Source organism: Prunus mume, linkage group LG5 (genome assembly GCF_029339155.1).
Source record: "Prunus mume cultivar Tortuosa linkage group LG5, ASM2933915v1, whole genome shotgun sequence".
NCBI classification, from domain to species: Eukaryota; Viridiplantae; Streptophyta; class Magnoliopsida; order Rosales; family Rosaceae; genus Prunus; species Prunus mume.
In genome coordinates, this window is record NC_142702.1 from 18,261,495 (window position 1) to 18,363,733 (window position 102,239).

Consider the following 102,239-nt stretch of genomic DNA (forward strand, 5'->3'; position numbering starts at 1 on the left):
CAATAATACAATTTCACCCCCACAGAACGGCCCAGATGATGCCACGTTGCTGCCACATTAGACATTCTTGATAAGCCCCAAATACTTCTATCCTCCTAATGGCAGACTTGTAGATGTCCAAACAAATCCCAAAGCCGAAAACTAAAATAAAAATAGACATGAAACTTATCCTTATGTTCACATTTTGGGATTGGACTTGGGCTTCGTTTGGTTTATGGGAAAGGAGGTTTGAGGATGGCAAATAATTGTTTTCCAATGTTTAGTAATTTCAAACATGAAATGGTTGTTTGACACATGAGAAAGTATGGGGGAAATGTAACTCTCCTCCCCTTTGAGTTTCATTTTCCATTCCCATGAAAAACGTTGGAAAAATGAATCAGCATTAATTGCGCATTTTATATGACCATTTTGTCCCGTCATTTTCTCTCTAGCTTTGCATTGCTTTGTCTTTGAATTTTGATGTTTTTGGGTCCTTGGTTTTTTCTTTTATCATAATGTTTTAGGACTTGGTTGTGTGCAAAATATTAGGGTTGTAGTGTAATTAGGGCTTTAGCCTTTCTCTAATATAAATATACATTTTTACACTAAGGAATGAGAAATGAAAGATTTTTTTCCCACGTTTAGTAATCTTTGAAAACCGGGAGATATCACTTTATTTCTTTTCCCATGTTTGTTTTGAGTAAGAATGGAAAACAAAGTTTGCATAAATTTTCAATTACACCCATATTAAATCAAATAAAAAAAGAATGCATTTAATTATATATTATAATTTTAAATTGTTAATGGGGACAAAATGGTTATGACATTTTTTTATTTAATATTGACTCATTTTCCCAAACTTTCTCATGATGAGGGAAAACAAAACCTAAGTTTGGAGGATGGCTTCACTTTTCCCCTACTTTCCCATGGGTGACAATGATTTCATACATGGACTTACCAAACACGGAAAAATAATTGATTTTCCATCTTCAAGTTTCCTTTCCTATAAACCAAAGATCAAGTAACACGTTGTTGTGAAAGTAACATTTTCTTAAATCATTTCACATTGTTAACCAAACTACTTAACTTAAACAAAAGAAAAACATATTGTGTTGGGATTTATAGTTTCACTAGAAGAGTATATCACATACTCATGGATAGAGCTTGACTTTCCTTATCCTTTCCCACCAAATTCCAAACGAAAAATAATAATAATCTGAAAGTATAAAATAAAAATATATGAAAGGATATAATTTGTACCATTGTGGAGTTAGTCTCTTAGTTCTGATGTTACATTCACTCAAATATCTTTAGAAGACTATTATTTCCATTCTTAAAAATGCTTCGTACATTTTTTTTGTTCCCTAACAACAATATTGAGTAAAGTGGAATCAAACATTTCAATGTGCAAAAGTGAATGTTCCTAAACACTTACGTTACATACCGTCTTACATTTCTTATGAGTGTACTGTGTATGTATGAATATGTGAAGGTAATTTAAAGTGACATAACTTCTCTTTTCCTATTGCCATCAAGATATTTTTTTTTTGTTTACTTCGTTTTGGGTCTAGTGGTCTTTTTCTTCTTAATTTTGGAAGAATATCAAGTTCAAATCCCTGTGATAAAAAAAAACTATACATTAGTTTCTGATTAAAAAACATATGCTAGTTTTTTTTGGTGTGTGTGTGTGTGGTTATAATCGCAAATTATATGCAAATAAATATTAGAGATGAGAAAATGAAAAGTTATACAACTTAATAGAAAATGTTGGATATATATTAGGTATGTGTACTAAATAATATTATATTGAGAGACCACAGGACACCACGAGCTTCATAGAACAAACGCCAACAATAAATTGAGCATTTCAGATTAGGTTCCCACACACTCTCTATCTCTGCTCTTGTGAGTTGCGGCTAGGGTTTTCTCTCTCTCTCCTCTTCTTCTCTCCTTCTCTCCTTCTCTAACCCCTAAAGATTCAATCTTTCAGATCTGTTTCTCTCTATAATCTCGAAAGCATCTATATCTCAATACATAAATGGAGATATTGGTAAGGTAGGGTCTCTCTGTCGTCTTTGACAGCAAGAATCTCAAGAAGTTAGGGTTTCTGTGGTGGGTATATTGAGAAAATGGCGACCATGAACCCATTTGATTTGTTGGGTGACGATGATGCCGAGGACCCGTCGCAGCTACTCGCAGCCCAGCAACAGAAACTGGCTGCGGCACCCAAGAAGGCTCTTCCGGCTCAGAACAAGTCGGGGGCTCAGGGTCAAGAGACCAAGCCGGCTAAGCTGCCTTCCAAGCCTGCACCTCCTGCTCAGGCTGGTGAGATTTTTGGTTTTGAGCTCTTGCTCTATGTGTAGTTCTAAGTGAATGAGTTGTGGGCTATTTTCTTTGTATTCTGCTTGGCTATTTGGTTTTTGTGAGGTTCTTTGGGTCTTTGCTTATAGACTGGAATTGATAGTACTGATAAAGTTGTGATTGGAGATGGGTTGTCTTCTGTTTGTTTTCATTTGGGTTTTATGGAATCCTGGCTTCTCTGTTATTTTCTTCATTTAGTTGTTTGTGGAACTGACATTTTTTTGTGTCCTGGCTGTTTATTTAGATTTGGGTTTTTGTTTTTGTTTTTCGTTTTTTCGTTTTTCGTTTTCCTTGAAGTTGAATGCTGTGTGTCCTTAAATGTTCTCAAGAGAGAGGGAAAATATAAATTGGATTGGTATTTGTTACATACATTGTAGGCATAAGAATGTATACACCCACGCCTGCACATAGATTTTGTACACAAATATATATGTCCGTGTACATGTTTGCACATGTATTCTAGTATACGCCTATTAATTGGCATATGTACAATACACGCATGCATATTTTATTAGATGAATAATGGTACTTTCATTTAGAAATGCATGCTTTGCATGCAAGTATACACAAAAGATATCATTCAGATTAACAGTTTTGTAAGTATGTGTATGAATTGATTAATAGTGTGTTTTACTTTTGTTCCTCTTGTTAGATATATTGTCTTGTGGTACCAAGTGGTACTGGTGTTTTTGTCACGATTACATCTAGGAAAATATTGTATTATGTTTGCTTTGGAAAATACATTTTGAACCTCCTTGAATCCCTTAAAAGGTAAAACCATGGAAATTTTTTGTTTTGTTTTGTTTTGTCCTCTTTTTTATGAAATGGAAGTGGGGAAAAATAACAATGTGGAAAATTGTATTTCACTATTTTGTTTGCTAAAGGATATTCTGTTTTCAAATGGTTCTTTTAGAGACAATGACTACATGTTGCTTTTTCACTGCTATATATGATTTATATAGTGTTCGCCCTTAAGCTGGTGTTGAAATGTACCAGGTGAAACCTTTCCTGTGCCTATTATGAAAATTAAATTTTTTTTTGTATCATGTACTTCGTTATCTCGAGGGCATGTTCTGTGATGTTTTTCTTGAAGTTCCCCTTTCTTACTGTTGTTTACTTAATTGTTTCTTTTTGAACAGTGAGGGAATCAAGGAATGAAGCTGGTGGAGGTCGTGCAGGTGGACGTGGACGTGGATATGGATATAGCCGTGGACGCGGTGGTGGTGGGTACAATCGTGAATCACCCAATAATGAAATCACATTCACCAACAGTGGAGCACCTGCTGGCCAAGGTGCTTTTGAAGATGGTGATGGAAATCAGTCTGAAAGGCGTGGCTATGGTGGACCTCGTGGTCCTTACCGTGGTGGTCGCCGCGGTGGTTTCGGAAATGGGGAAGTAGGTGACGGGGAACGCCCTCGCAGGGTATTTGAACGTCGTAGCGGAACTGGGCGCGGGTAAATATTAATTTTGTAGTCCATTTTAATCTGCTATATACTTTCACTTCTGGAAAGGAGAATCTTTGTTTAATATACTTTCAACTTCTTTTATTCTGTTTGCAGAAGTGAAATCAAACGTGAAGGTTCTGGGCGTGGCAACTGGGGATCAGAAACAGATGAACTTTCACAGTAACTACATCTCTTTTACAACCCAATTGCATTATCACTTTAAAATCTCTTTTCCTACCTAGGTTTCTCTTGTTAAGATGCTTTCTGTTTTTGTTAGTCTCTCCCTGATGTTTATCATTTTTCATATTTAGGGTGACCGAAGAAGTTGCCAATGTAACTGAAAGGAATTTGGGTGATGAGAAGCCTGTGGGAGAGGTAGATGCAGCAGATGGAAACAAGGAGACACCTGCTAACGAACCGGAAGAAAAGGAACCCGAGGATAAGGTGAGTGGCTTTCTTCTTCATTCTAAATTTTCCACTGGAATTTCTTTTGATAACTAACTCAAAGATGAATAGTATCTGTAAATTAGATATTTTGTTGTTCTTCAAGATCTCTTACCATGATTTATCACAGGTCAATGTCTCATTTTCCAGTATCTGTAAATTAGAGTGTTGTCTTGCCCGCTTATCTACAACTTAGCATATTATCCTAGCTTTTAAGCTTTGTGTTTACGCAGCTTATTATTTTGTCATGGTTTGTGAATAGGAAATGACTCTTGAAGAGTATGAGAAGGTGCTTGAGGAGAAGAGGAAAGCCCTGCAGGCACTTAAGACTTCTGAGGAAAGAAAGGTTGACACTAAGGAATTTGCATCTTTGCAACAGCTATCAAACAAGAAGGGCAATGATGATATCTTCATTAAATTGGTGAGATCTGATTATCCTTTTTATGTCTCTAAGTTCATGTTCATCTTGTGGAACTTAACATCTCAATAACTGTCCATGCCTTTTGACCTTTTCTTCTTTACAGGGCTCTGACAAGGATAAGAAGAAAGAGGCTGCTGAGAAGGAAGAAAAGTCCAAAAAGGTACGATAGCCTAACCCTTTTTTTTGGTCGAAACGATAGCCTAACCTCGCCTGGAATTTTCATCCTATCTATTTATTTATTCTCTATCTTGGCACCTTATAGGCCTATGGCCTTCTAGGAGGTCTATTCTTGCTTTCATTTACCTGTTCTGCCTTTTTTTGTTGCCACTTTGGCGGTGGAGGTTGTCTAATCCACCGGCCTTGTGGAAACTATTGCACTGGCCTTGTAATGTGTGTGCTGGCCTTAATGGACCAATGCCCATGCTTTAAAGACGTTATGGTGCAGACTTATCTACCATGCTTGCTAGAAATACCTTTCTGCTGTCTGTTTCTTAGATGGAAAAATGATGTAGATTTATGCACCTCTTTCTATTACACATATTGATTGAGATTTTGTCTTAGCACGCCAAGTACTTACAGGAATGACCCATTTGTTGGCCTCTGTTACATCTGCTCTTGATTCCCACCCTTTAGGAGTCTGCACTGCACATCTGTGTTTGCATATTTAAGTGCTAGCAATGCCGATATTTTTATGTTGGACTGTTACACCCCCTCTTGATTATCACCCTTGATGAGTTTGCACTGCATCTGTCTTTGCATATATGTTAGCTTCCTTTTTTCATTCCAAATAGAATCCAGTTTCCATCCTACTTTTGCAAGGGGTTTTCTCCAATGGAAGGTGAGTGCTGTAGGATTGTTGTTGGATGTGAGTACTAATCTATTAGTGGTTTCACCAATTGATTGTTACTCGAATCCTACAACAATACCATAGCACTCATCCTGCATTGGAGGAATAGTCTTTCTTGTAATACATAGTTGAATGGAACATGGGGTGACTTTATTCGTCTCCCATCCCTTACTGTCTGTTCACCAGAATCTTTAGTTAATGCTTTATTCCTATCATTAGAAGAGTTCTTATTCGCAATAGGAACATAAACAAAATAATGTTGGGAGATGAGCTGATATCCAATTCCTTAGTCCTTTAGCAATCTTTGCAACAGATGCTTGTAGTGTGCCTGTTTAGAATTTTGTTGAATATCTTGTGGTGCAGAAACAACCATGATGTCTAAAATTGATTGGATGTCTTAGGTAGTGTTGGCTTGAATCACTTACAAAGTTCAAAAATTCTTATTTTTGTTTGCCTTCTGCAATATAATTTCTGAATTTGATTAAAAGTATTACTAAAAATTCCTTTCCCAATTTTCTGTTATGTTTTGCTCTGCATGACACAAGACATTGTTTTTCACTTCCAACCTATGACTGCAGAAAAGCATTTCTGTTACTTGTGTGACATTGTGGTAAATGTTTTTGGTGATTTGCTTTGTTTTCTCATCTAATAAAATTTATTTCTTGTTTTCTTCATGGGTGATTCTGAACTCTTTTTTTTTTGTTTTTTTGGTTTGGTGGTCCTAGTCTGTCAGCATCAATGAGTTCTTAAAGCCTGCTGAAGGAGAAAGGTTCTACAACCCAGGTGGGCGTGGCCGAGGGCGTGGTCGTGGTCCCAGGGGAGGGTTTAGCAACAACTACTCTCACGGCAGTGCTGCAGCACCATCCATTGAAGATCCTGGGCAGTTCCCAACCTTGGGGGGCAAGTGAGATTCTTAAGAACCCGACTTACAGTCTCGATGACATTCAATTTTTGGGTTCTTTCCTTTCTTCTGAAGCAGGAAATTGACTAGAATAATTGGATTTCCTGTATTAATTTTTTTTATAAAAAATTTATGACTTAAAATTGTAAATTTCAGTTTCGTATGTACCCCTAGTAGTTTTTGTTCTCTTTTTTTCTTTTTCTATCCTTATGCAATGTTCTGGTTTTCTGACTTTGGGGCATGTGAAAGGATTTATTCGTTACCAGATATAATCCTTGACCAGTTTTGTTTTCAATGGATGTTCGGCTCTTTTTAGTTTGTCTGGATTCCGGAACCAAGCAGTACTTGGTTCCCTTGGAGTCGAGTTTTCACAATTGTCTTCTCTTGATGACATGGAAAATCATAAATGTTTTCATCTATATGTCCTGAAAGTGTTTTTGATGTCTCTTTTGAAGTATGCCCCCCTAGGCATGTTGTTCTCATTTAGATTCCTTTCACTGCTCCGTTCCCACTGTCAAGCTCCAAAAGTTATCTACTGAATTAATGTTCTAAGGTCTTAGGCAAGACACAACGTAACGAGGTGGATTGAACTCCCAGGGAGGATCAAATCTGGCTTTGTCTTATCCCTAATTCCTTGGAAATTAGGTACTTGGTTTTGAAGGGTGTGTAGGATAAAGTTCAACTTGCAAGTACTTTTCTGAGTAACTCTTTATTGTAAAATGTTTCACTAAATATACATTTGAGTACCATTAAGAGTAACGAGGCCAGAGGCCATACGTTTTCCTTGACCGGATTTTCCTCCATTTGGATTTTAAAGGCAAGGTTTTAATGAGGCTACACTTGTTATGTTATTGAAGTTCCAGTTTTTCCTTTTTGTACTATGACACTGTTGTTTCAATGAAGTTAACTCACTTTGATTATTTTTTTTTTAAATTTTAAAAAAGGAGTATCATTAGAGTAATGTTTTATTTCTTTTACGAGTTTTAGGTCGCAAGTTGACCAAATTTTACTTACTAGCGTGCTAAACTTTACCATTTTACCATTTTCGTAAATACATTTTGTAATTTTTTTTAGTCTTTTGGAGTGTTAGTTTAAATTTAGTTTTCACTTTCTAACTTTGATCTAGTACTAAATGAAAAATAGTAATTTGATTGATTCTAATATTGAAAATACTTTTAATCCAGACGACATTGGCCCCGATCTACCTTTTAATCCAAACGCGCTTGTTTTATCCTTTTTTATTGGACCAGTATGGATAGCATTGAGGATTGTTGTTTCCTTAAATCATGTCATTATGTGATCATTCCTTGTATTAACAAAAGCTCCTTACATTTTTTTTTTGTTGAATCAACATTTGTGAGATTTTCAAAAGATGATAGATATTCTTGGTGCTTCTGTTCCATAATTCACTGCATCTTTGCGCTCAAGACGAATTGAATTAACCAAAACTGAGGCTTAAAGTAACTTTCAGGCTGTAATTGGATAACCAGAGTTACAAGCACAATAATAATATTCAACATTGAGCGAACACTGCAACATCAATAGGCTATATAGCTCCCACCTGCACATTAATTCAATCTTCAAAACAAAGGCCCTACTTTGGTCCTGGTGGTGGTGGTGTATTGAAGCCAGAACTGAGGTCTCCGTGGCCGACCGGTGTCTCGGAGGAGGCAGAGGCAGGCTGCAGAATCAGAGTGATGGAGGAGGGAGACACCTCACTCTTACAAACAGGGCACTCCGGATGGTCGAGGCAGAAGATCTGCAACCAATTTTGGAAACAAATCCCACAGAACAAATGGCCACATGAATTCACCGCTGGCTCTCTTGCCATTTTCAAGCACAAATTGCAGTCGAAATAGGAAGCACATCTTGGTGGAGACAATGGCTCTGGAAAAGTCGCGTAAGAGGGTGAAGAGTATGATGGACCAAACTCGCTCTGTGGGCTGTTGATCTCATCAAGTTCCTCGCTTTCTTGTTCATCATCATCATGTTGATGATGGGTAGAGCTTGAATTATCACTTTCATGGGTAGAAGATGAACCACGAATTGATTGAAGAGCAGAGCTATGAGACTCAAAAGGGTCGTACTGAGGACCAGTGTTGCTGCCTTCCATGGGAGAAGAAGAAGCATCACAAGGACTGCAAAGCTTAACTTCAGAACAAGATTCAAAACCAGAAGCAGATTCATCTTCATCCATGAGATCATATTCTTCTGGTTCTGGGATTCTAAAGTGGAAAATCTCAGGGCGCTTCATAACTCGCATCCTTGGCTTGCCGCTTTGAAACCCACGCTTGATCATACTTTCCTTGTTGGAAGCCATAGACCCAGAATGCCAAGAAACGCAAAGAAATTGAACACCCAAAAAAGAAGCCTAATCAAGAACCAACCCAAAGCCAAATTCAAGAACAAATGACCACCCGCTAAACTAGGGGTTTCTTAAATAGTAGGGTTGTGATTTCCCAATTGACTTCCAAGTCTACAAGGAGCAGTTGTACGACTAGAAATCCTTGGTCTCCAAGTTTTCAATAGCTGTCACCTCTTTCACTTTTCCTTTGGCTAAATAACCCTTTTCATTTAAAAATAAAAAATTAAAAAAGACCCTTTTCATTTCTGGGGGAAAAAAAAAGGTTTATAAGGATGGGATGCGCCCACGGTGAGACAAAGTAAAGTAGCTTTTGGGCCTAGACGCAAATTACCCTATTTAACTCCCTTATCTATTTCTTTTTCGTAAAAGAAGCCGAATGTCAGTGGCTTCTAGCTCAGTTAGTTGAGCTCTTCTACCTCTACTCACCTACGTGGTCAAAGATTTGAAAACCTGAGATACCAATGAATATTTGTGTAAATCCCCCTCCCCATCGCTTGTACTAGAAAAAAAAAAACCGAGCACATCAAACTTCTATAATTTATTTTCATCTTTTGCTTAAGCTAATTAAAGTAACCTCTCTATGTGGATTTGAATAAGAGATTGTGAGGTAGCAAATCATCTCAAAGAACATTAACTGTTACAAGTGAGCTTCTCAGTTTATTAATTTCACTTGCTCATACTAAGTGGAAGGTTTAGTTGTACTATATTTACTGATCATATGTGGCACAAGTCGGTTCTATCTATACGAGAAATGTGATTAATTAGCAATATCATCATTAAGTATATGTGGCATTACTCGATTTTGTCAATGAAGGTTATTTTTATTGAAATAAAAAACAATTAGAAACTCGAGGGGTTTCTAAATGGACACTGAGTATAAGCTTGAGGGGGTTTCTAAATTTACTCAATATATATATATAGGTCAAAAGAGTGGAATAATTCATTAGAAATCACAAGATACATGACTGTCTGCCAAACTGGTACATCTTCTAGCCAATAAAACTTTTTATTGGAAAATAATCCTTTTCGATTTTTATAAAAAAAGAAAAGCCTTTTTAATTATTGAAAAAAAAAAATATTACTGTTGGGTTGGAAACAAAGCCCAAAGGTCGAATAAACGTGTATGGGTCCAATAAAATATTGCCTCCTCCTCCCTTTTCTAACCAAAAAAAAAAAAACAGAGAAAGGAAAAGGCTCCCTTTTCTCTATCAGAAGCCCGCGGAAAAAAACCGTGCACAAAGATTTATATAATTTCACATCTTCTGCTTCAGCTAAAGTAAGCTCTCTCTCTCCCCAAAATTTTCTGATTATTTTTGTTAAAATATTTTGCTGTTTGTTATTTGAATAACCTTTTGTGCCTGTTAGCTGTTTGTGAGAAGTTCTCTGATTTAATTTTCTTTTTGGGTTTTTGCTTGATAAGCGTCAAGATTTACAATTCTAATGATCTGGATTTGCCGCGTTATGGAGAAAGTTTTAAAATTAAGGAAAAAGGGTTTAGCTTTCAGGTTTTTCTTATATAATTTGAACTTGCCAAAGTAAGAGTCTTTTGGAAAGTTCTCCATTAATCAGCCTGTGTGTCTCTTTTATCAATCAGTTTTTGTCAGATATATAATGAGGAGGAGGAAGGTAAGACCTGGAAGATAAAGTGGAAATAAATATTACACTTGATGGTGAACATTTGTGCAAGGGTATTAGGTTTCTATTGGCTCACATATTCAGCACCTTCTATAGAGAAAGCCTAGAATGAATTTGGAAATTTTTTCTCTAATTCTTAAATCTATCCGCCATGCTCAGGCTTGGTGATGAATTAAACTTGAAAGATTAAAGCCAAAAGGAAGGCAATTTAGTGTGTAATGTGTATCTAATTTTAAACATAAATAAATATATAGTTCATTGCTTGCTCTACTGCAATTTCTATTGTGTTTATGTAGTACTCTCACTCCTTGGATACTGTCTACATATACCAGAAAGAAAGTCATTTCTTTCATCTTGTTAATTTCTATTAAACTGTGGCTCATCCCAGTCTCAGTTCTGTTAATTGTCAATTTTCCTTACAGTTAATTATGGACCGCTGGCGTGGAGTTCTAAAGGTCCCATTGAACCCTAATGCCAGTTCCTGCTACCAAGTTGCAGCATCTCTTTGCCTTTCACGTACTTCCAAAACACTAACCGTAAGTTCTGTATACTCAGCCCTTTGAATAACTCAAAGACATGCAAACCTTTGTTTCCTGTCTTCAACTGAATTCTTCTGAAACATTCACACCTTAGTCAGGATATCTTCTTTCTCCCGAAAATGTTAGAAATATATGACCACTAATTTCCTATGAGGCATAGTGTTTGAATTCTGAATGTATCTGCCTTTTCTTCAGGACAGATCTTAAACCCTTGCTATATTTTTTCTCCTATCTGACTTTGGAAGAATGAAGACTTGATTGTGTCTTAAAATTTCCTGGGAGACAGGTTCCTTCAGCAAATGCTATCTTTTTCAATGGAGATCGAGTATCAGGCACTGGGAATCCAGTGATTGAGAGGCTATCTGACTTACAAAATATAGCTGAAATACTGGTCTCGAAGATTGGTGATTCAACCAATGCTTGGGTTATTGATGCTTCTGTTTTCAATGGGCCTTTTGCTGTGTATCACGACTTTGTCCCATCCGTTAATCAATGGGGAGAGCCGAAGTCATACTGCCCTGTTGGATCCCCAGCTTTTGGGTCGATTATTTCGCTCTTATCAAGTTGCCTTCAACAGGTACATATTGACCTGACGTTGTAGTGTTTCTGGCATCATTATTTTTCTTGGTTATTAAATCACTCAAGTGTTATTTGCTCAAGTCTACTTTTTGTGTGGAAGAGAAGAGTGTTCAGGCGATGAAATATGCTCTGTGTAATGTCAATGATTGTCAAAATTTAAACTGGATAGACTAAGGCTATACTTAAAAGACTCATCCTTCTTTTGAACTCTGAATCACTTTAAGCAGTAGATGGTTCTCATCTCTAAACTTTTGACAGTTGCAGGTCAAGAATGACATTGCGAGAGGGAAAGAATTGCTTAAACCAGGAATATCTGCATCACATTTTGATCTACCTAAAACATTATTCTTTGGATTCAGCAAGGGTGGCACTGTACTTAACCAGCTAGTTACTGAGCTTGGCTTCTCAGATGTTAAACCCTCTGGAGATCCACCACTCTTGGAGGAAAAGAAAATTGGTGTCAAAGACGAGATTCATATCATACCTAGAACAAAACAAAGCCTGTTAAACAGCATCAGAGAAATTCATTACGTGGATGTTGGATTAAATTCCCCTGGTGCATATATCACTGACCATAGCATGATTGAGAAAATCCCCGAATGCCTAATACAAGGAGCTAGAGGAATCAGTTTTGTCCTTCATGGAACTCCCAGGCAATGGTGTGACAGCAGACGACCTTGGATACGAAAAGAAAAAGACAAATTGGTTCATCTGCTGGAGTCTGAATCTCAGAGAAGTGGAGGAAAATTACAGGTGTTTGAGAAATTTTATTTTGCTGATAGGGCCCCGGATTTGCAGATGCATTTTGAAGTAATTGATAAATTGGATTTGAGTTAACAGCTGTAAGTAGACCAAGATTATTGTAATTATATTGTAAAAAAAAGTAAATGGAAATATTCATTGGAAAACTTTTTATCATTCTTTTATACAAGTGATCTATTAAGATTGAAGGCCTCATATTCTGATGGTTCTTCTGCTTCAATCTGAAGCTCAGAGGTGTGAGACATTTTTATTTTGCTGATGGGCACCTGATTTGCCGATGCATTTTGAACTAAATAAAAAAATTGGATGTGAGTTTAAATTTGTAAACTGTCATTGTTTAATTGTATTATGAAAAAGAAAGCAAATTGACTTTAAAAAATTGTATTATCATTGGCTTTTTGATTACATTGTGAAAACACCATGACTGGTAAAAGTGACTTTTGCTTCTTTGTACTATAAACAAAATACACAATATATCTTGTACTATATTAAGCTTCCTGCAGCACCCAAAGCTCTCCGCATTGACTGAATCTTCAAAAGCAAAGCCCCCCCTTTGATCTTGGTGGAACATTTAACTCAAGGTCTCTGTTGCATACCGGTGTCGGCCTAATCGGAATAATCGATGAATCAAGCACCTTACTATGACAAACAGGGCACTCCATTTGAGAGGTGAAAAAGTGCAGCCATTTGTCCAAACAATCCCCACAGAACAAATGACCACATGGAGTCACCACTGGCTCTCTTGCCATCTTCAAGCACAGCTTGCAGTCAAAATAGAAAGCAAGTCTTGGTGGAGACGATGGCTCTGGACTTGCTGGGCAGAATGAAGCGCCAAGTTCATGGCTTTCTTGCTCATCATCATCGTCTTGATGATGGGTCGAGCTCAAATCGTCCGGAGGTGAGGTAGAACATGAACCACAAACTGAATGAACAGCAAAGCTATCAGACTCAAAAGGGTCGCCGCCATTGTTGCTACCTTCCATGGAAGAAGAGGCCTCACAAGGACTGCAAGGCTTAATTTCAGAACAAGACAGGGCAACGGGTTTATAACCATAGGCAGATAATTCTTCTTCATCCATGAGATCACATTCTTCTGGTTCTGCTTCTGGAATTCTGAAGCGGAAAACCTGAGGGGGCTTCATAACTCGCATCCTTGGCTTGCGGCTTTGAAACCCAACCTTGATCACTTGTGGCATACTTCCGTTCATGGAAGCCATAGATTCACGGCTGACCAAAACAGAGCAGACCCAGAACGCAAGTAGTGGACACTGAGATGAGAATAGAGTTGTAGGGTTTCTAATTTCCTACAGACATCAGGTATATATAGGTATTCGGGTTTGCTTTCGAGATCCTAATTCCACTAGGAAAAGCAAGATTTCGTGGTCCGCAAGTTTTCAACGGCATATGACCGTTGTAATTCTTGTATTTAGCCTTATTTTTATTTTTAAAAAGACCCTTTTGATTTTCAGTGAAAATAATATTATAAATCATAAGATTTAATACACCCGTTTAGAAATTCCTTTAACTTATTTTTCGACACAAAATCACACTCTCCCCAAAATACCCTAATTATCTTTGTCTTTTTATATGTACTTTGGTGAAAACAGGAAAGTTTTCAAGACGAGCCCTTTTGTAAATAAGAATCAGAATTGAAGCATTCTTAACAAATCTTTCATCTCGGATCAAATTCACTCTGAGCTCCTCTCATTTACGGCAAATTCAAAGCAAGTCCAGGCTTCGGACCCAGTAACAAAAAAAAGCCAAGTCTAGGCCCAAAGAGGCTTTCTTTGTTTGCTGCTCAGCTGCTGCGCGTACAGTGCACATCGGCCAAATATTTTTATCTAATTCCCTGTCCCAAAACGTTTGGGACCAGGACAAAAAATAGAAAGAAAGAAGAAGCCTTACCCACAATCTAGAAGAAACGCTGATAAGGTAGAAGGTGTTTTTTTCACTCCACAGTTTTGGTCCAAGCCTTGACAAAAACTAGGAGTAGTCATGGGGTTGGGCTAGGATCTTTCAGTATGTTTCTTTATGTTGTCTTTCTGGTGCTATCTGTTTTGCATGAGGTGTTGGTGGCTTTGGCTGTAGCTTCTAGCCTCCATCCACCTATAGCTGTATACAAATATCTGGTTCCACCCTTGGCCTCTTGTTTGCCCTTATTTTATTGTCTACTTAATATCGTGCCGCCATAGCCCAATTGCTCTGAAGAGTAAAAATATCATCTGGCACAGAAAAACTGGTGCCACATTAAGGTAGCAACAACCCATACCATGTGCCCTAATACGTATATTTGCTTTAATGCATACAATGTACTGTGCACAATAGAAAGTTTGGTTTTTAGTTTGTTTTGTCCCTGTTCATGTGTAAGAAAAACCAGCAACCAACCACCCCCATGTGATTCGCAAATACTATAAAAAGTCCAAAAACAAACAAGGAAAAAACTGCCCCATGCATGTGATTGATTTGCCATTACAAATCAAAAAACAAGTCAGAAACAAGAACCCTGACTAACTTGTTGCATATAATAAGTGCATTTACTTGTTTGTTTGCGAGTTTCTCTTCTCTTTGTATTTTCCGATGCTTGTCTCAATGAGAAGCTCAGAAGGCATCAGTTGAGGGCTTTGAATGAATTCATGACCAAAGCTGTCCTCATATATATGATGGCTAAGCTAGCTGTGATCAAACAGAGCCAATAATTTTCCATATCAAAATATTTTTTTATATAATCATGTTCTTTTTTTTAATTAATGTGTAATATTGATGAAGCAAAATGAAAAAGCTGTTTCCCATGAATTAGTGAAGAAGCAATTGGGGGGGACATCAGATAACTCTTCTCTATAATCCTTGCTCATTTCCTTACCTTGCTAGATGTTGATGGTTTTGAAAACAGTTCCGAAATTGATAAAGAAAAGATGTTGAACCATAAAAATGCAACCCCTGTAGTCTTTAAAGTATGTTGTTGGTTTATTTTATGTCCTTCACTACTTAAAATGGAGTTTTGATGTTAGTTTGTGTGTGTGTGTGTGACGCAAAGGAATTTATGTGTACAAGTACATGAAAAATAGGTTATCCATGCATAATGTGTTTGATACTCCTTCACAAAATATACTTATGGCATGTTTGCTAACTTGGAATGAGGTTGAACGTGCATTGAAGTGAGTATGAGTCACTCCCACTCCTAAGCATTTTCATTGAACTGTTTACTAATTGTCTGGAATCAGAATTAAATTGAGCTCGAGAAAGAATCCAGGTAAACAAACAAGGTTGGTTTTGCCTGCAGCCTGCAGAGTCTGGATTAAAAAAATTTCTTGAGATTTCTTTTAAACTTACTTAATCACTCGCTATTTCTGCTTCTCTTTCACCCCTTGTTTTAAATATTTTTTTCTTTCAATAGCTATGTAACTTTGACGGAGCTGAAAATGAAAATTGCTTATCCAATTAACGAGAGAGAGAGAGAGAGAGAGAGAGAGAGAGAGAGAGATTCTTTCAAATTTCAGTATTTTTTCTATTTTTGAAAATTAATGTTGATAAATTATCCGTAATTAATCATTAGTTGAAGTTTGAATTGTAATAAGAGATTTTTTTTTTAACTTCCCAATCAATTTCTCTTAAAAGCATATTACTACAAATAATGTAATTTCTTTCAATCTTTTTTTGCATGCACACTTTCACTAGAGAAATAATAATATTTTTATTTTAAGAATAAATATTTTTTTCCCTGTTAATTGTTATTGGTTTAAATACAAATTAAAAGAAGGTTTTTATTGCTTTTTTTTTCTCCCTCCAATCTAAAGAAAATGGTTTCTTAAATAATATTGAACCTTCTCACTGCATAAAGACTGAATAAAACATTCCAACGGGGTCTAACTCGATGAAAAAAGACATTAATTTGCAAATCAGAGATTTAAGATTCAAAACTCCATATCTTTAGTTGTTTGAAATATTAATGGGGCAAGAATATGATTAATAGTGACTCAATTTCCCAAGAGTAGCTCAAAGGAAATTCATAGGCCGAGCGGGCTCAAGAAAATCTTGATTGCATACGTGTTGGGGTTGGAAGGACCCATTCACGACAGTGAAATCGGAATGATTCAAAGTGGGGTCAGAAACGTGTTTGTAAACAAACTGTGATTTGATCCAAGGCGACAAAGACCTCCACCTAAATCCATCCACGATAGTGAAATTGGGGAATTCATTGGTGGAGCATAGAGGCCTATAAAACGTGAGCCCACAACTGAGGAATTTTTAGGTCCTCAATTATCCTCTTTTTACTTAAACCATATCCCCTCGGTTCTAATGGCCAGAGCCATCGACCCGACTGTTGAGAGCATCCTCCATTGTGTTAAACTTGAGTAAAGGCTCTTATTGTAATTTTCTGAAGAAAAATTAAACGATTGAGCCACTTTTGTGAGAAACTTTAATATTGATGTTTTTGTTTGTGTGGCTATTAGAGCACTTCCACCCCATTTTCTTTCAACATGGCAAAAGGGGGCCTAAGCTCCAAAAATAATTTCCATCCAAGGAAAAATTGGCATGGCAAGAAGTGAGCCATGAAACTGAGCAAGCTCGAAGGCAAGATTTACCTGGGTTGTTGCCTGAGTAAGTTGACATCATACTAATGTCAATGTGATGTCAGCGACCAATTTAAATACCAAAAAAGTTAAAAAAAAGAAAGATGAAAAAAACCAAAAAATTCAGAATTTTTTTCTATAAATACCCAGCATGTTTTTCACTTCCCACACCAAAATCCATACAATTTCCTCTCATCATATCTCATATGAATAGTAGTTGCCCTTGAGTTGCCATGGCAATGGATGGGAATACATCAAAAAAATTGCTAGAGCAGTCACCATTCACATGAATAGTGTGTGCCCTTACTTGTCTTTGCCCTTATCCTTTACCATGATACAATGAATAGAAGTGCTCTTAGGAGGCCACATAGGTGGTATGTGAATTAGCTATTTCTAGCCTTTCCTTTTGGTCGGTATACGCTAACCAAGTGGCAATTAAGCTTGTAATAGATATTTTGTAGAGAGAGTTGCTCTCATTGTGAATCAATTTCAAAAATAGAGAAATAAGTCTGGATTTCTCTTTGAAGCTAGACCTCTGAGTTCCAATTCCAAAATTCTCTTTCTCTTATTTGTGCATAATCTCTTGAGTGATTTGCTACTAGTATTACCAAAAAATTCCAACACATTGAAGATCGAAGTATAGCATAACAAATTTGAAAGATCTAGGGCCTCACAATTCATTGCCAATTGGTTTTGAGTTGGATGTTAACATTCTAACATAGTATCAAAGTCAGGTTATTCACGTGATAGGATCAACAACCTCACGTACTCTTATGCCAGCCAATAAAAATTGTCCACATGTTAGGAACATAAAACCTCACATGAGGGGACGTATTGAAAGAACCTGACATTATATATGGAAACCTAACATAATGAAGATTATGAACCTCTCTATTCAATATTACCAATTGATTTTGAGTTGAAAGCTCATGTTCTAATCAATCACCTCCCTCATTGGTGCTGGTGTTGGCCCGGGATGGTCTGCGTTGTCCTTAACTTTTTGATTTTGCTTCGTATTTTCTGTTATGTTTCTTTATCAGTATCATTGTTAGTTGCTTTTATATGCTGGGTTGTATCTGGGCTTCCATGTGACTTTCCTATACACCAAATAGGAAAAGACCCAAAAAATAAAAATAAAAATTCTATTGGAAAAGACCGCTTGGTCGGTTATTGTGGGTCGACGATGGTACCACTACACCACAATCACAATCAAAGGTTATAAATGTCTTTTCATCTTATTAGGTGCTTTTATTTTTCCAATTCTTAATTATACGCTTAAGCAAAACTAGAAAGATCCAATTGGAAATTGATGACTGTCTATCCAGACTTGGTAAATATTTTGAGAAAAGAATCACCATAGCACAAGACATTGACGTCGTGTCTTCCATAGATGCTTTAACAGTCAAGTTCACTACTAGGTACTAGCTTTGTTGAAATGCAATAGCAAGTTGAAGTTCTCACAGAGGAAATGTTGCTTATTAAAATGATGATTTCGTGACTGTATGAGAAATATTAGTCATGAGTCAACTTCATAAATTTTATACACTAGGTGACATTTTGGAATCTTATTACATATAAAAATAAACGAGGAATCTTAAGGCTAAATGCAATGGTGGAGTTGAAGGTGTCGCTTCTTTAAATGATGGAAATATGGTATGATTCATTTAGGCTTATGCGTTATTTTAGGGTTTCAGTTATTTTGAGTTTATGAACTTTATAGTAATTGTTAGCGAGTCTGCTTTAGTTTCGCATCAAAACATCAATAGACGAATCAAAACTTTTAGAATTTGTTTTAGCATCTCTGCACTGTTCTGATATGTTTACCCTTTTTCCTCTCATATTTTTCTACCTTTTGCCTTTACTGCATGTGGTTCTGCTTCTTCTCAACGAACTCAGCAAAGCAACCTGGTTCCCCATACACTTGCTTTCTTGCGTAAGAGCTCTCACGCCCAATCCTGAAACGTGGCCCCTCTGGCTCATGTTTGATTGACACGTTCACACGGACCGCCAAATAATCACATGGGAATGTCACTCAAACCCGATCAAGTGTTCTTGCTTACAATTTTTATTGCACCAATTAATTCCACAGCCGTACGATTTGTGCAGTATCCTTTATTGAATCTCAAATGAATATTGGGACGTGAATAGAGGAGGTTAAACTCTATTCAATATTTTCGATGTTACCATGAATATGAATAATGTAATTTAAGGGCTCGTTTGATAATTATTTCAATTTTAATTTTTTGTGTTGGAGTATAGAAGAAAAAGAATGAGAATAAAAGTGAGAATGAAAGTAGAGATGTTTGAGAGGGGAGGATCAGAGGGAAGAGTAACAAAAGTGAAAACAAGAACTAAAAAAATCTATTTAGTTCTTGTTTTCACTTTTGTTACTCCCTCCCATCCACACCTTTTATCTTCTCTCTCAATTTCATCTTCACTCTCATCTGCACTCTTATTTTCTTCTATACTCTAGCACAAAAAACAAAAAACAAAAAAGTTTATCAAATAGGCCCTAAGTTTTTAAGCAATTTAAGTCATTTTTTTTCTCATTGGTGGGTATTTATATCTAAAGACGGAGCAAAAAAAATTCATCAACGTGGAGTATATATATTTTTCTTTTGATTAAGGAGGTGTTGCAATGGGGTGTGCACTAATTTTATGGGATGAGGTATCCTAATTTCCAGAAAATATAGTGATTTATTTTTTAATTTTTATGCAAGTAATATTATAGAGGGGGAATCGAACTTATGACTTCGAGTACATAAGTAAATTTTTTAAGTAAGAGCTCACCCTAGTCTAAAAGTAGCTCCACCATTATTATAACTAAATTGATTAAAATGACCTCTCTCCTCAATTATTGTTATATAGAGAGGATAATGCTAGGCTTACTACATTTTTATACTACATTGTCTATCATCTTTCTAAGGGCCAGTTTGACATTATTGTGTTGTGAAAATAATCACTATCTAATTTGCTGTGAGATAAATCAGTTGTGAGAGAAATCAATTTGTAGTTTGGTAAACTTTTTGTTCAAAGTGTTGTTGCTACTAATTCCCGCATAATTAAAAAATAATTGTCGTATAATCATTAAACTCAGCGCCTCTTCGAAACTGATTCATACATAATTAGAAAAATAAAAGTACCTCATTAGCTGCTTTCACAGCAATTTTTAACAATAAGTGATTTTCTCATAGTTTACCAAACTGGATGAGCTTCCTAAATTTTTTTTAAAATCACTTATCATTCCAAATAAGCAATACCAAATGGGCACTAATAAAGGTGGGCTCCACTTCTATTAAAAAGATAATATACAATGTGGTATAAAAATGTGGTAAGCCTAATATTTTCTATATAAAAAAGTAACTTGTCCTTGTGGGATATAAATTGGATCTTTTGTTTGTTAATGATGCGTTGAGACTTAAACAGCCGTCTGAGTAGTCACACGCCAGGCCATCCCAATCTAAGCAATTGTGTTAATACATCAGATATTTTGGGTCTAGAGTTAATCTCAGCCGTTAAATTGATCTAGCCATAGACATAGTGGGATGTTGCATCACATACCAACATGGCTCTCTCTCTCTCTCTCTCTCTTTTCAAAGCTTTCTTCGTCTCTGTAGGACTGTAACTGAGAAGGAAAGGGATCTCCAGTGAACTGCAGGAAGGAACATAAGGATTTTAGTGGGGCAAGTTTGTAGATAATTTGAACAATCTGTAAGTGGCCTTTCTTTCTCAGCAAATTCTACAGAAGGAAATTACTTGTACTCGATTTAATTTCCACCAATTTTGAGCTTTTTTTATATAAATGTATTTAATTTCTTGGTCTTATTAATTTGTACAATATTGGATTTTCGTCCCGTTACAATATCAGATGACATTAATTAATTTACTATTACAATATTGGATATTTTCAAATCAAGAGCAATTAATTGCAGGAAATTGAGTTCTAGAACTAATAATAATGATAGGTAGATAGATGAACAAATAAGAAAGATTTATGCTTAAATTAATATGTTTATTTAAAATTAAAGCACAAACTTGACTTTGATTCCTAAACAAAACTACATTAATAAAAAAAAACATAAAACTCTAGCTACTTGATGGATTTTAATTCTGTTTGAGTGTATCAATAAACCTTCCCTGAACTATATCATTGTTTGTGATAAAATCCAGAAAGTCGCTGAAGCTGAACTCTTTGTAAGACTGTGGATGTTGTTTGTCCACAAGCATTGGTGCAGGCCCTACTTTCTTGTCCAAAGATAGACTGTGGAGACTGGCAATGGAAAGCCTACTTTTCTCAGCGTTAACTGTTGCTCTGTGAAGAACACTTTTGTAATGTCCATTGCTCAGAACCTCCATTTGGTCTCCCAGCTGAACCAAGAGAGCTCCTTCGATGGCCGGGACCGATTGCCAGTTGCTGTTCTGGTCCTTGACCTGAAGCCCTGGACAACTCTGAAGCAGGATGGTTATGGAGCCATAGTCTGAATGGGGAGGCATTCCTAAGGCAAGCTCTGGTTCTGGACATGCAGGGTAGCAATTCACAGCCACTAGTTGGGACCCACTTTCAACTTCTTCTTTTAAGTACTTAGGGTTTAGCCCCAAGCTCTCTAAGACAAGCTCCATTATTTGCTCTTGTAGCACTTGCACAGCCTTGGCATAGTTTCCCATCTTCTCTCTGTCATAGAAATTTGCAGACGTTTAGACTTTAACTTAATTTAGCTAGGTTGCCTCCAAATGTGGCAAGAATATTCAATAGAGTTTCGAAAAGAATGTTTGGTTAACTTACTTGTAACAAGAAGGATTTGATGGCCAAAGATGGATCCATTTTGAAATAGGATGGGCGTAGTGCTTAATGAAGTCTCTCCAAAAGTGAACCCTATCCACAACATGATTCATACTTGTCCCGTACCTTACAGGTGCATGAACGCTATCCGAACCCAGAAGCATCTTTTCCTCAAGAGGCAGGTTGAAGAACTCGTTTGCAGCACTTAGGGCATCTTCCATGACCGAAGACGGGATTCCATGGTTAACCACCTGAAAGAGGATATCCGTTAACACAAGAGTTTAATAGGTTCGGTAAGTAATCATGAGGGAGGCGCTACTCGCGCTCCCGTGTTAAACTTACACGCTTTAAGCGCGCGTGAGTGTAAAAGCACTCCTGGATTGGAGCGCAAAGAGGGAATTGGAGAACAACGCATACAAATAGCGATCTTCGAATTTTAATAATAATAGTAATTGTAATCTTGTATGCATGCAACGTAAAACAAAAACAAACAATCGCAACGTAATTAGAAACGAGATTACATTTAAAGCCAATAATTAGTGAAATTTTGTCAGCCACCTTCACATACATGAGATGCAACAATCAATAGATGTAATACTAACTAAAAATTCTAATTTTGAAATCAAAATAACAATTCCCTATACATGTAGCTAACAATATATGTACCTGAAAGAAGCCAATTTCCTTAGAAGCCATCCGAATATTGTTGATGATTTGAGGCCTAATAGAAGGGCTTTGCAAGGAGGAGAGGTCAACAATGGGAAGAGTGGTAGAGAGCCTAGAGGAAGAAGGGTTTGGGCGTTGTGAAGGAGGAAGAACATAGCGTTGAGGCACATGAGGCACCCCCAATTTGGTAAGAGTGAGTGCACTTGTAAATGAAGCTTTTGTTTCTGCTTTTGATGATGAGCTCTTTCCCACAAGGTGGCTTTCCATATTTTCTGTCTTCAATTTTTGAGAGAGAGAGGGAGAGGCTTCTGCTATGTGTATACTATATCTGTGATATGGGTGCTATATTTATAAGGTGAACTTAAATAGTAATGTTACTCTTCCCACATTCTCACATCATCTTATGTCGCACATGAAGTGGATAGTCACATCACTTAAAAAGTGTCAATAAATCATAAAAGAAAAGAAAATGTTAAATTAATTTTAATTGATGTGATTGTCCACTTCATCTGCCACATAAGGTAGTATGAGAATGTGATATATAAATATGATAAGAGTAGCATTATTCATACTAAAAATGTTTTTTGCTTTTTTGAACAGTTGCAATGTATTGGGGAAGTTTGTATGGAATAATAGTAACACGAAAGTGCTTTGTTTTTTGGGGTACATAAATAAACGCAGCTTGAGTGAGGGAAGCATTTGGAACCAAGTGGTGCAAAATTTTGGGTTGATTTGATACAAGGCAGCCCATCAAAGCGGTGCTAAATTTCTGCTTGAAAGGGACCCACAAGTTAAATCTTGTTTATCTTTGTCTTTGTTTTTATTTTTTATATTTTATTTTTTTATGTTTTGCAAATAATTTGCTGGAAAAATGGAGAGGAAAGTGAGCTGCTAAATTTTATGCAGGTGGGTGGGAGGAGGTGGAGGGAGTGTATTTCACGTGCCAGATGAGAGGGCTGTTTTGTAACGTCAGAGAGGTTTTAAGAAGAAAGAGAAAGGAAATGTCTGTTTCTGCCGTATTATATTGCGACGCAGTTAACCTATCATTTGACCAAATTACTGCAATAGCCTCCGGATTTCAAAAATCACAATGCAGTATTTTATTATTATTATTATTATTATTATTTTTTTCATTCTATGGGTAGGAATATGTCTAGCCATGATATAGTTTGCCTCATCAATGGGCATGTACTTGAACAAAATTGTTATGCTTTTAGTATGAATTAGATCACTTTTCAGTCACAATTCATTATGATTTCATGAGGTAATTAAATTCAAGCATTTGTTCAATAACTATTTCGTTTTTCGTTTTTTCTCTCTTTGTTAAAAAAATCGGGTGCTGAAAGAAGATCATATGAGAGATGAGAAATTCTTTACGAGTTTGGGAGTTGAAGATAGGAAACACCTATCAGTAGAAAAGCAAATTCCGCTCAACTTCCACTAGGACACATGGTCATAGTGTCTCCCAAATACCCTTAAACCCAAAGCACCAATTGATAGTAGATCCACAAAATCAACACCTCCATCCCTCAACACGAAGATCTAATGGAGATCCACATCATCAACCCCAAAACTGCAAATGACACCACAACAGATGCCAAAAAAGATAAATATACACAAATCTACAAAGATCCAACTAAAAAGGTCAGTATAAAGACCTAAGAACAAGTAGGAATGAGACAAACCTTGCAAAACACAAGGGAGAAAAAAGCCTAATGAATATAATAATGTTAACAGCTTTCTTAACCGAATTTGACTATCTCGCACGTAACATGTAGAGGCTTACAATAATAATGTTATATCGCATGTTGTAGTACATATGGTCATATATTTATACACACACACACACATATATATATATATAATATTTTCTTTTTCAATGTCATTAACGATGGGATAGTTTGGATTTTATTAAATTAGTTTCTTTTTTCGGTCTGAAAAATGAGTATTTTTTACATACACATGCTTAGATATGCAGTAGGTAACACTGTTGTCAAACAATATTATATGTTATCTAGTATCAGATTTAATAACCTGTATTAGAGATATGGTTAGCATCAATAAATGTGATAATTTTGTGGAACATCCTCAACTGTATATGTTAATTTGGCATATATTCCAATTAATCTGGACAAGCAATTTTGTTCAAGCAAGATGTAGAGACATGAGCATGGGGTTTTCCTTTTCCATTTTTACTTGCTTGCCCAGCCATAGCTCGTCACGTTGCTGCAAAGATCACCAAGGCAAATGCAATGCGGGTATGTTTTTAGGTCAACGGGGTTTTGTTTGCATGTCCAACATTCTTATCCGAAGGATGGCTCAACTGTTCTTATATATATATATATATATATATGGAGAAACTTCCATCATGGATTTTGCTTCCATTCCATGCATGGTGTGTGTGTATATATATATACACACATGCCATACAATATGATTTTTGGAAATAATTATATTTGATTAGGTTTGAAGGAACCTTGATGGGTAAAAGCAGCTGGCTACGGTGGTTTCATACTTTCATGCATGTGGGAAAACCAGCAAATGATATTGAATTGATTTCAAGTTAGCTATATTCATTTTTTTTGTATCCAATCTATATTCATTTTTAAGTACCAAATTATATAGGAGGGATTAGTGAATGCACAATTTCACCTAAGTGCTTTTGAAATTTTCTTTTAAAGGAAGTGGGAAAGTGTTTGATAAAATGCCTCAAAGAAACTTTTCATAAGCTAGAGGAGGTTGAGGCACACGTGTGTCCATGTCCATATTCCCAGCTACCTGTCCCTCACTCTGACATATCTAACGTAAGAATAAGATCAATGGATATGCAATCAGCTTCCTTCGAATAGAAAAAAGGAAAAAAGCAGAAAAAGTATTTGGCGTTTGTGCGTTGCCTGAAAGATCAGCAATAAACCCTATTAGGCGACTATATTATATATGTATATATATATTTTGTTGTTCAATTCTTTGGATATGTATGTAAGAATTTAAGAAAGGCCATTTATGTCGGCTTTAAAATCGGAGACTACTTACAAGTTAAGCTTCAGACCAGGCCAAGGTCCTAGGTTAGGAGATTTTGGAGAGCATGCATGCTGCAGCACAAAACCTGCAGATGACCACCTGCCATTTTTGTTCTTATATCTTCATTTTTCGCTGCATTTTGTTTGTATTAATGATGCAAGTGCCTTTGAATTTGGCAAGTTGCAGCAGGTTGGCAGAGCAACGGAGGCAGACATCATTTTCTAAAAAAAGAAATTTATTTATTCAATTTTAATTCACTTATGGCCAGAACCAAATAAATAAATAAAAATTGATGAGGCTCAGGCTTCAAGTACTTTCTCACGTCCCTGTTGTGTTTGTAGCCTGTACCCTTGATCTTGTGCATGCAGGATTTAAAACTATAGAGAAATTTCATCATCAACATGTGACTGATCATCCCAAATTGATTTAAGGTCGAAAGACAGATGAAATTATAGCAATAAACAGAGAAGTGTAAGATCGTACTGGAATCGACTTCGGTTTTCAGGATTTGAGCAGTCTAAGACCAATCCTTGAACATGTTCATGAAATTCACAATCTTATAGAGAAGAAGAAAAGCCATTTATGGCTAAAGAAGAAGAAATACAATAGAGAAAGCTCTGAATTAAAACTTCGTTACAAGTTCCAAAAAAACATGGCCTCTGCACCCTTTAAGAAAACACAAGCTTTGTCTAAAGACTTGCTCTGTTAACGACTTTCAACAGAATCATAACTACTTTAACTAATTAACTAAAAACGTTGTCTTAATCTTGATCTTATCCATAGTTCCAGAAAATGTTTCCAAAATATGATTCTCTACTTCATGCTTTGTGTAAAGATTGCTATGCCTATTATGAAGAGCAACCTCTGGTGTGCAAGTATATAGTGCCTGTGTGCAGCTGCTGTTACTCAGATGTTGTGCCCGCAAGGAGTCATTTGGTAAACAAATTTCCACCTAGCATCATTCCATCAACGTTGATGTTCCTCCATAAGTTTGTACTACTACTTCATCGTCGCCTACTGCCAGATTCCTTTCTGTTATGCAATCATCAAAAAGTAATCAAAAACATTAATTGATCATCAAAGCAAGTTCAGATGCACCAAAAATAGAAAGTAAATCACTACATTAAAGAAAGAAATAGAGGGGAGCACAATCTCTTCTTTTTCTTCCCTTAATATGTGAAGAAATCAATTTCGAAATAAAAGTCAGGCAGAAACAAAAATAGACAACATGGAACAGGTCACCACCACTTGCTGCCCTGCAGCAGAGATGCCGTCTCCAAGATTTGAGCGACCTACAACTATTATGCCAAGGGTCATTTTTATTTATTTAAGTTTTGCATATGAATCATGAAACATTAACTATCAGAAGCCTAAAGAACAAGATAAGACTAAAAGAAGAAAAAACAGTATAGGATTGTAGATGAAGCATTTGCATCAGATAGTGTATAGCATATACACATACCTCAGGAAGTCGAAGATGAATCAGTTTCTGAATCACTTTTGCAAGGATCCAGGCCCTGTGTTAAGTTTGGGAAATGAGGAATTTTAGGCCAACCTTCCCTGTTTCTTTGTCAATTCATTCCACCACACATTTTGGATGTGTAGGCAGCAAAGGTTAAGTTATCTCCACCACATGCTGCCATGATCCACATTATTGAACACATCAAGTTCCTCAGAACTACCTATCCTGAAGCTTTCAACTGTGCTAAGAAGTTGCCTAAGTTGCATCAGGGACATTCTTAGCTTAGGGCAGTACATAATAAACACATCCTCGAGATAAGTGATGCCTCACAGCCACTTCTCGGGCAGTGATTCTAAATCCTGGATCCCCTCAAGAGACAGAACTTCAACTGATCAGAAAGAGGGAAATGTTCTTGATTGCCAGACTTCCTTTCAGTTGTCATGGTTAATAGTCTTAATAATATTTCATTGACATTCTTTAGATATAGTTCTTCAAATTGTGGATATAATGGGAAGGAAATCATGAGACTAATAGATGATGATGTTGCTGCTCAATTTTCTTCCACCATCCTCTCAAATTAGGAAATTTAGAGAGACTGAGCGTTTCGAAGGATGGAAAGAATGCTGCTGATGCTGTATTTTTTTTCCTCCAACTTCATATCCCCATCTTCACTTAATGACGATGGAGTTAAATATGGACTCCCCATGGACATCTATTTAAGAAATAACATTAACACAACAACAAAACAGCACTCAAATAGTCCACAACAATTTAACGCTTGTTTTAAGCAAACAAAGATAATACAAACAAATCATACCAAACAACAATGAGACAAACCAAACCTAATTTGAAAAGAAAAAAAAGGCTTAATACATGAACCGTTTTACTGAAAGCCTACATATTGGAAAAAAGGAGTATCATGTTATACCAGAACTAGCTGAAGTAAACCAAAACAACAACCGGCTTTCGGCATACGTACACACTTCTACATGGGTACACATTCAAATTCAAATAAACAGAGTAATGGTTGGGTTTCTATCATTCAGAATCTTGATTCTACAGAAAGTACAGAATATTTGCATCCCTCCTCCATCCTCCAGGCAAATACCAATATGAAAATGAGTATCATATCGATACCTTGCAAAACATTGGATGCATTTCGTTAGCATGTTATCAATTTTTTTAAATTTGCTTTAAAATATAGGTCCTCATATGATTCATATCATATCATCTAAATATATGAGGGGAAAAAAAAAACATTTGCAGAGTCGCTCATCTACCCTACCATCATCCATATACTAAGAAAAAGCAACATCCCAAGGGAAAAGTTTCATTTCCTACTGATTAAATTTTGATATAATATAGCATTATATATGGACTAAGTCTTGAATATTAATTATTTCCAAAACACTTTGATATTAAAAAAAGAAACAGAGAAAACCCAATTCAAGATTCCCAATCAATCAGCATTATTTACAGTAAAAGTTAGGCACCCATCTCAGGCGGCCAAGGCTGCCAAGAAACGAAGAAAATAAAAAACCCAAACCCCAATTCAATCACATCATACAAACAGAAACCACCAAATAACTCAACAAAAAAAATGTAAAATAAATTCATAAATTCATTTCTAAATGTCAAATAAACTGGGCGGTTGAGAGTTCTACCTGGGAGAAACACAGATTGGAGTTAGACAGAAACTAGGACTGCTACTGGGTGAGTTTGGCACGACAAACGGACTATTTCTTCATCCAAATTCCAAAGCTTGATTTTTTCGGATTTCTTTGAAGTTATTAATTTTTTAATTTTATTTGGAAGAGTAAAATTAACCCTTTTTATTTTTTAATAAGATCTTCTTACTCTTATTTAGTTGAGATAATTTTTTTTTCTTTTGGCAACAAATGTAACAGTAGCTTTTGAATTGACCTCAATTTGTATTTTGGTCCCTGAATTAACCAAATTAAGTCTCGTTTTACACTCTCACGTCACATGTCATATAAGTATTTTTAGAACGACATTAAATATTATTAAAATTTATAGATGAAAATGCAAATCGATGTATAATTCAATAACCTACAATTTAGCCAACAAATAAATTAGCTCCGCTGCTGCCGTCCCCATCTTTGGGTATCGCCAGGCAATATTCAATAAGCCCTTATGAGGTATAAGAACGACTATTTCAAAATAAGAAAAACAAAATTCAACTATTAGAGCAATTTCACTCATTTGCCCCTTGTCATAGTAAAAAGTACTATTCACATGGTTGTCCTTACAAATAGTATTGTGTGTTTCCACCGTTGCTATGACAAAGGGCAATTACTATTCATTTTTTTTGTTTTTTTCACAAATTTGTTTACCTAAACAATTCATTTGGATAATATTTTCGGATAAGATTTTTGGGTTCGTACGTGTCAATATTTATTATAAAATTCATATCTCAATCGGATAAAATTTTGGTATTTATAGAAGAAAAAAAATCAGTAATTTTTTGGTATTTAAAAAAAAAATTTCAATTTTTTTTCAATTTTTTATTGCACAAAAATTGGCTGCGTTGGATTGGAGAACAAATTTGATTGGAGAGCCCAGAGCGCGACACGTGGACTTTAGCGTAGCACGTGAGTACTATAGCGTATCGTCGGCACCAAAATGAGGGTGGGCTCGAGCCAGTTCTTTGGGTCCCACCTTGTGCCCGGGCTTGGGCTCCTCACTGAAACGGATTTTGGCATTTTTTCTCCCAGCCCGAGGTTCTGTCATGCCGCTGAAGTTGCTCTTATATCATACTCACCTCATAAACAACAAAATTATAAATTAATTGAATCTCGTAGAATGTTTCAATCATTAGGAATTTGCCTATTGCGATTATGAAATAAGGTCAATAAGAAGATAGAATTATTCAAATCATGACACATAGCAGGAAATTGCGATGGCTAGTTGATTTACGTGAATGAGTCTCCACATTGTATATGTACATTGTATATATGTATATATATATATATATATATCTTTTATTGAAGGATTCATGAAATAAGTATATTTGAGGAACATCCTTATAAGGCCCACTTCATATTGTATTTTATTAATTCAAACCATATATTTTGTAGATACTCATTCAAAGATCATTTCTACATAAAAATAACTTGAATCTGATATCATTTGACCACTCAATTGAATTATTGAAATTTTAATACTTTATTGAACCACTATGTTCATTGATTTTGTATGACATAATTGGATATCGAAACAGTTTCGATTTGTCTAATTTTTTGCAAAGATGATCTATGAATGTAGACTTAAAAAATAGATGGTTTCGATCATTGAAAAAATATTTGTAAGAGACTCTAAAGCGTATTCCTCAAATAAAATTATTTGAAAAATCTCTTTATATATATCCTTATCCTATATAAACTACCAACGTGGACTGGTCATAGCTGATTTTTGGCTTCAAAGTTATGTCATTGAAAATAATACAAGAACATGGCTATATGAGTAGAATAATGCACGCTTTAACAACTCCATCGGTTTCCTTTAGTTTTTACATAGTCAACAATCATTTTCCCAGTATAACAAATACCTTTTTCTATATTTGAAGAGGTGTGCGGGGTTCAAGGTTTACCTAATCTCTAGATAATGATGTTCCTTATCTCGTGTTAGGTGGCAATACAAAAGAAATTATAAAAATAGAGTTATAAGTGGTGAAATGTTGCATGTATAAAGGTAGGGGTGGTGAGTATGGTCTGGATTGGATTGATTTTACCATAAAATCACAACTGAATTAATTATAATAAAATGGATTTGGTTTGTTTTAGTTTTGACAAAAACCACTAAGGAACCTGAACTAAACCAAACCAATTTTGGACAATTTAGTTCGGCAAGTTTGGCCTAAGTACAATCCTTTTTTCTTTTACATTTTTCAACTTTGTTAGCTCAATTACAACATAAAAAAATTCATAACTTGCTATAATTTTTCATTTTCTAACACATCAAACCACCTTAAAATTCAACATGTCATGAAACTTCAAACGTCAGTAACTAATATTGTTACAATTCAAGGATCAATTTTCAAAGTTCCATTAAACTTCAAATTAATTAACATACTTATCTAAATATTATTCAATGAGAGAATTGCACATGTAAAATAAATACTAAAAAAGACAGTTCAATTCGATTTACGTCAGTTTATTAAACCTCGCAACTAATCAAAACATATATGATTTTGTTCCGTTGTAAACCGTTTTGACTTTTTACTACCAAAACCCAACCAAATTGGAATTATAATTCAGATCTGCCGTTTGGTCAATTCGGCCGGATTGATGGAGATATATATTGACCTTGTGCTTGATTGGATAGAGATGGGGCTTTTGGCTGTCTAGCTTTATAATAATTTACAAGTAAACTTTTTAATGAAGAAGAAAGATTCTGAATGTGCAACACCTCCACTAAGCCCATACCAACTAAACTTTTATATAATTGTTTCGGCAGCAAGAAAATGGTATGCACTTGAACCAAATAAAGGTATTATTTGGTAGGTGAATGACTTTCTTTTTATTGTATATTACGAACAACATCTTGTACCTTCACCTAGCTGTCTATATATGACATGTTTGCATTTTTAAAGCTCCTCAACTCTCTCTCTCTCTCTCTCTCTCTCTCTCTCTCTCAAACACAGAGAAGACTTGAGACATGGCCATTGCAACAGCTCTAGTAATTTTTCTGCTTGCAGCCCCAGCAGTTTATGGAGTGCAGCACACTGTTGGTGACACAGATGGCTGGGAATCAAATGTAGATTATGTCACTTGGGCTGCTAGTAAAACCTTCACTGTTGGTGACACTCTTTGTAAGCTCTTTCTTTCTCACTGTTAGTCAGATCTATACAACTGAAATTAAAATCCATATTTGTTTTATTTTTGGGATTCTGAGAGTGAATAGATTATTAAATTAAACTCATCTAACGGCACATAACGTGGTGGTGTGGTTATTTTAATTCTAGTTTACTTTCGATCAAAATTTGAGTATGGGCACTTGGCGAAATATGAAACATGTTACATATATATATATATGTGTGTCAATTTGATGTAACACCTACTGACCAAAATTTTTTATCTTACCAGTGTTCACCTATGGTGCTTCTCACTCAGTGGATCAAGTAAATCAAGCAGGCTACAGTAGTTGCAGTTCAAGCAATGCCATCGGAACCCATAGTGATGGGAACACATCAATCCCCCTCTCACAAGCTGGTCCAGTCTATTTCATCTGCCCTACTCCAGGTCACTGTGCCAGTGGCATGAAGCTTACAGTCACTGTTGTGGCAGCTGGCAGCCCCCCTACCACTTCTCCCACCACTCCATCTCCACCAGCCACAACCCCGTCTCCACCCACCACCACTCCGTCTCCACCCACCACCACTCCTGCCAGCAATAATGGTTCGTCGCCGCCACCCCCGCCACCTTCCGGAGCCGCAGCTCTTAGCATGAATATGCTTGGGGTTCCACTTGCGATGGCAACCTTGGTTGCATTCATGGGCTAGGGAGGAGGCAGTGCGGTTGATCTTTTTCTTTCTTCTTTCTAATAATTGACCAGACATTTGTTATGTTGTATTGTGTTGAATTGGTGTGATGTTAGATGAGAGATGTTAGATTTTTTATGTTTATAATATCATATCATATTCTAGATGGACGACAATTGGTTGTTCTTTTTGTTTCTGTTATTCTAATTTTATGTTTTAATCTTTAGCACTTTGCATCCATCACCAATTAAGTAACGCGTTTGACTTAATCAACCGGCCAAAGAACCTAACCCAAAAACTAATGGAATTTCAAGAGAATAAAACAAGAGAACAAGAGTGCTTTTCTAAAAAACCTAGCATTTATCCAAGTTATCCACCAAACTATAATCTTGTCCAAGATTTCTCCTTTTTTCCCTTTTGACTTAGAATTTAAGAAGAAAAAAGAACACACACGCAAAGAATTGTTGTTGCAAAACGTCCATGCAGTTAGGTTTTGTCAAAAAATCCGTTAGTTTGCTAATGTGGCATTATATGGAGCCCACAAATCTAATAATATTATGTTATGCAAATTTAAATGTTTAAAGAATTAAAGAATTTCAAAATGGAAAAATCATTTTTTTAAAAATTAATTAAAATTGTTAAAAAAAATTAGTGAGCCTAATGGAATGGACTATTCGTGAACACGTATATTAACCTTGAGAATCACAAATTACAAAAAATGCAAAAAAGAATGCAACCTGATAGTTTCCCAACCCTCTCGCATGTTTTGTAATAAAAAACCTCCACCAAATTAAAAATAAATAAATTTGATGGCCTACCCAGCCAGCCCAATACATTGCATCCCCATTAGAACCAGCCCAACAAGAGACATATCAATTTTTTGGGCTGGACCTATAAAAATTCATTCCTAGTTAGATCCAGCTCAATCCACAATATTCAACCCCCCCAACCTCTCCCTTTTTTATTAGCTAAAAATCCTAAATCTAAACCCTTTCCTCGTTCCTCCTTCATCTAACAAGAGAGAAAAAAAACAGACAGAGAGATGGCTGGTGAGGAAGAGAACAGCGAGTTCTACCTGAGGTACTACGTGGGGCACAAGGGTAAGTTCGGGCACGAGTTCTTGGAGTTCGAGTTTCGACCCGACGGGAAGCTCCGCTACGCCAACAACTCCAACTACAAGAACGACACCATCATCCGCAAGGAGGTCTATGTCACGCCTGCTGTTGTCAGAGAGTGTCGTCGTATCATTTCAGAGAGCGAGGTCTGCAAATCCTAATTTCTTTGTTTTAATTACTTATGATCTCTCTCTCTCTCTCTCTCTATTGGTTTTTGTTGTTGGGTTTTAGGGTTTATGGTATTTTGTTAATTAATTTGTTGAAAAAGGGTTCGTATTTGTTTAGGGAGATTTTTTCCTACATGGAAAGAAGAAACACTAATTTGGAGTAGTATATGATCTCATAAGCGCCCATCCCTTGCAAACCGGTTTTGCTAGGGCAACCCCCATGAGCCAGGGTGTGTTTATATTTTGGAATTTGACCATGTGGGTTTGTGTTTGTTTTGGGAAATTTTGAGGGGGCCGGGTGTATTTTATTATTTAATGGAATTTAGTTGTGTGAATTTGTGTTTGTTCTGGGAAATTTTGATGGGTTGGAGTGGAATTTGGGTTTGTGGGATTTCCTGTGTTTGCTTTCTCAGAATGTGAGGAGGGAAAAGATGTGGAGTTTCGGTGTAAGCTTGAGGAGACTTTTAGGGTTGGAGGGTTTTGTGGTTTTCATGTCTATTTCCTCAGAGAACTGAGGTCGAAGAGAATAAGATGGGTTGAGTTTGTAACCTGGGCTTTCATTTGTCTTGTGTAAGAGACATGCATGCATTTCATTTTATGACTGTTATAGTCGTGGAATTGAGGGTTTAGGATTTTCTATTTCGTTGTTGAGGAATCAAAGGAGATTGAGAAAAAAATGAGTTATTTATGTGTTTGGTTCTTGTAAGTAATAGATCAGTAGTTGTTTATAGATGTAATTTAATCTATGGTTTCAGTATTAATTTTTCTTTCAAGTTTCCTGGTTTCCTGCGTGGAGGTTGAGAGAAAAGTGGAAAACTTGAGATTAGGGAAACAGTAAGGACAATTGCGACTGTTCAGTTGTAATTGACTGTCGAGCTCCCGAACCATGACATGCACGGATGTTTATGATTGGACAGATATCACCAGGCTTAACTTTCTTCTTGAGATTATGAATGTCTTTTCTGTATTGTTATGAGATAAGATATGATTTTGCTCCTCTCACCATATTTTTTATTTTGTCTGGATAAGGAAGAGAGTTATGTTCAAAAGGTGGCATGGGGTACATCCCATTTATACTATAAGCATACATAAAAATCTAAAATAGGGCAGCAGAAAGTCTTATTCTCCTCTACTTTTTGGACCAAACAAGTAGACTGGTGAAACCTAAACTGTGTTGAAGAATGCTCATTGCTTCAAAAGCAAAGCTTTTACCTCTAGCCAAAGGCACCAAAACATAGATTAATCACCCTTCTATGCAATTCTTTTAATTGAAAATTTTCTCTATAGTTCTTCAGAGTTCAGAGTCTGTTTGTTTACAAATAGTCTGGTTGCTGACACAAAGGAGGCAAATATTAGAGGAAATAAACTTCATAAGTTTCCTGTTTTCAGGTGATACTATGGAAAACAATTGTATTAAGTTAATAACTGCGAGCTTCTGGTTTCCTGATGTTGTTTGTGACTCTTGTGATTTGATTTTATTGAATAAACATTTCTGTAGTTTGGGTTTCTCTGGAATCTTGCAAGCAATCTGAATTGTCTTCTTGTGTTAGTTAAAGTTAACACCATTTGGATTTTGGGAATCAAGATCAAGCAAATCACCTCTAAATGGTGGAAGTTCTTTTTCTTTCCAATTCAGCAATAAGAATTGAAAGAGTTGGGTGGCACTGTGGCATTAGCCATGTCTTATGAAATGATGGAAAACAAATGCCATTAATTGTATCTTTACTGAACAGTGGAAGTGCTTACCAAAAAGAAATTACACCGTGAAAATTGTTTCTCAGACTCTGGTTAAACTAATTGTAGGATTGTTACCCTTCATGTTGACTTTTCTTGCAAATTGATTGATATATTCTTCCCAGAATTTGGTTAGTGGAGTGTTGTTGTCCTGGTTTCCTAAATTGGTTACATTTTTGCCTATCTTTAGATCTTGAAGGAAGATGATGTCAACTGGCCAGAACCTGACCGTGTTGGGCGGCAGGAGCTTGAAATTGTAATGGGGAATGAGCATATCTCCTTTACTACTTCAAAGATTGGATCCCTTGTTGATGTCCAGAGCAGTAAAGATCCTGAAGGTCTTCGCATCTTTTATTATCTTGTTCAGGTTAGTTGATTTACACTTTCATTTTATGGTATTAAGATTGCCTTTCCTTTTCTGGATTCATACTGTATACATGGGGATCGATGGTTTTTAGCTCGCTCTTGTCAGTGCTGGTGTTCTGACTCAATGTGTAAATTGCTGTGTGGTGTGAACTTCTTTGGTCGAAATTTGTTTCTACTATTAATGGATTCTTCTTCACTTATATGTCTTAGAAAGAGAGAACGAATTATGCTAGTCTGTCCACTTAAGTATTCCATTTATGAGTCGAGACATCCTAGTTTTTTACCCTCTTATACGAGTTTTATTTTGACTTGATTTCTATTGTTTATGTCTGTCAGTGACTCAGCATGATGTTTTTTTAAACCCAACACTGTTTCTCAATTATGCTTGTATTTGATTGCAGGATCTGAAGTGCTTTGTGTTCTCACTCATCTCTCTCCACTTCAAGATCAAGCCTATATAAGATGCAACCGAGTATCAAGTGCCTACCAGACAAGTTGCATTCATGGGTTGTGTATGCTTTTCCATAGAGTTGACATTTTTACCATGTAGGCCTAATCATTGACAGTTTTTGTAATTTTTGGTACTTGGATGATTATGAGACTATTAAAAAAATGATTATGAGAGGGGATTTCAGAATGTATGCCAAAATGGAATGCTACAGTTTGCTGCAAACGCTCTAGATTTTCAATGCATTCTCCTGTGTGCGTGTGTTTTCGGGTTGCAGCCGTTGGGTCTCAAATCGGATTGATATAGTTTTAAACCCTTGTTCTGGAATTCTATAGTATTAGCTTGACCATTATGTCGAGTGCTGGCCCGGACAAAAATTATTTTTTATTAACAGTACGGCCGTGCGGCTATACTCTTTACATAGATAATGCCTTTTTTTTAAAAAAATTTATAATTGTTTTCCCCGATTTTTGTTTATGGATTAGAGTGGTTTAGAGCATTATTCATTATTATTAGGGCATTATTTGAGTCTCTATTGTCCCCTTTTGAGTTTCTACTTTTCCTGAGTTATTACCTGTATAAATGATTTACATTTTCACGTGTAATACTTGTATTGTACACATAAGTACTTATTTTTCAAATTTAGTACACTTGTTTTTACAAAATTTTCAATAATACTCACATTTTATTGAAATTTTTTTTTTAAAAATGAAATACTAATTATTCACTAAGCAATTAATAATTAAAACATAACTACTAATTAAAGTAATTAAAAAAGAGAAACTCATAATTCAATTGGTATGGCCGTGCAACTATACTTTTGAAAAATTCTGCTTATAGTGTAGCCGACCGGCTATACTCTGTGCAAAAAAAAAGAGAAAGCTTCAAGCGCTAGGCCGTTTTTGTTGGTTTTTTTCAAATAAATAATATAGCCGTGCGGCTATACACCTATTTTTTATATAAATAAGAGTAAAGCCGTTCGGCTATACCGGGGTCCTTTTTTATTTCCATTTTATGCATAGTACAGCCGTGCGGCTATAAAATTTGCATAGATAATGTGATTTTATTATTATTATTTTTAATTGTTTTTCCCCAATTTTTGTTTACAACCAAAAAAGCAGAGGAAAGATTTGACGTCGAATACTTTCTCATATTCATACTCAGACAGAAAGATGCCTTGCTATTTTTGTATCATCAGAAAAACGAGGGTGCTTTGAGTTTTAGTCATAACTACTAATTAAAGTAATTAGAAAAGAGAAACTCATTCAATGGGTATAGCCGCACGGCTATACGTTTAAAAAAAATTCTTTTTTCATAGTGCCGCCGCACGGCTATACCGTTCAAATATACTCCGTTTCAAGACCTGGCCGGAATAATAGGGAGTTTCACTAAAACACCCAAAATGGAGATTGAAATTATAAAAAAACCCAACACCCAAAACACTTTATAAACACACCCAAAACCCATCATTACACACACTCAAAACTTATTTATAAACACACCCAAAAAATATACAATTGTTGATTTTGGGGTTGATTTTGGGTGTGTTTCTATGTTTAAATAGTGCTTGGGTTTTTTTATAAATACATGTCTAGAATTGGGTTTATTTATAAATTTGTATAAATGGTATAGCCTTCATTTTTTTTTACGTAAAAAAGGGTATAGCCGATCGGCTGCAATGGGGTCTTTTTTTTATATGGTAATTCTGTTTTATGAATAGTAGAGCCGTGCAGCTATACGCTTTACATGGATATCGGCAACAATGGATTCTAAGCGAACAGATTGATTCTCATAAAGAATCTTGATAAAGTATCCTGATAGGGGTGGTGGGAATATATTAAAAGCCAAGATGCATTGCTATTTTTGTGTCATCAGAAAAACGAGGGTGCTTTGGGTTTTATTCATGTTATCTACACCCAAAATGGTGGTCTGCACACCCTTATTATGTGAGAGGTTATTAACTTTTTAACTTCCTTCGTTTAAGTTTTTGCTGCATTTTGGGTGTTCCTCTTGGACATAACTCTTTGGTTCTCATCAAACATTTAATTTTTTATCTGTAAATACAGTTTCCAGTTAGTTAGGAAATGAATATTAGTCGAAATTCATGAAAGGAAATTATATCTGTTTTAGTTTCACAGAACCTGGCTATCCATATGTATCATTGCTGATTTTCTCCAAACTATCTCACAGGATTTTGGCATCATTTTCTGGGAAAATTTGTAAATATTCTTAGCTCATAGTGTCTGCATATGTGTGTGGTCAGGTTGTTTAATGGCCACCTTTTACATTCACGATAGATGTGGAATCTAGTGAATTGGAGAAATATCATGCTTCTTGTTGCTGATGATGATTTTTTCTTTCTTTCAAAATTTTCAGAATTTCATGTGATGGTGCATGAATTGAAGTCATTGAAACATGGTTCTGGCAATGCAGGGAAAGAACTAAATTACCCATGGGTGCTAACCGATGTTGGTGATGTTCCTGCCTGTCCAAGAAATTCGAGATTGTGGAGTTGAAGATGACAGACTGATGAATGTCATAAGTGTGAGCTAGTGATGGAACAGGTAGGTTTTAATGTCTAGAAGCTTCCAGTTAAAAAACTACTGCAATTGTGCCACGCGTAAGTCCTTCCAGCTCAAGGTTGTGGGCCTGCCCTAGCGCTGATGGTTAGAGTAGCCAATTCCCTCTATTTTTTTTTCACACAAAAAAAAACAAAAACAAAAACAAAAACAAAAACTACCGCAATTATTTATTATAGGTGAAAAAGAAAGCAATTTTAAATGATTTCTGTGAAAAATACTACTGCAATTCTGCTTGTTATGTTGGTATAATAAGTTGAGGCCACTGTTAAATGACTTGGTACACTTACAGTCATGCCCAGTTCACTGAAAATTGGTGGAATTTCCTTTTATTTAATCACTTATCTGCTGCAGGCTTATGATTATATCTCACCAGTTATGCACTTCTCTGTTTTGGTGCAATTCATATAATAAAATGACTAGATGTCAACTATATTGACCATTGGGTGCCTATATTTCATTTTTAATTGGAGACGTTACTAGTTTAGTGCGAACCTATGAAGAACTTTTCAGAAAACTTCATTATGCATTACTGCACTAGGAAATAGGAATCCCTTGTACTGATTAACAGTACTTATAACCACACTTTTTCAGAAATATAGAGTTCTTCTTGTCAACAAGATTCTAAATTTGTACAGTTCCCGAAATAATTATTATTTCAATACTTTTGGGTCAGTGTCATTATTTCTCATAAAGCTTATAAGTTATATCATAGGATTACTTTTCAAAAGTGAGAAAAATACTTCATTGGTTAAGTTACGGAAGTTGTCGAACTAAAACTTCAGTATTTCCTTTCTTAATTGAAGTTTTTAACCGCTATGAAAGTGGAAGCCGGTTTGGAGTTACCAACTTGTTGGAGAACCTCCTGCCAATTTGTGTGTCTAAGTTGCATGAAGGTTGTGAAATATGGTGGAAAGAACCCTTAGTCATTGCATTTATGGCAAAGGATTTCTCATAGTACCTCGTTTACCTTCATATGTCAGGCAAACACAAGTCCCAACTTTTTGTGCTTTCGTACTGGTGCATTAAATTTTTGAAACTGGGCAAAACATTCCATCCGAGAAAGATGGGCATACTTAATAGCATATTGAAATTCAAACTCAGGATTGTATTTTATATTGTGATAGATTACTTTGAAGATCTCAAAGAAATGAAAGGTCAGTTGCCATCAGTGGGTAGCACAAATGTCCTGATGTCAAGTTATTTTGAATCTTACACCAACTTAGTTGATATTCGGTTGAACTTCAGTCTGGAAAATGATCTGGCATATGTTCTTATTTGCGCAATTTGTTTCCTGGAAAGACTGAGAGTACTCTTTCATGGGAATGTTATCCTTATTTGGTTGAGACCTTTCATTCCAGTGAATATATGTGTATATCGGCTACCTTTAGGTTTTATGGAAGCACCTCTAATTGTGTCCATGTTCTTTCAGGATCCACTGCAGCCATTAGTATTAGGTGGTGATCACTCAATTTATTATCCTGTTGTAAGAGCTGTCTCTGAGAAGCTTGGAGGACCTGTGGATATTCTTCATTTTGATGCCTATTCTGATATCTATAACGCCTTTGAGGGTAATGAATGTGCATCTTCTTTTGCTCGAATTATGGAAGCTGGTTATGCTCGGCGGCTTTTGCAGGTAAATTTTTATCTGCAAATACGCTGTACGTTTATACATCATGGCTTGCTTTCCCACTTCATTAGGAAATGATTATTAGTCCAAATAACAAATTGATGAAAAGGGATTAGTCACAACCTTGTATTTTTTTTAGTCACAATCTGCGGCAGGCTTATGATTATATCTCACCAGTTATGCACTTCTCTCTTTTGGTAGAGATGAATACTATCAGCTAGCAGCACCAGCTTTGCCATTTGATTATGCTCATTTCTACAAGTTGAATTTTTTTACCTCAATTCACCAAGTTTTGATAGATCCATACTGTTTTTCCTTGTTTATAAATTGTTAGTGGAAGGTGGTGTGTTTCAAAAGCTTTAGTTTATTGTGCTGAACTGAGTTTGAGCAGCAATTAGTTGAACTACAATATGTTCAATTCAGTTGCACATGACATGTAGTCTTATTCTTTTCATAACCTTGAAATCTTTATCAGTATGACACAATCGCTTGTAATATTCTTGAACTTTGAAACTCAGCTTTCTTAGAAGTATAATTTGAAGCTGAGCTGGTACAATTCCTATTTTAAATGCTTAGATGTGAAGAAACCGGCCTGCTGAATGATGCCATTTGAGGCCTCAGATCCTACATTTCCTTTTCAATTAAAGACTTTACTAGTTTAGTACAAACTATTAAGACCTTTTCGGAAAACTCGATTATGACTGCACTATGAATGGCAATCCTCTGCACTGATTAACAGTATTTATAACTACACTACTTCAGAAATATAAAATTCCTCTCAACAAGATTCTAAATTTGAACCGTTCATGAAATAATCATTAGTTCATTGGAATACTCTTGGGCCAGTGTCGTTTTTTTAACGAGAATTGTCATTTTTGTAAAATGTTAAATTCAGTACATATGGCATTTGGCCAATTTCTCAAAAAGCTTATATCATAGGGTTACTTTTCAAAAGAGAGAAAAGTACTCCATTCGTTGAATTACCGAAGGTGTCAAACTAAAACCTCAGAATTACCTTTCTTTACTGAAGTTTTCAACTTCTATGAAAGGGGAAACCAGTTAGAAGTTACCACTTCGTTGGAGATCCTCCTGCCAATTTGTGGGAATAATGTTTTACTAAGTGTCTAAGTTGTATATGGGTTGTGAAAAATGGTGGAAAGGACCCTTAGTCATTGCATTTATGACCCAACTATTTGTGTGCATGAATTTTTTGAAACGGGGCAAAACATTCCATATTGAAATTCATATGGGCACCACTTAATAACATTTTGAAATTCAACCAGAGTGGTATACTATACTGTGATGCATTACTTTGAAGATGTCAAAGAAAAATGAAAAGTCAGTTGCCATCAGCGGGCAGTGCAAATGTTCTTATCCTGCGCCCATTTATGAGTCGAGACGCCCTAGTGTGTTACCCTCTTATACGAGTTTTATTTTGACATGATTTATTGTTTATGTCTCAGTGACTCAGCATGAGTTTTTTTCACCTAAGGCTTTTTCACCTAACGCTGTTTATGTCTGTCGGTAAGCCGACCGCATTTTTTCACCTCTTTTTTTAAGTTTTTCCTCGATTTTTGTTTATCGATTAGAGTGGCTTAGAGCATTATTCATTACTATTAGGCCATTACTTGAGTCTCTATTGTCCTCTTTTGAGTTTCTACTTTTCCAGAGTTATTACCCGCATACAGAATTTAGCATTTTCGCTTTTAATACTCGTATTGTACACAAACGTACATATTTTTCATGTTTAATACACTTGTTTTTTACAAATTTTTCAATAATACACACAAAATTCACGTCTTATACACAAAATACTTGCACACTTTATTGAATAAATATTAAAGTATTAAATATTAAGTAAATAATAATTAAAACATTTTATTGAAAGTAATTTAAAAAATTCTATTTGTTGAAATAGTATACTCTTTGGACAAAATTTGAAATAGGTTCCATTCTACAGAATTTTGTATCAGATTTTCCTTATACCTCTATATTGATAAGTTGTGATCGAATTAAAACCTCATTTAGCTCTAGTGTTTAGCAGAACTATCATCTCTTTCTTCGCTCTTATTCTAGTTTCATCTTAACTGCTAGGTATTGAAGAAAGAAATAGATCCATACAAGCTCCGGTGGTATGGCTATTGCATGTTCAGAGCCCTTGCCTGCTTGCATAAGCAGATAAGATCACTACAGTTGTTGTACATATATTGAAGGCTCATGTAATTTTTTTGCAGAATACTCAATTTTAAATTTATGGTTACAGGGTGTGATGCACAGAGATGTTAAGCCTGGAAACTTCCTCTTCTCTCGTAAGCTAAACAAAGGCTGTCTCATTGATTTCAACCTTGCCATGGTTAGGATCCTCATGTTTCCCAGCTGTAGCAAACTTTTCTTCTGCTTTCCTTTTCATTGAAATAATCAGATCATGCTCAATCTCTATTTTCTTGTTTCGCAGGATTTACAGCAAAAGTACACAATTGGAAGTAAGTTGGTCTTCTAATTCTCAGCTATTGTTTAGCTTTTAAAACGTACTGCCTGCATCCTATCTCGTTGCGATAGTGATTACTCTGGTCTGGGAAGAGCAAAGCAATGGCGTAAACATTGATTGTTGACTGAGTCACTGACCATGTTTCCGAATTGTTTCGGTGTGCTTCCTTCCCCCACCACCCCATATCTGCCTAGAACCCGAATTATCTATATTCCATGTAAAGAACAAAGTTAAAGAGAAAAAAAGATTTCCCACTTTCTGTTTAATTTTCTCACGTGTTTGGTGTACTACACACATTATTTTATGTGTTTAAAATCAATTTTATCCGACTAACTGACGGATTTACACATTTCTCAGGTAAACCAAAATCAAGTCGTCATGTGTCCTTTGATCATGTCCGTCTCCCTCCACCTAAATCTGCTCTATTAAACAGAGAAAAAAAGTTTGTGAGAGGTGATCTTGTAGATATCAGTTTAGGGGCAACAATAGATTTTAACCGAACAGATGATTCTCATAAAGATGAGGTTTTGCCTTCATCCTTATTTCTTAGATAGTTTTCTGATATTGCACTCGTTTCATCCTCATGTTCCTTTAGAGCATCAATATGAGTGTTTCTCTTGTTCTTCAACAGATTTTCTATAAGTATAGCAATCAGACCCTACCTTTACAACCGATTTGCTAGTCAATTTGAGTTATAACCAAAGCACTTCGTATTGTACTTGTACATACTCATTTTTCATGTTTAATATTCTTATTATGTGAGAGTTTATTAACTTTTTAACTTCCTTCGTAAGTTTTTGCTGCATTTTGGGTGTTCCTCTTGGACATAACTCTTTGGTTCTCCTCAAACATTCAATGTTAATACACTTGTTTTTCACAAAATTTTCAATAATACACACAAAATTCAAGTATTATACACAAAATACTCACATTTTATTGAATAAAAATAAATATAAAAAATACTAATTATTCACTAAGTAAATAATAATTATAACATAACTACTAATTAAAGTAATTAAAAAAGAGAAACTCATTTCACTGGGTATAGCCGCACGGCCGTACGGGCCATACCTTAAAAAAATTCTATTTAGAGCACAACCGTGCGGCTAGACCCTTGAAATATTCTATTTTAAATAAATAATATAGCCGCGCGGCTATACTAGTAACGCCGGCGGCTATACTATTTTTAAAGGGAAAGGAGTATAGCCGCACGGCTATAAGATTTTCAAAAGTAAAAATAAAAAAGGAATCTAGTACAGGGCGGCGATACTATTTATATACGTATATAAAGACACGCCCAGCGCATATGTGCCACGTGTCAAACGAGCAGTAATGCGGTTATACTACTTTTGTTTTAAAATTTTAAAAAAAGGAGTATAGCTACCCGGCTATACGATTTTTAAAGACAATTCAGGGAAAAACTGAGTATAGCCATGTCGCTATACCATTTTTAAAAATACATATTATTTGTATTCAATAGTATGTGAGAATTATGTGTACAATACGTTAATTTTGTGAGTCTTATTGAAATTTTTGTAAAAATAAGTGTATTAAAGATGAGAAATACCTGCCTATGTGTATATACATTATTAAACGTGAAGGTACTAGAATCTTTATATGAGTAATAACTCTGAAAAAGTAAAAAATGAAAAAAGGACAATAGATTCTCGAGTAATGGCCTAGTAGTAATGGATATAGCTCTTGGACTATGGAAAAATTTAATTAGTACACCCAAACGATTTCACAAAAAACTTAGTAAATAGAAATTAATTATTTTGTGGGCTTTTTATATAATTTTTTATACTAATTAATAATTAAATATAATTACTAATTAAGTAATTCAAAAAGGCTAGGATATTACTTAATTGCATATATTAAATTAAAGAAGTATGCCAAAAAAATAAAAGTAAAGAAACTAATTATATTATTTTTAAATTTTAAAAAGGAAAAAAAATCTGTCCCAACGAAAATTCGTCGGCACAGATCTATGCCGGCAAACATTCCCAGATTAAATTTTCTTTTTTAAACAGTATAGCCGTGGGCTATACTATTTCTTCTTGGACATAAAGTATGAAGGTTCCATTCTACCGAATTTTGTATCAGATTTTCCTTATACCTCTGTATTGATAAGTTGTGATCAGATTAAAACCTCATTTAGCTCAAGTGTTTGGCAGAACTATCATACCTTTCTTTGCTCTTATTCTAGTTTCATCTTAACTGCTAGGTATTGAAGAAAGAAATAGATCCATATACGCTCCGGTGGTATGGCTATTGCAATTTGCATGTTGCAGATAATGGTCCAAAAACGAATCAGAAGCAGGGAAGAAGAAGAAGAAGATCAAAAAGGTGGTGTACCTAGTAGCAAACAGATGGGCGATGGAGTGGCAGTTGTGGGCAGAGTATATCTGGGCAAACAAGGGCTTGGTGCCTTATTTTGCTCTTGCCTCTTTTCCAAGTACTTCATCATCTTCTGAGAAATGAGAAAGACCCAGAGTCACCACCTACATACGTACACTCATCACCCTCTCTCTCCCTCTCTTTCTCTCTCTTCAACCTAAACACACACAACACACACTATTCCCCGCAAGCACTATATATATAGACCAAAACGGCATAACAGAAAATAACAAAATATTATTTTGCACGGATAGGAATATATGTTTTCTCGCATTTTTGTTCATTTAAAAAAAAATTCTCATTTTTAAATTTTTTATTACAAAATCACTCAGGACCATTTTGCCCTTGAGCTGATACAAGCCGATTCTGCATGGACGCAAGTCGCTTCAGACGCGCATTTTGGGTGAGCGTAGGGAACCATAGGAATTTTCAATGAGAACCGTTGGATACCTTGGAGGCCACGTGCTCCTTTCATATTGGAGTGGTCCCCTACTCTACTCTACTCCCACCCCAGAGGCAGGAGAGAGAGTTGGTTAATATTGTTTTGTTGTTTTGGGCAAATTTTGACTTTCTGTTGCACATAAAACTTAGGCAGAATTGCTGTCTGCTTCAGAACCCTTGGTCAACACAATTGCTGTTTCCTTCATACCACTGCACTCCAAATTCAAGACATTTTTCACAGATTTTGAGCAAGTGTTTACATTTTACACTTGGGACCCAGAAATCAGTAGTTAGAGCACTTGCCACTGAATCAGCATCACCACCACCGGCAAAGATGGTCAAAGCCATTCGAGTCCATGAGCTTGGTGGACCTGAGGTCTCTCTCTCTCTCTCTCTCTCTCTCTCTCTCTCTCTGTGTTTCCATACATATGCTTTTATGTTTGAATTGGCCGGCTGCTGGGTTGTGCCTTTTATTTTTATCAGATTATCAAAACTCACTTGTGTATAATTACTGGTCAGTGGTTACTTGTCCTTATTTTTATGATTGTTAAAGTATTTGAGATTGCTGAATTCAATTCACAGTTTGTGTATAGTGTATCAAGTGTCTTCATAAATAATCCTTCACATAAGTCGGCCAGATCAGAAAACAATTATAGTTTTTGACACTGATTATTCAGTATCCATTACTTTTTTTTGGGTAAGGCAGTATCAGTTTATGTCTAGTTTTGCTTAAAGGAAATTTATCTTTGTTGTCTTTGACCTCCCATATTTGTCAACTAAATGCCATTATTCCTTTATTTTCACCCTCATTTTACTTATTTTTGTCATGTGATGGTGTTCAGGTCTTGAAATGGGAAGATGTGGAAGTAGGAGAGCCAAAGGAGGGAGAGGTTCGTGTGAAGAACAAGGCCATTGGGCTTAATTTCATTGATGTATACTTCCGCAAAGGCGTTTATAAGGCTGCTACGATTCCCTACACCCCAGGTTTTGCTACATTTCTAAGATTATGAAGATACAGTTCAACCAAGATTGACTTCTAGCCAATTTTTGACCTCATGTTCTTTTAAAAAACTTTGGTTTTTCTTCACAGTTTTCTATAATAAACCTTTACCATGAGAGTATATTTTTTGAAAGATGGTTAGGAACGCTTGGGGTGAACCTAATACAAGAATGCAGAGCATGACATCAGAGAACGATTTCCATTGTTAGATTTGTTATCTAAAACTTGTTTGGGCTTTGATAATGGATTTGCACAATTTATTTACAAATCAAAACTGATTTCAGGTGGTGAGGCTTGTGGAGTTGTGACAGCTGTGGGACCAGGACTAACAGGCAGGCAAGTTGGAGATCTTGTAGCCTATGCTGGTCAGACAATGGGCTCATATGCAGAAGAGCAGATCCTTCCTGCAGACAGAGTTGTGCCTGTTCCTCCTTCCGTTGATCCTACTGTTGCTGCATCCCTCTTGTCCAAGGGCATGACAGCTCAGTTTCTACTACGCAGTTGTTTCAAGGTAGCTTTATATTTATGCTGGAGCATCTGGAATTTCAGGAACCACACATAGTCTGTAAATGAAAATAGTTTGAATTACAAAACACGAGATAACCACATCCCGGTGGTGATATTTTAGGCCATGCTAGTTTTAATATTCCTTGAATATGAGCGTGGCCTTGCAAAACATTTTTATAGAGCTATTAGCATGCACCTATGAGTTTTCCTGTCAAGGAGAATATTCATTACTGTTAATACTGTTTTGATTTTTATTGTTGTCATTGAAAACTTTTTGGGCAGAATTGCCCCTGTTTTGACAAAGTATGCTCAGTTGTGTTTGAGTTAGTCTTTTTCATTTGTTAATCATGAGCACTCATGGGAGTTGAGGAGCTCTCTCTCTCCCTCCCTATTTATATTTGTTCCTTTGAGACTATAAATTTTAAAAACATGTCCTATCATTATCTGATGTAAGATAAAACTACCATTCTTGTTCTCTTTCACTTTTTCATTTGTGGCGCACTTGTTGATTCCGTTCCACCGGACAATCTGTGGAAATTTTTAAAAAAACATAACAACTAAGTATGAATTCAATGAGTAAAATGTCCAAACCATCAAGATAGTACACCTAAAAAAACAAGCTCTATTGTAAACCAGCAACGTGTAATCAACTAAGTACTTCAATCTTAATTTGGGTTCATTCTACAATTGCATGCTTAACATAGCCCATCCTCTTTCATAATGTTATATATGTTTCAAAAATTTGTAACTCATGTTGCTTTTGTTATTAGGTCTGACTTGAGTGTTGTTATACAGGTTGAACCTGGACACGCAGTCCTTGTCCATGCAGCAGCTGGTGGAGTTGGATCCCTTTTATGTCAGTGGGCTAATGCCCTTGGTGCCACTGTCATTGGAACTGTATCTACTAAAGAGAAGGCAGCTCAAGCCAAGGAGGATGGATGTCACCATGTCATAATCTCTAAGGAAGAGGACTTTGTTGCTCGAGTGAAAGAAATAACATCTAACAATGGGGTCGAGGTTGTTTATGATTCTGTAGGGAAGGATACTTTTGAGGTTAGCTATACTTTTCTTCTCCCTTTTTTCTACAAATGAACAAAAACACAATCAAGGGAGTTTAGGGAGAGATCATACCATGTTGAAATTCTGCATGAGTACATTTGAGTAGGCTTCACCTTAACTTGGTGCTGAAGTTTCTCAATGCTGGACCAGGCCTATGAAACCAGATATTTTTTAATTTGAGCCAGGTTTATGAATTTTTTAAATGATGAGGGGGTCCATTTAGATGGAATGCTTTAAAGTTAGGAGTTGGATTTTGACAAAAGGCTTTTATGTCGGATCAGTCAATCTAGCTATATTTTATTTACTAAATTCTTAGACCTGAAATCTATCTTCCCTAATAGACCCTAAAGTTAGTTACATTGTGATTGTGGTAGTGCAAACGGTTGGTAATCAGTAATTAAAAGAGAAGAAGAAAAGACACCCTCAAATAAGTGTGTTGTGTCATGATTTATTCAAATGTTGCAAGCCCAACTGGTCTCCCAGATCAACATAATCTGGTAGATAATGAGTTCTGGGTAGGCAGTCTTTTGCTAATTTGTGTTTTGGACCAAGAATCCTTAATTGGGAGTTATTGTTGTATTCAGGGATCACTGGCATGCTTGAAGACTCGTGGATACATGGTGAGTTTTGGGCAGTCATCAGGTGCGCCAGATCCGGTTCCATTGTCAGCCATTGCAGTGAAGTCACTGTTCTTGACTAGGCCTAGCCTCTTTAATTACGCTGCAACTCGAGACGAATTGCTAGGGATGGCGGGAGAGGTATTTGGTAATGTTCAATCAGGTGTATTGCGGGTTCGAGTAAATCACACCTACCCATTGTCTCAAGCAGCACAGGCACACGAAGACCTTGAGAATAGGAAAACATCTGGATCTGTTGTGCTTATCCCTTAAGGCAAATATGAGTTTGGTCTGTTCATTTTAAAGGCTACGTGGTGTGTGTGTGTGAAAATGAATAAGGAACGTTTGCCTTCATGTTCAGGATAGCTGCTCTGCCAATGAAATGGATGTCTCCGACTGCAGTTATCAAGAAACTTTGTTAAGCTAGCAATAAAAACAAGAAAAACTGGACTTTTATCTAACTGACGGATTTACACATTTCTAAGGTAAACCAAAATCAAGTTGTCATGTGTCCTTTGATCATGTCCGTCGCCCTCCACATAAATCTGCTCCATTAAACAGAGAAAAAAAGTTTTTGAGAGGCAATCTTGTAGATATCAGTTCAGGGGCAACAATAGATTCTAAGCGAACTGATGATTCTCATAAAGATGAGGTTTTGCCTTCATCCGTATTTCTTAGATAGTTTTCTGATATTGCACTCGTTTCATCCTCATGTTCCTTTAGAGCATTAATATGAGTTTTTCTCTTGTTCTTCAACAGATATTTTCTGTAAGTATACCCTATTTTTACAACCGATTTGTTAGTCAATTTGAGTTATAACCAAACTAAGAGCAACGACAGTATATTTAATGTGATATTACCTAATGAGAATGCATCAAGGCCCTAAGGCTGATGTCTGGTCAGCTGGAGTCACCCTGCTTTACCTGATGATGGGAAGAACTCCTTTTTGAGATTATGAATGTCTTTTCTGTATTGTTACGAGATAAGATATGATTTTGCTCCTCTCACCATATTTTTTCTTTTGTCTGGATAATGAAGAGAGTTATGTTCAAAAGGTTGCATGGGGTACATCCCATTTATACCATAAGCGTACATAAAACTCTAAAATAGGGCAGCAGAAAGTCTTATTCTCCTCTACTTTTTGGACCAAACAAGTAGACTGGTGAAACCTGAACTGTGTTGAAGAATGCTCTTTGCTTCAAAAGCAAAGCTTTTATCTCTAGCCAAAGGCACCAAAACATAGATTAGTCACCCTTCTCTGCAATTCTTTTAATCGAAAATTTTCTCTATAGTTCTTCAGAGCTCAGAGCCCGTTTGTTTACAAATAGTCTGGTTGCTGACACAAAGGAGGCAAATATTAGAGAGAATAAACTTCATAAGTTTCCTGTTTTCAGGTGATACCATGGAAAACAATTGTATTAAGTTAATAACTGTGAGCTTCTGGTTTCCTAATGTTGTTTATGACCGTTGTCAATTGATTTTATTGAATTAACATTTCTGTAGTTTGGGTTTCTCTGGAATCTTGCAAGCAATCTGAATTGTCTTCTTGTGTTTTAGTTAAAGTTAACACCAATTGGATTTTGGGAATCAAGATCAAGCAAATCACCTCTAAAGAGTTGGGTGGCACCGTGGCATTAGCTATGTCTTATGAAATGATGGAAAACAAATGCCCAGTAATTGTATCTTTACTGAACAGTGGAAGTGCTTACCAAAAAGAAATTACACAGTGAAAATCGTTTATCAGACTCTGGTCAAACTAATTGTAGGATTGCTACCCTTCATGTTGAATGTTCGTGCAAATTGATTAATATATTCTTCCCAGAATTTGGTTAGTGGAGTGTCGTCGTCCTGGTTTCCTAAATTGGTTGCATTTTTGCCTATCTTTAGATCTTGAAGGAAGATGATGTCAACTGGCCAGAACCTGACCGTGTTGGGCGGCAGGAGCTTGAAATTGTAATGGGGAATGAGCATATCTCCTTTACTACTTCAAAGATTGGATCCCTTGTTGATATCCAGAGCAGTAAAGATCCTGAAGGTCTTCGCATTTTTATTATCTTGTTCAGGTCAGTTGATTTGCACTTTCATTTTATGGTATAAAGATTGCCTTTCCTTTTCTGGATTCATACTGTATACGTAGGGATCGATGGTTGTTAGCTCTTACTTGTCAGTGCTGGTGTTCTGACTCAACGTGTAAATTGCTGCGTAGTGTGAGCTTCTTTGGTTGAAATTTGTTTCTACTATTCAATGGATTCTTCTTCACTTATGAAAGAGAGAACAAATTATGCTAGTCTGTCCACTTAATTATTCCATTTATGAGTCGAGACGTCCTAGTGTTTTACCCCCTTATACGAGTTTTATTTTGACGTGATTTATTGTTTATGTCTGTCCGTGACTCAGCATGAGTTTTTTTCACCTAACGCTGTTTCTCAATTATGCTTGTATTTGATTGCAGGATCTGAAGTGCTGTGTTCTCACTCATCTCTCTCCACTTCAAGATCCAGCCTATATAAGATGCAACAGAGTATCAAGTGTCTGCCAGACAAGTTGCATTCATGGGTTGTGTATGCTTTTCCATGGAGTTGACATTTTTACTATGTAGGCCTAATCATTGACAGTTTTTGTAATTTTTGGTACTTGGATGATTATGAGACTCTATTCAAAAAAATGATTATGTGAGGGGATTTCGGAATGTATGCCAAAATGGAATGCTATAGTTTGCTGCAAACGCTCTAGATTTTCAGTGCATTCTCTTGTGTGCGTGTGTTTTCGGGTTGCAGCAGTTGGGTCTCAAATCGGATTGATTTAGTTTTAAACCCTTGTTCTAGAATTTTATAGTATTAACTTGACCATTATGTTTTCTCAACTAAATATATATTCCTTCAATGTTTTTTTGGGGTTTGTACGTTCTTTGAAATATTCTCAGTTAAAACATATTAAAAATTGGTTAATTTTAGCTTGGTACCCTGAGGTTATACCCCAAGGCACCCCTGCACTTTCAATTTTAACGATTACATAATCCTATTTTTGGCAATCTGATTTCGGCGTTAGCTTATCGTTAGAATTTCCATTAGTTGCGGATAGAAACTTTAAGAACATGACAAGTGGAAAATAATTGTATTCTAACTCCTTTTTTTTTTTGGGGTATATACAAGAGGGACAGGTCGTGTCAGGGAAGTGCAATTCATCACCCGAAAACGCGTCAATAATTGAAGACAGGAAGTTTGACACTTCCTCACAATTTCATGAATACACATTGCCTTTTACATTTGCTCACATCCAAACTCTTCAAGTAAAAAAGGCTCATTTTTGGCTTAGCGAATCCACAGAGAAGCAAACACTGAAACAATTATGTTGGCTTCCATGGCCAACCGAGGAGCCTCTTCTTCTTCTGCTCCTTTCACCAAATCATGGAAATACCATGTCTTTCTGTGCTTCAGAGGCGAAGACACGCGCCACAACTTCACAGACCATTTGTATAGCGCTTTATGTCAACAAGGCATTAACACCTTCAGGGATGATGATGAGCTCAGAAGAGGAGAAGAAACATCAAGCGCGCTTCTCACAGCAATTGAAGAATCAAGGATTTCTGTCGTTGTGTTCTCTAAAAACTATGCCTCTTCAAAGTCGTGTTTGGATGAACTTGTTAAGATTCTTGACTGCAAAGAATCAAATCAACAACTGGTCATGCCAGTTTTTTACAAGGTGAATCCGTCAGATATACGGAATCATAGAGGAAGCTTCGGGGATGCACTGGCTAACATGGACTGCAATAATGTGGAGAAGATCAACAGATGGAAGGAAGCTCTTTCACAAGCAGGAAAATTGGCGGGGTTCACTCTGTCCGATGAGTAAATTTCCACCCCCCTTATCCTTACATAATTAATGCTTTCTCTTTTCTTTTATTCTTTTTTATTTTTCAGTCAAATAAATAAATTATAAGATGTGACAAAAAAAGAAAATAAATTATAAGAGTTATAATTTATTCATTGTTGCTCTGAATTCTCTTCTTTTGTGTGTGTATTATGTTCCTTAATTGCCCTTTCTAAATTACTTTTCATACAAAAATGCCATGTGACTAAATGTTTCATATGCTTTTAAATTGGCAGACATAGATCTGAAGCTGAACTGATTCATAAAATCGTTCAACGCATTTCACGGGAAGTAATAGACCGTACATATTTATATGTGACAGAGCATCCAGTTGGAATGCACCATCCTGTAGAAGATATAACTAAGCTTTTAGATTTGGGAGAAAAAGATGTTCGTATGGTAGGGATATGGGGAACTGGTGGAATTGGTAAGACCACAATTGCTAAAGCTGTTTATAATTCAATTGTCCATGAATTTGAAGGTAGTTGTTTTCTGGAAAACGTTAGAGAACGTGCAATGTGGCAGAGAGGAGGTTTAGCCAAACTACAAGAGAATCTTCTTTCTGACATTTTAAGGGGAAATTTTTTTGAGGTGCCCAACGTTCATATAGGAGCCACTATGATACGGGAAAGGTTGAGTGGTAGAAAGATTCTCTTGGTTCTTGATGACGTGGATGACATGGAACAGTTACACAAGTTAGTTGGGGCATGTGATTGGTTTGGTGCAGGCAGTAGAATTATCATAACAACAAGGGATAAGCAACTGTTAACTGCTCATGATGTTAATTTAATACACGAGGTCAAGATTTTAGATTATTATAAAGCTCTTGAGCTCTTCTGTTGGCATGCCTTCAAAAGAAGTGGGCCTCCTTTGGGTGATTATGTGAAACTTGCAGAACGTGCACTACGCTATGCTCAAGGCCTTCCTTTGGCTTTGAAAGTTCTAGGTTCTTGTCTATATGGTGGAAGTATTGATATTTGGGAAGCTGCATTACATGGTTTCAAAAGCCCGAAAATTCAAGATGTTCTCAAAATAAGTTACAATGCATTGGATCATAGCGTACAACAGGTTTTCCTTGACATTGCATGTTTCTTTAAGGGTAAAAGTAGAATGTGTTTGACAAAAATAGTTGTAGCTTGTGACCCCAGAGCTAGGTATAGCATTGAAGTACTCATGGAAAAGGCACTCATAAGTGTTGAAGGAGATTATATTTGGATGCATGACTTACTAGAAGCGATGGGTAAGGATATAGTTCAGCAAGAGTCGCCCGATGAACCTGGAGGTCGTAGCAGATTGTGGTCTCATGAAGATATCGAGCATGTTTTGACTAATGATACTGTAAGTATAATAATAATAATTATTTTTATTTTTATTTGAAAAAAAAAAGTAAATTTGAAACTCGTGCATGTTTTTTATTAAATACTTTGTAACAATGGTCCCTTTTCTTTTTTATGTTAGGGAACAGAAAAAATCACAGGCATTATGTTAAATTCCCCTGAAGTGGATTATGAGATATTCTTGGATGTTGACTGCTTCTCAAAGATGAAAAATCTTAAAATTTTCATGAACTATAACGTATGTCTTTCTGGAAACATTGGTTATCTCCCAAACATGTTGAGAGTGCTTGATTGGCATAGATGTCCACTCCAATCTTTTCCACCTAATTTTCGTCCAAAGGGACTAGTTGTGCTCAATCTACCTTGCAGCCACATCAAACAACTACGGGAGGGATTGAAGGTACTTTAAGAGTTCTCGTTTATTAACTGATGAATGTTGTAAATTTCTTTAATGCTATCCATTTGATTATTATTATTTTTTCAATTCTTTTTTTGTTTCACAGCATTTCACAAAGTTGACATCTTTGAATTTAGAGTGGTCTAAATTCCTAACTGAAATCCCCGACCTATCCGGCAACCCAAACTTAAGGTACTTGAATGCGAGTTATTGTGAAAGTTTAGTTGAGGTTCATCCCTCTGTTGGATATCTCGATAAACTTCAAGTATTGGATTTTTGTGGCTGCCGTGAACTCACCAAGTTTCCAAATAAAGTCTGGTGGAAATCTCTGGAACGGTTGGGTCTTAGCAATTGCAAAAAGTTGGAGAGTTTCCCAGAAATTGTGGACAAAATGGAATCCTTAATTGAATTGGACCTTGGGAGAACTGCTATAAAAGAGTTGCCTGCATCAATTGGACATCTCATTGGGCTGGAAATATTGCGCTTATCTGAAAGTGCTATAAAAGAATTGCCTTCCTCAATTGGACATCTAACTGCACTTGAAGCGTTATCTTTAAAAGGAACTGCAATAGAAGAGTTGCCTTCATCAATTAAAGATCTCACTGAGCTTGAAACTTTAAATTTAGAAGGATGTGAAAACCTTGCAAATCTGCCACAAATTATTTATGGGTTGCAAAAGCTCAATCGGCGCCCGAAACTTGTCACATTTCCAAATAAATTTATCTCTGAAGTTTTATCGAGTGTAGAATCACTTCCTTTGGAGGTTCGATCCAACGCAAGTAGTCCACGCGATGGCGACTTGTTAAGTTTATGGTCCAACTTAACAATAATTAATCTATCCAATAGCAATTTTGTCAGTCTTCCTGTGTGCATTAGCAAATGTGTCAACTTGCAGTGGCTTGATTTGAGTGGTTGCAAGAAGCTTGTAGAAATTCTAGGACAACTTCCAGCGTCTATAGAAAGTATCAATATGGCTGATTGCATATCACTGGAAAGATTTTCAACATTATCAAAGATATTGGAAGACGGAGACATGCAACATATCGATTACATGAATTTGTCCAACTGCCATAGGCTATGCGATAATATAGGGTTGGACGCTGCAAAGATGGCAAATATTTTAGTGAAGCAGGTGACGTATATATATTTTTCTCTTAATTTCTATATAATACGCATACATTACATGTATTGTTAATGCTATACTATGCACACATGCATGACTAATTAATATATGCCTCTCTTTTCTTGTCTTGTGTTACAAACTTACAGCCAGCAGTCAACACCGGACATTTTATTAATGTTTTACTTCCAGGCAGTGAAGTTCCAGAGTCGTTCAGTTTTCGCAAGGACGTAGGTGTACTTCTTCCAAATAATAACGATCATTTGTTGGACTTCCCGATTGAAATTCCTTGGACTTCCTTATTGGAGAACATGGTTTTGTGTACTGTTTGTGAACCTACGGAATCATTTATTAGGCCGTGCTTTCCTGGATTGTCACTTTCGAATTTGATCGATGGAGTCTGGGGATTTCCTGGTGATGATTACTCAGTGTCAGAAGGATTGACAGGGCAGGTCATGTGGAGCTGCGCTATATTCCATTACCTGCTCACACGAAGCGAAAGAGGGCTCTTCATCGAATTATTCATGTTTCCTACAGAGGCGGCAGAGGGCTCTTCAAAAGCTTTGGGGCCGACTTGTCTCGTAACAGCATGCCGAAGGATGGTTTTGGTTTTTGCTCAATGCCAGAGGATGGTGATGATGATGAAAATGAAGATGAAGATGAATTAGATGATGTAGGTGATGAAGTTCGACCCATAAAGAGAAAAAAGACGACCTCCCTCTGCATTTCAATGTGAGTTCGCATCACTTTTTTTTTCTTTTAAAAAAACTTTTTATTAGTCTCCCCTTCCAGCACAAAATTGGTAATTACTACACCACCTTCTTTTTTTTTTCCTTTTTTTTGGTTTGGCTATTGTATGTTCCAAAATTGGTAACCACAGCATGCTGATTTTGTGGAAATTTTTTATGAAATTTGGTTATTGAATTGCAGTCACACGCTCACTTAAGGACCCAAAAATGATATTTTGTGAGCAACTATTCAATATAGACCCTTCTATCTAATGGCATAAATAACTAGTAGTTTAAACCCTAGTTATACTCCTTATTTTAATCTGCAATAATTCCCCTTAGGGAGACATAGTTCAATTCGGATGTATTAAAAATTGAGTCTCAGGAACCAAATCAAAGGTTGGCTTGAGTCACTAAATGCTTCATATTCTTTTCAATTGGCAGGCATCAATCTGACCCTAAGTTTGAAGAGGTTTCAAAACACGTATTAAACCGTGTGCCTTTGGAAGTGGCAGAGCATCCAGTTGGACTGCAACCTCAAATACAACTTATGAATAAGCTTTTAGATTTGAGGGAAAATGATGTTCGTATGATAGGGGTATGGGGAACCGGTGGAATTGGTATGACCACAATTGCTAAAGCTGTTTATAATTCAATTGCCCACAAATTTGAAGGTTGTTCCTTTTTGGCAAACGTTAGAGAAAGGTCAACGTCGCATGAAGGTTCAGTAGGATTACGAGAGAATCTTCTTTCTGACATTCTAAGGGTAAAAAATTTGAAGGTGAATGTTGATAAAGGAGTCACTATGATAAAGGAATGGTTGAGGCGTAGAAAGGTTCTCTTGGTTCTTGATGACGTGGATGACATGGAACAGTTACACAGGTTAGTTGGGGCATGTGATTGGTTTGGTGTAGGCAGTAGAATTATCATAACAACAAGGGATAAGCAATTGTTAACTGCTCATGGTGTTAATTTAATACATGAGGTCAAGATTTTAGATGATGATAAAGCTCTTGAGCTCTTCCGTTGGCATGCCTTCAAAACAAGTGAGCCTCCTTTGGGTAATTATGTGAAACTTGCAGAACGTTCAAAACAAGTGAGCCTCCTTTGGCTTTGAAAGTTCTCGGTTCATGTCTCTGTGGTGGAGATATAGATAAATGGAAAGCTGCATTGGAGGGTTTCAAAAGCCCAAAAATTCAAGATGTTCTCAAAATAAGTTACAATGCCTTGGATGATATTGTCAAGGAGGTTTTCCTTGACATCGCACGTTTCTTTAAGGGTAAAAGTAGAAACTATGTGATAGAAGCTTGTGAGCTAATCACTAGATATGGCATTGATGTACTCATAGAAAAGGCCCTCATAAGTGTTGAAGGAAGTTATATTTAGATGCATGACTTACTAGAAAAGACGGGTAAGGACATAATTGAGCAGGAGTAGCCCACTGAACCCAGAGGACGTAGCAGATTGTGGTTCCATAAAGATGTCAAGCATGTTCTGACTAATAATAAAGTAAGTAAATTAAATTATATATCTGAGTGTAAAGTTTTATTTAATTCAATAACTAACCCATGTTGTGTGTTAAGTATAATATTTTCTTTTTTATTATAAATACTTCGTAACACTTAGTACATTTTTATTTTTTCTATAGGGAACAAATAAAATCACAGGCATCATGTTAAATTTTCCCAAAAAAAGTTATGAGATATTCTTGGATGTTGGCAGAAGCTTCTCGAAGATGAAAAATGTTAAAATTCTCATGAACTACAACGTATACCTTTCTGGAGACCCTAGTTCTATCCCAAACAATTTGAGAGTGCTTGATTGGAAAAGAAGTCCACTTATGCTAGTCTGTCCACTTAAGTATTCCATTTATGAGTCGAGACATCCTAGTTTTTTACCCTCTTATACGAGTTTTATTTTGACGTGATTTCTATTGTTTATGTCTGTCAGTGACTCAGCATGAGGTTTTTGTTATTTATCCCAACACTGTTTCTCAATTATGCTTGTATTTGATTGCGGGATCTGAAGTGCTTTGTGTTCTCACTCATCTCTCTCCACTTCAAGATCAAGCCTATATAAGATGCAACAGACTATCAAGTGTCTGCCAGACAAGTTGCATTCATGGGTTGTGTATGCTTTTCCGTAGAGTTGACATTTTTACAATGCAAGCCTAATCATTGACAGTTTTTGGAATTTTTGTTACTTGGATGACCATGAGAGGGGATTTCGGAATGTAAGCGAAAATGGAATGCTACAATTTGCTGCAAAAGCTCTAGATTTTCAGTGCATTGTGTGTGTGTGTGTGTGTTTTGGGGTTGCAGCAGTTGATTATGCCGTATGTAACCTGCCAAAAAAGTAAGTATTCAAACGGATTTCGTCTTGGGTGTCAAATCGGATTGATACAGTTCTTGAATTTTATAGTATTAACTTGACCATTATGTTTTCTCAACTAAATATATATATTCCTTCAAAGTTTTTTTGGGGTCTGATATCAAAATACCGTAGGTTCTTTGAAATAGTCTCTGCTAAAACATATTAAGTGGATCTTGGGCTGTGTGTGTTTGGGCAGGCTCCTAGTTGGTTCAGTGATTATCTCGTTAATGATCTGCTTGGAATTGTTCATTCTAGATTGGTCTGTTTAGACCAGGTTGTGTAGTCTGTTTCTTGGGGCTTTTCCCCGTACTTAATCAAAAAATAAATTGAGGTTTTTTTCTTAATAAATAGTACAGCCGAGCGGCTAGCCTTCGGATATTTTTAAATAAAAAAAGAGTAATGCCGACCGGCTTTACTATGGTCCTTTTTTTGAAACTCCTTTTTACGAAGAGTACAGCCGTACGGCTATACTCTTTACATAGATAATGTGATCTTTTTCTTTTTTTTCCGGCTATACTATTTGCACAATACACGTGCCAAGTGTTGGGCTGGTTTTTTTTTTGTTATAAAAAAGAGTATAGCCGAGCGGCTATACGACGGATTTTTTTAAAAAAGGAGTAAAGCCGACCGGCGTTACCGTGGTCCTTTTTTTGAAATTCCTTTTTATGAATAGTATAGCCGTTCGGCTATACTCTTTACATAGATAATGTGATTTTTTTTTTTTATAATTGTTTTACCCGATTTTTGTTTATCGACAAAATTCATGTCTTATACACAAAATACTCACATTTTATTGAATAAAAATTAAAAAAATTAAATACTAATTATTTACTAAGTAAATAATAATTGAAATTTTTTTAAGAAAAATTCTATTTAGTACAGCCGGGCGGCTATACCTTTGAAATAGTATACTCTTTGATTTCAACCTTGCCATGGTTAGGATCCTCATGTTTCCCAGCTGTAGCAGACTTTTCTTCTGCTTTCCTTTTCATTGAAAAAATCTGATCATGCTCAATCTCTATTTTCTTGTTTCGCTGGATTTACAGCAAAAGTACACAACTGGAAGTAAGTTGGTCTTTTAATTCTCAGCTATTATTTAGCTTTTAAAATGTACTGCCTGCATCCTATCTCGTTGCGATAGTGATTACTCTGGTCTGGGAAGAGCAAAGCAATGGCGTAAACATTGATTGTTGACTGAGTCACTGACCATGTTTCCCAATTGTTTCGATGTGCTTCCTTCCCCAACATAAAGATGCAAGGAAGCGGGCTAATGCTGGTCCCTTGAAAAAGTATCCTGATAGGGGTGGTGGGAATATATTTAAAAGCCAAGGTGCTGCTGGCTCAGGTATAACCTCCACGAAGGATGTGACAAGTGTCAGGACTCCATCTACAGAAAGAGCAAAGGAACCTCAGCCATGCCTAGAAAGAAAAGAGTTGATCAGTCTGGTGCAGGATGCGATTCTTAGTCCAAACCAAGGTACAATAAAAACTCCTTTCCCAGAGGAAAAGTATTGCTGCTACTCCAGGAAAGATTGAAAACAAAATCATCTATACAAGTCCAATGTCTCGGAATTTTATTGATATAGCTGTATGATATCACAATCATCGCAGGAATATAGAAGACATCGCAAAGTTAAACGGCAGTGAAGATGTATGGGAAGTGGCCAAGCTACATGATCGTGAATCCTCCTTTCCAGGGGTATATTTTTTAACTGGAGTTTTTTCTTTTTCTTTTCTTCTTCTTTTGACGTCGAATACTTTCTATCTTCAAATTAATTGCAGTTCTTTGCTGATCTCATATTCATACTCAGACAGAAAGATGCATTGCTATTTTTGTATCATCAGAAAAACGAGGGTGCTTTGAGTTTTATTCATGTTATCTACACCCAAAATGGTGGTCTGCACACCCTCATGTGAGGTTATTAACTTTTTAACTTCCTTGACATAAGAGTTGCCATTTAAGTTTTTGCTGCATTTTATTGATTGTTCAGGAGTAATGATATCAAATCCTTGCCATCAATGGAACTGCAAAGTTGGTGCAAGGCTCAGACAAAAAGAGCCCAGTTTTTCAAGCTCATTCCAATATCACTCTTTGATCTTGTGGACAAGTGCCTGACAGTAAACCCAAGGCTGAGGATCGGCGCAGAGGAAGCTGTGAGGCACGAATTCTTTGCCTCGTGCCTTGGAGCTTGAGGAGGCAGAAGATGTTCAGGCGTGAGGTTATGAGTACCCAGAATGATCTTCTTGTACATGAAGTAAAGTGTAATGTAGTTTTGATCAACATATTTGAACAATGAATTTCATCACCTAGTTCTTTGGCTTAAAAATTGTATAGTTCCCATAAAATAAATAAAGTAAATAATTGCTTAGTTACAAAGTAAAAGCATGTCAAGTCAAATGCTAAACATCAAATTTTAGTTTGACGGAGTAAACTTGCCTTTAAAATTCCTCACCACTATTCTTGCCCTCAATATTTTTTTATTATTATAATATTATTAGTATTATTATTATTATGGCTTTTTTGGAAAAGCATCAATATGTAAATTTTTGAACATTCATTGTGTTGTTTCTTTTTTGATCTGATGGAGATAATATACAAGCAATTACTATCCAACGGGGGGAAGTAATAGGAAAATTTACACAGGTAGTGGATCAGACCACCTTCTTTTTACCTCCGACTTTGATCGGACCTCCTTGAGTTTCCCATCTACTCCATAATCCCTCTCCATAACAAGGTTGATCCCTTCATCTGAGTACCATCCGACTCCAATGCAAAGGATGCCATCCTTGTTTACATCAACATAGGCCGTGACACCACCCGGAAGCCAAAGCATGGTCACATCTTGCATGTCTAGCATCTCTTCTTCTCCAAAGTAAGCTGGATTCCCCGGCAAGCTCCTCTTCTTTAGAGTTTCTGTGCAAAGATAGACATACGGAGTACTATCGTTTTGCTCCATTACCATCTGGTCTATCTCCTCACCAAATACTGGAGTGCCACTGACCTCAAACACCTTCCATGACCCAGTCAGCTCTGATGGTCGGGTTCGTTTGCGCTGAGAAAATGGTTTCAAATCGAACTCCAGATCACTGTTTATGGTACAAAAGGAGTGAAATGAGTTCTCCAATGTCAATACAGATAACAAAAACACTGCTATAGTTTATATGCAATGCAAACTCTAGAAAACCCTATGCTCTGCAGAACTCTGGGGCATGAGCCCCAATGACACATAAGGTTGCATAAGAACAAATTTTCCTCATGTGCAAACAAATGAGTTTTACAGATTATAAGTGCAAAACTATTTCTTTTATATCTCAAGTCTTTAGGACACTGAGTGCAAGAGGATACTATAGTTTTTCCAGAGATGTACTGAAAGAAAAAAAAAATGTTTATTTCAAGTTTTATATCTCTCTTTCTTACTCCCTGTGGGGTATGATGCTATTACCATTGCATTAAGGTTTCCAGGACCTCTATGTCCTACTGGCAAAATGGAATTTCCATTAATGCATACGTCACAAAAGAAATAAGATTTCAATTAGATTTGAAGGTAACAATATGCAAAATCTTTATGGCTGTTAGAGTGGTCCAAACAGAAACTTTTGAAATTTTGATGCACCAGTCCTACTGAAATTACAAGAAAATAACATAAAACACATTTACGTTCTAACGAAATAGTACCAATGCATTACAACTTACAACTTACAACATTATGTAGCAAACTCCAATGTGAAATAAACTTTAGCATAGGATACCTTGGGTCAGGAAGATTGGCAGGACTAACCCACTGTTCTTCATAAACAGCAACTCTCATTATCTGTATGCTTGAACCACCATTGCTGAATTCTATAGTATGAACGATACGTAGCCTCTTGTGGCAACCTTTAACCAAGCACTGGACAAGGAAAAATTAAGAAAATGAATAACTTTTTTAAGTTTCTCGTTGATTGAGGTGGGTGGGGGAAGTGGTAGGTCTTAGGTTACGATCTTATCATTTGTAAAAATAAAATAAAAAACAATCATCACAACATTTATAAACCCACATCAATACAATAATATAAAAAAAGTTTAAAATATTAATCAACATATTTTAGATTTCAAGACCTTTGTTCTGCAATTATCACATCTACTGTTCATTGGCATTTATGACTACATTTGTACATGCACTTTTATTACAGATCATGAAAGCAATTTAATAACCTCTATCGACATGCGACTTGGAAAGTGTCCAGTATATGCCATATAAAACTTACTTGTTCAAATTTGAAAGTTGGTGAAAGGTAATACTTAGAGTCATCATCTTCACCAACCGGGATATCAACAGGACCCCTAGAATAAGATCCATCCTGCACATTATCAATCAGAAGATTAAATAGTTCCCATTAGTATTCAAGAAAAGATGGAGGATACTTTTGTCTATTGAAAACCATAAATGAAAAATTACAGGAAGCATTGATGGGAATCGAACCCATTGTAAAATTTGAAAGAGAGAGACCTATAATTTCTTTTCATGAACTGATATTCATGCCATGGATGTTTCTAAGATAATACGGAAAGAACTGTTGTAAACTCTGGAGAAGCTATCTTTATAATGAACAAGATTCACATTTAACAGATTCAAGGAAAAATACTACACAAGTGCCTAGTCGTACTGTGTTTGTTCCAAAAGTTGAATATGCATTTTATAATATAGGCTAAATACTGATGATTTATGAAATCTCTAAATTGGCCAATTCAATCTGAGGCCTAGGAGAAAATTGTTTAACATCTCTAAATACTGATGATTTATGAAATCTCTAAATTGGCCAATTCAACCTATGGAAATGTTTTTGCAAATACTTACTAATAAAACAGCAAGTAGTAGTTACTTCCCAAAACCTAAATAATATTTCAAATTTTAGCACTCTCTCATTACCAAGAAATGATAATATTGAAATGCATGCAGCAAGAAAGTCCAAAATTTTGAAGTCTGCAAGCTAATAAATAATGTCAACACTTGTTCTTGGTACTGTAGTACTAACTTAGCATGCATTCTGAATAATATTGAAGGGGGGCAGGGAGCATGCGTACCTCAAAGAAAACAAGACCAGGTTCCTTATCCATGACATCTTCTTCCATCACGTCACTTCTTCCAAAATCAAAAGACTCAAATTCAGGCAAAACATGTTTTTTTCCACTTCCATCAATATCGTTTTTGTGTGAAGCGGCGTCTCCACCTTCATGCCCTTCTTTCATTCTATTGCTTCCTCTAATATGTTGTGGTATTTCACCGTAAGGATTTAAAGTCACCCAATTAATCTTCCTTTTGATTTGAGATGTTGGCCCTCCAGAATAGGATGGCACGGCCTCAATGTGGGAAAGAGTATAGCAATCATATAGATGTTCATCCCTGCTTCCGATTTCAATTGGCTCCATTTCAGCATTGATGGGTGAAAATACTGCTCCAACGCCCTTCCATATCCCACTGACACTACTAGCAAATGTTGTCCATGCTGGTCTTATCACAGGTTCCTGACAGGAAAAACAAGTGTTGAGTTAGGTTAACTCTAAGACACCAAAAGTGCAGCATAAAATTTATGTATACAAACCGCAAACATGAATGCATACTTGTAACAGATTTTCTTCTTCCTGTCCCTTCTTTTTCTGTTTGTTTAATTTACGCCCGTTGGGCAGGGGGTGGGGTAGCTTTCTCTGAATGCCCCATAACTTTGCAAAGAAATCAAATTTTCATTTCTTTTTTTAACGGAAACAGTTCACTAATGTTCTGATTGATGGCAATAAGTTGTGCAAAGTTTCCCAGAAGTCCAGGAAAAGCTTCAAAGATAATACTTAGAGATGAACTGAACAAACATGAGATCAAAGAACACTCTCTCAATAGAGGAGTCCAATCTATTATCTGCAACTTTAAGTGAACATATAAATTCATGAACCAAATGCTCCAGAAACATAGAAGCACCTGAGCATTAAAATATTTTCTACCAAGTGGCCAATTCCCATCTCTCAATACCCATTACCAAGTAGCCAATTTCCAACTCTCAATACTCATTTCCTCTCCTTTTTTTCCCCAACATTCTATCAGCAACCAAACAAAAACAATGCAAACCCATTACCCCAACATAGCCCAAACAGAATAAAAAATTTCAAAGCACCTGAGTTTGAAGAACGGTCTCGACCTCCATTAACATAGCACCAGAGACCAACACACCTTTCCCGCCACCGCCTTCACTTCTCTTCCTCCTCACAACCCTCCTTTTGCCTCTCCTCTTCGGGCTTCTCCCTCTCTCTTTCTCCATCGCGGCGAGCTCGTTGTCCACGCTCCACACATTTTCCGCTTTGCCCTTGACCTTGGCTCTACCACCGTTGTTGTTGGGTGCTGGTTTCTTCTGGCACTGGGCAGCGAGCTTCCGAGGGTATTTTGGGAAAGTGGAGGAGGGGAAGGAGAGAGAGGTGAAGAGGTTTTGGGCCGCCGAGGAGGAGAGTGTGTGGTTGAACCCCAAGTGATGGAGGTGGAGAGTGGTAGCGGACAACCGGAGCGACGGTGAGGGCATTTTGGGGATTTTGCTTTTGTTTTAGAGAGAAAGAGCAATGGTCAGCGAGTGAGAGGGGGGATAGAGGGATAAATTTGGGGCCTCTGGATTTGGGCTGGAAATGGTGGTGCCTAATCCAGTGCTTGTGTTGCCAATATTTAAATATTGCGTTTCGATCCAAGAAAAGAAGACCGGTTTTATTGATGATGAGGCCCATAAGGATACTGGATCAACGGTAAGAAATTTGAACGAATAATTCAAAACTTCGGAGGATTTAAATAAATTTTAAAAAACCAACCAAGACGAACGATGGGGACAAATTGCAATGTAGCTTAAATAGTTAAGAACAGTTAGTTTTACATTCGAGATCCTGTGTTCGAATTCCTCCACCAACTCTATGTTTAGAGAAATGGGGTTATCGCATGTAGGAGTAATTCTTAAGTGCAATCGATTGTAGTGTAACAAAGAAAGAAAAAAAATCATGTGTTGAAGCTAGGTGGACTCCATTTCTCTTTAATATTTTTGTAGGCAAAAAGTTGGATATCTATACAGCTAGATTATAGTTTATAGAAAGCATAGGTCTTTCTCTTTCGGCACATATGGGGACCCTTAGGATTAGATAAAGGTATTTAAATTCTTGATTAAGTAAACCAAACCCAGTCATGTGCATGAATAGTCTTTCTTTTCTTCGAAATTAGATGGGTTTGTTGGTGTCAAGGTAGACAAGACCTTCAAGCAAATTAAATTAAGAAATTAATAGCAAGGAATTCATACTTTGGTCCACCCCACCTTTCAACATAATAGTGGCTCCACCATTGTTGTGCATGGGAGATGGATCATCTTTGGAACCCTAGTACTAAATATAAAGCAAACTTTTGTGAAATGGATTCATATTATATGCCCGTATAAGTCAAGTCATAGAGGAAATGGAACTCAATTAATTGAACTATTTTAGCATTTATTGAATTGAACTGTAGTTTTATTTGAAATAATACAGTTTATTAGCTTCAGTTTATTGACATGTGGGTCTCATAGATAGTATATTGCAATTTAATAGAGGGTATCGCATAGCATCCTTTATTGCAATTGCATCTATTACAATGAACACACCATTGCAAGTGAGATTTTACTGTTTTAGTTCAATTTTATGTAATAAAATCATAAAATTGCAATGGTTATAAGATTGCATTGATCATAACCATTTGCAGATGCTCTAAGTGATGTTATTATAAATAAATAATAAGGAGAGATGTTATTACAGAAAAGAGACTGCATATCCTGAAAATAGTTAGATAGATGTTTCAAAACCTAGTTTCACCAAAAGTCAAACCTACAAAATTGAAAGGGAATGGCTATTGGCTATTGGCTAATCCAGTTTTCCTTGTTCCTAATTCATGGAATTTTTTCATGGATGGGTGTGTAGTGGTTTGAGTTGAGAAGAAGATTAACATAGGGTTAGTGGATTTTGATGGTTTCGATGGTTTTTTCAGTACAAGTGATTGTGTAAACTATAAGGGAAGGGGGGGTTTTCTCACACACACTACTACGGTGCCATGAGGGTTTGAGACTACTATAGTCTGCAAGTCAATGCCCTTTTTCACTGGACTAGACCTCGGTTGGCAGATTTTGATGGTTAGACGAGTAATTATAGTGTGGTATTGGAGTATGGTCACGTGGTATAACTCGTTCACCTTTTAGAATATAAATGATTTTTTATCAATATTATATTCTAAAAATGAGAAATCTTAACTATATCATCCATTCATATTATAACAACGTGAACGAGTTGAATCAAACATTATAATTAGTTTTTCATTTTCTTTCTTTTTACCCAAATCATTTGATGAGGTCATTTTTACAACAAAGTAAAACCTATTACTAATATTTAGAAAAAAAAAATAAGAAACGGTGAAAATAGAAAAACAAATTGAGGCCACCATGAGCTCAACAATGTCATGGACAGCTCACAAAGTTCTTGTCCACTAATAATGATTCTGAGTGACATTGTGACCTCAATGATTTTCTTCATGACCTAAAGATGTTTGGTCAGTGACCTGCAAACCAGTCCACACAAACTTGAATTAGTGAAACAAAATCTACAAGGAACGTCTGGTACATATATATACCCCCCCATGCCTGAAAAGGGTAACAGCTTTTCTTCACTTTTGCTCTATGCCATCAGGACCTCTAGCTGCTCCTCTATCTTTAGAATATAATTTCATTATTTCCGAACATATATTATCATGATGTGGTTGAAACATTATTCATTCCCATTCCAACCCTGCCCTCTAATCCCCATTTCATCATGGCTTATTGGTAGGTAAACATGGATTTGGTGTCTATATATTGTCCCGGATTCAAACCCCACCACAACTTTTAGTGGGCAATATGTCAAGGGAATTATCTCACTACACTATGGACTCGATGCTAACCACTCGTTTAAGCTCACTCGACAATGTGTTATATATGATCCTCTAATTGTTTATTTATTAAATCCTCAGTGAAAAATCATCATTATAAAAGTTTAATCAAATTTAACATGTTATATTTATTAGACTGTTAATTATAATTGCACAGTTAAGCACAATTTTATGGTCATATATTTGCAATTTAATTATGTTTTTGTATTGTTAAATTAGAAAAAATAGATGTATTCAACAGATCTGGATTCTCAGTTGACCAAAGTTCCAATTAGTGTTTGTTTCTTTGGATAATCTCTTCACACATATCTATGTCCTCATAACATTGCAAACAGCACCACCAGGTGTGTGGCTGCATTCTCCAAAGCAATGGATAAATAAACAAACATATATATATTCTCCTACGAAATCATTAGCTTTCTAATTTATTTAAGATTCAGAGTTCTTTAATCAATTAGCATACAGAGTCCAGATCACCTATCATTAGTTTTTTAAAGTCAAATCTTAAACTTGAAACTTTAGTATGCTTAATCCTAAACCTTAAAATGTCGTAATTATTGGCCTAAGTGAAATATGAATTTTTTTAAAATTTTGAAATATTCGGTCCGAACACATGAAAAAACTACACTTGTTAAGTCATCATATTGAATGATACATTTGACACTCAATGTATTATGATGACCAAACAAAAATATGTATCGTAACCGAACCCTTGGACATGATATTGATACCTGTCTCCAGTTCAACGTTGTGGTTGCTTTCTATTTAAGAAATATGATTAGACAAAGGTCTTGATCAAATAAAAATTCCACGTAGTCTTCAGTTGGCAAGGCAAATAAACTAACATTATTATCATGGGGCCATGGGCACAACATGACATCCACATCTTATTTTAGATTTGACTAAACCCTAACTAAATCACAAGATTGCGTCCATGAACGTACCACTTTCTTGGATATAGTTGTAGCTAGCGTGCAACCTAAAGCCAATTTCATACGTGAAAGAAAATAATTATATGCAAGTTCCAATGAGCAATGCGAGTCGAAAAAGCAAAAATAAATAAATTAATTAATTTGTCCAAAAAAAAATCGTAGAAGATGCTCTTCATTGAGTTTAGCTTAGTTTAATCATGGTGGTGTGATCCAATTATCCTTAATTAATTAAGCTTTTTACCAAGTCTAATTAGGTCAAAGTGGAAGTTGATCGGAGTATTTAACTATTTATGCTTTATTTTAGGAGTTTCACTAAAACACCCAAAATGGAGGTTGTATTTAGTTGACTATATAAATACATGTCTATGATTGAGTTTATTTATAAATTTGTATTATTTTTATTTATTTATTTATTTATTTTTACGTGGGTGGGGATTTCTTTGACTTTATCAGAATAATAATGTTGCAACTTTTTTTTTTCTCTTTGGGAAAGTTGGTCACTTCTTTATAAAAAGAGATGCTAAAAGTTGGTCACTTTTGTTCTACTTAATTTCCTTTGCAGATTTACAAACAGGCCACGTGTTACCAAATTGCGTGTGTGCAAGGCAACTCAATAACACGCAACAAATGACTGGTGATATTTTATTTTAATAAATAAATAATTATTTAAAAAAAAAAAAAAAAAAAGATAACAAACTTTGTCCTCTATAAATTTTAATTTATAATTATTCCACCGTTACGTGATGTTATTTTGGTTTTAGTAACTTGGTTATAACTCCAATGGTAATTAAACACCAAATCATACTTCATCCGCTCATGACATTGTTACAGAATGATCACTCCACCTTGAGTACATAATCATGCATACGCATTTATACTTTTTGTGTCATTGCAACCCTAAACGTTTCAAGATACACCAATGAACTTGTGTTGATTGGCTCTCTAATGCTATTATTTAGAGGTTCGGTGGTTGACTCAACCCCCACTTTACTTAGATATTGTTCATAACTTAACCATTGTGTGTACATGGAGTGTTGAATTGTTGAGTTTTTATTTCAATAAGTTTTTTGGTGCAACGTATAAAGAACAAGCTACTTAATACTTTCAACAAAGATTAAAATGCGACGTGAGACTTTGACCTTTTATGATCCGCATTCTTTAACAATCTCTTAATGTCCTCCTTTATTTTTTTAGATGAATCTGACCATCGTTGTATTATTTGAAAGATGATTATACAACCCAAATGGCTTATACCTCAAATAATTGAGAGTATTCCATCTAACTTAATCTTCTTTTTAATTTCTTATAATTTAATATCGCTTATATTAAAATAAAAAAAATCGTGAAGTCATGATGCAAGTGTGTCTGGTATAGAATCTTCATACTATTTGGATTATTATCGCAAAAAAAAAAAAAAAAAAAAAATTAATGCCACATACTTTGATTATCCAATGTTCTTCCCCAATAGATTAATTAATTAGTTTCGACCAATTTTTTTATTGTCAATTAATTAGTAATATTAGCCCCTTCCTCCACCTTGGTGATATGCGCTGGTCAAAGTTGGTGAGGTTCTTGCGGGCTAGCTCGGCATGGCATCTACACTAGCTCTTGTCCGTTACCCAATTTCCAGAGTCTCGTCCCATCAGATCAGCAGCCATATGCCTGACTGATTTCATATATATAGGTACAGAAAATCACATATATGCTCGTACAAAGCTTTGCCTGCCAAAGTCTCCTACATTTATTTGCCCACACCACCATATCCGTTGTATATTCTTATTTGACAACCCCCAGCCTGCCCAAGTGTCTGCCAAAATCTGACTGATACTGAGGAATTCAATTCAATCATTCTAAGAGATCAAATAAAATCTATACTTCAGTAGAGAATGGTTAACACGTCGCCATCGAACACATTTTTTTTATATTTTTTTAATTTTTTTTTTGGGTACAGAGTAAAGCCCAAAAAAAAAAAAAAAAAGAGATGGGGGGTATAAAGCACTATTTAAACATATAAACACACCCAAAACCCATCATTACACACACTCAAAATCCATTTATAAACACACCCAAAAAGTTAACTTTATGGTTGATTTTGGGTGTGTTTCTATAAATAAAAAAATGTCCTAAACAGAAACTGAACGAGGTCTAGCAACACCTCAGCTAACATAGCACTAAGAAAAACTGGAGCCTCCAAAAACACAGTTTCATTTCCATTTAGTGTAAATTTGTATTGTAGATAAATCACAAGTGATGAGTGACAACTAAAATATCGAGTTTGTGGGATTTTTTTTATTGTAGATGAGGAACTTTAGTGTCGTCGAATTTTATCCTATTAAACATGTTTACAAGTAGCAGGAATAAGAAGAAATGAGATACGTTAAACAATGAATGGAAATCAAATCAACTACTCCTCTTAGTTTATTCAATTATTAATTTTTGGGGTATTTGATTAAGTATTTTAAAGTGGGAGTTGCATATCAAATGATTTTTTATGTGTAAATAAACGGATTAGAAGTCATAAATATAAATATTTATTTTTATTCCCATTGCTTGTGACTAAACGTATATCCCTAATAAATAATGAATGACCCACCGCATTGCGTTGCTATTAATTTTACATCAATCATGGCAATGGCATTCCAGTAAATCTGTTTTGTATAAATCAAATATCATGATGCTTGACAAATGGGTGAAACATGAATATGTCAGTGTCGCATTTGTGAAGGTCATGAACCCTAAAATTTTTCAACCCAAAAACCCCACCACCCTCCCATTTTTGGCCGACAAACTAAAACCCTCAAAGTCCTTTCTAAACCTACTTTTTTCCCATAAATACATATCTGATGTGCCCAGCACGACTCAGAAAGAAAAGAAGAAAAAACTCGTGCCTTTGTTAATTGGAAAAGTCAATGTCGACTTCCATTGAAATGATGCTGTGGCTTGGCATCATAGGATTCTTGAATTCAGCAAAGCGATGTCGACTGTAGAACTCCAGGCTTGCACCATAGATATGGTCTCTCTGTGCGCCAAATGTCATCAAGAAGGCAATGTTTCAGCACTATGGTCCTTGGAGTTCTTTCTTAGACTCCAAGTTTGCGAGGGACAACACAAATAAAAGTAAAATAAAGCTTTTTGTATACCTCTCTCTCTCATGTGATAGATTGAGCCCACAATCTTACATCTTTGTTATAAATAAAAGACTAAATTATTGTAACAATGAATCGATTTGTATTTTCGTTTTCGAATTTCAATAATTATTGTTGTTATTATCAAATTAGGTCTTATGTTGTATTATTGATCATTTCCGTCAACTAATCCGTCAAAGATTTTAGTAAATTTAGGATAAACACAGAGGCTTTTGCTGAAACTTTTTGTGTGCCTCTCTCGAATATGTATCAACTTTGTTACAGACTCATGCGTGTGGACCATTACAATTTGAAGGCTTTAATAATATGGAACCAAAGTACAAAATGATGTTATAGGCTGGGTAGGGTCTCTTCACAAATTGAATCCATCCATCATGGCCTTGTTCCACGCATGGCTACAGCCCATGTGATTTTTTCCTCTCTTTTTCAAGAGGTGTGATTTTTTCCTCTCTTTTTCAAGAGGTCAAACTTTGTCATTGCAAGTCATAAAGTTAATTAAATTTTTTTTTTTTTAAATATAATAATAGGAGAAAGTTCATTATTTAGTTATTAGATAAAGAAAACACCCCCATTATGTTGTTAAAAAATATGCCTATATGAAGTGACATCCTGGTTTAGCTTTTCTGTTTCGGGCCTTTTGGCCTCATTTGCGCCACATAAAAAAAAAGTTATATATATATATATATTTTGTTTTGTAAAGAATTAAATGTTTATATGAAAACCGAGAAAATAAGTGTTAAACTTTGGAGTTTAAATGTTTATTGTAGCGTTGAAGTTTATCTTTGATAAAAATAAAAAAATAAAAAGAACTTTGACGATAGATATGAAGGATGTTCTATCATAAAAGTTGCAAACCCTCGCAGTTATAAAAACAAGTGAAAATGTTTATCAAAATTCAAATTTTAATTTAGCTACAAATTCCCTTCCAATGAATGATGTACCATTATTTAATTTCTATTTTGTTGAATGAGGTTATGAGTTTATATTTTTCAAGAAATAAAATTTATTTTTTATTATTTTTAAATAACAGCAGAGTAAGCTTGAAAAAAGTAAAAGAATACCAATGTTCCTCACAAAATACCAATGTTCCCCCTTTATATGGCGACTCGTTTATGAAGCCCAGGTAGCAGAATCAAATTTCCTAGCTAACTTCTTTGTTGTGCCTAGAAAAATTACAGATTTGAAAACCAATTAAACATGAACCCAATGATGAAACTCAAAGAAGACTTCATTTAAGTGAAAACTGAATGAAAACGCAGTGGAAAGATGGTTGCAGACTAGTGATCTCATGTGTAAACCTCCATGAAATTTTGACAGTGTGTGAGAGAAACCCCTCTTGGAAATCAAAGAGATCAATACAGAAAATGAAGATAGTTAGGATACATTTTAGTGAGTATTCTATGACTATAGCTAAAACCCCTATTTATAGTGTACAAAATCTCCCAATTTGTTAGTGGGTATAACTCAATTGGTTAAGCTCTTTCATCTCCATCTATGTAGACAGAGGTTCGAAAATCCAAGCACCCAATAAATATTTGTGTAAACCTCCCCCCTCCTCCCAATCGTTTGTACTTAGAAACGGATTCTAATGGATAACAAGCGGTGCTATTTTTCTTCATTAATAAGGAGTCGTCATTATAGCATCCACAGTGGGGGGTTGTATATGGGGGTGTATGTTAAATATACACCCGAGTCATCAAATCGTCTCCAATGGAGAGATGTAAATGGATGTAAATATACATCGCCACCATGGGGATGTAAAATAAAATGTATATTTACATATATTTTTACATCCCTTGCGGGACCCACCCGAAAAAAGAGGAGAAAAATGAAGAAAAATTAGCATAAAAGACCGGGACCCACGACTACACCCCAATTTACACCTCTCACTGGAGCAAAAACATATTTATACCCTCGGAGGTGTAAAGGGGATGTAAAAGTGTCTTTACACCCCCGAATTTACACCCATCACTATGGATGCTCTTATAACTATAGCTTTCAAATCTCACATGACAATGACTTTGGTTACACTATGACATCATTTAATAACAATCCAAAATCCCATCCAAAAATGCTAGTTGCGTGAAGGTATGGATCATAAAAAATAAAATAAAAACCTTAATAAACTTTCATAAATAAACACATACCACAAAATTTGGGCCAAACATTATATTTTTGCACATATACACACAATTTTTCTCCACGTTCAACCATGTTCATAGAATATTAAGGGCCTATTTGGTATCCTAATTGAATTCAATTTTATAAACTCAAAAATAAATTTTAAGTCCAAAGCCATAAAAAGACATTTAGTAGGCTCATTTTTAAAAATTCAAATCCAAGAAAAACTCAAAAATATCCCCATTATTATAGTTTTTTTCCTCTCTCTCTCTCTCTTGCTCTTTCCTCCTTGTCTCGTCTCCATCTCTTCCTCCTCACTCTCTCGTCTCTATCACTCCTCACTCTTCCGTCTATCTCTTCCTCTCTTTCCTTTTTCTTTTGTTAATTTCAATTTAGGAATTTAGAGTTTCGGATTTTCTGATTTCAATTTTTTTAGATCTTAAAATAGTTTGGAGTTCAATACCAAACAAGTTTTTAGATCTTAAAATCACTATTTGAAAACTCATGTTTTTAAAATAAATCATAGTTTTCAAATTTACTTTTTTAAGTAGAATACCAAACAAGGTCTAAGTGACTACAAATTTTTCAAAATTTGGCCCACATCCTTTACATACAATTAGTACTATACGCAAATTTATCTATACAAAGAAAACGTGCCAAGAAAACTAGGATACGATTTTTGGCCAAAGAAGCTACCCTAATATTATATGGTTTATCTTTTTAATTTCTTATAAAAAAATAGGATTTTTTTTGTAACTCTATCATTGTCCCATCCCCCTAAATAAAAGTATCAATTAAGAATTTACTTAAATGAAAAATACGAATACAAAAATAATTGAATTACCAACCCAAAGATGTTGTGGCTACATTGCAGCCGAGGACTTCGCACGCATGGGTAACAATCTTTCCTGGCGTAGCCGTTCAAAGATCATTATCTAGAGATACATCACGAATTTTTTCTATGGTTACATTGAAGGAAATCGAACTGTAGACTTATCAGTCGTGACACACTGCCTCGCTTTTCCCGCTTTACTGGTTTCCTCAGTTTCAACCGAAAATCCCATTTTTTTTGTAATTTGTTCCGATTTAATTCAAACCGCACTCTCTCCACCCATCGTTCTCATCGATCTCCGATTCCGTTACTCCGAAAATAAAAAAAAAATAAAAAAAAAAAGGCCCAAAAGAGTTTGAGAATTTAAGACGGAGACTCGAAGAGAGAGAGAGAGAGAGAGAGTGCCGGCTTTACCTAATTAATTAATTTAAAAAATAATTATTATAATTAGGATACTTATTAATACACTTTTTTCGTAACCTCCGATTCTTCTCTCTCCAAACAAACAAAACGACGCCAACGCCACCGCACCAAACAAACATATATGCTCACAACTCACAGCAAACAGAAGAAAGAAGAGAGAGAGAGAGAGAGAGAGAGGAGAGAGAGCTTTGTAACCGATTCTACAATGGAATCTGAGTCACAGATCTTCGAGAAACCCTAGCTTTTTTTCTTCAAGATTCTCTCCCATTCCTCCAAGAACCGCTTCTAGCTCTCTCTTCACTTCACCTCCATCGCCGCACCTCTTTTGCTCGTCTTCTTCTTCACCTCACTCTCCGATCGAGCTCTTTCTTCTTGCTCGGCGAAGTGCCAGAAGCTCCGGTGCTCGCTCTTACAGCTCTGCAATATTTCGGCGGTTCGGTGCCGGTTCGCGCCGCATTTCCGATTCCAGCAAGTTTCCGGCGAGACTGAGAGAGGAAAGAGAGAGGGAGCTTAGGGCTAGGACCTGCGGTGATTGATCGGATTGTTGATTGTGGTTATGGTGTAGTGGATGAGTATTATGGACGATAGAGGAGGCTCATTTGTCGCTGTTCGGAGGATTTCTCAAGGTCTCGACCGTGGCAACACCTGTCATTCAACTTCTGGTAGTCTACGCTTACTCTCTTTTATTTTTCTTCGCTTTTTCTATTTTTTTTCCTATTCTCTCTCTCTCTCTTAGAAAGAAAACTTTTTCTCTCTCTAAAACTTTTATCTCTTTCAGCGTTTGTCCTCTGAAAAAAAAAAAATCGGAGCTTAGATCTGCAACTCAGATTTATTGAGCTCCTAGTATCGCTGAAGTTATCACTCCTTTGATGTTTTCTGATATTCTAGATTGCTGTGGTGCGTGAGCCAATTTTATATATATTTTTCTATTTTTTCCTAATTTTGTGATTATAGTGTATGCAAGTTTTGGTTGAATTGAAATTTTGATTCGTCACACAGTTACCTTTTCTCTCACTTCTGAATGCCTTTTTTAATTGATTTCATCTAGTTCTCAACAATTGATGTAACTTTGTAATTCTTCAATAGTTTGGAGCTTTCTAGCTGAAACTAAGGGAAAATGTATGCAAAAATTGGTGAAAGAGCAACGAGTTCATTTTACAATAGTGTATGTGTGGTGAATTTTGAGTGGTTTCCTGCAACACCACTTTCATTGTTATTGCAAGTTTTTATCTACTTGTATTGAACTTTATGGTGCTGACAGGTAGCCAGAATTTTACAAATTAGCTTAGTAGTGTGGTCTGTGGAGCCTGAACTGTTTGTCTTTAGATTTTATTATGATTTAGCTTGCATTAGCTGCTTATTATATTGTCCCTGTTTCTTGGAACTTCCTTTACTATGAAGTGTGGGAGCTCAAATTTCATTTCACATGCAGGCCCCCATGGGTGCTAAGAAATGTTATTTATTATTTTTATTAATACTATCCGTAGTTTTAAATAGATTGCATATTTCATAGTAATTGCAGTAGTTTAACTGATCTTAACATCTGTCTTGTTCTAGAAATCATATAAACCTTTGTTGTTTATCACATACTATTCTTATTAGCTGAGCTTAAATTAGTGAAGGGTGGTTGCACATTAAATCTGAGGCCCTTTTACCCTAGGATGGGAGATGAAATCTTAATTAGTGATTCGAGCTTATATACTTTTATGTAACCATTTTTCAGTACGTCTAGATTTTCTTTGATGATTTAAAAACTCTAAACTTAATCATTGGGTGGTTTATTTTGTTGCAGCTGAGGTTGTGGCAGGATCAGCAGCGTGGCTTGGCCGAGGTCTTTCTTGTGTCTGTGCACAGAGAAGAGAGAGTGATGCTCGTCCTTCCTTTGATTTAACCCCTGTCCAGGTAACATGCTTGGAATTGGATAAACTGTATCTGTCCATTATATACGCCAGTGTGGATTTACTTTTTAGATACGAGTCCTTGGTTAGCAGTTAATGAATTGTATTCATAAAGGGAATTTGTATTCTATCTCCAATGTGATGTACTTGAATACCAAAATTTCCTGAATGTAACACTTCCAGTTTCTGATTTTATCAACGCCTTTGATACATCCTATTTGTTTCTCACACTTGGACTTCTTTATGCAAGGAGTTGCTCTATAAATTTAACCAGATTTCTATGTTTTTTTGGGGAGTTTCTGCATGAACTTTTAGGGCTCTTTGCTATTTGAAATACCTGGTCAGTTTAGGCTAATCTGATTACACTAGTATTTTACTTTGACTGGGGGTGGAAAGAGATGTGAGGCTGTCATTAAAATATAAAATAGTATCAGGACTTCTCTGTTCTTGAGATGAATGTATAGTTATTTTAATTAACCTAGCTTCTGTATTGATTGGCTATTTATCTAGAAAAAGTTGTGCTGCTGCTTTATCCATTCACCTTTCAGTTGCTTAAATTTTTTGTCATCAGAATTGGTAAAATCAAATGTCGTCATGATCTTTTAATAACCTTGAGTTTATATGCTAAATTTATACCTTTCTACTTTTTCTTTTTTTTTACTTTAGGTTTGGTTTTAAGTTTTGGTCTGTGGGAAGAGGGGAAGGATTGAGGGGTTCAATGTAGGAGTTTTCGAAGATCCAGTACAGCTTTATTACTTTAGTTGCCAATGGTCTCTATATAAATGCTTTCCTAGAACTGTAGCCCTCAAAACATATGCTTTTGTTACATGTACATGGTATGATTGTTTGCTCTTTTGTTTGCCTTGATTTTGTCAGGAGGAATGCCTGTTGAGACTACAGAGCCGGATAGATGTTCCCTATGACAGTTTAGTCCCTGAGCATCAGGTATATATATTAAGTGATTGGTTCCAGGAAAACCTGATTGTGTTTGTGGGGAGGATTTGCATTATTTTTAATTTTTTGTCTGTGTACATAGTCCATCAACATATTTTACGTTGGCACTTGGTATGACGAATTTACCCTCTCTGGTTCACTCTAGGAAGCTTTGAGGGCCTTGTGGAATGCTGCCTTTCCTGAAGAAGAACTTCGTGGTTTAATATCTGAGCAATGGAAGGAAATGGGTTGGCAAGGGAAGGATCCATCAACAGATTTTAGGTAGATCTAGTATCTCCTTTGTGATTTGAACAGTTAATTTGTTTCTTTTCTTTATCTTTTTCCTTCGTTCTTGGGTTACTAATTGTTGATGTTGAATATTTTGCAGGGGTGGTGGTTTTATATCATTAGAGAATTTGTTGTTCTTTGCTAGGAATTTCCCGGTATGACCTCTGTCTGTCTGTATACACATGTGCACAAAAACAATTTTCACCTGCGAGATGTTGTGAACATAATAATGCTATTGACGGCATTGATCATGTGGTGACGTCAATGTGATAAACTGCTTTGAGAGCCCCTGACATCCCATACTTTTTTTGTTTGTCAAACCTGACATCCCAGACTTAACAAAAGTAAAAATGCCTTTCTGTATATTACAAGAGTGAAAATGCCTTTTTCTGTATATTGTCTTGAAATCAGAAAATATACTGGTCAAAATGACTTGAATACTAGTTTGTTATAGGTTTTTAGGTATGCATGCAATTCTGTTGTTGAAACTTGGGGAAAACATACAAAGGAGATAGTTAGTAAGAGAATTAGATTTTTTTTCTTTCTTCATGTTTATACCCTGCAAGCAAGAAAACTGATGGTAAAAGAGAAGAATTGGAATCCTAGATTTAAAGCCTTTGAAAATTCCAACCATGCGAGTTGGATTTTCATATACCATTGACATTACATGCATTAGCTGATAAATTTTGAGCCCTTGATTTTTGGTTCTGTCCATCTTTGTAGGGCAGTATGATTTGTTTTTCTTGTGTTACATTATGTACTTTCTATTTATTTTTATTGTGAAAAAAACCAGCATCATTCCTCTCTGTGGGTGTGTACCAATATGCTTCTCTGTTTGGCTGTTCTTGCATGTGTGGTGTATGTTCTTTTTGGTTCTCATAAAGTTGCTGGGCCCTATAGGGAACTGCGTTAGGCCCATCTTATAAGCTACTTGTCTCATTGAAAGTTACATACTTTCATTGTAGAAATCTTTCCAGGATCTTCTTCGAAAGCAAGAAGGTGATAGGTCCGTGTGGGAATACCCATTTGCCGTTGCTGGTGTGAATATAACATTCATGCTTATTCAGATGCTTGATCTTGAAGCCGGTTGGTACTTTTTCTTGTTCTTTTTTTCATTTATGTTCAAAAAGCGAAACCTGAGGAATCAAAAGCATAGTGATACTGAAAATATTTTTAGATAGTAGCTTTTCTGTTCTTTTAATGCTCTTTGACATGTAACAGTGTTTGTTTATGTGCAGTCAAACCACGAACATTGGTGGGAGCTACTTTCTTGAAGTTTCTTGCAGGTAAGTTCAGCTTGAATATGATGTTTCATGTATTTTGCTTAATATAATAATGTCTTTTTCTCTTGACAGAAAATGAATCAGCGTTTGACCTTATATATTGCATCACATTCAAGCTAATGGACCATCAATGGCTTTCTATGCGTGCATCATATATGGATTTCAATGTATGTATCCCTCAAGCAGAGGCCCTCCTTTTGTCTGCATTTGTGGCTAATCTTTTGATATATGTTATATCCTTCTAGTCAGCTTTAGTAAACCAAATTATGTGAAATTAGTGACAGTTAAATGTGTTTGTGGGGAAAACCTCTTCCGTCATCATGAGCTGGAGATGAATTTAGGGTTACATATTTTATCTTGTAGAAATTTCACACTTCTCTGGGGGTGGTCAGAGATTTTTAGGTTGGGCCCAAGGCTATAATGTGTTTTACACGTTTTGGTTTCTTTTGCTAACATTTTGTCCTATTTGGGTTGTGCTCCTAACAGACGGTGATGAAATCCACACGCCGGCAGTTGGAAAAAGAGCTTCTGTTTGAAGACATAACACGGCTGGAAGACTTGCCTTCTTATGGCCTTCTTTCCCGATAGCGTAGAAGCTTCTTCTAGAATCTATAAAATGGTCTGTCACAGCTAGTTACATGATCACCGGAAACACTCTTATTTCTAACTGGATGGTGTTTGTACATGACATGATGTTTCCAAAATTTGCTTGCTGCAAGTCTGCATTTTGTCATTGATTCTTGGAAAGGGTTTTTGGTGTTTAATGGATCGAGTTTGTTAGAAGCCGGAACCAAGTGTGATTTGATTCAGGTTTGAAATACGGAATATAATCTCGTAAATTTGGGGTAAGACCAGAGCGATACTACTCTCGGTTCTCCCACGGCCAACGGGATGTTATACATATGTAGAGGTATGATTGGTAATTTGGTAGAATATCTAGGAATGTGGAATGGAATGGGATTCTGTTTGGCTTTAACTTTTGAGTGCTTTCTGAAATATTATTATTTGACCAACTGAGAAATGATCCTTGGTGGGCACGGTACTCTTATGCCTGAAAGCCGCCCCGTTTAAAGTCTTGTATTTCTGCCTGACAAATGGAGATGGAAATTGTTCTCTCTTTTGGACATATGCAGAATGAATCTTCATATTTTTCCATCTAGTTTGCGTTTTAATTGCGAATCCTAGAATTTTCAGGTGTCTAGTCTGTCAACATGGTCGTAGATCACGTGTTATCAGTCTCAACTTTAATAGTCTATGCTCCCAAGTCTTTATTCCTGTTATTTGATGGAAATTGTTTTTGTGCAAAAATAAAGTGATCGTTTGCTAATGACATAATTATTACCATAGGCTGTCTTTTATTCAACAAAGCATCTTGGAAAATTGTTGGCAAAAAGAATATAATTCATGTTAATTCCCAATAATACTTCTAGTTAGGCAGTTAGGTAGAAATCAGATTCTAGATGACAAGAAAGAAACATGATTCTTGAGAAAAGGAAATTCCTCCTCACCAATATTCCATGGACAAGCTTGAAAAGCATACCAACAGCCTGATGGCACGTTTCCTTCGACCAAAGAATTTTATGCCAAGATGTTCATACACGTAACAAATTAAACTTTATAGCAAAAGGATATCTTACCCGTGAATCAGAATCCCACGTCGCATCTTCGACATCTTTCAAGAAACAACCTTCCTTAATCATTAAACTTTTACTCAATCCTCCTTAATTACAAAACTTTACGATCCGTTTGAATGAACAACCTAATATACCCAATTTTGTTGTAAAGAAAGTGGTGGAGCCCATATAAAGAAAAGAAGGAAATAATATTCGAAAAGCTAAAGGATGATGTTGTAAGCCATCCAATTTGTCTATAAATAGGCTTCCAATTGCTTAGCAAAACACGTCAACGAAGATGAGAGGTAAGAATGGGAGAGTAAGAGGAAAGAAGAGAGTGTGAAATCTGAGTGTTAGTGAGTTCTATTTGAGAGAATTTTGTCAGTGTAAATGCCAGAAGAGCAAATATAATTCTACTCCCAATGTTCAGTGATACTTTTCATACTTTGATTATTTTATTTTTATAATACGTTATCAGCACGATAGTCTCTCCTCTTTACTTATAAATTTTCTCAGCTCAACACTATGTGGTTATTTCTCTATCTCCTCTCTGTTATATGTCTCCTCTCACTTTACTACTACGACAACATGCAAACTTTCTTTTTTGTATTTCACAATTTTTATGTTGTTTCATCCATGTTTATTTAATTTATTTTTTCGTACTGTAATTTGGAATGGTGCGGTTTTATACCCCATCATGTTATTTTATGGTGGTGTAATTTCATTACCCATCACATTGTAACACAAATTATTGTAATAAAAATGATGGTGTTATATCTTGAATAGTGGCGTAGTTATATTGCCCACAATATATAATATGTGGTGGTTTTATCCCCGCATTTACTGTATGGTGTAGGTTTATTACCCATACAACATTATTTATTTAAAAGTGCAGCGCGAGTTTATCATCCACACAACTGCCTTTAGTTTTTATTTAAAAGTATGGAGTAGAATTAGTGTCCATATCAGCACGTTACTTTATCGCATATTTACTTTATTATTTAAAGTATGGTGCGGGATTAACGTCCATACATGAAGCAATTTAATTTATGAATTTATTTTACCGCACATTTACATTTATTTAAAGTATAGTGCGAGATGATCGTCCATACCAACAATTTATTTACAAGAAATTTATAGCAACTTATTTTATGAATTAATGCCAGAAGAGCAAATATAATTCTACTCCCAATGTTCAGTGATACTTTTCATACTTTGATTATTTTATTTTTATAATACGTTATCAGCACGATAGTCTCTCCTCTTTACTTATAAATTTTCTCAGCTCAACACTATGTGGTTATTTCTCTATCTCCTCTCTGTTATATGTCTCCTCTCACTTTACTACTACGACAACATGCAAACTTTCTTTTGTATTTCACAATTTTTATGTTGTTTCATCCATGTTTATTTAATTTATTTTTTCGTACTGTAATTTGGAATGGTGCGGTTTTATACCCCATCATGTTATTTTATGGTGGTGTAATTTCATTACCCATCACATTGTAACACAAATTATTGTAATAAAAATGATGGTGTTATATCTTGAATAGTGGCGTAGTTATATTGCCCACAATATATAATATGTGGTGGTTTTATCCCCGCATTTACTGTATGGTGTAGGTTTATTACCCATACAACATTATTTATTTAAAAGTGCAGCGCGAGTTTATCATCCACACAACTGCCTTTAGTTTTTATTTAAAAGTATGGAGTAGAATTAGTGTCCATATCAGCACGTTACTTTATCGCATATTTACTTTATTATTTAAAGTATGGTGCGGGATTAACGTCCATACATGAAGCAATTTAATTTATGAATTTATTTTACCGCACATTTACATTTATTTAAAGTATAGTGTGAGATGATCGTCCATACCAACAATTTATTTACAAGAAATTTATAGCAACTTATTTTATGAATTAATTGTGTGATATGATGAGTTTTACAACATACTTTAAATCAGAACCAGAAGTTCCTTGATCCTCATCACACAACTACATCAGGACCTGAAGATTCTTGATGATGATAATGATATGAGAGCCGGCAGTCTCTTCGGTACTATATTTGTAAACAAGAGATTGGACCTGAAGATTCTTAATCCTTGACATGTAAATAAGGACTTGGAGTTTCTTGATAATGTAACAGTACCGTATTGGTTAATAGTGTCGTACACATGAATAGTAATTGTACTGACAAATGTACTGTACACATGAATAGACACGTATTCATGACTTGATGAATAGTATCGTATACATGAATAGTGATGTATACATAAATATTAACCATTTTGGATAAACCGTCACTATATACAAAAGGGAATCTGCAGTTCCTTAAACTCATGGATGAACAATTAAATGAAAAGCCAGAAGCTCCTCAAAACATGGACAATTTTGTGAGAGCCTCAAGTTCTGAAATATATACATGAAATTATAAAAATGTACATATCATAAAAATATGCGATTTTGGCTTGAAGTTCAAAATCTGACAATATTGAGAACCTAAAGTTCCAATTTTTAAATGGACAACCCTTGAGATATTATTGCAAATTGTGGTACACAACATATTTCTTTGGTATAAGAAAATGATGAATTTAATAAAGTTCGATTATGTTATAATCGACACCTCAAGGAAGAAATATATTTTGTGAATTCCGGTTGTTAAGAATACACTGTGAAATGGATAATATCAGGATAAACCTTAAAGGATGAATTGAGGCTCCCCACATATTTTGTTATATTATGTGATCTAGGCCGGAAGCTTATGGATCCAAATATATGAGAGATCTCGAACCTGAAGTTTTGGGTATATAGTAGTTAATGCTCTTCACTACTATATTGCAATATTATCATGACTTTTACTCAATTTATATTTCATGCCCATTTGAAAAAGGCAAATAAATTCTCAAGTTGTGTTTTAACCTGGGCCATAAGTTCTGGACTCATTGAAATATGTAATTTGAGAGATTTGATGTGGTTATTTGAACCTATAATGCACAAGGTGGGCTAAATTTACCTTACGTACAAATTTACAAAATTTCGATGGTTTCGGATTAGTGGTCCAAAAATTAGGAAATACCGACAAATTATTGATATCGGTACAAATTTGATAAAAAAAAATATGGAAATTATGAGAAAAATATGGAAATTATTAGTGAAACTTTAGAAAATGTTACATATTATTTTAACACAAAAGAATTGAAAGAAAATATATATATATATATATATATATATATATAAAGGAATTGAAAAAAATCTATTACATAGTGAGTTTGAGTGATTCAAGAGAGTATATTGCTAGTTGACAAAGACAGTAATTTATATAATGTTAATGTACATTAATTAAAGTATTAAAACAATATATAGAAGCAATAAATATGGGAGTGTGTTAAATATTTAAATAAAAGTTGTAGTAGTTTGTTGATTGAGCCTAGTGAGGATTTCCATGATGGACACATGTTGGTTACAAAAATTACTTTTTTAGCATTATTTTTTACTTTTTGGGTGGGCTGGGTATGATATTGTGGACGGGTGAAAAGAAAGTCACCTGGGCTATAGCCTAGGTTAGTCCAAGGGCAAGTCCATCCCTGTTTGAAAAAACGTAAAAATCAGAAGTGCAAGTTTAAGAATTTACCCAATTATTATAACAGGAAAGTAGCATACAACAAATAGATTCTTTTTGCCTGCAAGGAAAGAGCAGGCTCTGTAAATCCAAGAATAGAGATTATCCAACGCTCCATTAGAGGTTAAGATCCACATTCTCACATAATTCATCCTATAAGAGATGCCTGTCTAGAAAGAGATAATAAAAACCCCTGAAGTGGCTTAGGTACCCAAAAGCAAAGAAATATTCATAATTGATGCATACGCATGCACATGAGAATGGTGGGATCATGAATTGATGAATAATAATTTTTGGTTTTAGAGTATCTACTCAAATCATCAATGGGCTGTGTTGATTGAAACCACATTCTATTATTAAATGTCGACAATATCATTAGCTATAAATAGAAAGAGGCAATTCCATTATAGATGAGAATGAACGTGAAAGAACAAACCCATAGTACAAACCCCAAAGAGATGTTAACCCTGAAGGTTACACATAAGTGTTGGAATAAAGAGGAATATACTCACTTTGTATGACACAATGTTTCTGGTATAAACAAGAAATGTTGGTTTACAGATGCAATCATACATTCTTATTGCATATTTACGGAGACCAACATGTTATCTTTAAGGGTCATTAAATGCACGGAGCATATCGCCAGAAGCGATTCCGTGAAGATATATAAATAGTTGGGTTAAGGCTATATAATGTGTCATAAAGTGCGATCCTTTAAATCCCTGAATGATTGAAATTGCATGAAGCAAGTCTCTGAAGGACATGTGCCTGAAGCACAAATTTTGTACTCAATACCAATATGTATAAATTGCCTTAGTGAGTACACTAATTATGATATGGTTGCAACACATTACAACTCCTGAAGAGTTGATAATTGATCAAAACTCCTGAAGAATTAATACTTCATCAAATCTCCTGAAGAGTTCAAAAAATATTTGTCTTGGCCTGAAGATCGAGTATTATGCCAACAAGATTCTTGCTTATACTAAGAAAGTATTGAAGCATTTTTATGTAGAATATCCGTTAGACACTTAAATGATTTTTCGGAAGTATATTGGATCGGACATTATATTTTCCAGATAGAGCTTAGCTCCATCACCACAACTTTGGGATGATGTGAGACATATTTGATGCTATCTCTGTATAAAACCATATATGAACATATTCTTTTCAAGTGAACTTGCAAATAGCCCAGGTTTTGTTTGATTTGCGGACTCTGGAAATTTCTATGATTTACATAGAGATAACTCACTGGAAATATATTTGCTTACTCAACTACACGAACTATTAATGGCTACATCATTCACTTAGTCCTAAAGATCTTCCCTCTAGAAAGATAGTCATGAAGATATCATGGGGAGATATTCTTCAGGGGGAGCAGCCAACAATATTACAAGATTGACTCACAAAAGCAGTCTCAACTATGACATTCAAAAAGATGATTGTATGGCTTAAAAGATATTTTGCCAAGCATCAGGAGGAGCGTGTTGTCAATAAAGATCTTCACACACTATATTCTTTTCCTTCGTCCAAGTTTTTATACTACTGGGTTTTTCCTGATAAGGTTTTAACGAGGTAGTGTAGCATGCATGTCAATATACACAAAATTTTATGTTATATACGATTATGTACTCTTTTTCCCTTCGACAAGTTTTTTGTCCCACTGGATTTTACTGCAAGGTTTTTAACGAGACATATTTCATACATTGTGGTCTCCAAAGAGGAGTGTTGTAAAGAACGTGGTGGAGCCCACATAAAGAAAAGAATTAAATAATATTCAAAAAGCTTAATGATGATGATGTTGGAAGCCATCCAATTTGCTTACAAATAAGCTTCCCATTGCTTAGCAAAACATACTAACGGAGAAGAGAGGAAAGAAAGAAAGAGAAGGAAGGGTGAGAGGAAGGAAGAGAGAGTTTGAAATCGGAGTGTTAGTGAGTTTTATCTAAGAAAATTTTGTCAGTGTAAACACCAGAAGAGCAAATGTAATTCTACTCCCAATATTCAGTGATACTTTCCATATATTTTATTTTTATAACAAATTCTCCTTAATTAGAAACTTTATGCTCCGTTTAGATGAAGGGATTTAAAAGAAAATATTCGAATTTCTAAATTTGCTAAGAAACAAGAAAATATAAGAAAATCAGGGACCTGGAATTGGATTTCGAGAGCATTATTTAATTACGAATTTTAATGATCTTAGAATCATTTTAAATCCATTTATTTTCTTCCATTTCATTTTTGTCCAAATCTTGACAACCATTTTCTTCATTTCATCTAAATACCGAGATTCAAAATCACTCGATCCAAATGGGGCCTTCACTTCAGAGGTTTCATTTCATACATAACATGCCAGAAATATAGATAAGAAAACATAATCAGCATGTATCAAATTCTAACAACTTTGGACAGCATTCAACAAGTGACAAACGTTCATAACACACCCAAAGGTTATTAGCTGTTAGAATTCAACAAGTGACAAAGGTTTCATGACTACTTAACTTGAAACTTCATTTCACTACAATAAGCTTAATCTCTCTGGCATATCCAATGCTCCAAGGCAATAGGAATCACCAGACCGAAACAAATGGCAAAACTTAAAAACTTCATTAAAAGACTAGTCCGAAAGTAAATAGGATGCTGAACAGCAAGCGGCAGACATCGAGCATGCTTTACTCATAGATCCAGTGGTGAACGCTGCTCTGCCAGTTAGCAGGGCCATCAGGGAACCACAGTGCAATCTCTTTTCTTGCACTCTCTGCTGAGTCACTTCCATGAATGATATTCCTGTAAGCCATCCAAATTTCATCGCATCAAATATATTCACACTCTCAGTGCCTGTTCTTTATGATTAGTTTGTATTCTAGAAGCAAACAGCAACCTCAGTGAATAAATCAGTCAAAATACTATCTCTGACGAAATTCACTAGAAATTGAAATTTATGAGAATAACACAGGAGATGCAATCAAACCATAAAACTCCTGGAAAGTTTGGACTATCGTGTTTCTGCCTAATTGGAACCATCAACAACTTTAGTAACAATCAAAGGTTCAAACAACCTATTTGAAACAGCTTTCCCATTTAACATAATAAGCTATTACTGCTGAGCATTTTCTAAAGAGAACAATTTGGGATCGCATTTTGGCCATCAACAGTACCTATATACTCATCTTTCAGAACAAAAAATTAAAACATAATAATTAAAAACGTTATAAATGCACAAGAGACTGGAAAACATGATAAATCAGGTTACCTGCCAATCTCAATTGCATAATCACCACGGATGGTTCCAGGGGCGGATTCTGCTGGGTTGGTGGCACCAATAATCTTTCGGCCAGTTAGGATAACATTCTTACCCTCCCAAATCATAGCAACAACGGGACCAGAAATAATATAATCAACCAATCCACTGAAAAAGGGCTTTGCAGACAAGTCCTCGTAGTGTTTCTCAGCAAAAGGACGATCCACATTGATGAACTTCAAACCTGAACAGATACCAGAAAACAAAACTTATTGAGAAGAACACCCAGATAAGTTACACATCAAAATTTAGTTAAGAACCCCAAAAAATTTATTGTAGTATAATTAAAACATAGAAACTCTAAACATTAGTTTCAATTTAGCATCTTTCCACACTTCTTAGATAAACAATGAAGAAGTAAGCCAAACTCAAATCAAATTTGAAGTCGGAATTTTTTGGCCAGAAATTCATCAAGTTGATACTCATGATAAAATAGGAAAGGCTTGTTAAATAGGGTTGTCACATCACAAATTATCAAAGTGCACATAATACTATTAGATCAAACATCGTTGGTTGGAAATTACCTTTCAAATAGAAGCCCTTCTTCTCAAACCTGCTAATGATGTCACCAACCTGCGACAAACATGAACCTCTCAGAAAATTTGAAAACGTTTATGCAAATAATTAAACAATACGCACGAACTAGATTAAAATAGTTTATTGGATTCTGCGTAAGAAAAAAACTATAGCTGAAGTTACAAAGGACGGCCTTTGTTCACCCACTTCACACATCCAGAGGCAATTAAAACGCAAGATTAATTAAAACTACATGCATGTAAAATCCAACCACTACATAATACAAATATTAAAACTTCATGCATGTAAATAAAAACCTGAAATCCCAGCTCAGAATTATTAAAATTTGCTTGCTCCCCCAGTCCACCCAAAAGAAAACCAACCCCTTCAATTCCTAGGTTTTCCCACCAACCAAACACCATAGCAGTAACACTAGCTATGAAATTCATAAACAAAAACAAGAACTTAGGCAAACCCACTCAAACCCAGATAAGATTTTGCCCAGTTTTTAAAACTAACAGACCAAAATAAAGCTACAAAATTGAAGTACCAAAAGAATACAATAGATGAAGAAATTGAAGAAATTACCAGGCCTCTTTGAACCCCATCAGGCTTGATCATGATGAAAGTTTGCTCCATTTTTTCCGTTAACGATTTAAGACTGCAGAAGTTCTTGTTCTGAGAGTTGGGGGATATGCTATGAGACTAAAAGAGTGAGGGAACGAGGGTTTATATACACAGTCCACTGAAAGCAAACCCTAACACCAATTGGTATGGAATATTCGCGAACCATTTTTAAATTTTGTCATTTCCCTTTCTTTTGCTTTTCGGTTTTCAAAATAAAAAATAAAATTGGGCTTACCATGGAAGTTGGGCTTCATTATGTAACCTCTGAAGGAATATGGAGCATTCGACTTTCTTTGAAAATTGGGCTTAAATTGGGTTTTAAGCATAACCTCCAGCCCCAGGTGACGGGTTCTTAACAGTGAAGAAACACATTGGGCTTTTGATCTCTCTTTCTACACTCCTTTGTGCTATGGCGTCGCAGGACTTTTCAATACAAACTCAATTCTGGATGAAAATGTTGGGAACCCAAGTATTTGAATTGATGAATTAATTTGTATTTATAACTTATTTTTGTGACTATTTTGCCCTTGAAGTTAAGTAATGGAAACAAATTAAAATCCTTGATTTATATAGGAATGCTAGCAACCTTCTCTCTAATTTTCTCTTTTGGACCTTCTCCATTCTCCTCATGACAAATGTCACTTTCCTTACACTTAAAACAATATCATTAATGCATCACACAAGTTAGTTTTTGTTTTCCAAATTTACCCTTATTAAATGTATTAGTTTTTATATTTCCTCCAACTTATCCAAATTTTGTTACAAGAAGGGTAAATTTGGAAAATAAAAACTAGTTTGTGCGATACATTAATGACATTGTTTTTAAGTGTAAGGAAAGTGACACTTGTTATGAAAAAAAGGGAGAATGTCCAAAAGAGAAGGTTAGAGAGAAGGTTGCTAACATTCCTCTTAAAGCATTGTCACTCTTAAATTTTAAATTTGAATTTTAAACATTTATGGCTAAAAAAAAAAAATCAAAACTCATATAGATCAAATAAATAAAAAAATTTGGTATCATAAGTATAATGCACATAAGTGGTTATTATGTCATTAATTTCAAAGCAACTAAAGAAAGTTTTGTTTTTGTAAATAATAAATAAAAATGGATATTATTAGGAGTAATATGGGGGGTCAGAAAAGTCAAACTATGATCATTAATATGATAATTAATGAAAATTTTGATCTAAAAACCCCAAAAATAGGCCTACATATACATTGAACCTAAAAAGAACTCATGAGTTTTTTCCCTATGAATGCTTGCAGTTTTAGGTTAATATATAATTTTCTATTATTTAAAATAGATATAGGCAAGGCAAGGGACTTGTAACTCAACTCCGAGGTCTTGTGCTTGAATCCTCTCTTCTTCGATATTGCTTTTATCAAAATAGCAAAAAAGGGTATGAAAGTAGATATGGGCTTAGCCAAATTGACTAGAGCGGATGAGCAAATTACCCTCGAGTATTGAGCTTATGATTAGAAATGTTTTGGCCCTTTATTTGAAATATACATGGAAATCCCTCCCTCCCTTCCATAGGAATGGGTAAAATACCCGCATAGCCAGTCTAAGGCCAAGGGTTGCCTGCCCCCTCCCCCAACCGCCTTCTTGCTAAACTCCTAAAGGCCCTTTTGGTTCTCACTTGGATGGATCTGACTTCAGTGGTGGTAGTCTCTTCTGCCAGGGCTTGTCCTTCACTTGCTGTGCTGGAGGATCTGGTGGATAGGAATGAAAAACTCAGCGTAGGTCTTCCGGGAGGATTGAACTTCCCGACAAAGAACTTCCAATGTTTAATCCTACGAGATGGAAATGTAGGATGTTCATTCCCATGTTTGGGAACACTAAGGAAGACTATTTTCTTCCATTCCCATGTTTGGTTTGTACAATATTAGGAATGAAAAGTTGTTTAGTTTTTAAACAATACCCTTGATTTTTTATTAATTAAAAGTTATTAATACTAATAGGTTTTTAAGGGTCAAAAGTGGTATTTAAAATTATAAGAAGGGTAAGTAAGTCCAAAAAAATTGCATTAAATATTTTCCCAAGTGGAGGGAAAAAGTTTCCCAAGGTGAGCCAAGGGTATGAAATTTTCCCCTTCATGGAAAGTTCATACTCATGAGTTAAGTATTATATTCCCGAGAATGCATTTACTAAACATGAAAATACAATTTCATACTCATTTTCAAGCTCTAAACCTTAACAATGCGTTTGGATGAGGAAATTTAAAAGTACAAAGAATTTCTTAAATAACAGAAGTTAAAATGATGGAAATTAATGTTCTAGAATTTGTAAAGTTTCTTGCTTGGGTGACGGATTTAAAACACGAAATTTAACCTTTATTTGTAAAGTTATCTTTTTTAAAAACTAAATATCTCTTGGGATTTTAGAAATGATGACTTTTAAATAGAATTTAAAATTGGGATTTATGATCTCCAAATTTCATGTTTTTTCCCACGTGGAATTTCTAAATTTCTATGTTTTTTTTTATCCAAACACGGGAATTGGTTTATGTCAATTTAGAAATTTTGAGTTTTGTCAAAATTCCAAGTTTATTTCCCTCATCCAAGCGCACCGTAAACCAAACAATATTTAGCTTTATTATATAAGTTCTAAATACTTATGTATTATCGTTGCCGACGAAGAAATGCATAGCGTAAACGTTTCTTCTGTTTTTTTTTTCTTTTCTTTCTTTGCTTAGTTTCAAAACGATATCTTTTTATATAATACTAATTCGATCTGCAATCCACATTCGATAGTTTTAGTCAAAAGTATGAGACAACACAAAATTTGCTTTAGACTTAGATATAGTTCGTGATAGCAAAAGTTGGTGGGGATGGCTGAGTCTCACCTGCAGGCTGTAGCTGGAGACATTATAATACTTAACTTCAAAATTCGAAGGTGATGTTTTAAATTGATGAAACAAAAAATACAAGGGTGGTGACTAGGGTTGAGACAAAAAAGGACCCACCAAAATATCCGATGGCTCACTCCATCATCATGAGATTTGGAAGACTTTAGAAATTGATTGTAAGGGTCATGATTGTTGCATGGAATTCAGCACATATACTGCCCCCTCTCTCTATCTCCAATTGCTTCGAATTGTAATCTTTTTGGGAGAACACTAATTACACCTTTGAAACTTGTATCTAGAAATTATGAAGATGTCGGATCCTTATAGGTAAACTGAACTCTTGCTGATTGTTTTTCATTGCAATTTCACAAGTAATGTTGGTTGCTTCAATTCATGGAATTGGTTTCATGAATAATATTTCTTCGTCTTATTGTAAGGTTCCAACCAGAATAGCAACCCATTCAGTTGCCTCTCTCTCTCTCTCTCTCAACATACAGACAATAACAAATCAATGGGGGACTTGCCACCTCCACCTTTCTCTCTTTCTACCTTTAAACTGGGGGGTTTTAAGAACTAACAACCATTTTTCGCATTTGCAAGAGCATATTGATTAACAACTTAAGTGAATATAATGACACATTGAGATTAATTTAGACTCTTGGAACTGTAGGAAATTGTCCATTTTTTCTTATCCTCCCCAACCAGGTTTAATCATTTATGTTATGACTAACTAACCGTAAAATTAATCCCTACAATTAAGGCAACTCTAAGATTTTAAGAGCCCTGTACAAAACGAGCAAGCAACAAAAATTGAAACAAAAGCTAAAATTTTGGGAGCCCTGTACGAATCCACTCATAACCTTGTTGAAATTTGACTTAAATTCAAAGTTCATTCGTGTGAGTACTTGCTTGGTGACTTGGGATTTTGAATTAATGCCATCTTCTATTCCACCCTAGAATTTTCCTGTAAGGACGTCCTTAATTATTCTTAAACCAAAAAAAAATAATTGGCCATCTTTTCTAGAGCAATTTTATGATACAGTTCAATGATGGAACTAACCATCATGTACACAGCTCATAACTTCATTAAATCTGTATAATTGAGTGCATAATGATTTTATTTTTTCAATAATACGAGGGACACCAAATTTGATGATTTGGATCCCGAATTATGTGAACATGTATTTAGGAGTCATTATTTCTTTTTAGAAAAGGAAATAAATTATTATTATTATTTTAATTAATCAAAGGTCCCAAACAATTAGTACCGATGTATCTCACCACCACCTAACCCCCCCTTGCTCCGTCGCGCTGAACCACCATAGAGCTCCAACTCCAACTCCGACTCCGACACAATTATAAGTCATATTTCCCCATATTTTTGCAGCATCTCATGCAAATTACCTTCCCTATATTTTCCCTAATCCCACCACCACAACCATAGTCTAGTCTTTAGGCTTCATATCCTTTCATTCCCTAATGTAAATGAGGGGGAGATGATGATCTGGAAGGGCTTTGACTTCATCATTGTAATTGAAAGGAATTTAAATGCGTTTAGGCCAGTTCATTTGTTGCAAAAACATAGGCTATAGAAAGAATGGAAATTAAAGGAAATATGGCGAAATAAAATAAAATGATACTGATCTGATCTGCTTGGGTTATATAGAATGGTGGTGGAGCAATTGTTAGGCGGTGGTGGGATATTTTGGTTTTGATTCGGGCTTTGGTTAAATCAATATTATTGTTTTTTTTTATAAAAAAAAAAAAATTTAACCTTTAAAATACATGTTAGAAATTATGTTAAATTTTAAGTGATGATGTGGGATATGCCATATATTTGGGATGCAAATTTGGTGTTCTTAGCAATTTTCTTTATATATATAACATAAATGTTATGAAAGCTGCTGATGGCCCATGGCATATCCAAAAATAATAGTTCTTCTTCCTTGTCTATGTAACATCATGAAAAAAGCAGCACCAGCCTTCCACTATCGTATCCTTAGCACTACTACTACAACTACACCACTTTGACCTCCACAATCGTTGTAGTGCCAATCTGCAACTGCAATAATATGGTTAGTTATGCAGATGATGTCCCCTCACCTACACTACGCCAACAACTCAAATTTTCTTCTCTTCCTTTCTCAGTTAATTTGAGTCAAATTTTTTTTTTAAAAGAAAAGAAAAAAGAACAATGCTGGGAACTACTTTCAGTTTGGCGTTGCTGTGCTGTAAAAATAATCATTGTCAGATTTGCTGTAAAAGAAATCAACTGTGAAAGAAAGCAGTTTGGTGTTTGATAAACTTTTTGTTAGAAGTGCAGTTGGTGAAAAAAAACACGGGGTTATTTTTGGAATTTTGAAAGTTTCATTAAACCCAACGCCTCTTCAAAATTGATTCCTGCATAATCAAAAAACGAAAGCAGCTCATTACCTGCTTTCCCTAATTGCTTTCTCTCACAGCAATTATTCAAAATAAGTGATTTTATTATCTTTTACCAAAGAGGTTGGGCTTTCAAAAATTTCAAAATAATCACTTATAGCCACAAATAAGCAATACCAAACAAGCACTTAGATTGTATTATAGTGACAATAGATGCCAGCTCATCAATCTTTCGATATTCTCAACACGCCTCATATGTATGTAAACAATTCTTATTAGGTGGCGTGGAAGGATTCGTTGGGCCTGTCACATAGATAACCTACTCTGATATTATATTAGAATGTGAACCTTCAATTGAAAACTAATTGGTAAGATTGGATAAGCCTAAGATGTTTTAAAGACTAGAAAAAGCTTTCATCCTTCTCCATCAATCATATTCTTCTTGACATTATGATATGCGTATTCGTTTTTTCACTTTGCGGGCTCAATAGGTTCACACAAGCAATTCTAAGCTTTTACATGACTCGGCTGCTAAGAGGAAAGTTTTGTAAATTCTACACATCCTATTCCGTATACCTTGACATTAAGAAAGGAAAGACCCATTTGCAAACAAAAGGAAGATTTATATTTTTCTTTCTGTTATTGTCTTGTATTTCCACCATTTACAGCTACTTTTTTACCATTAATTTTGTAGTACCCCATGGGAAGGGTTAAATAAAAGAAAGCGAAGAAAATATATATATATATATATATATGGACCGATTCATTCAAAAAGTCATACAATTCAAAACTTAGCTTCTTAAAACTAAGGAGGAACTCCTCCTCAGAGTAAATAGGATTTTGACACTTGTCAAATTCTAAAACAAAGAAACTTAAAATAATAAAAATAATAAAAAGTTAACTGAAATTAACAAGTTTCAAAATCTCATTTGTTTTGAGGAGGTGCTCCTCAGTTTTAAGGAGCCAAGTTTTTTCCTTCCATGAACCGCTTTGGAATGTGAAAAATTTCCTTCTCTAATATGGAGGTATTTATAAAGAAGTACAAAGATGTGTTAAACCTAAATAAAATAAGAAATAAATCTCAATTACAATATGACTAAATAAACGCGTAAGTAACTAAAATCCTAATTCGCCAACACTCCCTCTCTAGTTGGTGTAAAGATGTTTCGCATGCCCAACTTAACAAGTGAGTCATAGAACACCATACTCGAGATTGACCAATCGAACCAACAATAGAAAAGGTCTTGTCGTAGCCACGAATTCAGAAACAAACAAACCAAAGCAAATATCTAAGCGGAAACACAAGAGAAAATCATAAAAAATAAGGCCAAAGCAAGGCAGGGTTAAAAAAGGCAAAGTAAGGCAAGGCTAGAAAAAAACAAAGGAAAATAAAGGTAAAGCCAAGGCAAGGCAAGAGCAAAGAAAGATAAAGGCAAGGAAATGGCCATGGCAACGACAACGGCAACGGAAACACACAACAACAAACCCCAAAAAAAAAAATAGGGCACATCAAGAGGCAAAAGTAAGGGCAACGTCAATATACGACAACGACAACGGAAAATGAGACCATAATGGTAATGTGGAATTCTTCCATATCAAATTGTTAAATTTTAGAGGGATGGGTTAGCGGCCCACTACTAGCAACACCAATATTGTCTCTAACTTAACCACCTACAAAGCCTAGTTGGTGTGAGGTTTTATTACAAATGACCTCGGTGATACTAGTAGTGGAATCATTCATTATATATTGTATTTTATTTAGCTAAGTTTCCGATGTGGAATTTATATTCTTTAGCATGCTCATTCACGTGGGACCACCACATAGTAGGCCATACGTGGAGCTAAGTCCACATCAGAGTCACACATTCTAGCCCATCACATGAGCACCACTTATTAGGTAGGGGTAAACATTCAAATCCAATATGTGAACATCACATGTTGGGTAAGGGGTAAGGGTAAAGGCCCAGTAATTTAGGTCAAGTCAATCAACCAGGTTTTGATACCATCTCAAATTTCAGATAAACGGGTCATCGACACACTACTAGCAACACCGATATTGTCCCCAACTTAACCATCTCTAAAACCCAGTAAGTGTGAGGTTTTATCACAAAAAACCTTGGTGGTATTAGTAGTGAAACAATTCATCATATGTTGTATTTTATTTAGTCAAATTTTCGATGTGAGTATATTCTTCAACAAGATTGCTCTGGCATGACTTTAGTACATGAAGGAAAAATAGTGTGACACATCCATATGATGACAAAAACATTCAGATTTGGATGTGGCATCGAAGTTTGGGACATCCGTCTTTTGGTTATATGAGACACTTGTTCCTCGATTTATTTTCAGATTTCAGTGATTCAAATTTTAAGTGTGACCATTTTAGCCTAGTCACTGTGTGTCTTACCCTTTGAATTCAAATAAAATACTTTTCCTTTTGCACTAATTCATTATGATGTTTGGGGTCTATCACATATATCTACCTCTTATGACATTCGATGGTTTATGAAATTGGTGGATACTTGTACTCACATGACTTAGCTTTACTTGATGAAGAATAAAACCGAAGTGTTTACCATATTTTAGTCCTTCCACAAACAGATTCAAACTTAGTTCTCTGCCAATATACAAAGTGTCTGCTCTGACAATGGTGAGGAACATGTAAACCATGACATCAAAGTTATTTCAAGCCGTATGACATTCTACATAAGACAACTTGTCCTTAGACACTGCAACAAAATGGTGTTACTGTACGAAAGAACATACAGATTCTTAAAACAGCCCAAGCACTTCTTATAGAAGCTCATGTACCTTGAAGCCATTGGGATGATGCAATTGTTACTGCGGTCTACTTGTTAAGCCACACGTTTTCCAGCGTCTTAGACTTTCACACTCTGTTACAAGTGCTCGTAAAACACGGACCCTTTGTTTCTTTGGATGTGTCATTGTCTCTGGCTAGGTTTAATTGCAGATGAGATCTTCAAAAAATACAAGACATTTAATACTTTCCAAAACTTAAAATCAGAATAAATATGTTTAATGATAATATTTACTTTTTCCAGCAAATAATCTCCTCTATCACTCCATTGTTCATGCAGGAGATGACCTTATTCCACCTTCAGCTGCTCCTAGTCTTTCAAATATAAGGGCTGATGATTCCTCCAATTTGAAGGAAATACTTCCCATGGACAACAACTCTCAACCATCGGTGGTCGTGTTCTTGAAGAAGAAGATGAGATGTCATTCCACATTTTTTGCATGAATGATATGTCACATGTTGTTCAATGTTGGAGAGTTATAATGACCAACAACACTTATGATACTCATGCAGAGAAAATCGAGCTCGAACTTATGATCAAGGGAAATCTGGATAGGGGACACTTACTCTTACCCTTTTGTGTAACTTCAATAGAATGAAGGTTGCCATTCTCCAGTAGATGAACCCATCGTCAAAGGAAGTTTACTAGAAGTGGCTATTAGAAATAACATATCTTAAAAGATTGTTTCATTCTAATCTTCTGAATCCAATGGGCTACTCGAGTAAGGAAGATTTTCTATTTATGGTTTATGAGCTAATGAAGAATGGAAATTTAAAAGTCTATCTTGAAAGCAACCAATTGGTCATGTCTTGGGATTACATGCTAAAAATTTATATTAAAGATGCTCGCAGCATTTCATTTCATCACACTGCACCATTTAGGGTAGTGGGTTTTATCCCACTTTCAAAGATGTAAACCTTTTGCTGGATAAGGTTTTTAATGTAAAGTTATTTGGTTTTGGGCATGCAAAACTAAGATCCCTAATTGTGACATAGAATCTTTTACGCAACGATAATATAGCTTATATTGCTCCAAAGTATAGTGAAACAAATGAATGGTCTACATAATATGATATTTATGAGTTTGGCGTGATTCTGACTGAACTCATGACACACAAAATGAGCAAACATAAGTTTGAGGGGCTTCTATTAACTCAACAAGTTGTAATTATTATTAAGGTAGTGATGCATCTTATCGGAGAAGGAAAATGTCACGAGAGAAAAAGATAGTGAAGAAATTTGTAGATCCAAGGATCAAAGGACAATACAAATCCCTTATAGCATGGAAAATGCTAAGACACATTCTCGAAATAGCCCAAGCACTTCTTATTGGAGCTCATATATATCAAAGCTATTGGGAAGATGCAATTGTTATGGCGGTCTACTTGTTACAAGTGTCTTAGGCTTTTACACTCCATTACAAGTGCTCACGTAACACAGGCCCTTGCGCTTCGTTTTGATGCTTACGCCTCTTATCATTGGATGTGTGGTATTTGTTTATCTCCATAAGAATTAGCATAGCAAACTTGATCCATATACACTCAGGTGTGTTTTGGAGGGATATGTCACACATCAGAAAGGATATCAATGTTATCATTCTCATAATCGATGAACCAACGTTACTTTGGATTTGCATTCTTAGATTATAATATGTTTTTCCCTATACCTAAACCTAGCCAGAGATAGCTACTCTCAACCTAGAGCTTGCTAGCTAGCTAGAGTTATAGAGATGGGCAATTCATCGTTGGTATGTTTCGTTAATAAAGATAACATTTTCTTGAACATTAGGAATTAGAAGAACCCCAAAGGCGACCTTGTTCCTCCTCCAGCACATAATCTCCTCTCTCATTGTTTAAGCAGGAGATGACTTTGTTCCACCTCCAACTGCTCTTAATCTTGCAAATATAAGGACTGATGATACTTTTGATTGGGAGGAAATACTTCCTGTAGACCATAGACCCCAAACCATTGGTGGCTGTGTTCTTAAGGAGGAATAGGAGACGTCATTCCATGAGTTTAACATGAATGATTTGTCACAACTATTTAGTGTTGGAGAGGTGTGATGGCCGACAACACTTATGATATTCGTGTAGAGAAAACCAAGCTCGAACTAATGGATGTTGCTTAACTTTTTTTGCGTTACTTCGTGGCAATGGATGTTGTCATTCTCCGAGAGGTAAACCCACCGTTAGAGGAAGTTTACCAAAAGTGGCTGTTAGAAATGACAAATCTTAGAAGATTATTTACTTTCAATCTTCTGAGTCCGATAGGCTACGTGAGTGAGAAAGCTTTCCTATTTGTGGTTTATGAGCTAATGAAGAATGGAAATTTAAAACACAAGTTTGAAAGCAAGCAATCGGTCTTTGTCTTGGGATGACATGCTAAAAATTTCTATTAAAACTACTTGCGGCATTTCATTTCATCATATTACACCATCTAGGTTAGTGGCTTTTATCCTAGCTATCAAAGATGTAAACCTCTTGCTATATAAGGATTTCCGTGTAAAGTTATTTAGTTTTGGGCAGGCAAAACTGAGATACATAATTGCGACATAGAATCTTTTTCGCATCGATAATGCAGCTCATATTGCTCCAAAGTATGGTGAAACAAATGAATGGTCTACAGAATGTGATGCTTATGGGTTTCGTGTGATCCTCGTTAAACTAATGACAGGGGAAATGAGCAAAAACAAGTTTGAGGGGCTTCTGTTAACTTAGCATGTTGTAATTACTTTTGAGCTAGTGATGCGCTTAATCGAAGAAGGAAAACGCCATGAGCAGAAAAAGAGAGTAAAGAAATTTGTAGATCCAGCGATCAAATGACAATACAAATCCATTGCAGCATGGAAAATGCTAAGACTTATCCACATGTGCCTGTCATGCAAACTTGAAGGTGGTCCCTGATAATGGATGTTTTGAAAGAGTTGGAGCATATTCGGAGCATAAGAAAAAATTGAAGAAAAATTCACAGCCTTCTGCTATGCTATGAAATCCTTACTTCTTCCTTAATAGTTGGTAGAATAAACTACCAATTTTGTATGCTAAGCTTAGATTAAATGTTCAGAAATTTATTTCTTTGTTTTTGTTTTTGTTTTTTTTATGGTACTAAACTTTTGAATGCATGAAGAATTATTCGATTTTTTTTTTTTAAAAAACATGATAAATTTCAGAGAGTCGGCTCAACGGCCCAATACTAGCAACACCTATATTGTCTTAAACTTAACTACTTGCAAAATTAAGTATGTGTGAGGTTTTATCACAAAAGGTCTCGGTGATATTAGTAGTGGAACCATTCATCATATGTTGTATTTTATTTAGTCAAGTTTATGATGTGAGACTTATATTCTTTTACACGCTAAATGATACCATAGATTATCAATTGGAAGAGTTAAACACTAAATTCAGTGCATGAACAATATAATTTCTTATTCTTAGCTCTGCTTTAGACCCTACCAATAATTTTGAGGCATTTAAGGTTGGTATTTGCAAGCTTGCAGAGAAATTTTATCCTGGAGATTTCACTACTAAAGAATTACGTTTATTGAGAAGCCAACTAGAAATTTTTGAGTATGAAGTACAATTTGATCTTGATATCTTTCAGAATATGTCAACTCTTTCTAATCTATGTCATCAAGGATTAGTTAAAACAAACATAAGAAAGACATATTATTTGATTGAGAGGTTGATTCGTTTAGCATTCATTCTTCCGGTTTCTACAACGACTACAAAACGAGTATTTTCAGCTATAAAACATGTGAAGTCTGTACTTCGCAACAAAATGTAGGATGAATATCTAATAGATTCTCTTACTGTCTACATAAAGAACTTCCTGTGAATATTGATTCAGATTCAATAATCTAGGATTTTGATGCACTTAAGGAGCGTAGGGTTCTACTTCACTAGTTAAGCTCTTTTAATTTCTTTGCGAATGCACAAATTTGTTTAATGTTTTACAATATGTATTTCATTTTATGTTTTTTTTATATATATATTATGTACGTCTTTATGTTATATTTGTTCATTATGTGAATGAACGTGTTTCACTTACAAAATTTTACTTAGTTAAGAAAAATAGGTAATATAATGAATTACCCATAAAAAAAATATTAGCTTACTTCTAGGAATTTTTTTGGATCCGGCATTGTATGGAGGTATTTATAAAGATGTGTTAACCCTAATGAATAAATTTTAATTATAATAAAATTAAATAAATGGGTAAGTAACTACAATCCTAAATTATTAGAATTTATGAAATTTTTTATTGGAAAATGTCATGTTGTGAGTAAAGGAAAGTTCAAGTCAAGTTCCATAAATCCAACAAAAACGAAAAACGTCATAATAGAATGTGCAAAGGAGAGTTCAAGCTTTTTCGTAAAGAAGTTCAATGTTGGTTAAGGATTTCATTAGAGGCGAGCTACATGTACCTTACAAAGAAAAATTAGAGAGGGATCTGATTGAGTGACTAATCTGCTGGTTCTAGTTTGTTGATGTTGCTGCTGCTGTTGTTGGTGTTGTGGGGGGAGTTGGGAGGGACTTTTCATGAGAGAGAGAGAGAGAGAGAGAGAGAGAGAGAGAGAGAGAGTATATGTACTGTGGATGAAGTAACAGATGAAAGTGAGTGGGGAGGAGACAGATGCCAAGAAATGTGATTGTCGGGGTTATTATTATAGTTGTTCTCTCTTTTCTAGTCTTTCTGCAGAGAAGAGTGCTCTGAGTGGACAAATTTCTGCGTATAATATATATTGGAATTTGATTTGGCAGCATCTGACAGGCTATATCCTTTTTCCTTCTTTCAACTGCCATAAAGCCTTAGGCATGTTGACGTGGATCGATGGAAGTTTGATGTACCGTCCAATACTCATTGCCCTCAAGACTAAATCTCTCTCTCATGTTGATGTCCAGTATTAAGACAGAGTCATATCATCTCTCACCCTAATTAATTGGCATCTATATAATTTGAAACAAGTTTCGATGGATGTATTATTGTTATATTACATTCTTACACTCTTGTATTAGGGTTTCTATAATTGTTTCCTTTGTTGCGATAATCTCTTTGGCAAAGCCA

The 102,239-nt window shown here is 35.5% G+C and overlaps 13 protein-coding genes and 3 long non-coding RNA genes across 28 annotated transcripts; 11 read left to right on the top strand and 5 right to left on the bottom strand.

Moving 5' to 3' along the window:
* The first annotated feature begins 1,775 nt into the window (after positions 1 to 1,775).
* LOC103331622 (RGG repeats nuclear RNA binding protein A-like) lies at positions 1,776 to 6,694 on the top strand. Its single transcript, XM_008234268.2, has 7 exons — positions 1,776 to 2,304; positions 3,480 to 3,795; positions 3,901 to 3,966; positions 4,098 to 4,230; positions 4,493 to 4,651; positions 4,755 to 4,811; positions 6,224 to 6,694. The coding sequence occupies exons 1-7, from the start codon at positions 2,109 to 2,111 to the stop codon at positions 6,404 to 6,406; spliced, it is 1,110 nt and encodes a 369-aa protein (XP_008232490.2). The 5' UTR covers positions 1,776 to 2,108; the 3' UTR covers positions 6,407 to 6,694.
* A 3,201-nt stretch (positions 6,695 to 9,895) lies between these two features.
* Positions 9,896 to 12,474, top strand: LOC103331625 (uncharacterized). 3 transcript variants are annotated; one of them, XM_008234270.2, is made up of 4 exons: positions 9,896 to 10,040; positions 10,822 to 10,935; positions 11,225 to 11,515; positions 11,776 to 12,474. In XM_008234270.2, exons 2-4 carry the CDS (start codon positions 10,828 to 10,830, stop codon positions 12,352 to 12,354), a joined length of 978 nt encoding a protein of 325 aa, XP_008232492.2. In that variant the 5' UTR covers positions 9,896 to 10,040; positions 10,822 to 10,827; the 3' UTR covers positions 12,355 to 12,474. The 3 variants fall into 3 exon arrangements, with proteins under 3 accessions (XP_008232492.2, XP_088908332.1, XP_088908331.1); XM_089052206.1 differs by having other exon boundaries at positions 11,782 to 12,474; XM_089052205.1 differs by lacking the exon at positions 9,896 to 10,040 and having other exon boundaries at positions 10,056 to 10,935.
* A 117-nt stretch (positions 12,475 to 12,591) lies between these two features.
* Positions 12,592 to 13,616, bottom strand: LOC148917204 (uncharacterized). The gene has a single exon (XM_089052207.1). The coding sequence runs from the start codon at positions 13,494 to 13,496 to the stop codon at positions 12,813 to 12,815; it is 684 nt and encodes a 227-aa protein (XP_088908333.1). The 5' UTR covers positions 13,497 to 13,616; the 3' UTR covers positions 12,592 to 12,812.
* A 6,552-nt stretch (positions 13,617 to 20,168) lies between these two features.
* LOC148917205 (uncharacterized) lies at positions 20,169 to 21,700 on the top strand. Its single transcript, XR_016126613.1, has 2 exons — positions 20,169 to 20,561; positions 21,021 to 21,700. It is a non-coding gene; the product is annotated as an uncharacterized LOC148917205 (long non-coding RNA).
* Positions 20,825 to 22,631, bottom strand: LOC103331661 (2-oxoglutarate (2OG) and Fe(II)-dependent oxygenase superfamily protein). Its single transcript, XM_008234305.2, has 3 exons — positions 22,297 to 22,631; positions 21,634 to 21,881; positions 20,825 to 21,522 (listed from the first exon to the last, which is right to left on the bottom strand). Exons 1-3 carry the CDS (start codon positions 22,561 to 22,563, stop codon positions 20,955 to 20,957), a joined length of 1,083 nt encoding a protein of 360 aa, XP_008232527.2. The 5' UTR covers positions 22,564 to 22,631; the 3' UTR covers positions 20,825 to 20,954.
* Positions 22,632 to 25,775: 3,144 nt separating this feature from the next.
* LOC103331626 (uncharacterized) lies at positions 25,776 to 28,650 on the bottom strand. Of its 2 annotated transcripts, none has more exons than XR_016126594.1 (3): positions 28,444 to 28,650; positions 26,780 to 27,916; positions 25,776 to 26,615 (listed from the first exon to the last, which is right to left on the bottom strand). It is a non-coding gene; the product is annotated as an uncharacterized LOC103331626 (long non-coding RNA). The 2 variants fall into 2 exon arrangements; XR_016126593.1 differs by having other exon boundaries at positions 26,780 to 27,491; positions 28,444 to 28,629.
* Positions 28,651 to 31,387: 2,737 nt separating this feature from the next.
* LOC103331627 (mavicyanin) lies at positions 31,388 to 32,455 on the top strand. Its single transcript, XM_008234272.2, has 2 exons — positions 31,388 to 31,610; positions 31,885 to 32,455. The coding sequence occupies exons 1-2, from the start codon at positions 31,457 to 31,459 to the stop codon at positions 32,298 to 32,300; spliced, it is 570 nt and encodes a 189-aa protein (XP_008232494.2). The 5' UTR covers positions 31,388 to 31,456; the 3' UTR covers positions 32,301 to 32,455.
* A 792-nt stretch (positions 32,456 to 33,247) lies between these two features.
* Positions 33,248 to 36,385, top strand: MAGO (mago nashi family protein). Its single transcript, XM_008234273.2, has 3 exons — positions 33,248 to 33,540; positions 35,486 to 35,662; positions 36,063 to 36,385. The coding sequence occupies exons 1-3, from the start codon at positions 33,322 to 33,324 to the stop codon at positions 36,120 to 36,122; spliced, it is 456 nt and encodes a 151-aa protein (XP_008232495.1). The 5' UTR covers positions 33,248 to 33,321; the 3' UTR covers positions 36,123 to 36,385.
* Positions 36,386 to 45,762: 9,377 nt separating this feature from the next.
* Positions 45,763 to 49,290, top strand: LOC103331629 (uncharacterized). Of its 2 annotated transcripts, XM_089052107.1 has the most exons (5): positions 45,763 to 46,020; positions 46,487 to 46,628; positions 46,929 to 47,155; positions 47,947 to 48,204; positions 48,795 to 49,290. In XM_089052107.1, the coding sequence occupies exons 1-5, from the start codon at positions 45,979 to 45,981 to the stop codon at positions 49,098 to 49,100; spliced, it is 975 nt and encodes a 324-aa protein (XP_088908233.1). In that variant the 5' UTR covers positions 45,763 to 45,978; the 3' UTR covers positions 49,101 to 49,290. The 2 variants fall into 2 exon arrangements, with proteins under 2 accessions (XP_088908233.1, XP_088908232.1); XM_089052106.1 differs by lacking the exons at positions 45,763 to 46,020; positions 46,487 to 46,628 and adding an exon at positions 46,669 to 46,848.
* A 955-nt stretch (positions 49,291 to 50,245) lies between these two features.
* LOC103331631 (uncharacterized) lies at positions 50,246 to 51,572 on the top strand. The gene is made up of 3 exons (XR_016126922.1): positions 50,246 to 50,589; positions 50,715 to 50,890; positions 51,280 to 51,572. It is a non-coding gene; the product is annotated as an uncharacterized LOC103331631 (long non-coding RNA).
* Positions 51,573 to 51,970: 398 nt separating this feature from the next.
* On the top strand, positions 51,971 to 58,306 carry LOC103331630 (disease resistance protein Roq1-like). The gene is made up of 7 exons (XM_089052104.1): positions 51,971 to 52,675; positions 52,934 to 54,035; positions 54,156 to 54,434; positions 54,538 to 55,563; positions 55,701 to 56,283; positions 56,724 to 57,788; positions 57,928 to 58,306. The coding sequence occupies exons 1-5, from the start codon at positions 52,176 to 52,178 to the stop codon at positions 56,217 to 56,219; spliced, it is 3,426 nt and encodes a 1,141-aa protein (XP_088908230.1). The 5' UTR covers positions 51,971 to 52,175; the 3' UTR covers positions 56,220 to 56,283; positions 56,724 to 57,788; positions 57,928 to 58,306.
* On the top strand, positions 56,830 to 57,665 carry LOC148917206 (TMV resistance protein N-like). Its single transcript, XM_089052383.1, has 2 exons — positions 56,830 to 57,340; positions 57,433 to 57,665. Exons 1-2 carry the CDS (start codon positions 56,830 to 56,832, stop codon positions 57,663 to 57,665), a joined length of 744 nt encoding a protein of 247 aa, XP_088908509.1.
* Positions 58,307 to 59,777: 1,471 nt separating the features above from the next.
* Positions 59,778 to 61,035, top strand: LOC103343374 (uncharacterized). Of its 8 annotated transcripts, XM_089052110.1 has the most exons (4): positions 59,797 to 60,129; positions 60,264 to 60,351; positions 60,464 to 60,565; positions 60,644 to 61,035. In XM_089052110.1, the coding sequence occupies exons 2-4, from the start codon at positions 60,302 to 60,304 to the stop codon at positions 60,843 to 60,845; spliced, it is 354 nt and encodes a 117-aa protein (XP_088908236.1). In that variant the 5' UTR covers positions 59,797 to 60,129; positions 60,264 to 60,301; the 3' UTR covers positions 60,846 to 61,035. The 8 variants fall into 8 exon arrangements, 2 of the variants coding, with proteins under 2 accessions (XP_088908236.1, XP_088908235.1); XR_016126918.1 differs by having other exon boundaries at positions 59,778 to 60,129; positions 60,435 to 61,035; XR_016126917.1 differs by lacking the exon at positions 59,797 to 60,129 and having other exon boundaries at positions 60,141 to 60,351; positions 60,435 to 60,565.
* Positions 61,036 to 61,232: 197 nt separating this feature from the next.
* On the bottom strand, positions 61,233 to 65,393 carry LOC103331672 (dihydroorotate dehydrogenase (DUF3598)). The gene is made up of 5 exons (XM_089052105.1): positions 64,797 to 65,393; positions 63,718 to 64,158; positions 62,901 to 62,993; positions 62,403 to 62,542; positions 61,233 to 61,739 (listed from the first exon to the last, which is right to left on the bottom strand). Exons 1-5 carry the CDS (start codon positions 65,193 to 65,195, stop codon positions 61,289 to 61,291), a joined length of 1,524 nt encoding a protein of 507 aa, XP_088908231.1. The 5' UTR covers positions 65,196 to 65,393; the 3' UTR covers positions 61,233 to 61,288.
* A 9,722-nt stretch (positions 65,394 to 75,115) lies between these two features.
* LOC103331673 (uncharacterized) lies at positions 75,116 to 80,609 on the top strand. 2 transcript variants are annotated; one of them, XM_089052208.1, is made up of 10 exons: positions 75,162 to 75,710; positions 75,827 to 75,945; positions 76,841 to 76,950; positions 77,823 to 77,891; positions 78,046 to 78,161; positions 78,268 to 78,322; positions 79,133 to 79,253; positions 79,406 to 79,453; positions 79,523 to 79,617; positions 79,937 to 80,609. In XM_089052208.1, the coding sequence occupies exons 2-10, from the start codon at positions 75,918 to 75,920 to the stop codon at positions 80,036 to 80,038; spliced, it is 744 nt and encodes a 247-aa protein (XP_088908334.1). In that variant the 5' UTR covers positions 75,162 to 75,710; positions 75,827 to 75,917; the 3' UTR covers positions 80,039 to 80,609. The 2 variants fall into 2 exon arrangements, with proteins under 2 accessions (XP_008232536.1, XP_088908334.1); XM_008234314.3 differs by lacking the exon at positions 75,827 to 75,945 and having other exon boundaries at positions 75,116 to 75,710.
* Positions 80,610 to 87,046: 6,437 nt separating this feature from the next.
* On the bottom strand, positions 87,047 to 89,246 carry NDPK1 (nucleoside diphosphate kinase). Its single transcript, XM_008234317.3, has 4 exons — positions 89,091 to 89,246; positions 88,511 to 88,559; positions 87,939 to 88,170; positions 87,047 to 87,472 (listed from the first exon to the last, which is right to left on the bottom strand). Exons 1-4 carry the CDS (start codon positions 89,139 to 89,141, stop codon positions 87,358 to 87,360), a joined length of 447 nt encoding a protein of 148 aa, XP_008232539.2. The 5' UTR covers positions 89,142 to 89,246; the 3' UTR covers positions 87,047 to 87,357.
* Positions 89,247 to 102,239: the final 12,993 nt, after the last annotated feature.

Excerpts from the sequence above, each read along its gene's own strand:
- LOC103331622 (XM_008234268.2), top strand. The coding sequence starts at position 2,109 with ATGGCGACCATGAACCCATTTGATTTGTTGGGTGACGATGATGCCGAG. Across the intron at positions 2,305-3,479 it reads TGCACCTCCTGCTCAGGCTG|TGAGGGAATCAAGGAATGAA; the intron begins GTGAGATTTTTG and ends CTTTTTGAACAG. Across the intron at positions 4,652-4,754 it reads ATGATATCTTCATTAAATTG|GGCTCTGACAAGGATAAGAA; the intron begins GTGAGATCTGAT and ends TCTTCTTTACAG.
- LOC103331625 (XM_008234270.2), top strand. The coding sequence starts at position 10,828 with ATGGACCGCTGGCGTGGAGTTCTAAAGGTCCCATTGAACCCTAATGCC. Across the intron at positions 10,936-11,224 it reads GTACTTCCAAAACACTAACC|GTTCCTTCAGCAAATGCTAT; the intron begins GTAAGTTCTGTA and ends CCTGGGAGACAG. Across the intron at positions 11,516-11,775 it reads TATCAAGTTGCCTTCAACAG|TTGCAGGTCAAGAATGACAT; the intron begins GTACATATTGAC and ends AACTTTTGACAG.
- LOC148917204 (XM_089052207.1), bottom strand. The coding sequence starts at position 13,496 with ATGGCTTCCATGAACGGAAGTATGCCACAAGTGATCAAGGTTGGGTTT.
- LOC103331661 (XM_008234305.2), bottom strand. The coding sequence starts at position 22,563 with ATGGAAAGCCACCTTGTGGGAAAGAGCTCATCATCAAAAGCAGAAACA. Across the intron at positions 21,882-22,296 it reads AGGAAATTGGCTTCTTTCAG|GTGGTTAACCATGGAATCCC; the intron begins GTACATATATTG and ends ATCCTCTTTCAG. Across the intron at positions 21,523-21,633 it reads TCAAATCCTTCTTGTTACAA|AGAGAAGATGGGAAACTATG; the intron begins GTAAGTTAACCA and ends TTTCTATGACAG.
- LOC103331627 (XM_008234272.2), top strand. The coding sequence starts at position 31,457 with ATGGCCATTGCAACAGCTCTAGTAATTTTTCTGCTTGCAGCCCCAGCA. Across the intron at positions 31,611-31,884 it reads CACTGTTGGTGACACTCTTT|TGTTCACCTATGGTGCTTCT; the intron begins GTAAGCTCTTTC and ends TTATCTTACCAG.
- MAGO (XM_008234273.2), top strand. The coding sequence starts at position 33,322 with ATGGCTGGTGAGGAAGAGAACAGCGAGTTCTACCTGAGGTACTACGTG. Across the intron at positions 33,541-35,485 it reads GTATCATTTCAGAGAGCGAG|ATCTTGAAGGAAGATGATGT; the intron begins GTCTGCAAATCC and ends GCCTATCTTTAG. Across the intron at positions 35,663-36,062 it reads TCTTTTATTATCTTGTTCAG|GATCTGAAGTGCTTTGTGTT; the intron begins GTTAGTTGATTT and ends ATTTGATTGCAG.
- LOC103331629 (XM_089052107.1), top strand. The coding sequence starts at position 45,979 with ATGGTCAAAGCCATTCGAGTCCATGAGCTTGGTGGACCTGAG. Across the intron at positions 46,629-46,928 it reads TACGATTCCCTACACCCCAG|GTGGTGAGGCTTGTGGAGTT; the intron begins GTTTTGCTACAT and ends AACTGATTTCAG. Across the intron at positions 47,156-47,946 it reads TACTACGCAGTTGTTTCAAG|GTTGAACCTGGACACGCAGT; the intron begins GTAGCTTTATAT and ends GTTGTTATACAG.
- LOC103331630 (XM_089052104.1), top strand. The coding sequence starts at position 52,176 with ATGTTGGCTTCCATGGCCAACCGAGGAGCCTCTTCTTCTTCTGCTCCT. Across the intron at positions 52,676-52,933 it reads GGGTTCACTCTGTCCGATGA|ACATAGATCTGAAGCTGAAC; the intron begins GTAAATTTCCAC and ends TTAAATTGGCAG. Across the intron at positions 54,036-54,155 it reads ATGTTTTGACTAATGATACT|GGAACAGAAAAAATCACAGG; the intron begins GTAAGTATAATA and ends TTTTTATGTTAG.
- LOC148917206 (XM_089052383.1), top strand. The coding sequence starts at position 56,830 with ATGAATAAGCTTTTAGATTTGAGGGAAAATGATGTTCGTATGATAGGG. Across the intron at positions 57,341-57,432 it reads AACAAGTGAGCCTCCTTTGG|ATAAATGGAAAGCTGCATTG; the intron begins GTAATTATGTGA and ends GTGGAGATATAG.
- LOC103343374 (XM_089052110.1), top strand. The coding sequence starts at position 60,302 with ATGTATGGGAAGTGGCCAAGCTACATGATCGTGAATCCTCCTTTCCAG. Across the intron at positions 60,352-60,463 it reads GTGAATCCTCCTTTCCAGGG|ACAGAAAGATGCATTGCTAT; the intron begins GTATATTTTTTA and ends ATTCATACTCAG. Across the intron at positions 60,566-60,643 it reads GGTGGTCTGCACACCCTCAT|GAGTAATGATATCAAATCCT; the intron begins GTGAGGTTATTA and ends TTGATTGTTCAG.
- LOC103331672 (XM_089052105.1), bottom strand. The coding sequence starts at position 65,195 with ATGCCCTCACCGTCGCTCCGGTTGTCCGCTACCACTCTCCACCTCCAT. Across the intron at positions 64,159-64,796 it reads AGACCGTTCTTCAAACTCAG|GAACCTGTGATAAGACCAGC; the intron begins GTGCTTTGAAAT and ends TTTTCCTGTCAG. Across the intron at positions 62,994-63,717 it reads CTGGTCTTGTTTTCTTTGAG|GATGGATCTTATTCTAGGGG; the intron begins GTACGCATGCTC and ends GATAATGTGCAG.
- LOC103331673 (XM_008234314.3), top strand. The coding sequence starts at position 75,617 with ATGAGTATTATGGACGATAGAGGAGGCTCATTTGTCGCTGTTCGGAGG. Across the intron at positions 78,162-78,267 it reads GATCCATCAACAGATTTTAG|GGGTGGTGGTTTTATATCAT; the intron begins GTAGATCTAGTA and ends AATATTTTGCAG. Across the intron at positions 79,618-79,936 it reads CATCATATATGGATTTCAAT|ACGGTGATGAAATCCACACG; the intron begins GTATGTATCCCT and ends TGCTCCTAACAG.
- NDPK1 (XM_008234317.3), bottom strand. The coding sequence starts at position 89,141 with ATGGAGCAAACTTTCATCATGATCAAGCCTGATGGGGTTCAAAGAGGC. Across the intron at positions 88,171-88,510 it reads GAAGGGCTTCTATTTGAAAG|GTTTGAAGTTCATCAATGTG; the intron begins GTAATTTCCAAC and ends GTATCTGTTCAG. Across the intron at positions 87,473-87,938 it reads TATGCAATTGAGATTGGCAG|GAATATCATTCATGGAAGTG; the intron begins GTAACCTGATTT and ends GATGGCTTACAG.